This window comes from Myotis daubentonii, chromosome 13, assembly GCF_963259705.1.
Source record: "Myotis daubentonii chromosome 13, mMyoDau2.1, whole genome shotgun sequence".
Taxonomy (NCBI): domain Eukaryota; kingdom Metazoa; phylum Chordata; class Mammalia; order Chiroptera; family Vespertilionidae; genus Myotis; species Myotis daubentonii.
The window spans coordinates 36772997-36917175 of NC_081852.1; the positions used below are offsets into that span (position 1 = coordinate 36772997).

Below are 144179 nucleotides of genomic sequence, written 5' to 3' on the forward strand. Positions count from 1 at the left end.
TGCTTGTCTGTCAGCCTCTCCTGGAGAACAATGGATAGGCTAGGGGCTAGACCTCATCAGAAATTCATGAAATCTTAGAAAGTTAAAATCCCCAGATGAAGAGTTTACTCTCTCTTGTTCTCTTGCTCCTCTTTTGCTTTGTGACCAGCACACACCCATGCATTTGCTTGTTCTCTCTACATATCCATGCAGACTTCACACACAGGATGCTAGACTGGACTATATTTTAATATGAAGCAGAAATTATGGGCAATGGCCTTGAATTCTACCCCTGCTGAAGACAAGATTGGACTTCTTCCATGGCAACACAGGCAGAGATGGGACCTTGGAGGGGAGCCCCTCTTAATTTTACATTATCAATAAAGCTTTCCAAGGAACCCCATCTTCCCATTGGAGCTTCAGGAAACTCTTTTCCTCATGGCACCCCAAGAACTCCACTTCCATCAATAACACTCTTACTTGTTTCAACAGGTGATACAGGAAAAGAGTGGTCCGATGAGCTATAGCAGCCAATGAATGGCCTCGGATTGCACACTGGGAGGCAGCCAGGACAAAGGTACTATGTCCAGAAAATAAATTTTAGATCAGATTATTTATGGCTTAGAGCTGGGTCAATGAGGTAGGGTTTTTTTTCCCCCCCTTTAGAAAGTATACTGTTTATATCTATTAGCTTTCTTCCAGTTCCCTGGCTTCATGAAATTTATGTTAAAAATTTGACATATTCCCAAATTAATTTTTAAGTACCATGATCTTTGTTTATAGACGTCCTTTTCCTCTAGGGTTTCCTGGAATATAAAACTGGTATATCTTGTAAGAAATGAAAAACATTTAAGCAAAATTAAGTAGCAAACATCCATCCATAAAAGAAAACTCAAGTTATTGTATTTAGAAAAGATAACATTTCTAACCTAGGTCTGACAATGTTAGGGTTTTCTGTGGTTTTCTTCCTTCCTTCCTTCCTTCCTTCCTTTTCTTTCTTTCTGTCTTTCTTTTAAAAATATTTTTATTGATTTCAGAGAGGGAGAGAGAGATAGAAACATCAATGATGAGAGAGAATCATTGATTGGCTGCCTCCTGCACACCCTACACTGGGGATAGAGCCCGCAACCTGGGCATGTGCCCTGACTGGGAATCGAACCATGACCTCCTGGTTCATAGGTCAATGCTTAACCACTAAGGCACACCAACTGGACCTGTGGTATTCTTTCTGATGTTCCTACAAGACAGAAAATCTATATCACAAGGAGAGTGTCTTTCTAACTTATTTTTCAATCCTAAAACATTGTTATTAAGAAACTTATAACTGGGCAGGGTCTAGAACTGCTTTATTGTATTATTAAGTGGAATCATGGAATTAAATTGTGGCCCACCATTGGGACACTAAGGTTAGGTTTTTAAAAATTAAGTATAAATTAAAGATGCTACATTAATGTGATTGAAAAATTAAAAAGCATGAAATAACAGCATCACATACGATGTGAGCTTTGGCCCTTGAAGCTGTGTAACCTGGCTGTCCTGTAAAAGTCACCTTCCCACCTGGCCTGCCAGCTATATCACTTTCTTGTATATTAATATGGAGACTCTATAAACACAGAGGTGAAGAGGAGGAAAATGGAAATAGGAAGAAAGAAAATGGCAAGAAAGAGGACAGGAGAAAGGTAAGTAGAAGGATGGGTAGAACAGAAATGTCTTTGTTTATTCTGGTCGCTATCACAAAATACCATGGGTGGCATTAAACAACTGGAACTTATTTCTCACGAGTTTGGAGGCTAAAATCTGAGATCAAGGTGCTTGCATCAACAGTTTCTGTGTCTAGTGAGGGCCTCCTATGGAGTGGGGGAAGGGGTGCTAAGCCCATTCCTGAGGGCTCTGCCCCATGATTTAATCACCTCCTAAAGGCCCCATCTCCAAATATCATCACCTTGGGGGTTAAGTTTCAACATAAGAATTGGGGGAAGCAGGGGGTACAAACCTTCAAACCATAGTAGAGGGGGGAAGACAGGTTTTAAACAAAGGATTAGCAACTTTCTCCTAGCCCTCTCGCAATTGTCCTTTGTTTGTATGTATATTTGTGAATGAATAGAAGAGGAAGAAATGGAAAGAGGAAAAGAAAAAAGAAAAAAAGTCAATAATCTGGGGACTGGTGGTGATGAGCCCCTGGGAATTTTAAAGCACGTGCATGTATTACAAGAATAAACTTCTCTGTAAACTTCTCTGCTTCTTCTTCTCATATCACTTTTCTCTAGTGTTAGCCAATTATATTTTATTATTTTGAGATTTAGGTTTTGGGAAAAAATTCAGAACCAATAGGCACAAACTATTCGTGTAAGAAAGGGAAGCAGGGATGCGGGCCTATACCCACTCCTGCCCCTCTCCCCTGCCCCCATACCAGAAACAAACTAACCTTTCTCCAGCACAGATTGGCCTGAAGGATTGTAGAATTAAATTTTCGGCACTGACCTGCTCCCACTGCAAATAGATGAACTGATTTTGCTGAAGATGCTTTATCTGCGTGGCACCATGTTTATTGACTTCAACTCTTCAGCAGGTGGCAGTGTTCCCCTCCATTCCCAGTGGCTTTGGTGCTCCCTTCTTTTCAAAAGAATATGGTCCCTTCTCTTTTTTTCAGTCCACATACAGTGGCTAACTCCTTTACATCCTGGTTTGGAAGATATTCTCCAAATGATCATAGGAACTGAGGAGGAGAAATTTGCAACATGCAGCAATTTATGTTTTCATTTTTGATCCTTGAGGCTAATTTCAGGACAGTTAAAGGCAGAGTGTAAACACCAGTAAATGTGTTGTTTACTTGTCCCTGGCTTTCCCTACTCCCTATTTATTGTCTCTAACTTAGTCAGTCTTCTTGTTCCCTTCAATCACCCCGGTCAAGTCTTGAAAATGCCATTAAAAGCCACCGCTAGTCATTTTTTTCTCTAACTTATTTAGGTTTCTATAAAAGTAATGTTTTCTTCCCAACTTTATTCACTGAAGAGATATCAGGAAATTTCCCAGGCTCCAATCCAGAATCCCTTACTGAGTAGCTATGTAATCTAAAGATGTAAACCCTTTGGGCTTCAGTTTCTTCATTTGTAAAAAGGGATTAATGAACTAAAGGATCTTTGCGGTTTCTTGGATCATAAAGTAGTCTGCCATTGCCCTGAATGGTGGTGGTAATACGTGGCCCTATATGATTATTTCTGGAGGAAACTTTCTTTAAATAGTACAAAGAGTGAAGAGTAGATCTAGTGGAGACAGTTGATTTAGGGGGAGAGGGTACTCAGGGTAAGATACAACCTGTCTACTACTCAGCATCTCTACTAAGTGGAATTTAGGGCAGATAGTCTTATCCTATATAATTAAAGGCTAATATGCAAATAGACCGAATGGCCGAACAACTGGTCTCGACATGCGTTGACCACCAGGGGGTGCACGTGGAACATGGCGGGCATCGGCCATGGTGGGATGGTGGAATAGGTGAGTGGGGGCGCCCAGACCAAGGTGGGGAACCAGTCGCTGTCATCAGGGCGATCCTCTGGTGGTTACTAAAAATTCCTTGCTCCTGCATACCGTGGTCCCGTCCGGCATTTGCACCCACTGCTGGCGCCAGCCCCACTTGCACCCGCAGCCCGTGCTGGAGCTGCCACTCACACCCACTGCCGGTGCCCGCTGCCGGCACCCTGTGTCGGTCCCGATCGCTCGGCACCGTCAGCGGGTGCAAGTGGCTGCCAGCTTAGTCGCCCCTGAGGGCTTTTCCACCTCCCCCTGCTCCTGAGGGTCGATAGGGGCAGCAGCTGCCGCTTGCACGCATTGATAGTGCCGGCCCCACTCGCACCTACTGCTGGTGCTGGCCCCAATCTCTCTGTGCCATCAGTGCGTGGGAGCAGCAGCAGCAGCAGGGCTGCAGGCAGACAAGAAACCACGGGGGGCCGGCCGTGGCTGGAGGGGTCGGGCAGGGGCATGGAGGATGGGCTGAAACCCACCCCTGTGCCCACCCCAGCCTCACCGCCCACAGTTCCTTTTAAGGTGCATGAATTCGTGCACTGAGCCCCTAGTATAATTCTATGGTGCAGGAGACACCAAGCAGACCTTTAGCCTTAAATGCTGGAAATTCTTTAGTGTGCTCATTTATTTAATAATGGTATAAGAGTTGAGCTCTCATCCTGGTTTACTTGATATTCTTTTGATAATTGTCATTTGTTTTTTGCATTGATTCTACTGGATGAAATCAGTTTTTTATCTTAAGAAAATAATAAGTGATCATAGTAGAGAACTTTCAAACCATACAGAAAACAATATATGAGAAGAGAAATTTCTCTTTCTGAAGCCCTTCCTTCCCATCCTGAGGTAACCCATGCTATCTTCTCTCTTATTTATTCTTCCAGATATTTCCCATGTATTTATGCAAACACATATCGTATACACACGTATGTATTCTCACTGTTGTTTTATTTCACTATTTTAATGAAGCCTTTTGTGACATATACTAATCCTAGGTAGAATTATACATGTAAAATAGATGAGTGAGCAAATGAAAAAATTACAGGTTTAAGAAACAATAAATAATAAACTGAAAGCATTCTACTGCCAATCAGGTTGTCAACTGATAATGATGATCCTTAAATGCTAGAGAGTCTGGGCTGAATTGACCGTGGGAAAATTATGTTTGAATAGTCATTGATAGGGGAAAGGACTACAGTCATTGTGGTAGATGACCAGCAGTAAATCCTCCATCTTGCTACATGCTCCTCCCAAGAGATGAAGCCTGTTTTTCCTCCCTGGAATCTTGACACACTCTGTTGTTTGGACTGGTCAATAGAATGAGGCAAAAATGATGCTATTACAGCTCTGGGCCTAGACCTGGAGACTAGTTTTTGGTCTCTTGGAAGATAATAATCATGTAAAGAGGTTTGGCTACCTTGCTGAAGAGAAAGGCCTGATGGGGTGATGCGCTTCTGGAGGAAAAGAGACTAAAGAAGGAGCTAGGTTTAGCCAGCTCCTAGGTAACCCCATCATTCCAGCTGTGGCACTAGCCATGTGACTCAGGTCATGTCGAGTCCTCCAGCCCAAGTCAAGCCAACCCCAACCAACACTACATGAAGCAGAGATAAGCTGTCACTACTGTGTCCTATCTGTATTATAGAATGGTGAGCAAGGAAATTGCTCTTCTAAGCTGCTACATTTTGGGGTAGTGTGTTACGCACAGTAGATAACAGAAACTGATGTGTGAAAGTTGGGTGCTGGCATAACAAAAATCTAAAATGTGGTACAGGCTATGGGACTGGGGCATCGGTTGGAAAGGTGATGAGGGAACTCTTAACATAAAAAACCCCCACACCATTAAATTAGCTTTTAAAATTTTTATTTTGAAACAATTTTAGACTTGCAAAAAACTTGCAAAAATGATCCAGAGTTGATGCATATTCTTCACCCAGCTGGCCTAATCTTAATAAATTACAGAGCCATAGACTAATTATCAAAACCAGGAAATTAACATACGGTACAAACAAGCAGATATTTGCCATTGAATTTTAAAAATCATTTTTTAAAAAAACCTTTCTGTACATTATAGATAGGGTCAGCTATATAGAGGTTTTAGCCTTCCCACTTGGGTAAGGAGATTTATTGGGTAGAAGAAAAAAAAGAAAAAGAAAATTTGAAAAAGGATACATCAATATTATCCTTTAGGAATCTGCTTAACTGGGAAGGGGAGGAGGTTTTTATTCAGCAACTTCTTTTTTTTTTTTTTTTTTCCCCTGATGCAAAAGCAAAGAGTCTTTTATTCAAACCCGGGCTTGGCTCCCCTACCCTCCTTACTGACGCAGCAGCAAGTGGTAGAGAGACCCAGCCAGCAACTTCTAATAACTACCTGATATTGCTGTCAGGCTGACCAAATATCTGCCAACATTGGTGAGCCTTTCATTCATCCCTAGAGAAAAGTAGAGACCCAATGCTTAGAGTAGCAGCAAAACTACTTCCCATTTTCTCCCGTAGCTGATGGAAGTGCCTGAGGGCCAGTCTCATATTCCCACATTTTCGTGCTGATGATGCACACCCTCTCTGCACCAGAATAACTGGTGGGGATTGAAAAGTATCCTCTCTCCTCAAGCCTAAGGAACCCATGGCAGAAACGAACCCATTTTCTTCCCAGGTGTGGATTTCAGAACTTCTTAGATGCTGGAAAAGTAATCCTCACAAGGAGTAGGCTCCAGGGTCTCTGGGGACAAGCTCAGCATCCTGAGAAACCGACATGGAAAATTTTACTCCACCCCAACCCACTTCCCTTCATTTAACTTCATCTTCACTTTGCCCACCAAGCGGTGGTGGGTATTCAACTGAGCACAGCTCAGGTTCTTACAGTGAAATCTAGTGGAACATCTAGAAACCAGGGTCTCTTTGTCCTTGGTTATTTGTGAAATAAAGAAGTCTCTAGCTCACACTAGGCTGCATGGACAGGATTTTCATCTTTACAAACCAAAGTAGGAGTAGGCCTTTCTCCTACTCTTTCCAGGTTGCTCTCCATTTTCTTTCAACTTACGATCCTTGTCTCCCGCAGGCCCACCAGGACCATGCACAAAATCAGCTTCCAGGAAATACCAACATCGAAGGTTCAGCAGGATGCTAATTCCTGTAGACCCATCATAAAAGGATGTTGTATTTAAACTACAAGATTTATGGAGACTCAGAGGTCGCTAAGAACATTGTAAGGTTTAATTAGTAGTCTCGGAGTTAGGTAATGGCCTGTGGCTTCTAAGCTAGGTCTCTTGAGGTTTCTAGTCTTCAGGGGCTGCCTGCAACTATGATGTGCTCATACACAATCTCCTTTCTCATATGCTGAATAAATCCTCTTCAGACCTTCCTAGGCGTCTACTCCCAGTTACTGCAATACACATACACATTGATCTCTGTTCTCCCAGTGCCCCTCAGCCGAAATCTTAACACAATCTTTGGACTCCAGTTGTCTCCTTGAGTTCTACTTCCCAAGGGAAAGAAAAGGAGGATGTTCCTAGATTGGTGTTGACCGATGCCTATTTTCTCCAAGCAGAAGGTGGACGACTCGTCCTGCAGCTGATCAAGGTCCCGGTAAAAGCGCTCCAGCTCTCAGTCTTTCACAGGGATAGGTCAACTAATGGGGCTGTAAGCAGACGTGACAGGTTTGTTCTGGGCTGACGGCCATTGACTAGGTTCTCCGACCAGATAAGTCACTTGCCACTCGCCGAGTTTACAGTAGGTGGGGCGCGCTCACCAGCTCAGGGTTAGTGACTGGAAGTCTGTTGCAACATCGGTGTATCCCAGTAGCAGCAGAAGTTCCCCTCTGCCCCGCGAGCACGGCACCAGGAAGGTTCGCCCTAAGGGGCAGGGCACTAGCGAGGAAGAGCCACAGATGCCCCCGGGGCACAGCCCCTTCTCCCGCGGTAGGGAATGCGCAGTGTGAGCCGATCCAGAGCTAGGAGGGTGGGAGCAGCCTGGGAACGCTCGTCCCGAGGTCTGTAAGAAGCAGCGGCGGCAGCCAGCGGTGCGGGGAGGCGGGGGCACGTGCTTGGATGTGGGTGCTTGTGTAACCAGCTTCCCCCCGCGGAGCTCCGGTGGGAGGCTCTCCCGGGCGAGTTTTCCCCTCGTGAACCGGGCGGCCCAGGGGTCCCGCCGCCCGCACCCGGCGGACGCACCCCGGGCGAAGGGAGCGAACCGCTCGCCTCTCCGGCTATTACAGGGGAGTGGGAATTTGGAAAGTTCCCCAACTAGGCACACACGTGACCGCCTCCTAAAGTAGTTCCGGCCGCGGCCGGGTATCCCTCCACCGCCTTGTGAACCCTCCTAGGGCTCCTCGGCCCCGCCCACTCTCGGGGGTTGCCGCTTCCACCGCCGCGCACTTCTCATTCCGGCCCAGCGGCCGCGGCCCCCGGCGCGCACCGCCCAGCCCCGGGCGCGCGGGACCCGGCCCGAGGGCGGCCCGCCCGTTCGCGTTTTCACCGCGGCCCGGAGGGGGCGGGGCGCGGTGGCCGGAGGACCGAGCTCGAGTTGGACGCGGTGAACCCAACCCGAGCTCCAACGGGGAAAATGCTCAGCCCTCCAGGGGGCTATGCCAGGGCGGCGGGGTGCATCCACCCTAGGGATCCGCTTCCAGTCCCCCAGGCCGTTGTCCTTGGGAACTTAGACATTCAGGGACCATGTTCTCACACTCGGCGTGCGGCTGGGAGCCTTCATGTTCAGGGCCGGAGGGCCGGGTGGCCGGGGAAGCGGGAGGTGGAGCGGTGAAAGGGGACCGGTGAGGTGGGACGCCCTGGAGACACAATAGGGGGTTGTGCTTTGTGCTCAGACTGACACCTGGAGGACACGGAGCGGGAGGGGGCGTTTTTGGGCAAAGGCTGCCGGATTCAAATCTCTGCGGACTGTGATCCCACAGCGGTGCCAGAGCCAGCCCGCGGGCCGTGCCGGGGAGATCAGACGCGGAGGCAGGGGGAGGGGTGTCCCCGCTGCAGGGGCCGTCCCGGCACGTCCCGGTCCCATGCCCAGGGCCGCCACCGTCCCAGTGCACCTGCGCGCAGGTAACTTCCCACCCGAGTCAGTGACATCACTCCACGCACCCGCCCCGGCTTTCACCTTCAGCGCCCCGCCACCGCCTGCCCGCGTCCGGCCGGGTTTCTGGGCGCAGGCCGAGGCTCAGCTTGTCCCCCACGCCCTGCGTGGCTGCAGAAGCAGCCGCGGCAAGTGCACCTCGCTGCTGGCGGGCGCCTCGGAGCCAGCCCGAGCGAGCCCCGGGCGGCCACGCTGGGCATGCTCAGTGGCGCCTGCCGGCTGGGCGTTCGCACCCGGGGCTGCCCCCTCCCACCACCCCGCGGTGCCCCCGTTCTTCCCTCCCCCGGCGCTGCCCGTCCTCCCCCCTCCTTCCCTCCCTCCCCCTGGGCTCCCGAGGCGCTCGGGCTCCCGGCGCGGCGGCGGAGGGGGCGGGCCCGCGGCGGGCGGTGATGTGGCGGGACTCTTTGTGCGCCGCGGCAGGATACACGCGCGGCGCGGCGCGCGACGGCGCTCGGCTCTCCCCTCTCGGAAGCTGCAGCCATGATGGAAGTTTGAGAGTTGAGCCGCTGAGAGGCGAGGCCGGGCGCAGGCGAAGGAGATGAGAGACGGCGGCGGCCGCGGCCCAGAGCCCCTCTCAGCGCCCGTGAGCAGCCGCGGGGGCAGCGCCCTCGGCGAGCCGGCCGGCCGGCGGCGGCGGCAGCGGCGGCGTCCGTCGCCTCCTCTCCGTCTTCGCTTCTAACCGTGCGGCAGCCTCTTCCTGGGCTTCGGCGAGGGACGGTGGAAGCCGCGGGCTCGGGCGGGAGCCGGCAGAGGCGCGGCGGCACCTCCCGCTCCTGGAGCGGGGGGCAGAGGCGGCGGCGGCGGCCGCGGCGGCGGCAGCTCCGGGGAGCGGGTCGGAGCCGCCCGTCACCATTTCCAGGGCTGGGAACGCCGGAGAGTTGGTCTCTCCCCTTCTCCTGCCTCCAACACGGCGGCGGCGGCGGCACAGCCAGGGGCCCGGGCCGGTGCTGAGCCTCCCCTCCGCCGCCGCCGCTCCCCCCCCGGCCCGGGCTCCCGAGGCCGCCGGCGGAGGCAGCCGCGCCGAGGACTGTTCGTCTTCTCCCCATTCCGCGGCCGCCGCGGCCAGGCCTCTGGCCGCTGAAGACAAGCAGGCCCCGCCGCCGCTGCAACCATCCGGCGGCCGCCGCAGCAGCCATTACCCGGCTGCGGTCCAGAGCCCCGCGGCCGCCGAGCGAGGGGCCTCCGCGGCCGCCAGGTCCAAAGCCATTTCCATCCTGCAGAAGAAGCCTCGCCACCAGCCGCTCCTGCCGTCTCTCTCCTCCTTCTTCTTCAGCCACCGGCTCCCAGACATGACAGCCATCATCAAGGAGATCGTTAGCAGAAACAAAAGGAGATACCAAGAGGATGGATTCGACTTAGACTTGACCTGTATCCATTTCTGCGGCGGCTCCCCTGTGCCTTTCTGTCACCCTCTCTCCCTTTCAGAACGTGGGAGTAGACGGAGGCGAGACATTGCCATAGTTTGGGTGACTATTGCATTGAACCCCGGTCGAATTTCTAGATTTTTTTTAAATGTGTATATATATATATATAGTGTGCCTCTTTTGAATGCATTCAACCTGGGGATGTGTTCGGCTAGACGGGACGCTTGCCTGGTTGCAAGTGTCAAGGCACCGGTTGGTTTCTTGGTCTATATATCTACGGGGTCTCTTCCCGAAAGGCTATTGTCCGTTAATGCAGAATACAGTGCGCTCTTAGGGAGGAGGGAGCTTGGGGAGCCGGTCCACGAAATGAACAGAAAAGTAGGCGCTTTGAGGTCGAGCATGTTTCGATTAAATCTTGGCTGGAGGCCCCAGATCAAGGGTATCAGACCAGATTAAGATGAAAATTAGTGTTGCACGTACGCATATTGCATCAGAATCTTGCAGTGATTGTGCTTAGTTTCCTGGGTTGCCTTGATAGATTCTTTTGACAAAAATGTGAGCTGATTTGCATAATTTTAGAAGCAGAATCATTTGCAGTCTATATGGTGCTCCTGGGAGGGCAAAAGTGGGGTTTGCATGTGTAAGCTAAGTTAATGGCAACTTTGACCTGCGTGTAGAAGTTTTGTCCTTTGAGGTGAATAGTGCCATAATGTACCTCATAAGGTGCTCTTCCTAGATCTTTGTTAAATTTGCCTTTTCTCTCCTGATGGGGTGATGTAGGATAGAGCATGAAATTTGCAGTTCAAGTAGCATTTTATATTCAGTGCTCTTGTTACACCTAATAGAATGGAGATTGAGTGGTTTTTGATCCCAGATAATAATGTGTAGGTTCAAGGGATTGTGTGTAGCAAATGGTGATTGCAAAGATTAAACTTAAGTTCTCACTTGAAATTTAAGTATGGTGATGCCAGAATTGCTACTCAACCTTATTTAGGTTTCAGGCCCTCTGACATCTTTCTGAATCCCTTAAATTTACCCTGACTCGTGTAGGATGTCAAGTATAATTTACCAGCTAATAACCAGAAATGCTGGTGAGAGTGGATTTCTCCAGCTTCAGATGTTAGCTTTTTTCAGTGTTAAATTTACTGAGTCAGCTTGTTGAATAACACAGAAACCCAAGAAATTTTAACGGTGTAGTGTATAGTTTTGTCTAAAAGTTAAGCCTTTGTGCTTAGAACAATAATGGTTATCAAAAGGCAGTAATCTTTGCAGTTTCAGATATAATAAACTGGTTTTGATCAAGGATGGGGATAGAGCCCCTCCTTTTTTTTTTTTTTTTTTTTAGAATAGAAAGTATCACAGGGATTGAGAGTTAGTGATAGGCCAGTGTATAAGGCATGAGGAAACAGAATTAAGTTATTGGTTTGAGGTGACTGAAACATTCGATTAAGGCCAAAAATTTGGTGGTGTGAATTGTAGCAGTAGACAGTAGTTAGTTAAAATTATGTAATTGCTTACGTGCTAATAGAGTATTCTTAGTAAAAATGATTTTAGCAAATGTCAGTAAACATTTTGCTTTAAGGTAGAATGACACTAATGTGTATATGTCCTGCTAAATATTATGGGGAAGGTTTTTTTTTTTTTAAAGAAAACATTTTATATTTGAAGAAGTTATATTCCTTTGGATATGTAGTTTCACATAAATGTGCACAGCTAATTTTGCCCAAGTTTTGTTTTGAAATGATGAAAGTTCTTGAAAAAATAGCACTACAACACTCAAAATGTTAAGTTTTCTAAGTTAAAAATAATATTGAAAAGATAATTGGAAATTTTGGAGGTTGCATTAATTGAAGAACTTCATTAAGGCTGAATTTGACCCACTTGCCTAGAAATAATTAGTTGTTGGAAAACTCTTCTGATTTGTAACATTTCAAATGCGTGTCTTTGACAGTCATCTAGATGTATAAGAACAAATTAATTAAATGTTTGTTTAACTTTTTAAAAAAGCCCATTCAAAAAAACTTCTAGAATGCCTTTTGGTACACAAAGTTCGTTTATGCTATTTATACTTTACCTATTTGATTTAAAATTATTAGGATTATAAAACTAAAATTATTCTACCCGGTGTTTATATGTGAGTGGTGAGGTGGTTGGCTATTTCTCCTTTCATTTCAGAGCATGTGTGCCTATATGTGTGAAATTTTCTCTAAAACTTTCTCTAAAACTGCATATTTAGTTCTGGAATGCATAGAAAGCAGTATCAAATATTGCATCAAATGACTAATATTTAATTGCTAGAGTTGTGGTTTTATTGAGCCAAATGATGATATGAAAAAAATTACTTAGGAAAAAGTCAGTGAAGGGCTTTTTTTTGATAGTTCCACTTCCAATAATTTTGATATACAAAAACTTTGGTTTGCTTGGTTTCACTTTAGTGTTTTGTGTTTATTGGGGGTGGGGGGGGGCGTGGAATTAAAATGGCCATTGAAGCTTTTCTCTGGCAGATTGTAGGATCTGTTTCAACAGCTAGCCTGTTGAAAGTTAAATTCTTTTATGAAAGTAGCAATTGGAGTATTTTAGTTGATAAAGATTAACAATGAAGTGATTTCTCAAAGAAAAATTGAAGACCATAATTGTAAAAGACTTTTGCTAAATTGAATTATTCTAAAATAATTTGTTGGCAGGGTTTTATTCTTAATGTTAGTCTGGAAAGTAGTGCTGAACATGAGTCTATAAACTATTTAATGTCTTTAGATTTCATGAAAACTTGAGGCTTCTGGTATTTTCATTGTTTGATAAGTTTGTGTCTTTTCAAATAGTAACCTTCATAGGAAATATTTTTAACTTGTAGAAAGTACAGTAGCTATTGAAATTAGCTGTATTCTCTCTTAAGATTAGTGATTACTAAAATGACCGTATTGTGAAGTTTTTTTTTAAAGATTCCACTCACAACTTTAATTTTACACTGTTATGTATCAAGTTGTATTTCTTTCCTAAACAACGTAAGTGGGCCACCTAATTGCTATGCGATAATTGACAAACTTTATTTTATATAGTTTATTTAAGAATAAAGTGCATCTCAAAGGATTGAGTAACTTACAGTTTATATGATTCAATATAAGGAAAAAGGAATTTTATTGCTGTCTACTGTAAATATTTGCACAGTAGTTGTCATCAATGCAGCTTAACATTGTTTATGATATACTAAAATGCTAAAGGAATACTATGATAAAATATGATGAGATATAACCACCTTAATTTTAAATTCACTTTTCCAAAGATAATAGAGAAAGATGCATTTGTGTGTATTACCTTTAAGAATTTTAACATGAGAATGGTAGCTGGGGATGTTATTTTAATTTTTTGTGTGGAGCAATTTACCTACTTTTTCCTAATAACCACACATAATGTACTAACCTCTTAATGTTGCAAGATTCCTTGCTTTTTGGAAGTGAAGTCTTCAATTCTTTCTTTCAAGGGTTCTTATTTTGAGATTTGCCCCATTTGCTGTTTTTCATTTGGTGACAGCTTAATATTTTTAAGTAATTTTTAAGGCCCTTAAGAAGTAATCACTTCAGTGACTTTTGATGGAGGAGTATTTATTATGGGAAAATCAATTCACAAAGTTTTAACGTTAATTGACACTCAGTAAACATTCTATTTTTAAATTTTTACCTCAGCCTTTTTAGTAAGACAAAAGTATGGGAAATGTTTTTATATTAATATTATATGTGAAATTGGAGTTTGTAAAGAGAGATTTAGAAGTGTGTATGCATATATCAGTTTTTTACTTATTTGAAATATTAGGTCTTGGCTGTACTATAAGGATTTAGCTTCCAGAATATATGTTATTAATGTAGTATAAGAAATTTATTTGGTATCATGTTTGTTTGTTTTTTTAAGACTCCATTAGTTCTGAATTTTTCTATTTCATAGAACCCTCATTCTTATTCTTTCTCTTCCCCCAACCCCCTTCTTAGATAAACTTGATTTTAAGTATAGTCATAGAATTCTTTTGTGGACTGAATTCATTAAGGGAGGTGTTAGGATTTGTTCTAAGGATAGTGATTTAAGACATTTGTATCACCTTGTGAGATTGGGGTCAGTAATGATTTTAGTAAATACCTAGTTCTGTTTTACAGTTGCTTTTTATCTGTTAGTTTTGAAATTAGTGCAATTGCTATCAAGGATATCAGTAATGTTGAGGTTAGACTTAAGTTGGTAAGGATTTATTGAGTAAATTGATATTATAATTCTTTCATATAAGCCATATGCAGCCACATGCCTTCTTTGCTAGATGGTCAAAAGTATTTTGGTTTGTGAATTATAAGTCTCTTTGGAAGTATTGAATATATGCACTTACTAATGTAAAATGCTTTGATTTGTCAGGAAAGGTGAAATTCGTGTATTGGATTTGACTGTTTATCCCCAACTTTTTTGAAAATTTTTCATTGGTTACAGATATTAGCAAGTTGGTTCTTTTAATATAATTTGCACAAGAATAAAAATAAGGTTGTTGGAAAAATATTAACATAAAAAGAATAAACATAATTTAGGGGGTGAAATAATTTTGGATGGGAAGTCTTAATTCCAGTATAGTTAAGGCAGATACTTTTCATTTGCAATAGTTGGCAGTTAAGAGATGGGTGGGTATCTTCAGATTACTAGGATTACACTTGGTGTTGAGAATATTGACAGATGGCTGAACCTGTCAGCAAAAGAATAAATACTTAACTTGTACACAGAATTTTTAAACACTTACAAGTTAGATTCACTGTCCAAAAATATGAAGAGTGAATCTATATGGACAGTGTATCTAATTTTTAAGTGTGTGAATATTCTGTATATACAGGTAAATAAATACAGTTAACAAATTACCATAATATTTCTTAAAAACTTATTTTCTCTTTAAAGAAGAGATTACCTTGGTAGATATTGTTTTAGAATTTTCAAATAAGGTTAAATCTATTTTAAATTACATTAAAACATAGAGTAGTGGTTTTATTTACACGTTATGTGTACATTGTTTCATTTTAGATTTTACGGTGGCAGTATAAACTCTGGAGCCAGCCTGCCTTGTGTTGGAATCCTGTCTCTGTCCCTTAGTGTCTGGATGACTTTGAGTAGGTTACTTCAGCCTCTTAATTTGTAAAATAGGGATGATGGTAGCTAGTCACATAAAGTTTTTCTTCAGTAATAAATGAGATAATGCAAGTCATTCACTTAGCATTGTACCGGCCACATTGTAAGTACTTAATTGATATCTGCTTTTCTTCAAAATTATAATTTCACATTATCCATATATTAGAAATTATTTGTATTTTCACTAATGGGAGGAGCAGTGATCATAACTGAATTTCTTCTGTTTGGGATATGTTAGAATATTAATTGATTCAAGCTCTGAGTACTTTTTAAAATAGGGAATATTCCTTTAGGAGCTTTGAATATATGTGTATATATATGTAACATGTCTGTAATTTTGCTGTTTCATCATAAATAGAATATAAATCTCTGCTTACTCATACTGTTGACCAAACAACTTAATTATGCTAATCAAAAAGTATTTGCTGGCACACTAAAGTGGAAGTTTTAGGATAAAAATGTTATGACATTAAATTTTTTTTAGTGTAAAAGAAGATCAGTTAAAGTATATTTTTATTCACAAAGAGTAATCTCTGCCTCAAATGAAGGAAAACATATGATACAAGAGTTATCTAAACTGTTTATCAGAAAAGGTATATTTCTTAGCATTTCTTTTTAAGTTCAGATTTTGGGGGAGTTCTGCAACTTTGAATGCCAGTTACATTTATTACAATACAGTTTACACTTAATCTGGCAGTGCATTAATACAGCATAGGAATTTAAATTTAGTTTTAAACTATTGTATTATTGTGTCCCATTTTCACATTTAGTCAAGATTCTCAATATAATTTTAGGCCCCAGAAATTGGAAGAAAGAGCTAAAGCATTTTTTTCCTTCATTTATTCTTACCAGGTATGGAGAAGATTGAATAAGCTTGAGATCTGCCTAGTAAAGACTATTACGTATCCATAAAAATAATTTTTTCTCCCCTTTGCCTATTCTGGTCTCTCAGCTGTATCACAGTACCTCAATATGAAGCACTTGATTATCAGGGTTATTTTGCTTATTTGTTTGGCATTGCAAAATGATTGGTGCCCTGACTAATTTAATTATATATTTAACTATCTGATTATGTGATTTTTTTTTTTTTTTAAATATATTTTATTGATTTTTTACAGAGAGGAAGGGAAAGAGATAGAGAGTTAGAAACATCAATGAGAGAGAAACATCAATCAGCTGCCTCCTGCACACCTCCTACTAGGGATGTGCCCGCAACCAAGGTACATGCCCTTGACCGGAATCGAACCTGGGACCTTTCAGTCCGCAGGCCGACGCTCTATCCACTGAGCCAAACCGGTTTCGGCTGATTATGTGATTTTTAACATTTTATGTGTTGTAAAAACTAGCTATATTTTGGTCCAAATCTAGGTTGTAGAATTGAACTGTGCATTTTGACATCTTATAGGAAAATTGAGTTGTCTAAAACACTTTCTCACTTTGTGTCTCTCTTTAATGCTACATGGACTGATGTTTTGCTTTAAATCACCATCCAAAACTTAAAGTTGATTTAGTATTTTGAAAGCCCTTCAGAATAGTTTTGAACTTTATTGATTTTTGTAAAATTTCAGGCTAAAATACAATAAGGTTCTCTCATTCTGCTATTTTTATATGTTTAATATTTCTGATCTTTTAAAGATGCAATTATTTAAGATTTTAGGAAATGCATTGTGATTTGAATTAAGTATTCAAATCAGATGTATTCTTTTTTAAAAAAAATATATTTTATTGATTTTTTACAGAGAGGAAGGGAGAGGGATAGAGAGTTAGAAACATCGATGAGAGAGAAACATCGATCAGCTGCCTCCTGCACATCTACTGGGGATGTGCCTGCAACCCAGGTACGTGCCCTTGACCGGAATCGAACCCGGGACCTTTCAGTCCGCAGGCCGACGCTCTATCCACTGAGCCAAACCGGTTTCGGCCAGATGTATTCTTAAAATTATTTATAAATATAGCATGCATACTCAAAGATGCAAACAACTGCTTTAAAATGTATGCAATTTTTTTCTATTTAAAATGATTTTGTTCTCATGAATAAATGAGAATCTTTGAGTGTTCTAATTACTCTGAACTGATTGGAGATTAAATAGAACTGAAAACTTTTTCTACTTTTAAATGAAATTTGGGGGATATTACTGAGCTGGATTTTTAGGTATTTATTTTTCAAATGCATATTTATAAATTACTCAGTCTTTCCTGGGCTTTGCTTTTTTTTTTTTTTGGTTGTTGTTGTTTGTTTTAGTAAAGTGAAAACAGTGCTTTGCCAGGCTTAATTTATCTGTTATGAAATTTAACATTTTTATTTAATTATTATTTTAAAAAAATATATATTTTATTGATTATTCACAGAGAGGAAGGGATTGGGATAGAGAGTTAGAAACTTCGATGAGTGAGAAACATCGATCAGCTGCCTCCTGCACACCCCCTACTGGGGATGTGACCGCAACCAAGGTACACGCCCTTGACCAGAATCGAACTTGGGACCTTTCCGTCCACAGGCCGACACTCTATCCACTGAGCCAAACCGGTTAGGGCTATTTAATTATTTAGAAACATGAAAAATGAGGATCTGAGCCAGAAGAATCTTTTTCTTTTTTTAATATGTTTTTATTGATTTTTAGATAGAGAGGGCGAGAGAGAGAGAAACATGGATGACAGAGACACATCCATTGGCTGCCTCCTGCATGCCCCCTACTGGGGATTAAGTCCACAACCTGGACACGTGCCCTGACTGGGAATCGAACCTGGGACCTCTTGGTCCATGGGACGACACTCAATCCACTGAACCACACCAGCTGGGCGGATATTTTTCTTTTTAATTGATATAACAGAATTAGCTAGCATGTACCCTGTCTTATATTTGTTTAGGGTTTTTTTTAAAATCAACAAAGCCTATTTATGTATGTTGTATGTATCTATGTATGTATGTATTTATTTATTTGGGTAGATTGAGAGAAAGACATCAATTTGTTGTTTTACTCATTCAAGCATCCATTGGTTGACTCTTGTATGTCCCCTGACTGGGGATCAAACCTGCAACCTTGGCATATCTAGATGATGCTTTAAACAACTGAGCTACCTGGCCAGGACAACTTATGCCTTTTCTTAGAAGCTGGTTATCAGCTTGTTTGATTTGGCAAAGGAAAAAAGAGGCAACCTCAGAAATAGGGTAAGCATTACTTTCTTTCCTCTTTTCTTTTATAGTATAGGAATTGTAGCTCTAGTAGAATCAGTAATTTGTTAAAAGTTGGTAGAAGATTGAGTGCAAAGAAGGATGCAGCGTTTTGGGGCACTTGGTTCAGTACTTTTCTGATTCTGTTACATCTGTAGTTCTCAAACTTTAGGAGTATCAGAATAACCTGGAGGGCTTGTTAAACCATAGATTACTTGTGCCACCTCCAGAGTTTGTGATTTATTAGGTCTGGGTTGGGGCCTGAGAATTTATCTCTAACAAGTTCACAAGTGATGCTGATGCTGGTGGCCGGGATCACACTTTGTGAACCACTGTATTTCATGATGATCTGTTAACCAAATCCTTGATGTGTTACTTCCTTTAGGTTAATAGAATTTACACATATATTATCTCTTTAAATCTCTAACCCCTAGTTCAGCATGATAAATATTATCCTGATTTTGTAGATGAGGCAATGTGCTTAGAAAGGCAGTATAGTGGGGTGGAAGAATAGATTTGGGAATCAGTCGGACCTAAAGTCTAGCTTGAATCCTTGCTTAATCACTTTATCAGTTGTGTATTAAAAGATACACTAAGCCTTACTGAACCCTAGTTTCCAGGTCTCTAAAGATTGTGGTAAAAATCCTTAGTATGTGGGGTGGATTTCTAGGCTTATTGGAAGTGTAGAATAGATATTTTCAGAAATTGGAAACTAGGGGTGATCACCCCCTTCCACCTTGTCTGGGCATTTGTCAATGTCCAGACATTTTTGGTGGCCATAGCTGGGAGGTGTGTGTGTGTGCGGGTGGTGGGGTGGGATCAGGGGAGCCAGATGCTATTGGCATCAGTGGGTAGAGGCCAGGGATGCTACTCAACATCTTACAATGCACAGAACAGTCTCTCCCACAACAAAGAATTTTATCTGGCCCAAATTGCCAATACTGCTGTGGTTGAGAAACCCTGGTTTAAAGGTATAAAGTGTCTGGTATATAAGAAATATAATATTCAATAAAAGTGTCTTTGCCCTTAGGTTGTGGTATTTAAGGTCAAATTGATAATAATTGATGGAGTTAGGCTTTTACTATCTAGGTTTTCTGACTGCTGCTAGACCAGTATTCTTTATAATAAGAACTTTGTCCACAAAAGATATCTCTGCTAATAAAAAAGGATTTATTTGAAGAAGGCTCATGTGTTATTAGGCTGATTGTGAAATTGTTTCTTACAAATTCTGTTAGAAAAAAGGCTGAAGATATTTTCCATAAACATGTATAAGTGTAATGCACTGTAAGGATGCTTCATAGAACTGCTCTAACAAGATGGGTATGCTTCACTTAAAAAAAGCATTAACTTCTTTTATATTGCCAGTAGTTTTTAAAGTAATCCTTTACTTGTTTTCTTTAATTATGTAGTTGTCGTTTTGCTCCTAGTATACTTGTTTTTTGTTATTGTTTAATGCATTCTTTAAACTTAAACTTTCCTTTATTCTAAAGCTGCTTTTGTTACAGTCAGATATAGTGAAATTAAATCATTGATGTAAAATGCCAAAATTTGACAAGTTATAAAAGCTTCTCATCTCTTTCCAGATAAAGAAAGTAAGGTTGACTCGAAGACTCGCTGATGCATGTACTACATTCTTTTCTTTTTAAAAAAAAATATATTTTATTGATTTTTTTACAGAGAGGAAGGGAGAGGGATAGAGAGCTAGAAACATCGATCAGCTGCCTCCTGCACACCTCCTACTGGGGATGTGCCCGCAACCAAGGTACATGCCCTTGGCCGGAATCGAACCTGGGACCTTTCAGTCCGCAGGCCGACGCTCTATCCACTGAGCCAAACCATCTAGGGCTACATTCTTTTCTAGACCCTAAATTTTCTCTCAGTCTGTTGAGTTAAAGTGCTTTATCTAAATTAAAAACTTGCATTAATCTGAAGTTTTTGGAAAAGTTCAGGACAAAGTCTTAGAATAGTTCAGATAAGATGCCAAGGGAGTAACTTAGTGGATTCTCAAAATATTTTTGCTTTGTTTTGTTTTTAGGGCAGACAAACATAATTACGAAAGTGTTCTAGGAATAGATGGTTTGCTATGTTGTTTTTTTTTTTGTTTGCTTGATTTTACAATTTATTTTGCCTAAGCAGAGTAAAGTGTCAAGGCCTATTATAAAAATTCTTATGAAATTTAAGTTTTTGACTGAGTGTTATGATTCTTTTTGAAATTACAAGAGATATTCAGAGATACTGATAAATATTTTAAGTTTTTTCATATCAAGCTACATGATTAGCTTATGGTATTCCAGCATATGAATAAAAAGCTCCATTTGCTTACTGTACTTAAAATTTCTTTTATGAAAACATAATTAAAGAGAATTTAAAACAAATTTACCCATTGTACTATTTCTCTGCAACTTCATGCTTCCATAGCTTCTTGTTATGTTCAATTGTATCTATTTTCAAATGTAATGTATCCTAGTGAACTTAAAGGATGTGTGTTTGAACAACTTCCAAAGCACCTCATAATTGCCTGAAGTAATGATTTTTAAATGGTGAAGTCATCAAAAATATTTATTTCCCTGTAGTTATACATTAAACTTGTTTCCAGCATTGGCTAATTATACGTGTGTGTGTGTGTATCTATATCATATATATAGATATATATATAGATATATATATATATCTATAGATATATTTGCTATTCTCTTTTTTTTTTCAGAGTGGATTTCAGAGGGCCAATATCTTTCTAAATATTAAGAAAGATTTTCATGATTTTGATCCATAAAATCATAATCTGGGAGGGATGGGAAGAGATTCACCAAAGAACTTACATGAAAAAAAAAAAATCCTACACAAAAAAAGAGACAGCTGAAGTGTTAGCCTTGAAGCTTTACTTATAGGGAAATTATTGCATATTTAAAATTTAAGCATATTTTACTTAAGTGAGATGAAATAAAATTTGGAACTAAAGTGGATATAGAAGTTATTTGGATAAACTATATCACATCATTTTATACTAAAGTAGTTATAATCTATTGCTTTTCTGTCTTTAAAGAGAAAAGGGTATGACTCATGATGTTACTGTTCCCTGGAGCATATTTTGAGTGATATAATTTATAGTTGCATAGTTACCTCAGTAATTGGTGATATTAACTGATGAAGGTTTGCTGTCTATTTGCATTTATGATCAATATTAATTTTTGTGGTCAAAAATTGCATGTTATGTCCAGTACTGTTTGTGTCCAGTACTATTAAAAAATTTAAAAAGGGTAATAATTTTAACTATATTAGTTAAATGATAATTTTTTTTAAAAAAATAGGTTTTTATTGATTTCAGAGAGAGGAAAGGAAAGGGAGATGAGACAGAAACATCAATGATGAGAGAATCATTGATCTGCTGTCTCCTGCATGCCCCCTACTGGGGATCAAGCCTGCAATCTGGGCTTGACCCAAATCAAACAATGACCTGATGGTTTATAGGTAGATGCTCAACCACTGAGCCACACTGGCCAGGCAAATGATAATTCTCAGTGAATTTATTAATTCATGTAGTTAGAATGAAAAATATTGAGGAAGAAACAAATTCTTTTCTTTTTAAAACAAAATTACTTGTTAGAGTAACATTTTCCAAATGAAGAAAAATTGTTTCAATTTTTAAACAAGGAAATTTTGATCTAGATGTGGTATATACCTTCTTGATGTTAAACACTGAAGGCAAAAATATTTATTTTGGTGAGTGCATGCAAATATGTTTTTTGAACAGTCGAGAAGCAATCTAATATCTGAATAGTTTTCATAGATTAGTTGTAGGAAATCTGTATAAAAAATAATTTAGTCACTGAAAGTGTACAATCTTGCATATCTAGGTTTTGTCCAAGGTAATCAAGATTATTTGTAATATTGTAAAATAACTAAGGTGCTCATTATTAAGGTTGTTTTGGATTCTTTTTAATACTGAAAAGGTCACACAGATTGTGATTATTGTGCAGTGTCCAAGAACTAAGGCTTGCCATCTGTTACTTATATATAGGGAAAAGTTAGGAAAATCTAGTGATATAAGTGGTTTTGACACTTCTATTTTTGGAATTGTCTATTAATTATGAGTTTTAAAGACTAATGTCAAAATTTTAAACTTTTACAAAAATGAAACAGTGGTTATGCTGCTTTTTACATTTTTCTACTAAAATACAAAGATACTGGTTGGGAACTAATGATCATATAATGAAAGTTTGTCTTTTATTCATTTACTTTTATAAGATTGTTTTGATATTTAAGTTGAAACATATTTTAATTTGATATTAAGGGTTACAAGGCTATGATAGTTTTAAACTAGTTTTCTTAACAGTTTTATATATAGGAATTTATTATTATAAAACTTAACCAGGCAACTGGCTTAAGTATTCCTTGAAGATTTGCTTTAAATATTGTTCAGGTTCTTTTTATTTTCCTACAACTCAGTTTTTGTCTGTATGCTAGTAAATGAGTTTCCCCATTTAAAATTTTACTGTTGCATTTTGAGCCACTACAAAATTTGTTTCTATAACTTAATTTCTTTTTACTCCCAGGCACTTGGTATTGCCAAGTCTTTAAACTTGCATATCAGGCATAATAAGGTCTGATTAATCTACTTTGTTTTATTTATCGTTAACATTGTTTTTTTATTGAGAAGTTTGTTTTCATACCACATGATTGATATGATCAGATATAATATTTCAGTTTAGATATGATTTTGAATTTATGTTTTCAAATGCAACTTCATTTCTGGGGCCTCTATTTTTTGTATCAGAAACACGTTGCCAATTTGAAATTAATGTCTGATCAAAGTGGATTGTTTTACTAACATCAGTTTATAGCATTTGTTTAGGCCTGAATTGTAGGCCATGAAAAGAATGATACCTTTTTGGATAGATGGATAATATGTACATAAATTACATATCTTACATTAAGAGAGGCACACATGTAGCTGAGATTTTTATTTAAATATTAAAAGTTTAAAAGTCTTTACCTATCTACTTAATAGTATATAAAGGGTGTGGTGTTAAAGAGCTTCTTTTCCTTGTTTTCTATCCATCCCATCTGTTAGTACTTTTGTCTTTCTGTATGTTAAATGTGGTTTTTTAAGTTTGTTTACTGGTTGAAAAAGTTGACTGCTTAATTTTTTTTCTTTTACATTTCAGCATAATTATTTTCTAAGATTTTTAGTATGTTCTCCTTTGAATATGAAGATTCCACAACCAGCCATTATTAGTAATTGTGCTTTCCCCCCCCCAATTACAAGAATTGGATTCATACTAAAATGGTATCTCTTCAGAAATAAGCAGTTATAGGTGGCTGATTAAAATTGAGTTTTATCTTTTTAAACCAAGAAATATAGACTAACTCATATCTGTTATATTTTAAAATTGCATATTATTAAATTTTAAAACAGGAATTTTAACTAGAGTTTTGTTATATGTAATTTCAGATATTTTGATAACCACTTATTCAAGTGATTATAAAGTTGATACAATGATAAAAATACCTTCAGTGAGAATATGAATCATATTTTCAATATTAGAACAAGGCAGTTACAAAATCAGTAATTTGACTTCACCAATATAGTAATGAATGCCATTGTGTATGCCTTCATATTTTAAAATCCACAAGTATTTCTAGTTCATATTGTTCTTATCCAGATTAAAATACTGCATGCACTTAGGCGAAATTATTTTTGCCAATTGGAAAAAAAAAAGAAAGCAAGTCCTTTCCAAATGATTTTTTGGCTTAAGGTACAGAATAAAGAGACTTGATTTTATATTAAAGCCAATATAAAAGGAAGCTGTGTAACACATACATATTTTGAGCTTTTCCCCATAAAGTAGTTCAAATTAACGGCTTTCTTTGAAACACAAATTGGATTGTTAGAAGTAAATTTTAAAAAATTTGCAGTTTTGGCTTAGTTGGAAAAAGAAAGCCAACTTGCCAGAGACACCTTTGTATTAGAACCTTGTTTTCTTAGTACCTTGTTTACAGTAGTTTTTGAATATTAGAAAATTAGTTCATGGTTGTGTCTAAAAGATTGATACAGTTGGAAATCTTGTAATCTTTTTTCAGAATGCACTTTGCTAATATTGAATGAATTTGCCATTGAATATTACTAGGTCTTTGTTCTCAGATTAGTGACAGATCCCTTAGCTGCTTCTGTTTCTTAACTGTTTGAATGTCTTTTTTTTTTTCTGTGAAAGTTAATGTTTTTTCATTTTGTTTATCTCTAGCTAAAATTTAGTGTTTTAGGTAGTCACTTCTGGTAAAATAAATAAAAGCATGGCTTTTATAATAGAATATTACAGTAGTAACATAAATCTAACATTAAATATAAAGATTAGAGTTAAAAGATACCCCCTTATGTTCTTTATAGTAATGCTGGACCAATATTATAATTTTAACTTCCATAATCTTTCATATGCTTATTCTGATTTTTGCTGTAGAAAATCAGAGTTAGTATTTGGCTTGGTTCAAGTATATAAGGTTGACAAGTATGTCTAATGCATGTTGTTGAGCCGATAATCTTTTTGGTAGTTGTTATATAAGCTATAGCCATATTTTTGATTTGTTATTGGTAGTCAATCTTAGATGTTTTTTAGTGGGAGCAAAACGGTAGAGGGATGTGTGTGTGTGTGTGTGTGTGTGTGTGTGTGTATTTTAACAGCAACAGAGTTCTGAAACAGGAAATCATTCTTATCATATTCATCCAGAGACCTAGGAAGAAGGTAATTGTTTGGTATACTCGTTAAAACCAGTTAGTTGAGCAACCTAAATATTTAGAAGTTCTCAGATGTATCCTTGCAGAGTTGTGGACAGAATATTTCAGGATTAACAACTACTCTCAAGAAAAATTGATTAAATTAACTGAAGGGACTAATAGTGCCTCAGCTAATACACTAAAAAATTACACTTTGGATTATAGAGTATTGCTAGCGTTATCAGTGACTTCATAAGATATTTTTCAGTGATTAATTTGTTTCAATTTAAATAATTAAAGTTCAGAGTGCCATTATTGTTCCTTTAAAAAAGATTTTTTTTTTTAACTTGGTGTAATTTTACTATATCTGGTTTGAAATTCTTTCAAAATGATTCTTAAATTTAAACAATTCAGTAGAAAAAAGTTAATCCTATTTCAAATGTTTGTTTTTGGAAATTATCTTTCCCTGTTTGTTAATGTACATATGCACATAATTACATACTTGTAATCAGTATTTTCCTACTGTTCTGTGAGCTTTTCCCCCCACAGACTTTCATTTGTCAGTGGGTACTTGTTATTTTCAAAGCTATATGGGTAATAGTTCATCAGGCTAACTACTAGTATTATGCTTTGCGTAGGGCACTGTGTTAGGATTCTCTTCATGTTTTTTCTTTTATAAACAGCATTGTTGTGAATATCTTTGTATAGTTTACTTTTGTCTTTGTTTTTTTAGAGGATAATAGAGTGGGATTGTTGGATTAAAAGGTAACAATATTTTATAGCTCTTTATCACAGGTTGTAGATTTCTTTTTTAAAATACATTTTTATTGATTTCAGAGAGGAAGGGAGAGGGAGAGAAAGAGAGATAGAAATACCAATGATGAGAGAGAATCACTGATCAGCTGCCCCGGCACACCCTCTACTGGGGATCAAGCCCGAAGCCCGGGCATGTGCCCTTCACCAGAATCCAGCCTGGGACCCTTCAGTCCTCAGGCGGATGCTCTATCCACTGAGCCAAACCGGCTAGGGCATAGGTTGTAGATTTCTTGCCAAACGAACCAATTTATTCTGTTGCTTAGTAGGATTACTAGAAGTTCTTGATGTTTTCCTTTAGAAAGTGAGATCTAAACTTCTATTTCAAAGCAACAATATGTGTAAACTTTTCAGTCAAGACGGGTTATAAACATGTAAAAGTTGTGAGGTTTGAATTGTTTGGAAAAGTAGAAAACTTAAGTAGAGTTCATAAATTATTTGGCAGTAAGTTTTCCTTTCTGGGTTGGCACAGCAAGCAGATAATTTAAAAAGTGTTAAAAACAGCCTGGCCAATGTGGCTCCATGGTTGAGCATCGACCTATAAACCAGGAGATTACAGTTCGATGCCAGGTTGTGGGCTTGATCCCCCATAGGCGGCATTCAGGAGGTGGCTAATCGATTCTCTCTCATTGATGTTTCTATCTCTCTTCTTCTCCCTTACTCTCTAAAACCAATAAAAATATGTTAAATAAATTAAAAAATTGAAAAATGGGATATTTTAAAAAGTGTTTAAAAAAACTAAAATTTCTGCTAAAGTGAATTTAACATACTGGAATTCTTTTTATAATTTTTTTATAAAAACACTTTTGTAATGAGACATTTAAACTAAAAAAGGACATTTCTAACTCATTCAGTCTCAGATAATAACCCCTTATTTACAGTTATAAAGCCCTTTCAGTTTCATGGACTTAAAGATATTTCCAGATATCCCATTTGATCCTTAAAACAGCCAGTGGCAAAGTTACAGCTAGAGTTACTATCATTATTTTATAGAAAACTAAAACAAAAGTATGTGAGGCCCAAAGATACTGAGTAACTTAACCTGAAGTTAGGCTTTTAAGGTACAAAGCCGAGAATAAAATTGTTAGTGATGATATGCATTAACTGCTTAGTACAAGGTCTGACATTTGTAAATATTTTAAAGGTTCCTGTGTCTTGTATTATACCTGGCCATTCATTATTTTTAAAATCCCTAATTTGGGGAGCATTCTTCTTAATATTTTTGTAGTTCATTCTTTTTGTACCCTTTCAGTTTAGAAAATAAGAGTTTAAGCTGCGTTATTTGGTATGTACAGGAATGATTATATGCCTTATATATTAGGACAAATTGTTATTAAATAATGAACAATTAGCACTTTATTAACTGGAAAATTAAAGGAACTATTTCTGCTTTTCTCCCAGTATGAATTTTCAATTTAGAAACCAGATCCAAACATTTACCACACTCAATAGGGAAAAATAAAACCTAGTAAGAAGTGAAGTCTTTCATTTAAATGAGGAAGTCATATAAGTCCAGAGAGTGGCTAGTATTTAAAGCATAATTTGAGTAGAAGAGATAATGTGGATATAACTGTGACATCCTTGGAAAGTATTTGTTAAATTCAAACTTGTAAAAATTTTTTGAGAGAAAGTAAACTTAGTTTCATTTCCTTTCACCTGGCCTTAAGTGTCTGCTGGTTGAAAGCACTGATGGAAAGCAGGGAAAATCTCCAGAAATTCTTGGAAAATAAAATTAAATGGTGAAGTATTGGTAGTTGCTAACTTGCTTTGATTCTTGTTTTCTCTTATTAGTCTGACTTTATTCTTTCACTCTTTAAAAAAAATAATGTATTTTTATTTATTTCAGAAAGGAAGGAAGAGAGAGAGAGAGAAAGAGAGAGAACGAGAACAATGATGAGAGAGAATGATTGGTTGGCTGCCTCCTGCACGATCATTGAGTGCGTAATCCAGGCATGTGCCCTGACTGGAATCAAACAGTCACCTCCTAGTTCATAGATCGATGCTCAACACAGCCACACCAGCTGGACTCTTTCTTCACTCTTGCTGCTGTTTTTAGTTCAGTGTTCCTCTGGTGAACCAGGCGACTTCAGATTTGCTTTTGATGCATTTTGACCACTACCTCTCTAAATCTGTTTATCACTTTCTGTTTGGCCAGTCATGTTCCGTGTATGTTACAGCTCAGTGATGGCGAACCTATGACACGCGTGTCAGAGGTGAAATGTGAACTCATTTTTTTGATTGATTTTTCTTTGTTAAATGGCATTTAAATATATAAAATAAATATCAAAAATATAAGTCTTTGTTTTACTGTGGTTGCAAATATAAAAAAATTTCTATATGTGACAAGGCACCAGAGTTAAGTTAGGGTTTTTCAAAATGCTGACACGCCAAGCTCAAAAGTTTCGCCATCACTGTTATAGCTTCATGTTGTTACTATAACTTGCAGTTAACTAGAATTTTAAGAAAAGCTTGTTTTGTGATCTATGGAAATAATTTTCCTTAAAATAATTATGAGGGGGGAAAAAAGGCAGGTTTTGTTTTATATACTAGCACTGCATTTTAGTTTATAACTTGTTCAGGGATAAGCATATCTATGTATTATATAGAGTACAACAAAGAAACTGTTCAGAACTGCTTTACTTTCAGTAATCATCATAATTAAAATAAGATTTAGTCATTAGGTGAAAATTTAATATTAAACACTACTTCTTATTCAAAAGTATATCCAGTAAGTGCTGGTTAAGGCTGTTCTGTATTACAAATCATTTTTCTCTCAGTCTTGGTTTAAAATGTCTAAAAACATGTCATAAAAATTTTAATGTATGGGGAAGCAAAACAGTTATATTAGAGATTTTGTTTATTGGTATAATACCTGGAATAAGAAGTATTTGCCTCAAAATTCAGCACTCATTAGTTGCTGACATCAGTTTTGGAAACGATTTTTGTCTTGTCTCTTAAATAAGATTTTAAGTTTTAACATTTGATTGGTAAATCACTTGCATTTTTGCCTACTTTCTTGAAAATTTTACATTTTCATTAATGATTTGGAAATATAAAATAATTATAATCTTACGTGAGGCAGCCTGGTATAAAAAGTTGGGGCTTTGTAATTATGTACATAATGGGTTTGAATCATAACATTACTTATTGGCTTTGGGATCTTGGGCAGTTATCCAAACTTTTTGACCCTCAGAATTTTGTCATCTATGAAATGGTAATATTGCTTCATAGGATTGTTAGGATTACATGAGAATTTATTTGGCATACTGTCTGGCACATGTTCTTTCTAGTTTATGATGAATGCCAAAATCTTGGGTAAAATCTTAAACTCTATAAATAAGGAAGGTGAGAATCTGAAGCAAATGAAACCTTAAAAAGACTGAATAGAAAGATTTCTCTTTATAGAAAGGATTTGATAGTAACCCTGCAGGAGATTGCAGGGCAATGGATTGTTCCTCTGCAAGAGACTGCCAGGGTGATGTAGGCCTTTGACTAATTATTTCCTAATTAAATTGAATTCCCTGCCATGGCATCCTTAAACTAGGTCTAATCTTCTGCCAGTCCTGCTCCTAATCTTCTACCAGTCCTGTTGCCTTCTCCATAAAGCTTCGTGCATGAGCTGCAATGGACTGCTCACTTTTTTTGAATATTTTATGTATGTCCATATCTGCTCTATACTCTGCTTGGAGTGTTGTAATTGCTCTCCTTTCTTCTGTCTACTGTCTGACTTCTTAAGGATTATCTAACATGTTACCTACTTTGTGAAACTTTATCTCTGCCCCTACAGAATTAATCCCGTTTTCTCTAGCTCTTAAAACATCTTGATATGTACATAATAGGGCTTTTGGCACAGTTGTAGGTCTCTGTGTCTGTCTTCTCTGATAAAATAAGTAACTCCTTGAGTGCAGTAGTCTTAACTTTAAATTCTCAGTGCCCCTTCCAATGTTCCATATGTGTTTGAATGGTTAAGTGAATGAAGGAAGAGGCCAATTGAGTTTAATGAGTACTTAACAGTTTTCTTAATTTTTAAGTTAACTGAGTTTTTTGCAAACTTATTTACTTTATTAGAATTCATAGTGCAAGAATAAACTTGAATTTAGTCCTGCTTAAAATGACTACATTTAAAGGGGTTTTATACTTCTGTGCTTTTTTTTTATAAAGCTAAAATAAGCTTTATAAACTCTCACTGAAATTAATGGTTAGGCTAGGTATGTTTGTTAGTAGAAGTAATTACTACTTAATAAGAAATAGTTCTCTTGTATTCGTCAGGAAAACTTGCATGTTTTGAATGGGTATTTTGAACTAGAATGTATTTATAATTTTATAGATAGGAATTCCAGATTGGTGGTAGCTGCCACTGCTTTGGTTTTCTCCTTCAGCCTCACTTTCTTTTGTTAGCATCACATTTTCTTGCCCTGGCCAGGTAGCTCAGTTGGTTAGTGTGTTGTCCCCATACCCTAAGGTTACGGGTGTGATCCCCCGTCAGGGCACATAAAAGAATCAACCAGTGGCCGAGACCCGTTTGGCTCAGTGGATAGAGCATCCGCCTGCGGACTGAAGGGTCCCAGGTTCGATTCCGGTCAGGGGTATGTACCTGGGTTGCGGGCATTTCCCCAGTGGGGGATGTGCAGGAGGCAGCTGATCAATGTTTCTCTCTCATTGATGTTTCTGGCTCTCTATCTCTCTCCCTTCCTCTCTGTAAAAAATCAATAAAATATATTAAAAAAAAAAATCAACCAGTGAATGCATAAATAAGTAGAACAATAGTCGGTTTCTCTCCCCCGCTTCCTCTCTCTCAAATCTATAATAATAAAAATGTATTTTTAAAAAGCCCCACTTTTTTTATGTTTGTGCTCCAAGATACAGTTAAAAAGAAAAGATTATTCATTTTTAGGAATTGTACTGCTATAGGCTTGATTTGAACCTCTATTCTCTTCTGCTTTTTTCCCCTCATGAATGGACATAATGCCCTGAAGCAGTGGTCGGCAAACTGCAGCTGGTGAGCCACATGCGGCTCTTTGGCCCCTTGAGTGTGGCTCTTCCACAAAATACCGACTTCTGCACATGGGCCACGAAGTTTCAATCGCACTGTACATGCGCGCCCGCACATGGTATTTTGTGGAAGAGCCACACTGAAGGAGCCAAAGAGCCGCATGTGGCTTGCGAGCCGCAGTTTGCCGACCACTGCCCTAAAGCATGTCAATAATTGACCAAGAGCTACATTTGCAGTGCGTCTACTTTATTATATGAGAACTAGGGGTCGGTGCATGGATTCATGCACTGGTGGGGGGTCCCTCAGCCTGGCCCGCAGGGATCGGGCTGAAACTAGCTCTCCCACATTCCCCAAGTGGTCCTAGATTGTGAGAGGACAGTTCTTGGGTGATGCACCCTGGAATCGGGCTCCCTCCTCTCTTGTTCCGGGTGATGCACCCGAGAACCGTAGCTGCCAACTCACCGCAGCGCTGCAGCTCCTGTGTTGAGCACCTGCCCCCTGGTGGTCAGTGAGTATCATTGCTACCCATTGGCTGGCCACTTAGGCTTTTATATAGTTGTACATATATAAAAGCCTAAGCAACCGTTATGACCATTTGCTATGATGCACACTGACCACCAGGGGACAGACACTCAATGCAGGACTGCCCCCTGGTGGTCAGTGCACTCCCACAGCCAACTTCCCGTGGCTGGCCAACCTCCTGTGGTCCCTCCCCCCCACCAGCCTGTCCCGATTGGCCCTGTTCAGGACTGGGCAAGATGGCCCCAATTGGCCCTGATTGCCGGCCAGGCCGAGGAACCCCACCTATGCATGAATTCGTGCACTGGGCTTCTAGTATATAGATAATAGATGATAGCTAGTATTTGTGATGTTAAAAATGATCATCCTAATAGTTTTCTTTTGGGAATCTTTACAGTAGAAGAACCCTTTGAGATTTGGGGTGATTTTATGTATCTTAAATTGGCAAGAATTGTCCCTGGCACATAGGAAATGTTATTTAAATCATAGATACTATTATTATAATAATTTTTGGGGATAGAAATTCAACATTTAAAAAACTACATACAGAGATGATTCCTAGTTATACAGGCCAAGACAGTATTTTCTCATGATACTTAGTAAATAGACTTGGAGATAATTAAAAAGAAACACAATTTTAAACATCTATTACAGAAACAGTGCAGGTGCATTGTTCCCAAAATAGAAAATACAAAAATTAGAAAAAATATATATTCCCACCACCTAGAGATTATTACTTTTAGTACCTTAGTCAGTCTGTAATTTTTTTGTGTACATACACTATTTGGATTTTTTTTTTTTAACATTTTACTGGGATGGTATCACACTGTACATTCTCTTTTACAACCTCCCCCCCACCCATTAATGTCTACTTATTCATTTCAGTAGATTTTCATTTCATCTAATACTCAGATTATATTCAAATTTATTTAGTTGGCTCAAAAATGTCCTTTATGTTGGTTTGCTAAAACAGTATCCATAACAGCATTATACCTGTGAACTTGGCTGTTAGACCCTTTAAGTCTTTTAAAATATATGTGCAAATATTTCTTTACCCAGAAAGAAAATGTTATTTCTTTTATAAAATATTTTTATCCAAAATATAATGTATACATTGTTGTGCACATTTTTTTCTTAGTCTGTAAATCTATCCAACCAGTACATAGTAATCATATGAATAGAACATAGATTATACATACAACCTTTTCTTAATTATCAAAATAAAAGCTTTCAGTAATTTGATAATTATCTTTGGTTTGAAAATAATAGTGAAATCAGCTTAATAATGTGAGCAAGCAGAAAAAAAATTTAGAAAAGGGCACTGAATATGCTGAATTTTGAATTGTATTTGGAAGGTGAATGGGTCCAGAAGTAGGTGGGCGGGGAACTTTAGAGATGGTCTTGAAGGGAGGCTTTAGGCAGATTAGCTTGGCTCATCTGAAAGATTCCAGTCAGAAAATCCTGGGATTAGAGAGGATTGATAGAGCTCAAGAAGAAATGAGAGCTGGTATGATGGACACAATGCATAGAAATGTAGATTGTTGGTAGTTTTTTCTAGTTAGTCTGATATAAATTAATCTGAAGTGTAGATGTTTGTTGTTATGCCAACTGTAGTGTGTAACAAGGGACTAGAATAAGGCATGCTAAATATTGATTACCTTGATAGGAAATGAGAGTAAGTTTCTATCCCAGTTCAGTATTATCAAGTCAACACTAAGGGTGAGGAGATCTTAATGGTTGTCTCAATGTAATCATGTGAAATGGGAAATTGAACTCTAAAAGGGTTAAGTGACTTGTCCAAATTATACGTTTTAAATCTGATGTCCTAATTCTTAATTGTATCTACTTGTCTGTAAACCATGGTGTCTTTTATAATCAGGAAAATTGGAGGTTGTGTAAATTTTTGTTGTCTTGTTTTTAATTGGCTTTTTGGTTTTTGTCCCAAGACATTCAGTATTTGTGATTATAAAGTCTGAGGTTTTCATTTTCCATATATATCTAAATACTATAGTATGGCAGCTACCTTAGGTACATTTTTAATGTACTAAGTAGAGGGATTTTAAAATTATTTTGCTAAAAAACTTTGAGGATTTTAAAAAAATTAATGTATTTAATTGTATTAATTATACATGATAGTTTATAGATAAATTGACAATTTTCATTAGCAAAGCTGTAGGGAAAGCTTCCCAGATAATGTTTTAAAATGTGTACATGTACTTTTCATTGTTCCATATTTCAGATATTTTCTTAACTTAAGTACTCAGATATTTATCCAAACATTATTGCTATGGGGTTTCCTGCAGAAAGACTTGAAGGTGTATACAGGAACAATATTGATGATGTAGTAAGGTAAGAACTCTTAATTTTTAATTTTGAATATTGATATATTAATGTTGTATTTTCATTTAGAAAATATATCTAAACCACCGAAAAAGATGTACTTTGTCATGTAAACTTGATGTGGATATTATGTTGGTGTTCTATAACTATTTTTTTTCTTAATATGTCTAATGGGCCTCAATAGGATACAACTCATTTGAATTTGATAAGAACAAACTTTTTACTTAATCAGGTGTATGTGCTATGCTTTCGTGGACTCTATACAAAGTGCCCTTCAGTAGGTTAATGCCTGGATTCATTACACTGTGATTTTTATGTATTTATTTTTTATTTTACAATTGGGGGTTAGGCTTAAAATTCTTGAGTGTATTTATTTACTTACATATATTTATCCTAAGGTATATACACTGAGTGGCCAGATTATTATGACCACCTGACGTTTGTAGGCAGATTAGCTATAATTTCGCACTGAAGTTGATAGAGGGCCACACCGTTATAAATAGGGAAGCAGGTTGTTTACCGCGACAGTAGAAGTGATTTTTTTCTGAAGATATGGGTAAACAACATGATTTGACAGCCTTTGAATGTGGGATATATTTGAACGTGAGTCGCCAGATTATTATGACCACCCCATCAGTACTTCGTTGGGCCACTTTTTGCCTTCAATACTGCGGCGATTCTTCTTGGCATTGTCTCCACGAGATGTTGAAAGGTGATGCAAGGAATCTGACACCATGCCTGATGAATAGCACTGTCCAGTTCTGTGAGAGTTGATGGCTGTGGAACCAGCTGCCTGATGGCTCTTTTAACTTCCTCCCACAAATGCTCAATTGGATTGAGATCTGGTGACTGTGTGGGCCACCTAAGTAAGGTAAAGTCTCCCTCGTGTTCTTGAAACCACTCCTGCACAATACGAGCACCGTGGCATGACGCATTGTCTTGTTGGAAGAAGCCATCTCCATTGGAATACGCCATCAACATGATAAGATGAACTTGATCAGCAACGATACTTAGGTATGTTGTGCTATTCAGACATTGTTCCACACGAATTAAAGGGCCCAAATCACGCCAGGAAAACATGCCCCAAACCATAACACTGCCCCCACCAGCTTGAAGGGTTGTACTCATGCATGTGGGGTGCATGCTTTCATGCTGTTTCCGCCAAATTCTCACTCTGCCATCGCATGATACAACTGGAAACGTGATTCATCAGACCACATGACTTTTTTCCAATGCTCAACTGTCCAATTTTGTGTTCCTGTGCAAATTGGAGACGTTTTATCTTGGTAACTGCAGACAGCAAAGGTGTTCAAACAGGCCTTCAGCTTCCATTATCCCATACGGTGCAGTGTACGGCTATTTTGCCTACAAACGTCAAGTGGTCATAATAATCTGGCCACTAAGAGTGTGTGTGTGTGTGTGTGTGTGTGTGTGTGTGTGTGTGTGTGTATACCACGTTCAAAGGCTGTTAATTTGCGTTGTTTACCCATATCTTCAGAAAAAAAATCACTTCTGTCGTGGTAAACAACCTGCTTCCCTGTTTATAATGGTCTGGCCTTCTAGCAACTTCAGCGCAAAATTACAGCTAATTTGCCTATAAATGTCAGGTGGTTATAATAATCTGGCCACTCAGTGTATAATCAATATACCATGTAGTTTTACATATAGCAGTTTATAATGGGTCATAAATGTACCAAACACCTGAAGAAGTATTTGGTGCAAAGAATCTTGAAAAAAAATGCTGGGCATACCAAGACTAACTTTGTCCATTTTATAATTTTGCATAATTTTCTTAGTGTAATTATCATTCAGCTCAGAACAAGGCTGAATGAAAAGGCCATTTAATTAATTTCTATGTGTTTATGACCTAACAGTACATGGTATATTTTATGAGAGAAGGAATTTGTATCTGCTGTGTAAATAGTCTTAGTATATTTTCTGATGTCAGTGCAAAAATCTGTTATGAATAAATTAACTGTAAAATATTACTAGAAACTATAATGGCTTTTAAAAGTTAAAATTTGGGTTATCTTTGAAGATTTTCAATTTAAATATTTGATGGTTATGAGAATTAAATGTTATAATTAGTTTTAAAGCATTATGCAATGTAGAATTCTTTTTATAATAGTTGTCTAAGTATATAAGCCTACTTATACCCTTATATGAGCTAACCATAAGTTGTTAATTTTTAGCAATTCTTTTGAACCAAAGTATATTAATATTTTTGCAGTACTGAATTGTGTCCAATTGGATTTTTGTAGTGTTCACATTGTGTTCAGAATTAAATTTCAGTTTCTACAAAAACTACAAAAGAACCCAAAACTATTTTCTTTGTGGTTTCTGTTAGAATATAGATAGCATACATGAGGCTGTCAGAAGTACTACTTAAACTGAAAAGAGGGAAATGAACTTGCCCTTTTCATAGGCAAGACACGGGAAGGATGCTTAACATTGAAGCAGTTTGAGCTGGCTTAGTCAGTGATAACACATCAACAGAAAATGCAATGGGTGATAGAAAAAAGAATGAGCAAAGTAAATTTTGATTGAGAGATAGAGAGTCTGGGAAATGAGCAGTGCAGTCACCAGGCATGTATTCTCTGTTGTGCAGGAGTATTTAGCAGGCCTCTTTATGACTTAGATGAACTATCTCATAAGATGATCTACTACACATTACTGTAATTCTGTATTCAACCAAATAATGATTTAACCAAGTCAGATTAGTACTTATATTGGGAAAGAGTAAAGATGAGTTCTGTGATCATTGTGAGGATATTTTTTGTGGTAATCTAGTGTGCTAGTTTTTTCATTATTCTCTTGTGAATGTGAATTAATATCTTTTGACTGAGTCACTGAGGCTAAATGATCCTCTTTTATGTTACTGATAAGTCAGTTTCTGAAGCAATACATTTGATTATCAGACCTTAAACTAATAACTTCACCAAGAAAATACTATGCTGGGAAGTATTTTGATCTTTGATCTTTTGACTTCATAACCACTGCTTTTATGCTTCTGAATTAAGATTCACACTTTTAGTTTGTGTAACCAAAGTTGAAGTTTATTCTATCTGCTTTAATGTATCTAGTTTATTTTATCTAGCTTTTAACTTTTCAGATGTTATTCTTAAAAATATTTTATGTATATGGTTGGTTATGTAGCCAATGGTTGCTTTAGCTGACTGATCTTGTCACCTAATGGTAATGGTAATAGCATATAAAAAATGAATTATAAACTGACTGTAATAGTTGCGCTGTGCTTATTTTTGTTTAGTCTTTATTTTAATTTGGGGGATAAATGGCTAGTAAGACTTTGTTGGCTTCAGTTGCTTAACTCCTCCCACCCCCAAACTCCTTTTTTTTAAGGAGGAAAGGCTGAACAGAGACTGGGAAAGGAAGATGTAGTTTTTTCTGGAAGCTAAAGTGGAAATAAATAGTTCCTAAGTAATTTGTCTGTTAGGATTAACCTTGATTTTCTTGATAGTTCACACTGTATTGGAGATAGTAGTTATAATTGGTATTTTGCTTTTGGTCCAAAGATGATAACAGCAGTGAAAAAATGTCTATTTCCTTATACCTTTTCTGTTAATGAAACTATTTCTAGTTGGATTGTTCCTTACCCTGTTATTTGGGATGTCTAAAGAATATTATCTTTTTTCCTAATTCCATATTTTTCCTATTATTTTCCCCCAATCAGTAAATATTATGTAGAGTTCAGACTTTGTTGTTGTACATCAGTGCCTTGAATAAAAGAAATTCCAATTGTGAATACCTTAATGCTTAAATTGTCCAGCATTATTTAACTGTTTTGGGATATGCTTTATTATAGCAATGTGAATTGTATACTTGAGGTAATCAAAGTATATTTGTGACAAATATTTAACTTCTCCTTATTAGGTGACTTCCTAGGATCAGAAATTAATGTTAAAAAATAAACAAAAAGGGAAAGGAGGGGGAAAGTGAACCAAGGTGAAATTTTTTTTACAATCCTAATTGCAAATTTTTAAAAATATTTATTTTATTTCTTTGTAAGAAAACATCTTTACTCAAGGATATGTTGTTATTGATTTATCAGAGAGAGAAAAGGGGAGAGAGAAAACATCAATGTGAGAGAGAAACATTGACCGGTTGCCCCTCAACCTTTTGGTGTACGGGACAATGCTCCAACCAACTGAGCCACCGAGCCAGGGCACAAATGCTTTGTTTAATAAACAATCAGGATTGACACTACAGGACAAGGACAGCTCATAGAAGGGAAATTGAAGAGCTAACTCTTCCCAGACTGTTTTTCTTTTTTTCCTCTTACTACCACATTTTATCTCCCTTCCTTCTTGCCACTAGACTCTTGCTCCGACTAGCACTAGCTGGTAATATGAAACAATGTTTTATTCGGATAATTGATTATTCTTTGATATGTATGTTAGCCTTATCTCTCAGGCTAATACTGAAGATATCTAATTTATATGTTATCTGCTATAGATCTAAGCAGTCTTTAACCAATTAATACTTAATGTGTTTAACAGACATAGCCCGAGAACTGTTCTGTACCTAATAACATCTGGGAAATGTAGGTTTAAAGAGGTAAACTGGCTTTCTTACTGTAGATTCTCAAGTGAAATTATTATATGCTTTTCTCTCCCCCCTTCTTTTCCTCCCTTCTTTCCTCCTTGTCTCTTTCTTTTGTGTATTAAATAACATATTTCTAAATTGTGTTTTATGGAGCATAATTTGGAAATGCTAAAAATGAAAAAATGCATATAACAATATTTCCCCCTAGTTTGAATTAGTAGGAAATAATTTACTTCCTTCTCTTTTATTGGAAAGATTTTAGGTATGAAAAGATTCCCATATTTATTGTAAGGAAATGCTTAGAGTTCAGGTTTCTGATATATAGTGATTAAAAAAACATTATCCATTATCTTGTATATTATCAGTTTTTATTTATATACAAGCAGCTGATTACAGATTTAAGAGTTCATCTTTTTTCTGTTTTATGCAATTTTCTTATTGAAAACATTTTTCAAATATTCTTAATTATATGTTGATCTTTCCAATCAACCTTAAAGTATGTCGATTTTCAATAAAAAGGAAATGTTTTTGTTACCCCTACATTGTCATCCTTTGGCTATTCAGTTAAAAAGAATTGAGAGGAGATTATTTAGAGGATTTAATGTTTAGAGATTATATAGAGAAATTATTCAAAAGAAATTAGAGGAAAGTATCAATTTCATTTTTCCTTTATAACAACTTTGACCTCTTCTTTCATGTAGGAAATCATCAAGGAAGGTCTTTTCTGGTGTTATTATACCAGGAAATTTCTGTAGGACTTGAGTTTCCAGATTGGAAATACCTATATATTTGTATATAGGCCTAAATGAAAATAGGCCATCACCAGGCAAATTATTATGAAATTTCTCAAATACCAGAAATAATGAGAATGTTTCAAAAGTTTTTAGGCTCAATTAGGAAGGTTTAAGGAATATGAATGGCATCTAACTTCTTGGCAGTAGAATTAAAGATAGAAGATGGAGAAAACAGCACTTCAAAAGTTGTATTTCAGTCTAGAATTCTGTATCTATATAAACTACCAACCAAGTGCAAAAGTACGAAAACAAGATGCTGAAAGATTAAAAAGAATATATCCTTGTAACATTTCTCAGGAGATTACTAGAAGATATGTCCCAGATAAACAAGGGAATAAACCATAAAATAAAAGGGCTTCAGTAAAGAGAAGATCCAACTCAAGCGAAAAAGAAAAGTCCCAGGATGACAGCTGTGCTACAAGCAGAAGAGCAACCAGTTCTGATTGGAGCAGCAGGATAGAGGGATTCAGGGGAAGAAAGAAAAAGAACTGATAGGTTGATATTTAAATATTTGGGGAAATTATGCAAGAGAGTCTTAGTAAAACAGGTGACTTAGAAACAGAAAGCAATTATTAGTATTTGTTGAGTGATATTACCTATTAAGGGGGATTAAGAGGAGTGAAACGTGTGTGTGTGTGAGTTCTGCTGGTTTTGTAAGTCTCCTTTACCATGGCAGAAAATATGCAGATAATTAGTAAATCTATAAGATGCAGTATGATACTATATTATATAGAAATGCTGAATTAAATGCCAGGAAAAAGAATCTGAGTAGTTGAGTGGGATTGCTTTTAGGAGAGAAGCAAAGATTTGGCTTTGAAGATGGATGAATAGAGTTGGAAATGAGAAACTTTTTTTGTGTGTGTGTGATAAAATATATGTAAAATAAAATTTTACCATTTTAACCTTTTAAAAAATAAATATTTTTATTGATTTCAGAGTGGACAGGAGAGGAAGAGATAAAAACATCGATGATGAGAGAGAATCATTGATTGGCTGCCTCCTGTATGCCCCCTCTACTGGGGATCAAGCCCACATCCTCTGCATGTGCCCTAACCAGGAATCAAACCTTGACCTCCTGGTTCATAGGTTGATACTCAACCGTGGAGCAACACCTGCTGGGCCACATTTTAGCTATTTTTAAGTGACACTTCAGTGCACTAAGCACATTCATATTGTTGTGCAGTCATCACTGTCCATCTATAAAACTTTTTTATCATCTCATTCTGAAACTTTGTACCCTTTAAACAGTAACTCTCCTTCCCCTTAGTCCCAGCCTCTGGTAACCACTGTTTGGTCACTACATATTTGACTATTTTAGGTACTGTATATAAGTGGAATCATACAATATTTGTCTTTTTGTGACTGATTTATTTCACTTAGCATATAATGTCTTAAAGGTTCATTCATGCTGTGGTATGTATCAGAATTTCCTTCCATTTTATGTATATACCATACAGTGGGGCCTTGACTTACGAGTTTAATTCGTTCTGTGACGGAGCTCGTAACTCAGATTACTCTTATGTCAAATCAAAAGTGAACAAGTGAGACACATGATGCTGGGCTGAAGTTGTGGCGTTCACTGTGACGTTCGCTGCGCCAACTAGTGGTGGGGTATCTGAAGCTGGCTCGTAACCCGAATTTTAGCTTGCAACTCAAAGCAAAAAATCGGCTGCGAGACGGCTCGTATCTCGAAAAACTCGTTAGTCTGGACACTTGTAAGTAAAGGCCCCACTGTATTCTGTTTATCCATTTATCTGTCAATGGACACTTGGGTTGCTTCCACCTTTAGACTGTCCTATATAATGAAACCCTAATATGCAAAACAACCGAATGATGGAACGACTGGTCGCTATTACATGCACAGACCACCATGGGGCAGACGTTCAATGCAGGAGCTGCCCCCCGGTGGTTAGTGCACTTCCACAGGGGGAGCGTTGCTCAGCCAGAAGCCAGGCTCATGGCTGGCGAGTGCAGCAGTGGTGGCGGGAGCCTCTCCTACCTCTGCTGCAGGCAGGTGGTAAGGAGCGAGGGGTCCGGGACTGTGAGAGCCCCAACTTAGGCCCAACCCCCCCCCAGGACATCCCCCGAGGGGTCCCAGACTGCGAGAGGGCACAGGCCGGGATAAGGGACACGTGCGCACGCGCGCGCGCACACAGACACACACACACACACCCAGTACACAAATTTCATGCACTGGGCCTCTAGTTGTAAATAATGCTGGTGTGAACATGGGTGTAATGGTATCTATTCGAGTCCCTTCTTTCAATTTGTTTCAGTTTACCTATAGCAGTGGAATTGCTGGATCAAATGGTAACTATGTTTAATTTTTTGAGGATCTACCATATTGTTTTCTATAGTGCCTATACCATTTTACATTCCCATCAACAATACAAAAGTGTTACAGTTTCTCCACATCCTCACCAACACTTATTATTTTCTGTTTTTTAATAATTTTTTAAATGAGTGTGAAATAGTATTTCATTGTGGTTTTGATTTCATTTCCCTAATGATAAATGGTTTTGAGCATATTTTCATGTGCTTATTGACCATTTGTATATCTTTGTAGAAATGTCTATTGACATTTTGCCTGTTTGGATGGCTTGGTTTTTCTTGAGTTTTAGGAGTTTTTAAAAATATATTCTGGATATTAATCCCTTATCAGATATGTGATTTGCAAATATTTTCTCTCATTCTGTGGGTTGCCTTCTTATTTTATTAGTAGTGTCTTTTGATGCACAAAAGTTGTAAATTTTGCTGCAGTCCAATTTATCTATTTTTTTTTTTTTTGCCTGTGTCTTTGCTGTCATGTCCAAGAAATCATTGCTAAATCTAGCATCATGAAGCTTTTCCTCTATGTTTCCTTTGAAAAGTTTTATACTTTTGGGGCTTTTATTTAGGCCTTTGATCCACTTTTAGTTCATTTTTTAATATGGTGTAAGTTAAGGGTCCAACTTAATGCTCTTTGTGTAGATATCCACTTTTCCCAGTTCCATTAAAGACTGTCTTTTCCCTATTGAATGGTTTTGGCCATCTGTCAAAAATCATTTGACCATATAAAAAGGGTTTATTTCTGGGCTCTCTTGTCTATCCATATGCCAATACCATACTTTGTAGCTTTGTAGCAAATTTTGAAATTGGTAATTGTGAGTCCTACAACTTTGTTCTTCTGTTTCAAGATTGTTTTGGCCATTCAGAGTCCTTTGAGAGTCCATACGAATTTTAAGATGGAATTTTTATTTCTGCAAAAAAAGTCTTAAAGATTTTGATAGGAATTGTGTTAATCTGTAGATTGTATTGAGTGTTATGGAAATCTTAACAATAGCAAGTCTTCCAAACCATGAACCTGGGATTTTTATTTATTTATTTAGATCTTTTCAATTTTTTTTCAACAGTGTTTTGTAGTTTTCTGTGTACAAGTATTTTACCTCCTTGGTTAAGTTAATTCCTAGATATTTTATTCTTTTTGATGCTATTCTAAATATAATTGTTTTGTTAATTTTTCTTTTTTTAAAAATTTTTCTTTGTTAGTGTATAGAAAAGCAACTGATTTTTGTATGTTAATATTATGTCCTGCTACTCTGTTGAGTATTTATTCTAACACATTTTTTTTTTTTTTTGGTGTGTGTAATCTTTAGGGTTTTCTACATGTAAGATTGTGGTGTCATCTGCAAAGAGATAATTTTACTTCTTTCCAATTTGGATGTCTTTTTCTTGCCTAATTGCTCTGGCTTGAATGTTTAGTTCTGTGTTGATTAGAAGTGGCAAAAATAGGCCTCCTGTCTTGTTGACAGTAGAGGAAAAACTTTGTCTTTACCATGGCATATCATATTTGATCCATACAGTTGTGGAGTGCTATTTATTTATTTATTTATTTATTTATTTAAATAGACTATTTTTAAAGCCATTTTGTGTTCACAATATATTGACAGAAGGGACAGAGATTTCCCACCCCCTTGCCTCCACACATGCATAGCCTCCCTCATTATCATTGTCCTCCACCAGAATGGTATATTTGTTGTAATTGATGTACCTACATTGACATATCCAATATTGTTCAGAGTTCATAGTTTACATTAGGGTTCACTATTGGTGGTGTACATTTTTGGGTTTTGAGTAAATTTATAATGATGTTTATTCATCATTATAGTATCATACAGAGTAGTCTGACTGCCCTAAAAGTGGTCTGTGCTTCGCCTATTCATCTGTCCCTCTAGCAACTATTGATACTTTTCCGGTCTCCATAGTTTTGACTTTTCTAAGAATGTGATATAGGTGGAATCATTCAGTGTGTAACATACAAAACGACTGCTTCCTATACAATATGGCAGTATTTAAAACACCTACAGCATGTAAATGATACAGCCTCTTTGGAAGATGATGGTTTCTTACAAAACTAAACAGACTCCATATACTCAAGAATTTGCATCCCTTTGGGCATTTACCTAAAGGAGTTGAAAACTTATAAATGAACGTCATCCTTCTTAAGTGTCTGTCTCCCAAAAGAGGAAGTGGGGAAAATTTTAAGAAAAAACGAGGCAGTGGATCTAAAATCCCCTGGAAGCTTTTTCTGTCAGTGGGGATTGCTATAATGATAATCGTCTTCTGTGTCTGCACATCTGCAGTCAGAGGCAGAAGTCAAGGATAGGAAGGAACACAGATCCCTGGTATTTGGGGGACAAGGTCCCGCATGCTGGTGCAGGATGCTCCAGGAATACTGCAAGGCTGCCTGCCAGGTATGAGGAATGGATGGAAGAGGGTGTTCAGGTCAGGAGCTGGACCATAGTAAGAATTGAAATTGACTGAAATTAACTGTGATTTTACTGTCCAAGCCTACCCGTGGAAGCTACAAGCTTTGAAACAGACTCCAGAATTCTAAAATAGTTAATCAGTATGCCAGTACAATTTTTGTCTAGGTGGGAAGATGGATTCCTGGTGCTTCCTACTCTGCCATCTTCCATCGACTAATTTTTTAAATCAAACTTTTTATATCTGTTGGAATATATATGCTTATATATTATTTTGACAATAGGCAGCTTTATTTAGAACGATTTCATAGAAATTCTTTGAGAAATGTAAAGACTGAAAATATGAAGGCAATGTTTATTCTCACAACTTTTTAATGAATTAAGATTTTAATTCATTGACATTTTTTAAAGTAAGGCATAATTGTGTTGGAAAGATTTGTATTCTTGATTTTCCAAGTTTTGTGGGCATTACCTCTCTGCTCTTGTTTAAGTGTTTGTCTCTACTTTCCAAATATCTACAGCTAAATATTCTCATTTCCTTTTGGAAATGCTGTTTTCTTGCTTTTTTCCGCCTTGCCATTGTATCAAACTTATGAGGCAGTGAGCCAGTTGTGGGCATGAAATCCTTGGGAGGAGGGAGGAGGAAGTGGGAAGGGCAGCCACAGTGAATGTTTCCCTGAGTAATGTTCAAGTTCTTCAAGAGAAATTACCCTCCTTCCTTTTTAAAAATGCTGTGATATTTTCTTTTAAATAGATTGTTTAATCTCCTGCTAGTCTTACTGGTGCCCAAAAGTGCTAGATAAGAAACCATAAAATTCAAAAGTTAAAGGCAGCACACCAAAAATAGGATTTCATGAACCCGCACTAAAAAAATATAAAAACAAAGCAAAAAGAAAAAAAATCCTTACACAAAGCCTATAGGAAAATACTGTAAAGGAAAGAAGTCAGTGTTCTTAGTTGCACATGACTGAAAGCAATTCTAACTAAATCAGAAAATAATTTTTTGAAAAATATTAGGTAGTTCATAGCTTATAACTAGAGAACCAAACTTTGAAGATTGAGATGCTAAGGGAAGCAAGACATGGCCAAGAGGTTACAGTAAGAGTAGTCTCTGCTTAGTACATTGCTGCTTGGACGCATGCTGTCCCAGGTACCGCTTCCGTGACTGGGTATTGGTGACTGCTCATATACTTGGTGACTGCTCTGGAGATCTTAGAGTAATCTCTGACTTCTCTGTACCTTATTCTCACTACCAGGACTCAGTGTCCAGAGCAGGAAGACCTACATGGTCTGGCCTGCACACTTGAGAGAAAGATTGGGAAGGGAGTATTTGCTTCTCACTTCTTGAAATTCTCTTCAAATCGGAATTGTTTTAAATGCTTAGCAGCCTAAAGATGACAATATCCTTTTCAAATTTCTCCTACATTACAATTCCTATCCTCAAACCTCCTTCCCAAAGATATTTGTAATTAAAAGTTTTATATATTCTTTAAAAAGTTGTCTTCATCTTATACCTGCATTTTAAGAAAAAGAAATGGGAAGGAATATACTGCATACTCTTCTGCATCTTACTTGTTTTTATTTAACATACTTAGGAATTTTCCATGTTGGCAAGAAGATATAATTGGTTCTTTTATTGGCTGTTTTTTATTCCATTTTATCATACCATAATAAATAGTCTCCTCTGATACATATTTGGGTTGTTTCCACTTTGTGGCTATTTAAAACAGTGCTCTAAAAACCTTTTCACATGTATATCTTGGTATCCTTTTGCAAGTACATCTTTAAGGTAAATTCTTAGCAGTGGAGTTGCTAGGACCAGTGGGTCTGTGTTTTAAACTTTTACCCTCAAGAATGGTATCATTTTATATTCTCACCAACATGTAACAGAGTGTTGTCCTCTCACAACCTTGACAAACTGAATATTATCAAACTTAAACTTTTTGCAATTTGTTATAATTTGACTTTTTAGTACATTTCTTCAATTGAGGGGTAAGCAACTTTGTGATGTTTATTGGCCTTACATATTTGGTTTGTAGGTGTGTACTGACCCCATCTTCAACTGATTTATTTATTTATTTTTAAGGCGCCCCCCCCCCCGCCCTGTCTGATTTTTATGATCTCTTTGAAAAATAAGAAAATTAATGGTACTTTTTCTTTAGACATTTTTATAATGCCCTGCCTCTCTTGCCATTTTAATTTTATAAGATTCAGATGAAGCAGTGATAAAGAGCTTGGTGGACTATCTCTGTTTTGAATTATTAATTGCTTATTATCTGCTTTACAAATATATATAATCATGGAATATCAAAGATTTTTCTGTTGATGTTTGTTAAGAAACATCCTTAAGAAATAGTCTTGCTTAAGTAGCAATTTAGAAAATGCTTTTAATTTAGAGAAATGTAGCGCACTCACCACTCTTGAAATCACCCTCCTTACAAATATGAATCAGAGCAACATTCTCTTGGACAGCGAAGATGGAAGTGAAAAGGGAATTTCCTGCTCTTTTTCTGCCTCTAGCATTACACAGCTGTCTAACTTGTGGAATTCTGTCCTGTTTATTGTTCTTTCTGGTCTAAACATTTCCCCAAGTCCAAGCCCTTTCTCTTGTATTTACAATTTTTATGTTCTTTTATGTACACTATTTTATATTCATCTGTGATTATTTCCTTTTCCCCCACCTAGTTATTATATGTACCTTTTAAATCTGAACTTTGTGGGTAAATTCTTTGCAGCTATGTTGATTGGTCTTCTTAGATAACTTTTTTTTTCCTCTTTTGTGGGCCATTTGTAATTGTTTATACAGAATTTTAGTTACAGTCTTTCCTTTTTGATTTTTGAGTTATGAATTCATAGCCTGTTATTTAAATGAAGCTTTTCAAATCCGTTTTACTGATCTGTATCATATCTAACTACGCCAGTATTTCCTCCCTTCTCTGACGTGAACTCTAAAATTATATGAGCACTTTCTCCGTTTCCTGGCATTTGCACTCAAACTTGTTCTTCATTCTTAGTTCGAAATATGTCCAGTGTTGTAGTTCCCTTCTTTATTAACCTACTGAAAAAAGAAAATTAAGCATATCAAGGATTTAAAAAACTGAATATAGTTAAAAATATTTCGACAATTTTGAAGACCCCAGTTATTGTATCTTTTCCTCTGTTTCAGTTTTATGCTCTTTTCCAGGAATATACCAATTTCTACTACCTTACTAATAGGCTTATATATTGTCTTCCAGTGGATTTTTTCATACCTGTATAACTTTTAGACTTGTGCTTTCCAATATAGTAGCTTTTAGCCACATGCAGCTATTTATGTTTAAATTTAAATTAGTTATAATAAAATAGATTTATTCATTTTCATTTGTACTAGGTCACATTTCTTTTTTTTTTTTGGAATACATTTTTATTAATTTCAGAAAGGGAGAGAAAAAAACATCACTGATGAGAGAGAATTATTGATCATCTTCCTCCTGCATGCCCCAAGTGGGGATCGAGCCCACAACCCGGGCATGTGCCCTGACCGGCAATCAAACCATGACCTCCTGGTTCATAGGTTTGATGCTCAACCACTGAGCCACGCCGGCCGGTCCGTATCTAATGCTCAGTATTTACATGTGGCTAGTGGCATTTTCATCACTGTGGAAAGGTCTTTTGGACTGTGGTATTCTAGACAATGCTGTTTTGCTTTTCATTCTAAAAAGTTATAATTCCCAAAGATGATGTGCTCCTTCTGTCATCTCTATATATTAATCAAAATAAATTTGAGATCTTTTTGAAGTGGGTTGCATTTTACAAATTGATAGTTATCAAATTGTTTTTAAATAAACTATATTGAGTTATAACTTATATGCAATAAAATGTACCCCTTTAAAATGTGCAGTTTAGTGAGTTTTTGACATATATATGCACCCCATGTAAACATCACCACAGTCAAGATTTAGAACATTTCTGTTACGATAAAAAGTTTCCTCTTGCCTCTTTGTAATCAGGCCCCAAATCCTGTTTCTAGGAAATATATAAATCTGCTTTCTCTTACTGTAGATAAGTTTTGCCTGTCCTAGAATTTCATATAAATGCAGTCATATAGTATGTACTCTTTCGTGTCTGGCTTCTTTCTCTTAGCATAGTAATTTTGAAATTTATCCCTGTTGTTGCTTGTATCAGTAATTTTTTTATTGATTAATATTATTCTATTTTATGGTTATGATATGATTTATTCACTCACCTCTGATGGACAGTTGGGCTGTTTTAAGTGTGGATCTACTATGAGCAAAGCTCTTAGGAGCATGCATGTACAGGACTTTTGTGGATATATGGTTTCATTTCTGTTGGTTAAATACTTATGAGTAGAATTGCTGGATCATATGACATAGATTAGTGGAACATTATAGAAATTCCAGACAAACCAACATATACATTTTTTTTATGAAGGTGCCAACATAATTTACTAGGGAAGAGATACTCTTATTAACATATGATGCTGAAACAAATGGATGTCAGTATGCACATTAAATTAACCTTTACGTCTCATAATAGACAAAAATATCCTTAAAATGGATTATACATAGAAATATAAAAGTAAAATGTAAAACTATAACATTTTTAGATAAAAACACAGATCTTTATGACCTTTGATTTAGTCAAAGATTTCTTAGTACATACAAAATTAAGCATTATAAGAAGAAATAGACAAATTAAAATTTTCTTAACATTTAAAATTTCTTTTCTTTGAAAGATACCATTAATAAAATAGCAAACATATTCTGGGAGAATTATTCACAATGCATATCTGACAAAGGACTTGAATTCCACACAGTATAAGGATGCTCTTACAAATTCATGGGGACAACTCCAAGAAGAAAAGGGCAAATATGTGAACAGAAGCATTTACAAAAGAAGATATATAAACGATCAATAAGCATAAGAAAAGATATTCAAAATAAGTCAGCAAAAAAGTAAAATTAAAACAGTAAGATGCTGTTTGATATTTACTGGGATGGCTAAAAGCTTAAAGGTCTAATGGGTTGACAAGGATGTAGGTCAATTGAAATTCACACACATGTTGGTAAAAAAATGCAAAATGATACAACTTCTTTGGAGAGATGTTTGGCAGTTTCTTATTCATATTTTTAATAGCCTTCTGCATTTTTTCAGTGGGTTATAGGTCACTTGTTTCTTTTCCCTCTAGTACTGAGGATCACTATCTTCAAGCAGAATTTAATATACAGCTCTTATTTTTGCTTTTTTATTTAACTCAAGGTAACAGGAGAAAGCAGGCAAGAGTTAAAAGTACGATTTTCTTTTATATATATATATATATATATATATATATATATATATATATATATATATATATTTTATTGATTTTTTACAGAGAGGAAGGGAGGGAGATAGAGAGTCGGAAACATCGATGAGAGAGAAACATCGATTAGCTGTCTCTTGCACATCTCCTACTGGGGATGTGCCCACAACCCAGGTACATGCCCTTGACCGGAATCAAACCTGGGACCTTTCAGTCTGCAGGCCGACGCTCTATCCACTGAGCCAAACCGGTTTCGGCTAAAAGTACGATTTTCAACAAGATACTTTATTTTCCTTGTAATAGATGATTAATTTTAATTCTGAGATCCTGAAAATGACTAGGAGAAAATAGTTAAGGACTAGAATATTTGGAGCTTGTCTGTATTAATGGGACTATTAAGGCAGAGATTATTTGAGTCTTGAAAAGAAAAACAATTCAATTTTATGTTTTAGTAGTAGTCTTTATAGGTATGTTAGAGTTCTAAGAGCAAATGTTGATTTAACATAAATTCAGCAGAGGAAATAAATGGTTACCAAATAGTGTAGCTATAGAAAAATGTAGTAAGTAATTATTTTGCTTTTTTCTTTTCTTTTAAAGAATATATTTCTTTATTGATTTCAGAGAGGAAGGAAGAGGTAGAGATAGAAACATCAATGATGAGAGAGGATCATTGACTGGCTGCCTCCTGCACGCCCCCCACTGGGGATAGAGCCCGCAACCCGGGCATGTGCCCTTGGCCAGAATCGAACTTGGAACCCTTCATTCAGTCCGCAGGTTGACACTCTATCCACTAGCCAAACTGGCTAGGGCTGCTTTTTTCTTTTCAAATGTTTTCTCCCCCCCCCTTTTTTTTATACCTATTTTTGGATTAGTAGGAGCTGTCCAATGTCCTTAGGCTATTTTCTTTCTTTCTTTTTTTAAAGTGAATATTTTCTTTTTTATATATTTTATTGATATTCTTACAGAGAGGAAGGGAGAGGAATAGAGAGTTAGAAACATTGATGAGAGAGAAACATCGATCAGCTGCCTTCTGCACACTCCCCACTGGGGATGTGCCCACAACCAAGGTACATGCCCTTGACCGGAATCGAACCCGGGACCCTTCAGTCCCCAGGCCGAAGCTCTATCCACTGAGCCAAACCAGTCAGGGCCTTAGGCTATTTTCTTAACTGGATACCTTAAAAAGAGGGTTTGCTGCTGGGTTTGTCTCAAGTTGCTTGAACCATTTGTTGTTAGGATTGTGGTTGTCAGACTTGGGGTTTTTTTTAGCCCTCTGTCTACAGTAGTGCTTGTCACATAGCAGGTGCTCAATAAATATTTGTTAGATGAATTTTTATCAATTTCCCAAGCAATTGAAAATGATACAAAGCTCTGATGACTAGTATACAAACTTTAGTATTAGTATGTCCCAATGCCAAGCAAAGGTACATCAAATTGACCTTTAAGAAACAGAATGACTTTTGGACTTTACAGTAACACTTGGATTTAACCCAGTGGAATATATCTAGTTTGTCTACATAAAACCTTTCAGTGGAATGAAGGATTAATTAGTTACTATTACAACATGGAAAAAGTATGGCCAAGGGAAAGAAAATGAATGTAGTCAATGAACTTCATATATTTTTTTTATTTTTTATTTTTTTATTGATTTCAGAGAGGAAGGGAGAGGGAGAGATAGAAACATCCATGATAAGAGAGAACCATGGATCGGTTGCCTTCTGCATGTCCCCTTACTGGGGATTGAGCCCGCAACCCGGGCATGTGCCCTGACCAGGAATCGAACCTGTGACCTCCTGGTTCATAGGTCAATGCTCAACCACTGAGCCACACCGGCCGGGCTGAACTTCATATTTTTGACAAGACCATTCCTGTTGTGGAGATAGAAACATCAGAATGTTAGTCTGTTAAAAATAGCTTCATTTACCTTAACTCTTTTCTTTTGATTCCACATTTAATCAGCAGCATTCTGATTTCACTTTTCAAAGGTCTGCTTGTGGTGAGATATTGAACTGGTGATAATATGAATAATTTAGTTCAAGTGTCAGTTGGGTTTTTCAAGTAAATATGTTTTGGTTATGGTCATTATGATATTTATAAATCAGTTATATAACATGAATTTGAATTTGTCCCTGAAAAAAAGCACCAGTAAAATGCTGATGAGATGAGGTCTAAAGAGGTAGGGGATCAGACCCTGATCTACCACAGTAACTTCACCAAGTAATAACTGAATTTCTTAGGCCTTTTCAGAGTCAATATAAAACTTACCTTGCAACTCAGACCCTTTTCCTTCTATTGGAGTAGTTAGTTCAGTAGCGTGGTAGTAATGCATAGAGAGCCAGCATTTGATTAATATAATCTTTAGATGTGAACATTGAATAGTATATTATTTTGCCTGTAGAGTGCTCCAACTTGTATAGCCAGAATATGTAAACATTTACTATATTTCATATATAATCAGAGTCAATTTTGAAGTTGCTCTATAATCACTGACATTCTTAATTGGAGTGTTTAGTCCATTTATATTTAATGTAATTATTGATAATGTTTTGTTTAAGTCTACCATCTTTCTATGTAGTTGTGTGATATTCACTCATTCATTCACTCTCATTCCTCTTTTTCTTTCCTCTTTGGAGTTAATAGAATATTTTTAGGTATTCCATTTTAATTCTATAGAATTTTTAGCAGTACGTGTGTGTGTGTGTGTGTGTGTGTGTGTATGTGTGTGTGTGTATTTTAGAGGATACATATACGTATATAGTCAGTTAGTGAGTCAGGAATTCAGAGGAGGTGTGGTGAAGATGGCTTATCTCTGCTCCATAATGTGTGGGGCTCTACAGTTGGGAAGACAGTGACTAGAGATGAGTTAGCAAGTTTGGGGCTGAGTCATCTAAAGGCGTTTTCACTCACATGTCTGGTAAATGCTGGCTGTTGTCTGTGTCCTCATTTGCCTGTTGGCCAGAAACCCCTATACTTGGCCTTTCCAAGGTGTCTTTCCACATAGTCAAGTTTCCTCACAGAATGGAAACTTGGTGCCAAGATCCATAGTCCAAGGTGGAAGGTGCATGGCATCTTTATGATCTAGCCTTAGCAATCACTTAATGTCGCTTCTGCCATATCTCTTGGTTGAGGCAATCACAAAGGTGTACCCAGGTTCAAGGGGGAGGAACCATAGACTCTATCACATGATGGGAGAAGTGTTAAGGTTATGTTGTTTGAAGAGCATGTGGGATGGGAGATGGAATCATTTTTGGAAAATAAACCTGCTACATCTTTCTTCTACAGTCTCCAATCTTCTGTTGAGACCATGCAGTAGTTTGTTTTTTTTCAGATATTGTACATTTGAGGCCTAGAATTTCTGTCTTTTATAGTTTCTACATCCCTGCTAAGACTTCAGCTTTTCACTTACTATAATCATTTTCCTTTACATCCTTGTATGTATTTATAGTAGCTGCTCTAAAGTCCATGGCTGCTGATTCTAACATCTGGTTTGTCTTGGAGTCAGTTTCTATTGACTGCTTTTGTTTTTTTTTCTTGGTCATTGGTCATGTTTTCCTGCTTTGCATGACTAGTAAATTTTAACTATATGTTGAATGTTGTGGATGATATGTTGTAGGAATTATGGGTTGATACTTCATTTAAGGGTTCTGGATTATTGTTTTCTTTCATACCTGAGTTTTATTTTAGCAGGCATTTAAATTAACGGTTAATCTTCTGGTACTGTGAGGCTTAGTTTTCTTTGTTGAGGCAGGCCTATTTCAGTTTTCTCTTTTGTCTTAGGGTGTGGTCCTTACTCCTAAGGTGTGGCCTTTCTGGGGTCCCAACTGAATACCTGAAGTTCTCAGTGAAATCTCTCTACTCTGGCTGGGCCAGAAAACCTCCCAGTACTGTGCTATCTCCAGTGTCATCTCTGTTATACTTTCAGATTCTGCATGTATGCAGACCAACCCTTAGCCAAGGTCCTGAGGTGAATTTCCATACAGACTTCTGATAACCCCTTTCTGCATATCCCCTTTTTTCTGCTACCCTGTTCTATAAATTCTGGGTGCTTTAGCACCCCAGAACCCTGTTTACCTCAGTGAAACCTTTGTTTCATTTCTTTCTGCTGTGTCAGAAAAGAGCCTTCGAGCAGAGATTAAGGCAATCATGGGTGTTACCTCTTGTTTCCTTATTTTTAAAAAATTTATTGTTGAAAGTATTACAGATGTCAGTTTTTTCCCCATTGACCCTTTCCACCCCTTGCCACTCCCCACAAGCCTTCACCACACTATTTTCTGTGTGTATGGGTTATACACATCTATATATATAAAAGTCTAATATGCAAAGTGTCCCCTCAGGAGTTAGACCGGGAGACCAGGAGTTCAATTACTCCCTGTGACGTGTGCTGACCACCAGAGGGCAATGCAGAACATAGCGGGCGACCACCAGCATGGCGGGGCCTGAGGGAGCGAGGGAAAGAGGAGGCAGGGAACCGCACAGTGGTGGCACACAGGCAGTGAGGGAAGGAGGAGGTGCGGAGGCAGGGGACCTGATTGGCCCTGATCACCAGCCAGGCCAACGGACCCTACCCATGCACTAATTCTGTGTAGTGAGCCTCTAGTATACATATAAGTTCTTTGGTTAATCTCTCTGCCGCCCCCCCCCCCCAATCACCCTACTTTCCCCCTCTGAGATTCATCAGTTTGTTCCATGCTTCTATGTCTCTCTGGATCTATTTTGTTCATCAGTTTATTTTGTTCTGTAGATTCCACATATGAGTCAGATTATGTGATACTTATCTTTGACTGGCTTATTTTGTTTAGCATAATACTTTCTAGGTCCCTCCATGTTGTCTCAAAAGATAAGAGGTCCTTCTTTTTTACAGCTGCATAGTACTCCGTGGTGTAAATGTACCAATTTTTTTTCTTATTTTTAATATATATATATTTTTTAATTAAATCTTTATTCAGATTATTACAGTTGTTCCTCTTTCCCCCCCCCCCATAGCTCCCCTCCACCTGGTTGCCACCCCACCCTCTGCCCTTACCCCCCCCCCCCACTGTCCTCATCCATAGGTGTATGATTTATGTCCAGTCTCTTCCCGTGCCCCCACACCCCTTCCTCCCTGAGAATTGTCAGTCCACTCCATTTCTATGCCCCTGATTCTATTATATTCACCAGTTTATTCTGTTCATCAAATTATTTATTCACTTGATTTTTAGATTCACTTGTTGATAGATGTGTATTTGTTCATAATTTGTATCTTTACCTTTTTCCTCTTCTTAAAGGATACCTTGCAGCATGTTCAAAATTACTTTTTATTGAATTTTACCCATAAATTTGTATTAATTTTCTCTATAAATGGCAAATAGGGTGAAAACTTTTATATTTTCTCTCTCATTAATGACAGATATTGCTAGCCAATCATGATATTCTTTCTCAGTCTCCAACCTCGATGTTTTTTTAATAGCCTGACTATTGCATCTCAATAAGCCACCACCAATTTGATGCCTATTTGCCATCTCTATTGTATTTCCTTGTATTGTTTCAATCACTGTTACTTTGTAGGATATTTAATTTTATGAAAGATTATCTTAATACTTTTCTAGAACTGAAGTGATTTTTAAAAAATTATTTTTAAGGAATCCAGTGACTATTTAGTAAGTTCTTAATACTTCTTAAATGGAGCATAGAAAAATAAAAAATTGGGAAGCAGAAATTCTCAGCAGTTGTGCATATAATAAATAATATTTAAAATTTTAAAGAGAATAAAAAGTTTGCTTTGAGTATACATTATAGTTACCTAGCTAAAGTGACGTAAGAAGTATCGAGAAATTAGAGACTGGACTTTCTATGGCTAAAGGCTCTAGGAGGGATGTAAAAAGATAGCATATCCAGCATTTTAACACATTATTCTGTTTTGTTGGCTATCCTTTCTGACCCAGATTTGTGATTTTGTGATAGTGTGTGCCAATACTTTTTTTAAAAGTCCTCAAGATAGGTTTAGTATGGATGAAGATGTAATTAAGAAAAGCCTCAGGAATCTTTATAAATAGGAATCTCATTAAAATTAATTATTTCTCAAGGAGGACTGTTGCCACATAAAAAGAAGTCTGCTTCTTTTTCTTTAATTTAAATTCTTTATTGTTTGAAGTATTACATAAGTCTCCTTTTTCCCCCATTGAATTCTCCTCAGCCACCACCCCTCCCAGCACATTACCCCCCCCCCCATCTGTGTTCATTGGTTATGCTCATATGCATGCATACAAGTCCTTTGGTTGATCTCTTATCCCCCTCACCCCACCGCCTTCTCTTATAGGTTGGACAGTCTGTTCGATGCTTCTATGACTCTGGTTCTATTTTTGTTCATCAGTTTATATTGCTCATATTCCACAAATGAGTGAGATCATGTGATATTTGATGTACCACAGTTTTCTAATCCACTCATCTGCTGATGGGCACTTAGGCTGTCTCCAAATCTTAGCTATCGTAAACTGTGCTGCTGTGAACATAGGGCTGCATATATCCTTTCTGATTGGTGTTTCTGTTTTCTTGGGATATATTCCTAGAAGTGGGATTACTGGGTCAGAGAGGAAGGGAAAGGGAGAGAGAAATAGAAACATCAATGATGAGAATCATTGATCTGCTGCCCCCTGCACGCCCCCCACTGGGGATTGAGCCTGAAACCCAGGCATGTGCCCTTGACCAGAACCGAACCTGGGACCTTTCAGTCCACAGGCCGATGCTCTAGCCACTGAGCCAAACCAGCTAGGGCTTGCCCATTTTTTGATTGGATTATTTATCTTCCTTTTGTTAAGTTTTATGAGTTCCCTATAAATTTTGGAGATTAAACCCTTATTGGAGATAACATTGGCAAATATATTCTCACATGCAGTGGGCTATCTTGTTTTGTTGATGGTTTCTTTCACTGTGCAGAAGCTTTTTATTTTGATGTAGTCCCATTTGTTTATTTACTCCTTAGTTTCCATTGCCCTAGGACAGCCGTGGGCAAACTACGGCCTGCGGGTTGGATCCGGCCCATTTGAAATGAATAAAACTAAAAAAAAAAAAGACCGTACCCTTTTATGTAATGATGTTTACTTTGAATTTATATTAGTTCACACAAATACTCCATCCATGCTTTTGTTCCGGCCCTCCGGTCCAGTTTAAGAACCCATTGTGGCCCTCGAGTCAAAAAGTTTGCCCACCCCTGCCCTAGGAGCTGTATCGGTAAAGATATTGCTACGACAAATGTCTACCATTTTGCTGCCTATGGCTTCTTCTAGGATTTTTATGGTTTCCCATCTTACATTTAAGTCCTTTATCCATTTTGAGTTTATTTTTGTGTATGGTGTAAGTTGGTGGTCTAGTTTCATTTTTTTTGCATGTATCTGTCCAATTTTCCCAACACCATTTATTGAAGAGACTGTCTTGACTCCATTGTATGCTTTTGCCTCCTTTGTCAAAATATTAATTGAGCATAATGGCTTAGGTCAATCTCTCAGTTCTCTGTTCTGAAGAACTCTGTCTCTTACTTTTTCTAATTTAAATATATATATATATATATATACACACATACACACTAGAGGCCCGGTGCACAAAAATTTGTGCACTCGGGGGGCTGGGGGGGCCCCTCAGCCCGGCCTGTGCCCTCTCGCAGTCTGGGACCCCTCGGGAGATAACGACCTGCTGGCTTAGGCCTGCTCCCAGGTGGCAGAGGGCAGGCCCAATCCCTAGGTGCAGCCCCTGGTCGGGCTCAGAGCAGGGCCGATTGGGGAGTTGGGGCGCCGTCCCCTGTCATGCACAGAGCAGGGCGGATCGGGAGGTTGCGATGCCACCCTCAGTCACGCTCAGGGTAGGGCCGATTGGGGGGTTGGGGCACCACCCCCTGTCACACTCAAGGCAGGGTTGATGGGGAGGTTGCGGCGCCACCCCCTGTCACGCACAGAGCAGGGCCAATCAGGGGGTTGGGGTGCTGTCACGCACAGAGCAGGGCCAATCGGGGGTTGGGGCGCTGCCCCCTGTCAGGCACAGAGCAGGGCCCATCAGGGGGGTTGGGGCTCCGTACCCTGTCACGCACAGAGCAGGGTCAATCGGGGTTGGGGAGCTCCTCCCTGTCACGCACAGAGCAGGGCCCATCAGGGGGTTGGGGAGCTCCCCCCTGTCACTCATAGAGTAGGGCGGATAGGGGAGTTGGGGCACCGCCCCCTGTCACACACACAGCAGGGCGGATCGGGGTTGGGGCGCCGCCCTCTGTCACCCACAGAGCAGGGCTGATCAGGGGGTTGGGGCTCCATCACTGTCACACTCAGGGCAGGGCCGATGAGGAGGTTATGGCTCTACTCCGTCACACACAGAGCAGGGCCCGTGGGGAGGGGGTTGGGGCGCCACACCCTGTCACACACACAGCCGCAGGGCTTCAGGGGGCTGGGGAGCTCCCCCCTATCAGGCACAGAGCAGGGCTTACAGGGGGTTGGGGCGCCTTCCCCTGTCACGAACAGAGCAGGGCGGATAGGGAGGTTGTCTTCCTGCCCCCTGTCGCACACAGAGCCGCAGGGCGATCAGGGGGTTTGGGTGCTGCCCCCTGTCACACTGATCCCGGTGCCAGGAGGCCTCGCGGCTCCGCTGATCCCGGTGCTGGGAGGCATATTACCCTTTTACTATATAGGATAGAGGCCTGGTGCATGGGTGGGGGCTGGCTGGTTTGCCCTGAAGGGTGTCCTGGATCAGGGTGGGGGTCCCCACTGGGGTGCCTGGCCAACCTGGATGAGGGGATGATGGCTGTTTGCAGCTGGTCACACACCCTTCAGGGTGGGGGTCCCCACTGGGGTGCCTGGCCAGTCTGGGTGAGGGGCTGAGGGCTGTTTCAAGCTAGCGGGTGACTGAAGCTCCCAACTGCTCCTTTTTTTCTTTTTTATTCTGGGCCAGCTTTAGCTCTGACTCCAGCTCTGAGGCCTCTGCTGCTGAAAGCAGGTATCTGGTTTGTTTTGGTTCTATAATCGAAAACTGTATCAACTCCAGCTCTGAGATCCCGGCTCGCTGAAAGCAGGTTTCTGGGGTTTTGTTTAGCTTCTATATTTGTAACTGTGTTTCAAACTGCAAGCTCAGAGGCCGGCAAGGCAGGCGGGGAACGTTGGAGTCCTCCATCACTGAAGCAGGCAAACCTCATGTTAGCTTCAAGCTGCCTGGCTGCCAGTCGCCATCTTGGCTGGCAGTTAATTTGCATATCGCCCTGATTAGCCATTGGGAAGGGTAGCGGACATACACTAATTACCATGTTTCTTTTTTATTAGATAGGATAATCTTCATCAATTCTGTACTCTTGGAAAATAGAATAGGACAGAACATTTTTTCTCTTGAAAGTAGCATATGCTTATGTTTTAACAACACAATTGTAGAAGTGTTGAAAGTGAATTTGTGAAAACCTCCATCTCCGTCTCTGAAAACTAATGATAACCAATATGACCACTTTAGTATGTAGCTTATCCTCTAGACTCCAATTTAATATGTATGCATGGCTGCCAAATGTGGATAGTGTTCCCTGGAGCTGGGCAATGATATGTGTATATCCCTATTAATGTAGCGTTGGTTTATGTATTAGATTAAAAATTTTAAGTTACCAGACTTAGAATGAACTAAAAATGAACTGTTAACCCTCCAAAAGACCTTTTTTTCCTGCTCACATTTACATTTTATGCTTTTTGTGAGAAAGTTTTTTTGCAGATCATTTGTTGCTTACTCACTTTCTCTCAAAAGCAACCCATGGAGAAAGATATGGCAAGTAGCAATGAGTTGTTTTCTAAATTTTATAATCACTTCAAGTTATTTGCTTGTTTTGGTCATTCCAATTACCCTCAGCACATTAAAATACTGAGAAAAGACTAAAAGTATAAAGCTTTTTGAAGAAAATGTAGAGGATATTTTTATGAATTTGAGGAGTAGGGAAAGATTTCTCAGAGAGGATACAAAATTCTAAACAAAAGAAAAATTTAGTATGTTGGATTTCATCAAAATTTAAAATTGTTGATTATTAAGACATTAAGAAAAGGAAAAGACATTGTCAACAGGAGCAAATTTTTATGATACATATATCTGACAAAGGACTTGTACACAGAATATATAAAAGACTCCCATAAGTCAGTAATAAGAAGACATTATTCATTTGAAGAAAAAGAACCATTGACTTGAATAGACATTTCACAAAAGAAGCTATTACAAATGTTTAATAAGCCAATGAAAATAAGCCTAACATCATTAGTCATCATTGAAATGAAAACGAAAACCACAACAAGTTACGATATCATACCCATTAGAAGGTTTAAAAAAACACATACACAAACAAACAAACAAAAACTAGCACCAAATGTTGATGTGCCAGTGGAGCAACTGGAATGCTTTTGAAATGTTGGTAGGATTGTAAAATGGTACAATTGGTTTGAAAAACTATTCAGTGGTTTTTCATATGGTTAAACATATATCTACCCTTTATACTCTTATCACCCAGCAGTTCTACTCCTAGCTATTATTTAATGAAAGGAAATGAAAGCATATGTCCCCCAAAAGACTTGCACAAGAATGTTTATGTACTGTATTTATAATAACTCCAAACTGTAAACATCCTAAATATCTATCAGAGAAAAATGGATAAACAAATGGTGTTATATTCATTCAATGAAATAGTACAATAAAAAGAATGAATTATTGATATATGGAATAAATTGAAAAATATGAGAAACGTTAGATTAACACTAGAAAGACTGAAACTTAGTATATACCTATATTGCCCAAATGCAGTCAAAATGACTGCATTGTGAAAGAATAATATCGGAGCACTCTTCACTTACGATCCTTAGCTTTTCCAATAACTCACTTCTATTCGACATTTCTTTCATGAATTTAGGGCGCAAAAGAAATAAAATAAACAACTTATTAGAACAAGTATCACTGCGTAAAGATTCGAATAACAAGTACTAGTTTAGCTTATTGAGCAACTGCAACTTATCAAGTATCGACAATTTATCATGTACTTGTATGTTATCATGTGACGGTAATCGAAAAAAAATGAAAACTGTTATTTCAATACAGAGCCGAACTGGTCATATAAGAAATTTACTCAATTCAATAATAAGAGTCATTTGATTATTTAAAATTTCCCAAGCAGTCAAAATGACTGCTTTTGGGCAATATAGGCATAACACATATATATATACCGGAAATGAAGGAGGGGGGAGGTAACTACAATTATTAATAAACGCATTTATATGTTGTACAAAAAGTCACAAAATTCTAAGACATTGTGTCCTTATATACATAATTGTTTTTCTAATTGAAATTAAAAAGCAGTCAAAATGACTTCCTTGGGCAATCTAGTGTTAAGTGAAAAGCCAGATACAAAAGAATACATATTATATGATTACATGTATATGAAATTCAAGGCCAGATTAATCTATGGGAATATTGGTAGCTACCTGGGAGCTTGGTGTAGTTTTGAGGGCAAATGGTTATGAAGGAGTTTTTCTGGGGTGGGGGAAGTGTACTTTATCTTGATTGGGGTGGTTGTTAACAAAACTCATAGAATTGTACCATTGTACCCTTAACCCTTTGCGGTCGTTTGTCTACTCTCAGCCACCAAAGCTTTTTTACCATTCTGGTCGTATGTCTGCTCTCAGCCACCACAGCAAGGAACCGTACGAATCTTAACTCTATTCATTCATGTATCAGTTCATAATTTCTCTGAAAGCTCTTAAGTGTCTGAGCAACCTTGTCACGAACCAAAACATTGCCCCGACAAATTGGAGATATCGAAACTCAGTATAAACAAACGCAGTGGTTCCACACTCGCCATGCAAAACACCGTGGCGAGTCAGTCGCCTTTTGAGAGTGAAGAAATTGACAAGCTTCGAAGATAATTCGCAGAATTTCAAATAAAGCTTTACAAATTACTTTTAACTGTAATTAGGCATTCTCACTTGTTAAGATATTTCAAAATAATACTCCAAAATGGCAAAAAGAAAATTACCGAAAGAAGTGTACTGCGAATCTGAAAGTAACAATGAAGAGTTTTATTTTGGCACCTTGAATACTGACTCTGACGTAGAAAGTGATAACGTTTGTAGTGATTCTACTAGTAGTGACGTAGTTCCAAAAAAGAATTAATAAATCTTGTTTATCCTTCATAATCTTGCATGTTATGTATCACTGCTCTTTTAATGGAAATTAATTCCGACCAGTACGACACCCATGTCTAAATTTAATACGACCGCAAAGGGTTAAGATATGTGTATTTCAATGTATGTGAATTTTACCTCAGTTTAAAGAAAAGTCCAAAACTAAAAATTGAAAATGTATAACAATGTAGAAGATAAAGAGGGTAAAAGAGACAGTGAAAGGGTGTGCAGCATTTTCCCACAAGTTCCCAGATCTAACACACATATTGGCCAGCTTCCGACCACACCAGGGTACACACCCATCTCACATACAGATGGCAGACTCTACAGGCACTAGAGCCCCACTAAAGCAAATCCTATTTCATGGGGTTAGCCTCTTCACAATAACTCCTCTGCTATAACCGTGGTCATTCCTCACAGCCAGTCAGCCTGAGAATCAATCCCTCCCACTGAAGTACAAACAGCAAGCAAGGTTCAGCTACAACAGGAGGACACACAATCCACACAAAGAGATACATACACCTGAAGTAAGTACTCAGCTCAGGTGACCAAGGAGATTTTGTGCCCAGGCTAACTCTATCAAGATTGGGAGATGTAGTAGCTCAACCTAATACATAGAAGCAAACACAGGGAGGCGGCCAAAATGAGGAGACAAACATTTCCCAAATGAAAGAACAGCAAAACTCCAGAAAAAGGACTAAACAAAATGGAGATAAGAAATCTATTAGATGCAGAGTTCAGAACACAGTGTTGTTGTTGTTTTTTAAATGCTTTTATTGATTTTTTTTATATAGAGAGGAAGGGTGAGAGATAGAGAGATAGAAACATTGATGAGAGAGAGAGACATTAATTGGCTGTCTCTTGCATACCCAGTATTGGGGATCAAGCACACAACTGGGCATGTGCCCTGACCTGGAATTGAACCAGGGACCTTTTGCTTCATGGGTTGATGCTCAACCATGCCACTATGACTGGCTGGGCCAAAACACTGGTTTTAAGGATGCTCAATTAACTTAGGGTAAGAGTAGATGAACTCAATGAGAACTTTAACAAAAAGATAGGAAACATAAAAATGAAGATAGAAAACATAAAGGGCCAGTCAGAAATGAAGACTACAGGAATAAAGAATCAATAGTAGATTAGATGAAGCAGAGGATTGAATTTGCAATTTAGAAGACAAGGTAGCAGAAAACACCCAATCAGAACAGCATAATGAAAATGAATTTAAAAAAAAATTGAGGATAGTTCAAGGGGCCTCTGGGGTAACATCAAATATACCAACATTCATATCATAGGGAAACCAGAAGGAAGAGAGCAAGGAATTGAAAACCTTTTTGAAGAAACAATGTAAAACTTTCCTAACCTGGTGAAGGAAATAGACATACGAATCCAGGAAGTGCAGAGAGTCCCAAACAAGATGAACCCCAAAGACACATCATAATTCCAATGGCAGATGTTAAAGACAGAATCTTAAAAGCAGCAAGAGAGACAATTAACTACAAGAAAGCTCCCATAAGACTGCTGGCTGACTTTTCAACAAAAACATTTCATATCAGAAGGGATTGGCATGAAATATTCAAAGTGATGAAAAGCAAGGACCTACACTACATTACCCAGCAAAGCTATCATTTGCATGTTTTGTTTTTCCTGGAGTTACAACTCATTTTCCGCCCTTTCACCCCCTCTTTCTTTTTAACTTTAGTTTCTATGTTCTTAACTTTAATTCATTCTAAACTTGCCCCCAGCTATATAAATCTCTCAATATGTTTCAGCACATTTGATACTGCATCGATTTATTTTCTCTAGGAGTCTTCTGGTCTGCCCTAATCTGGATTAGTTGTTCTCTAGGCTTGATGTAATGCTGTCTGCTTGAGGTGTTCCTTCACCATCATTCTTTTCCCTTCTCATGAGTTTGACTCTTCAGTTCCTGGAACTTGTCATCTTCTTTCATGGTTTACCATCATTATTTTGGTGTAGCACATTTTCTAGTAACTCCCTGAGAGAGAATATACAGGAAGCAAAATTATTTGAGACATTGCTTATTTAAAAATGTCTTTATTATATATTCACACTTGATTTATAGTCTCTCTTGGTATGGAATAATTTTCCCTCAGAGTAAGAAAGTTTTGCCCAATTTTTTTTTAGCTGCTAGTGTTGCTATTAAAAGGGGCGATGTCATGATTCCAGATTCTTTTTATGAAATCTATTTCCTCTCAAGTAGCGTCTAAAGTCTTAATGTTTATCTCTTCAATATTCAGGAACTTCACTATGATATGAATGCCTTTATTTGGGTCTATTTTCATAATTTTTGTGGATAGCCTTTGTGTCCTTCAGTTTGGAAACTTGTGTCCTTCAGTTTTGGCTATTTTTCTTGAATTTTCTGTGCTTTTCTATTATTTTCTCTGGAACTCCTATTCATATATTGGACCTCCTGGACTTTAAATCTTTTAAAATCATACCTTCTGTTTTCCATTTGTCTTTTTATTCTATTTATCCAGATATTTCCCCAGACTTATACTTTTCTAATTCCTCATAGGATTAAACAAATGTATATACATTATGTACTTAATTAACATAGTTCCTGGCATATAATAAGTTCTTGTGTTGCCTGTAGTTGTTGCTGTTGTTAGTTTCTTAACTATTTTGAGAGAGAGGTCTTTAGTCTTGATTCTTTGACTTATTAACTATATATGACTTTGGTCAAGTTCAGTAATTTCTTTGATACCTACTTCCCTCTGTAAAATATGGATAAGCTCTATCTCATATGTTTGTGAGCATCAAATGAGAATATATATGTGAAAGTTCTTAATAAACTTTGTAATAGTTTAAACTATTACAGAGTTAATATTTTCTACTTACATCTTTCAAATATCAAAAGTTTTTAGTTTGAAAAAAATGATGGCTTTCAGGGTTATTTTTAAGATTACTTGCTTGCATGTGACTACTTCTTGCAAATCTGTATGAATTAGGTAACTAGCTAAATGCTAATACTACCCTTTAAGAAAGTTATCTCTTAATATGGTAGGCTGATTATGAAAATATTCATCCTATGAGAAGCTATGGCTTTACTTCAGATTGTATAAATCTGTGTAATGTAATAATTATTTAAGAATAACTTGATTACTAGTTTTAACCCAATGAAGGAATATTTATTGGAGTTTATTTATTTCTCCTAAATGCTATTTGAGGTTAGGAAAAATAGAATCTGTCTTTTGGTTTTTCTCAATAATATTAATGTAATTTCAAATGTTAGCTCATTTTTGTTAATGGTGGCTTTTTGTTTGTTTGTTTTGTTTTAAGGTTTTTGGATTCAAAGCATAAAAACCATTACAAGATATACAATCTGTAAGTATATTTTCTTTTTTGTATGCTTCCAAATACTTCTAAAATAACTATTAAGTGAAAGTTATTTTCTTCTTAGAATGAGGTAGAGTTAAAGGTATATTTGAACAGAATGTATTCCTAAAACCTTCAGTTCAAGAAGTTTGATAGAGAGCATTGTTAGGTCATTTAGAAAGTATAGTGATGAGGTAAAACAGTGTTGGCACAGATTTATGTTACTTAATGTGCTTTAAATGACTTGGCATTTAGCCCATCTTTGAGCCGATAGCCATGTAGTAACTTGAAGTGTAAAACACATTAGAACTTCTGTTAAAGCATTAATGACATCTTCCAAGGAGGTATGCTCCACAGTGAATATAATTTTGTTTATTCTGTGTTTCTAAGTCAGTTGATTAAAACAGCTTTTAGGGTATTCTCTAACTGTATATAACATAAATAAGTTACCTAAAATTGTTGAATTGGGTCATTTTTTTTTTTTTGAGGGAGGAATATAAGAATTGCCCATTTGATACACCTAGCTCACCTTATCTTTATCTTTAACCTTTTGTTTTTTTCTTTTGACTTTGTGATTAGAGATGTGAAAAGGGAAAAAGGAACTAAAGAAAAATGGGAAGAAAATATTTAACCATTTCTGTCCTTGAAGACTATTTTTCTTTCCCCCAAATATGACTATTTTCTATTTTTTAAACAATGGCATATAATATGTGTTATTTTTCTCCCTGGCTCTTATTTTTTCTATGTGATCTATATAAATTATGCAACAGGAAAATTTTAAATCTGAATTTACTTATACTAATTCACTGTTACAGTTTATAGAATTTATTTATCAAATGTAAGGACAAGATTCTTGTCTACCTTCAATGAGCATTTAAATCTTTACCAACAAGTATGAAAGATTCTCTGTCTGTTGGCTTGTGAGATGTTGCTTTTTTTAGCTTTAATTGAGGATCTGATCTGATAAGACCTGAGAGTGAAGTAGACACCAATATTGTTTCTCCTAGTGAGTTTTCACTAATTTCTTCAGATTTACAAAGAAGCATTTATCATGTACTTGACACGTTCGACATGATAAAATATGTTGTGGGTCAAGGTGAATAAGATGTGGTTCTAGTTCTCATGTAAGCTGTAGTGTAATGTGCAAGGTAAAGTATTATAGAAGAGATAACTCTTATATAGAAGAGACTGTGTAGAGAACAGACGAAATAGTAATTGTACTCCAAAGGGATGATTTCACACAAAAAGGATGTTTGAGCTGGGATGAAACGAATCAGTAGAGGTTGACCTACAGGCCTAGTAGGAGGGGAAATGGCATGGCAGGCAGAGAGAATGGCATGTGAGAAACTTGTTGGCATAATATGGCATATAATTCATTATGGTCAAATTATGGTGTGTGTGTGTGTGTGTGTGTGTGTGTGTGTAGGCTGTGGTAGAAGTAGATGACAAGATGGAAGAAAGTAAAAGGTGCTGTAGACACAAATTTAGGTGGGCCCTAGCTTACAAATGATCTGTACATGTATCATCCTCTTTTCCTGATTAACTTTTCCTACAGTAGTCCTTGTTTCAGATGCCAGAGGGTTTCTGTGCAGGAAATAAAAAACCACAAAGCTTTGTACTATTTTAACAACTGGATTTAGAAGTTAAGTAAAAAAAGAAAGGCAAAAAAACAGGACAAGAAGTGGTCAAAAGCTGGAATCCATTAAATGAGTCACTTCAGGCTAAGACTCTCAGGATTGGGCATTTAGAGTCCCTGAAGGAAGGTAGAAAGAGATACTAAAGATAAATTCTTCCTTTTTCAAAATTTTATTCGAGTTTAACGTTATGTTCAGAGATAGGAAAGGAAATTCTTTTCATTCGTGTATGCAGTGGTTTCCTGCTTCCAGAATTTAGGACTTAGGCTTGTACTGTCAGTATTGCGTTTCACTTAACATTATTATGGTTAAAGTTGGCATTGGGAACTTGACTGCCTGTTTGTTTTTGTATTTTTGAACGTTGGACTCCCCAGTTAATGAACTGTCTTCTTGTTACTTGTTGAGAGTAGCTTTTGGTGCATATATTTTAACTCCCTTTCTCCACTCCATTTAATGGAATCAGACTTTCAGAACTAGAAAGTATCTGCAAGAGATCATTCTGTCCAACCTCATTTTACAGATGGGGAATCTGAGGCCTAGAGAAGTTAGTGAGTTGAATAAGTTCACACAGGTACACACGGTAGCAGACCATCCACTGTTTATGCCAATGTTCCCTTCCTGGGTTATTTTGTTTGTTCGTTTTTATGTTGTTGTTGTTTTTAACCTCCCCTATTTTTACTTACTTTCAGAAGTTTGTAGAGTTACCCAGTTGTAGCATGTTTTGATTTCTGATGTCACTTTTCAGTCGTCTTCACCTGCTTTCTACCCCAGTTTATATTTCTGGCTCAGGATAAGTGATTCTGGCAAGCAGTGGATGTTTCTGTTTTATTTCTTAATTTTAAGCATATTAATTAAGTGATATATATCTTTACAAACATATATAAATTGAAAGATATTAAAATATTTGTACTAGATGTACCTGAATTTAATAGTATGTGAAACTTTTTATGGCACTTTCTGACATATATGGATGAAGAGGAGTTCTCAATGTAATATTGAGTTCTTTTTATTTTTTAAACGAATTTTTTTTTTTTTTTTTTGATTTCAGAGAGGAAGGGAGAGGGAGAGATAGAAAATAGAAACATCAATGATGATAGAGAGTCATTGATTAACTGTCTCTTGCACATCCCACACTGGGGATTAGCCTTGACCGGGTATCGAACCATGACCTCCTGGTTCATAGGTTGATACTCAACCACTGAGTCATGCCGACCAGGCAATATTAAGAGTTCTTATTGTATAAACAGACTGTATCTGTTCATACCTCTATTAAGCATTCAGTAAGTTACTTTAAGGAAGGACAAATTTAATCAGTTATTACCCAGTTCAGGAATACTGATACTTAGTAAATTAGTTGTGCAAGTGTGTGTATTTTATTTTTGAGTGTTCCTCTGTATAATCTGTATTCTGGTGGGAATAAGGGGAGGAGTGGGGAGATAGGGAATGAAGACATAGTATAGTTCTTGCCTTTGAGAAACTTAAATGTTTCACTGGATACTATATATTCTATTTGACAAACAACTCCCATTATTTTGTGGTTAAAAAAAACAAACCTCTCCATTATTTTGTGGTAAACATTTAGCTGTGGTTAATTTTTATCAATTAAGTTTTCTTTTGTAAGATGGGGATAGCTCCATTCAAGAGACTACAGAAGATACCTACATGCCTACCTGATTCCATGTCAAGTCTTACTTCAAAGGAAGCTTTTCCTGTTAATCTTATCCCTTTCTTAACTTTCTGTTCGCTGTTTCATAAAAATCCCTTTCAATGCCTCTTCATTTCTCTTGTCTCATATAAGCCAATATAAGGTGATGATAAAATATCTTTTAAGTCGAGTTTTAATTATAAAGCAGTATAAATCATTAATTCTAACACTTGTCTTAGTCAAATCCCATTTGCTTTATTTTTATGTATCTTCAATTTTGGTTTGTTGAGAGACTTCATAACATACTGCAAAAAATTTACAAGAAACTTTGTGTGTGTGTTTTTGAGGGTGTATATGCAGTATCAGAGAAGGTTTTAAATAAGAAAATCTTTATTCTTCCTCTACCAGCCACTCCCCAGATCACTTTCATCACTACCAGCCCCAGTATTTATTCTCACACATTCCTTATCCATGCCTGTAGAAATTTTCATAGCCTTTTCATGTTTTCATCATCACTATTTGTTGGCTGTTTTGTGCCAGATATTGCTCTTGTAGGAAGACAGGCTTTGACTAAATTTTGTTTTTAAAACTATTTTCAATTTTTATTATAAATGAGAGTATGGAGCAGTATGAGAAAAAGTTTGACTTTTGTAATTATAGCTTGAGTTCTGGTTCTTCCATTTACTTACGTTGGTTTGGGGCAAGTTTTTTTTTTTTTTTTTTTTAGTGTGCTTTTAAATCTTAGCTTTTTCATATATAAAATGGAGATGATATTAACTATTATCATATGGTTGTGAGGATGAATAAAAAAACATGGAAACCCCTTTGTAAGTTATGTGCATCTAGTAGACATTTAGTAGCTCATTGTTTCCACTTTCCCTCCATTTCTTCCTCTTAACAGTAATATTTAAGAATCAGTTTATAAGCACTATTGGTCAAAGCAAACATTTTGAGCTTCTGAGAAAGAATGGGAATTGTAGAGAACTGAATCTATATGAAACCTAAAATGTTTATTTTTTGTTGTGCTATTATGAGGCCAGCTTCTTAGAATTGTTTTCTAACTTATACCTCCCCCCTTACCTCCTAAGCCCTATCTTGTATACATGATTCCTTATGAAATATTTCATTATGGATTCTTCACTTTTGACCATGTTGCTTCTTTAACCTGTACCAAAGAAAGTGTGCAATGTGACAATTTTCATAGCCAGTCCTCTTCTTTCTACCTTTCATGTCTTTTAATATGTGTATGAAATTATTTTGCAAGAATGAGTATATGTGCATATGTCATTCCTGAATAAATTTTCTAGCAAAACTCAATTTACTAAATTATAATAAGCTAAAATGGAAAAGCTTTGTTTTAAGCAGTAATATAAAAGTTTATTTATTTCAGGTCTGACCAGTCAGAAACTAGTGAATTGTAGTTTGTTTATAATTAGTTCAATGGGTATAAATCTGTTTAAAGTAGAGAAACTATACAGATATTTTCAGGATTTCCAAACGCAAAATGTAGGTCCACAATCCCTTATTTGAAACTCTTGGGCCAGTTGTGTTTTGGCATTCAGAATTTCTTCAGTTTTCAGAAAGGTAACAGGGAAGCATATACTTTATTATAACACCCCCAGTAGGGTTTGGAACAGTACCTAGAATGAAATATTTGACTCTTTACGGTAAGTGTATTAATTAAGGACTACATACAATATCATAAATCCAGTTGGCCATAAATTTAAGAAAAAAATGGTAGACGTTTCAGACTTTGGGGATTTTGGAATTGTGGATTAAGGGTCTATGGATCTGTATTTGCTTTAAAAAATAAAAAATTTAAAAAAATATAATTTGGTTAGTAATTGGAGTTACCAGAATGCTGTTGACCACAAACTAATATATGGTATCCCTTTCTGAGCCTATTGATGCTTATAAACATGGCCTATTAATCATGAGTAAGCCAGTGCATGATAACAAACATGTCACTACTATTCAAAAGACAAGTTTGAGCATGACCAATGATAATGCTAACTCAACATTTACTATTCTGTATTGATTTTACTTATTACTGTTTCTTTACTCTGAGTTAAAATTTGTAACTTGAGAGGGTATTGAAAAAGATGACCTTTGGCTTATCTAAAGAGAGAAAGGTCTGGTTTTTTAAAAAGTTTAATAAGTATTGTGTCTGAGTAGATTAGCATCATTTGATTCTTTACTTTTCCTTTGCACTTGTAATTTTACTATTTTTAACATGTCTTTTAAAATAATAGTTTGAGGAAATGGTGTATGCTCAACTGTGAAGTAAAGATGATCTTAAAAACAGTTATTAAACTCCTTTAGCACGCAAAATTTCCATAAAGAAAATTTGAAGGTATAGATGCAGCTGAATTTACACTGTTATATATTAGTGACATCACAAGTTTTGTAAGCAAATTGCATATACTTAACATTTTAAGCCTCAGTCTTCTTAATTGTAAAATGGGGATAATAACAGAACCTACTTCACAGGCTTAAAAGAAATAATTAATATAAAACACTTAACATAATGCTTGGTATTATAAAGTTCAGAAAATGTTTGTTACTATCATACTTTTTTCTCAATTGTAGAAGATAACTTTATATCTAATTTAAACTTCTCTTTTAGATGTGCTGAAAGACATTATGATACCGCCAAATTTAACTGCAGAGGTAGGTATAAATGTACTGTATTATGTTAAATAATGTAAAACTAATAGAGTAAATCTTACTGTCATAGCAATAATGATCATCTCAATTATTAAGTGAGATTAATATTTGTCAAATTAAAAAAATTGAAAAATATAATTTGGCTGTCGTGTTTTAGGAAACAGGCGCCATATAAACCTGCCAGAAATAGTAGGAAAACCAAATTGCAGAAAGGACTAAGAATTAGGAGAAATTTTTAGACTAACAATAGAATAAGGTAGGGTTTATATATACTTTTTGGAGGTATTTGGTGTAGTAGTAAGAGATTGTACAGAGAAAACAGACAATTTAACTCTATTAAGGAGCACGATTTAAAAGGTGGAAAGGGTATAACAAATATGGGTAAGGGGAACTTGAAAGGTGAGAACAGGGAACTGCTTTAAATGAGTTATTTTTCAGGTATAGTCAGTTCTATCTCAGAGCCCACAAAAACTTCCATTTGTTTTTGTGGAACCCCTTGAGGCATGAGAGAACTGGAAAGTTGAGAAATTTGGCAGATGCTCTTAAAAGTGAGTGCCATGAGCTACCAATTGATGTATTTGCCATTGATGCCTACTGAAAATCTAGAAGCACTAATGGTGAGAGTCAGTATAATCACTAAGAATGTTATTTTTTTTATTTTTTGGCAAATTTAAGCTACTGCTTATTGGACATAGCATGTTTTAGTCGAGGTTTATCTAGCTTTAGATGTTTAACAGGTTTTTGTGTACCACTGGAGAAATGAAAATAGAATGATGGTAGTCAGGTAGATGACTAAGTGAAAGTTGTCCTCATGACACACTGTAACTGGAGAGGTAGGTATAGTTATTGGGAGCTGTAGTCTACCAGAAGAGCGCCCATCACAACCAAGGACTCAATGGATTTTATCCTGTGCCACATTATGACTTGATTGAAGATCTAAGACATACTTTTTAACATATTTAGATGACACAGGATAATTAGGTACATTAGCTGTCAGAATATAGAAGGATCTTAATAGAGTAGAGCTGAGCAGAGACTAATAAGATAAAATTTAATTGTGATATATTTAAAGTCCTATTTGTAGACAAATGTTTAAAAAAACCTGTGCTCTGACTATAGGATACAGAAAAGTTTTGGGTTCTTAATAAGTCATGTGAAAAGACCTAAAACTTCATTTGATGAACTTTACTACAATTACATACTTTTTATAAGTAGTTTTTTCAGTTTCTTTTACAAATGCCTTTAAAGTCGAGTGTATACAACAGTAACATTTGCTAGAAATAACACATTTAGCATTTTTATTACATGAAGTTTAAAATGCAATCCTTTATGCAATCCTTGCTATTGTTGATTTATTAATTTTTCTTTTGAATATGTTTTGTGGTGATGCATTATCACAAGTATTATTACTTCTTTTATTAGAAAATGAATTCGGAGTGCTGACAAGATGTTTATGTGACATTTCATTTTGAGTTCACCTCCACCTCTGATATGTTGTGACCTGTGCTACCTCTTCATAGCAAAGTTTCCTGCTTCATAAAGTGGGGAAAATAATACTTGGCCTCCCTGTCCAATGGATACGTTTAAGAGTTAACGAGAGACCACTTCTATTAAAAAATTAGAAAGTTATTAGGCAATAAATTATTTTTCTTTGAAGTTAAGTTTTTCTTTCAAACATCGGTAAAGCTTATACGTAGCATTTCTAAAATTAACTTACTTTTAATAAACAATTCAGAAGAGACTTTTCTCTTATTCTGAGGGTTTCTTTTTAACCACAGTTGCACAGTATCCTTTTGAAGACCATAATCCACCACAACTAGAACTTATCAAACCCTTTTGTGAAGATCTTGACCAATGGCTAAGTGAAGACGACAATCATGTTGCAGCAATTCACTGTAAAGCTGGAAAGGGACGAACTGGTGTAATGATTTGTGCATATTTGTTACATCGGGGCAAATTTTTAAAGGCACAAGAGGCCCTAGATTTCTATGGGGAAGTAAGGACCAGAGACAAAAAGGTAGGTTATATTTGCTTTTCTTTCCTCTTCCTAGATTTAAGAATTTATTGGAAAACCCAATTTTTTTAAAAAAAGCTGGTAACCTTATATCTTTCTCCTAAACATTTAAATCAGTTACTACCTTAACTTTTATGTGAGCAAATAACTGATTGAAATGTTTTGATTTATTTTTTTTGCTAGTATTTTTATGACATGATAGCAAATCTTATTTATGAACTGTATTGCATAGTCTCAAAATACTTATAGAGCATTTAAGAGTGCTGCACATTGATCAAAAGTAAGCTTGATATTTGTGAAGCTTGATTGAGAATAAAATGTGTTTAGATAATAACTTGGATGCCATTACCTAGTAAAGTGTGATCTTTGCTTTTATAATAGATAAAGATTATTTTTTTGATATGGATGTTAATTTAAGTAATTAAGATTAGTCAGAGGTTCTTTTATTCAGAAGACAAAAGACTTGAAAATCAGTGACAAATTTAATTTGTGTGGTAAATTTGAAAGCAAAAGTGAACTCTTGGGAGAACTTTTGCAGTGATTTTTCAAGAGATTTATTTCTTTGTACAGTAAATATGGCAAAATGTTTCTTGCAAAGGAATTTTGTACATTCCTCTGTCTCCAAAAAGGGAAAACCAAAACCATTCCAAGATAGATGGGAAAACTCATTTTAAAGAGCCTCTATTGAGGGAGATAAAACTTAATGTGAAAAATTTATTCTAGTTATAATAATTTTTAAGCCAGGGAGATTCTCTTTTTAATTCAACTTCAAAACAGACACAAGTGATCATATCCGTTATTTTCAACTGCATAGTTACATTGATTCCTGATCCCTTTGCCCCTTCCTTTTTCTTGTTGTATATGTCTGTGACTTTTTTGAATTATATCTAATGATGCCAAAGTACTGTTTATTGGTTGTAGTTTAAAAATTATATTAGTGCATGATTTTGGTGACTGTTGGTTATGATAAATTGACTTACATTTCTGTACTAGAGGCCCAATACATGAAATTTGTGCAAGAGTAGGCCTTCCTTTCTCCAGCTCTCCGCACCGGCTTCCCTCCGGGACCTGGGCTTCCCTCACAGCCTCGCTTCATCCGGAAGGTTGTCTGGAAGGACGTCTGGTCTAATTAGCATATTACACTTTAATTATTATAGATATGGTGTGTACCCTGGGTTAATAGCACTAGAATGAATTCCAGAGCGGAGGACCCGAGATGTTTACTTTGTTTCATCCTTTCATCATGTAGAGAAAATTTGCTTCTGCTGATTAAAATCATAGAAGGTAAATTGTTTTTCACTGACGTGAGTAAATGCAGGGCAGCACAGGAAAAGAGGTTGAATTGGAAGAAAACCATATATAGAAGTGGATAAAATTAAAATAACAGTTGCAGGAGCAGTGGTAGAAATTTAAAACAGGGTTGATGAGCAGCAGCCATTTTGATAGTGGAAAAGAAATCAGGTAAGAAGAATTTAAGAAAATAGAGAAGCTGTGTAATGTGGCACCATAACACTAGGTTTAAGCTAGAAGCTCTCAAAGCATGTTATACACCTTTTAAAAAAATGGTGAAAGCTATAAATATTCTCTCAAAATGTGCATAGTACACATGAACATAAAATTGTTTTTTTAAAAAATATATATATATATTTTTATTGATTTCAGAAAGGGAGAGGGAGTGAGAGATAGAAACATCAGTGATGAGAGAGGCTTGTTAATCGGCTGCCTCTTGCATGCCCCACACTGGGGATCGAGCCCGCAACCCGGGCATGTGCCCTGACCAGGAATCGAACTGTGACCTCCTGGTTCATAGGTCAATGATCAGCTACTGAGCCACGCCAGCTGGGCCATAAAATTGTTCTTAACAGATTTTAACTGCACTGAAAACTATTTTTTAAACATAGAATGTGAAAGAAATCTTCTTAAGAATTATTTCTCCTTTTTTTTTTCCCCATGCAAAAATCAGTGACTATGCCCTGGCTGGGTGGCTCAGTTGATTGGAGCATTGTCCCCTATACCGAAAGGTTGCAGGCTGGATCCCTGGTTGGGGTGTGAATGGAGGCAACTGATTGATGATTCCCTCTTATTGCATCAGTGTTTCTCTCTTTCTCCCTTCCTCTCTAAAATCAATAAAAACATCTTCAGGTGAGGATTTAAAAAAAAAAATCAGTGACCACTTTTTGAGAATGATAACTAAATCTAAGTGTTACAAATTAACCAAAATTAAGCATTTGTTCTGCTCAATAGTAAATTTTAATGAAAGGGCTGCTATTACTTAGCTTTTAAATAACAAATGAAAGTATTCCATTTTCTTTGACTTGGCAACCTTTCTGTCATCTTTGATAGCCAATCAGTTTTGACTTACTTTTTTTGGTCAAAACAAGTGCTGAAAATCTTATCTTAAAAACGAATGAAAGGACAAATGGAATCTGTAGATTCTTTCTACAGTGTTGTGTCAAGAAATAAGAATTTTCTAAGACTCTGCAGATAAATTCATATTGATTTTGCTTTCTAGTTAATAAGATCATTTTTGGCAAGATCCTGGCCTAATGCTATGTTGGGAAGGAAAGGATTATGACTACACATTTTAGTTTTAAGAATGAAGAGTTAAACTATAAATGAGTTCAGTTGATGGCAGCAAAATTCTGGCTATAGATTTGTCTTCTGAAAGCCATTGAACTTGTGTGTAGCAAAGAAGTTGCTTCTACTTCTTGACAAAACCTTTTAAGGACCCCTTGATTGAAAGTCTTGACTTTTATGACTTTGGCAATTTTCACAACAGTAGATTTTTTCATGACGAATCCTCTTGCATAGGCTATGATTTAAGGCTTGGCACTCATGAGGCAGTCGAATACTTTTACAGCAATAGATAAGAATTCTCTCAGGATTGATGGTAGAGTCGTGCACCTCAGTGTATACTGATGAACAAAGTAGAGTCACAGTGAATGCACAACTCCTGTCTTTTAACCAAAGCAGCAAAACCAGATGTTTTGCCAGGTATTAAGGTATACTATCTGTCTCTACAGAACACTGAGATTTCTTCAGGAGAGTGTCTTTAGTTTTTTTTTTCCCCCAAAGAGACTTCACCATTCTGAAAATGTTGATATCCTTTGAAGTTTCCAAAAAGAACTCTAAAATAGAGTTTTTTCTTTGATTATGTCACCATGGATGTATTTGATGAAAATTAGTAGCTGGCTAAGCTGAGAAGTCATATGCTGAAGGAAAGTGGTATTTCTAAGCCTTTCATGGCTTGCTTCATAGTTTTAGGAAATAGAAAATGTATTTGTTTTAAATGAATAAAAATTGTTTGATAGAGATACTGCAACAGTCTTTCTATTACAAGCTACAAATACGTTTGATCACTTCTGAGGTATTTGCCTTCACCACATTCAACTGTGTGACTTTTTTGCTTGGTTGGCATTACAGCCAACAGCCTGGTAGCATGCTTTAGTCAAGAATTTTAAGTTGGGCGCAAATAAAAATTTTGTAATGGTTTAGCCCAGTGGTCAGCAAACTGCGGCTCGCGAGCCACATGCGGCTCTTTGGCCCTTTGAGTGTGGCTCTTCCACAAAATACTGACTTCTGCTCATGGGCCACGAAGTTTTAATGCATTCATTGGTTGATTCTTCTTTTTAAATAGATTTTATTGATTTTTTACAGAGAGGAAGGGAGAAGGTTAGAGAGTTAGAAACATCAATGAGAGAGAAACATTGATCAGCGGCCTCCTGCACACTCCCTACTGGGTATGTGCCTGCAACCAAGGTACATGCCCTTGACCAGAATCGAACCTGGGACCCTTGAGTCCGCAGGCCAATGCTCTATCCACTGAGCCAAACCGGTTAGGGCATTGGTTGATTCTTGTATATGCCTTGACTGGGAATCAAACCCGCAACCTTGGTGTATCAGGACATTGTTCTAATCAACTGAGCTACCTGGTCAGGGCTGAAATAATATATTTTTAAATTTTAAAGACTGTAACTTCATCATAAAAGAACTTAGCTGAGCTTTAGCTGTTGTTATACAACTATGGAATTATTCCAGAGAAGCATGTTATAATGAATATAATTGATTATCAAAGGTACTTTTATTCGTAAAACATCTACTGTTGGATATATTCTCTTGCCAATATTTCCTTTTAGGTTGTATCTGTAGGTTTGCATTTTTATAATTGTGAACCACTGTTATAGGAGATACATACATTTTACCAATTTTTAGTTGTGTTTGATTAATTTTATTAGAACTGACTTTAATGTTGTTTTGCTTATATTCTTAATTTTAATTATAGAGAAACATTAGAAGGCTGAATAAAATTGTGTTCTGGTGACATTTATATAGGAACAGAACGCTGCTTCCCTTTTTCCTCCTTCTTCCTCTCCTCCTCTACCTTCTCTTCTCCTTCCCTCCCTTTTCTCTTTCCCCCTACCTCCCCGTTTCCATGAAAGAGGAGCCAGATGTCATATTCTGGTGAAAATTTATAGACTGTGCAGAGATTCTCCCCAAAATAATCTGGTGCAGAGTCTTGACATTTCCTCAGCTGACTTAATGCAAATTAGGTGCCAGAGTGGTGGGCGCCAGGTTATCATAAAATGTGCCATTGTGTTAGTAATGTCCAAATAATACTTTCAGGTTCTGAATGTTTGGTAGAAGTCAAAGTACAACTCATAACTCCTATAAAGAAAAATGTTTTCTGAGAGTGAGATAACTTCTTGAGGAAAGGAAGACTATCTTTCATTCACTAATTTGTAAGAAGGCAACTGCATTACACCTCCATAGGGCAACTCCTAGGGTGGTTTTCCATTTAGTCCTGTGCCTCACAATGTGTGTGTTTGCACTTATGTTTCAGAATTGTAATCAGTAACTCACAATATTTATTGTAAGCGATGAATAAAGAGTTAAAACATCCTATAAGTACTGGTAAGTATGCATTTAGAAAAGATTTTCAAATGTTCTGAATTTAAAGAGGCAAACTTTTATTATATGGCAAACTCACCCAGAATCTCTACTAGTTCCCTTTTTTTCCCCTTGCTTTCTCTCTTTCAGTTGGTAGCAGGTAAAGAATGCATTAACATTTATTTTCTTTGATTAAACTTTCAGGAAAAAAATATTTGAACTTTAGGTTTTTTTTCCCAAAGCAATAATTAGAGAGACAGTTCCTATATGCTATGATCTCTGTAAGTAGCTTATAAGCTTTATCTTTAATGAAAACTTAAATCTTTTAGAATAATTAATACTAACTTTATTCTAAGTGACCCACGAAGATGGAATTTTCTCATTTTTTTGAGGAATAAATTTTTATGCTCTGTCATAATCAGGTTATTTTTTTTCTAGTCTGTATACTAAATTTCTCCAGATAGTAACCAAATGAAATTTTATCATTTTCTCTTTATTTAAAACAAAATAAGCTATAATTATCCTCTTTTTCAGCTTTTAAAAACTCTTCTGCCCTGGCCTAGTAGCCCAGTTGGTTAGAGCATCATCCTGATACACCAAGGTTGCCAGTTCAATCCCCTGTTAGGACACATACAAGAATCAACCAATTATATCTCTCTCAAATCAATAATTTAAAAAAATTAAGAAAACATTTAAAAAAAACTCTTAATGTAACATTTTTATTTTTTCTAACATATTAATTGTCCTGGACTTAACTGTGTTCTCATACACAGTATGTAAGCCTTGTTATCCAATTTATATGTTAATAAAATTATAGGATTTTTATACCTTGAAGGACCTTAGTATTTAATTTGGTCCCATTCTAATATGAATGATAAAACAGATCTGCAAATCTGCCCTGGGTCATTTAGTATCACTGTATATCTCAAAACCATACTGCTAAATTTAAATCCAGTATTCTTTCTACTGTTCTATGTTCTCTTGTCTGAATTATTTTTCTTTTATTATTTTAAACTGAAAAAGGGGAGGGGAAGCATTTGTATTATAATGTCTTAGCACTCTTTTAATTTCAAATAAACTCAAAATAACTTAAAGGGAGACTTGCTTATTGGCTATGTAGCGCTAAAAAGGCTTTGGCCTGGATCTAGATGCTTAACAGATGTCAGGAATCTCTCTCAGCTCTTTCCTTTCTCTGTACTGTATATACTTTATTATCAGGTAGGCTCTCTGTAATATAATGGCAAGTTATGAGTCCCAGTAGCTTTACATTCTGCCTGCTTTAGGAACTGCTATGGGAAGAGATCTACAATTTGAGCTTAAATTCCTAGATTAAGTTCTAGCTTAACTGGATTAGGGCATGTACCCATTCCTTAACTAAACACTCTGGCCAGAGGCTTGGGACATATATCTGAAGGTGAAGAATAGAGCCCACCTTCCACACCCCCAAACCGCAGGGAGAATGATAGCTTCCCAAAGGAGAAAGGATGCTGTATGGAGAGAAAAATGGCAGTGGCCTGCTTCATATTAGTCTCAAGGACTCTGTGATTCATGCACCACTGTTTAATACATTATTCTTTAGAATTAAAGCACTATAATCCACTGAACTTTGGAGATGCTTTATAAATAGAAAAAATAAGACCTCAAAAAGGTCTTATTATTGTTTTTAATCACATAGTTAGATATGCTATTAGTAAAACCCAGATGAGGGAATAAAAAGTTTTAGAATCAGCCCCGGAGACAACCAATGGATATCTCTCTCTCTCTCATCAACAAACCTATCCTCAGATGAGGATTAAAAAAATGTTTTAGAATCAGATTCACATTTAGATTCAGATGCAGGTTTGGAGCAAAATAACTATTTTATGCTCAGACTGTTTATCCTTAAAATAAGAGGTGATAGGATCTTTTTGGTAGAGTTGTAGTAGTGTTAGGGATATATGCAAAACGTTTGACATGTCGTTTAATATACAATGACTGCTGTTATATGTTGTCATTGTAATAATAGCCATTCCTAAGAGCCACATTTCTTCCTTTGGTGAATTACTTTCCTGTAATAATCTTGTGATCATTCTGAAATGTAGTTTTCCAAGCTACAAGCAAACATTATATATTAAAATAATCTACATTATTTCTGAATTTAGAAGTGCCAGTGGAAAGTTTACTGAAGTAGAAAATTACATTTTTAACTGAGAAATCTAGATTGTGAATTCATACTAGAGAAGATGATCTGAGAATACTGATGCATAGAATATGAACAAAACATTACATATTTTGTGTTGTGGTATCTAGGTAGTATTCTGGTTTGGTAGTAGTCTAGGTTTGAAATATGCGTATAACCTATTCTTTAAAGTCTCTTTTAAAAGAGATAAATCATATACAAAGATTTACATAAAAACAACTAAGGTTATAAAATAGTTTATTAAAAATATATCAGACAAATGTAAATTTCAATGGCAGATGATGTTGCTCTGATTTACTTTGTTAATGAGCTGCATTTAAATATTGATCATTTAAGGTCAAATTTCTAATGTAAATATGTTCTTCAATGGGTACAACCCAGTTACCACAATACTTTAAGTGAAATAATTATAATGGAACTTTTCTTTTGAATTTGGCTTTTCTCTTTTTCTGTCCACCAGGGAGTAACTATTCCCAGTCAGAGGCGCTATGTGTATTATTATAGCTACCTGTTAAAGAATCATCTGGATTATAGACCAGTGGCACTGTTGTTTCACAAGATGATGTTTGAAACTATTCCAATGTTCAGTGGCGGAACCTGCAGTAAGTGCTCCAAATCTCATTCTTCCATGTACTGGAACACTTTTCTTAGCATATGTAGAAGTTTATATAAAAATGGCTTGTGTCACCCAGTGGTTGAGTGCCAGACCTATGAACCATGAGGTCACATTTACATTCCTGGTCAGGGCACATGCCTGGGTTGTGGCTCTAACCCCAGTAGGGGGTGTGCAGGAGGTAGTTGATCAATGATTCTCATTATTGATGTTTCTATCTCTCTCTCCCCTCTCCCTTCCTCTCTGAATGCAGTAAAAATATATTTTAAAAATATCTAGAAAGAAATTTATTGCACTTAAAATTTATGCAGGAATATATATATTTCTGAAACATCCATTTTGATTAATTAGCTCAGTTGTTTAGTGCACTGGTCTAAAGAAGCCAAGAGCAATGTTTTAATGTCTTCAAAACCAAATTGTATTTCTGAAGGAAAAATTCTGTGCTGCAGTTACCAATTGCAGCTTAAGTTGTGATTAGATGGTTAGAAAACCTGTCCTGTCACATCCAGCATCAGAATGGCAGTGGGGTTCATCAGTTCACTGGGGTTGAAGCACGGACCAATTTCTTCATATCTTAAGGAAGACTAGATATTGATAGAAATGGTGACAGGGACAATAAAGAAGAAAAAATGATAAGACATGATGATGGGCTAGAGTATATTGACTGAATAGGGTTGAGTCAAAGTGTGTGCAGTATTAGAGAAAATCTGGATTTAGATTTGAGTATTTATAATGGCAGTTTTGTAGTTTCTAGATAAGATACCACCACATTATTTCTTTTAATAATTCTAATATCAGTGGTGTTTCTCAATTCATTAGTGGTTTTAGTTTTTAGCTTTAAGTTTTGCCTAAACTTAAAATATTTATGTAATTTAAAATAATTTTTATCCCTAAATTAATTTATACCTAGGAAATTAATTTCTTGATGTTGTTTATCTTTGTCAGATAGGTATGATCACCTCCATCAAATATTTTCTGTATTCTTAGAGCAAGGCAATTTTATCAGAGACCACAGTTTTATTAATATAGCATGATAAAGGCTTCTAAGGGGCCTCTTTGATCCTTTTGTCATCTCAGTACAATTTTGAAAACTGCTGAATGCAAGGCACTAAGCTATCAGAGGTGATTGATATAACCTAGGAGCTCAACAGATTCATAGAAGAGAAGGAAAAAGGAAGAAAAAACTCCTGCTTTTTCTATAGTACAGATATCAGTATAAGAGCCAAAAGAAAGGCATAAAATATTAGAGAAATAATAAGGGAAAGAAGAGAACATTCAGTTTTGTAATCTTATATAATGTTTTTCACATTGCTTCTCTTAAAATATTTCACCAATTCTTTTCTACATTTAAATATTGTGTTATTTTTTGTTTTGTTTTGGTCTCAGTATTAATTCATACTGACTACTGAAATCTTTTTAATCTTTACTAATTTTCTATGCAGTCTGATTTAAAACTATGTAGTAAAGCTGTATATGATTAAGTGGGAGGTTGTATATATAAATTATAAATGCTAAGAAAAAGTTTTGGGGAATTGTCAGTTTCATGAAGGAAGTCCAGCTCTGTATTATAGAACACTGGGGAAAGCATATAGTTTAGATTGACATTAAAACTGAGGGAAGTATTACAGGCATTAGGAAATAGCTGGAATTGAAACACAGCAGAAGGAAATGAGCTGGACAAGAAATACAGAGACAGAGAATAGAATAGGAATAGAAAGTGTGGCTCACTGTTAGAGGACCTTGAATGAGGATTTCAGACTTAATATGATAAATACTACAGTGTCAGTAATAATGCTGGAGGCCTAAACTGTGTTGAAAGTACAGTTGTGTAGAAAGTGATGATAGCAAGAGGTGGAAAATGGTGGACAAAGGAAGCCAGTTATATGACTTGCTCTAAGCAAGATGTGCTTTGCTGGAGCAATAAAATGGAATTAGTTTATTTTTTCTCCTGCCATTTTTATTTGAAAATTTTGTCAAGAGTTTCTGTTCTGGTCAGGTGAATAATTCACTTGGGGACATGAATGTTGACATTTTAGTTTTAAATATGTTTTAATTCAAGTGAAGGTAAGCTGTTCACATGAAGGATAGGTATTCAGTGAGCACTTGAAAGTATGGGTTTGAATCTTTAGATAAGAGGATATATCAGATATTTTGAGAAGCATCAGGAAAGAGACATAGTAGTTAAGCCTTTCAATTAAATGTGGTGTGAGGCTATAGGATGAGAAGGCTCAGAGGGAAATGGTGAGGACTCAGACAAGGGGAGTTGGAACAATCTGCGTTCAAGAGGAATAAGAGGAATCAGTGAAGAAAACAAACTTGTGAAAAGAAAGTGTCTTCTTCAAAGTTGGCAGGGATTTACAAATTTTTTTCTTTAATGTTGGACTTGTCTTATCTAAAATATTAAATTCATATTGTAAAGAAAATTATTTTTCTTTAGTGATTTGAGGAAATCTTTTCCACTGATTTTTTTTTTTTTTTTTGGTAAAATATTTTATTGATTTTTTTACAGAGAGGAAGGGAGAGGGCTAGAGAGTTAGAAACATCGATGAGAAAGAAACATCGATCAGCTGCCTCCTGCACACCCCCTAGTGGGGATGTGCCCGCAACCAAGATACATGCCCTTGATTGGAATCGATCCTGGGACCGACCCTTCAGTCCACAGGCTGACACTGTATCCACTGAGCCAAACCGGTCAGGGCTCCACTGATTTTTATTACAACTTTTTAGCTTAGTTTTTGAGAGAAATTCTGAGTAACACTGATTTGTAATTAGCTTATTGGTTATAATTTAAAATTCTTGTAGATTCACATTTTAGATGAAATCTGACTTGTATAGTTAATTAACTTTTTAAAGTTCTAAAATCAGGAGTATCAGATTCTGAATTATTGGAGTTTGAATTAATAAGGTTACAAAGCATTTTCATTCTGGTTGATTTTTATTCACCACTTTGAAATGAAATCATACCTTGTTTATTTGTTTCTTCAAGCTAGACTTCCCAGTAAAATTTATCTTTTAAAATGGCTCATTGTACTTTGAGTCCTTAATCAAGGAAGTAGAAATTGTTGAAAGATTGTTAGTGTAATATTTCCTCTCTTTTTCTTAAGATAGATGTCTTACAAATCCAAATTAGAATAACCACATGTGCTTTGATCAGTCCTACTATTTATTATGTGATTGCTCATATTGCTTTAGATATTGTATAGATGATCTAGATGTTTATTAAACTGGGAAATTCATTTAGCTTGGATAGCATTTTGCCTTATTCTTAATTGTTGGTCTTATTGATAAAGAATGGGGTACTATTTTTTTTTCATCTTTAAGGATAATGCCTTTTGGTGCAAGAATTTTATTTCTATGTGTGTATGTACGTGTATGTGTATATATTCACATATATATTTCTCATGCACTTTATGCAAGCTTGCTTTTATTTCTTACTCATTTTCACATGTTTCCTTCAAAACCCACTTCTAACCCTCCTAAGGCTAGTCACTCTCTTTTTAATGAACTTGTTTGTGAACTCATTGTACCATAAATTAGTTATACTTTGTCATTACTACTTTTTAGTTGCATTGCTAATACATAAGCATGATACATTTTGAGAAATCATATTTTACCAGTTATTTTAATTCTTTTATTTTTATTTTTAATTTTTATTGACTTCAGAGAGGAAGGGAGGGGGAGAGAGAGATAGAAACATCAGTGATGAGAGAATCATTAATTGGCTGCCTCCTGCACGTGCCCCCATCAGGTATGTGCCTACAACCCAGGTATGTGCTCTGACTGGTAATCAAACCCGAGACCTCCTGGTTCACAGGTTGATGATCAACCACTGAGTCACTCCGGCTGGGCACCAGTTATTTTAAAATAGACATAAGCCAAAGTCAAAATACTTGTTAATGAAAAGTGGGGGTGGGAGGGTGGTACACTTCAATTTGTACTTGATGTCTGTTGTATTTAGCAGCAGACATTTCAAATCCTCTCCTTCCTGTTTCTCATCATGTTGGCTTTATATACCTTAAAAAATAAAGTGTGAGCTATAGGTAAAATGAATGATGGTTAATATTTTTATAAATATTGAGACTTATGTTTATGGAATTTAGTATAACTTTGTAGAGAGTATATTTTTCTTTCCTCTTGTGAACATGTAATGATTTGAATTTTGTGGATTTTGTTACATGATAGAGACTTTAAAATATTGCAGCAAAATAACTTTTAAAACTTACAGTTCATAGATGTGCCAGAAAGTTATTTTAAGCATTTTTAACATCATTTTAGTGTTAAAGTTTTTATGTTACTATAGTCTAATCTTGGGACTTACTATTTTTGAAATAGAATTGACTTTCATGCCAGCAATAGAACCTTATGTTGAAGGTTCAGATTAGGGAAAATCTTGTATTGATTACATTTTGACCTAATTTATATTTATTAATTTGTTTTAGATCAGGATTATAATAGCAGAATTACTATTTTGTATATATTGATAATATTAATAATTAAAGTAGTTTTTGACAGTTTGCTAATTAAAGGCATTTCCTGTGAAATGATACTTATATGTATTTAACCATGCAGATCCTCATTTTGTGGTCTGCCAGCTCAAGGTGAAGATATATTCCTCCAGTTCAGGACCCACACGTCGGGAAGACAAGTTCATGTACTTTGAGTTCCCTCAACCATTGCCTGTGTGTGGTGACATCAAAGTAGAGTTCTTCCACAAACAGAACAAGCTAAAGAAGGTTTGCACTGTACTTTTATTGGGAAAAATGTGAAAAATAACTGTACCTTGAATAGTAACCTCAGATCTTTTGTGTAAAGTATTTGGTTAGGCAGAAATCAAACTGTAAGGAGATATTAAGAGGTTTATTTCATTTTATGACATATCTAATGAATTAGAATTGTTTTTCTGTTAGATTTCTGCATGCATTGCTTACTATGGCATTGATGAGCCATTATAATGGTAAATAATCCTGTAAGAAGGAAAAAGACAAAAGTCTTTTTAAAGTTATATGTAATTTGAGATGAATTTCCTTTAACTTGAGTTATACAAAGAAATTTTGTAAAAATACTAAAGATTGTATACATACTACGTGAAATCAGTTATAATCCTCTTAGAAGGGTGAGTAATTACCTGAGAAGAAGTTAGCAAGGGATCATGAGTTTCAAATAAACTTGGTCTGTATGTATAAATAAGATCTGTTTTATGGTCTTGTATCATGACACAAACCACTTTCCCCCATTTTGGTTTCTGTTTCTTACAACTAGGTCATTTTATATTTTGCTTCCTCAAATTTACTAAGTATTTCGAGTTTTAGCTAGAAGAGAAATAGGTATGAAGAGGAAGTAATAAAGAATGAAAAAAATGTGGTATTATTTAAATATACAGCTTTAAAAAAGTGAGGTTTGCATCCTATTGATCTATATTTAGAAAATGTAAGCTCATTTTAAAACAAACTATCTTGTTTTAAAATGTAAGTGAACATTTAAGATGAAGCTAATGTACAAAATTTTTAATTGGTGATGAACAAAAATACTAGCTTTTGTATATTGTTACTGCCTCTTTAAACATCTGTATAGCACATTACCAATTTTTAGAAATTTTCAGTAATAGGATTGATTTAGTTTTTCTTATTTTTAGCTTTTTCTTTTTTTTTGAAAGAAAATAAGGGAAAGTTTCATTTACTACAAAAATTTTTAACTCTACTTTGACTTATTAGAAGAAATATAACTTTCTTTATTTAGAATCATAGTAGTTAGGAAATCACAAAATGTTAAACTGATTTTTTCACCAGAAACCTAGTTCTTACCTGTCCTATATAAATATATTTCAGTAACTTTGAAAACTATCTTTTAATAATCCAAGAAGTGCTGGCCAGTGTGGTCACCAGTTCGATTTCCGTTCAGGGCACATGCCAGGATTGTGGGCTCCATCCCTAGTTGGGGGCGGGGGGGGGGGGGGGGGAGGGCGGGGGAAGGTGCGTGCAGGAGACAGCCAATCAATGATGTTCCTCTTTCATTGATGTTTCTATCTCTCTATCACTCTCCCTTCCTCTCTCTCTAAAAATCAGTAAAAACCTATAAAAAGAAGATAACTATTTTTAAAAAAATCAAAGAAGTGCTAGCAAATGTTCTAAAATTAAGGTAGTTATTTTTTCTTCTATTCATTGTAAGACAAGTACACTTAAAATCTTATATTTTGCTTTTAAAAACAAACAGGCACCTGAATCACTATTTCCCTGTACCTTTAGGAGTGTGCTTATTCACATTTCAGTTATCACCTGTGCATTACATTAACACATGCATGTAAAATTAAAGATTTGATTAAATACTTATATGTGTATTTTGGATTACTTACATTCATTTTATGTGATTTCTCTCTTCCTGTTATAAATGTTTGCAGTAATTTAAACAAAAGCAGGTTTAGTATAATCAGTGTATTTATATGGAATTCACGTTTTTGGAAATTGGAATATTACTAGCTTATTTTCTTCTGATTCTAAGTAAAATATGTGTGTAGTTACTAATTAAGTGACTTTGGTAAAATAATTAAAATTAACAAATATTTTTTAAAAGACAGTGCTAAGTACTGTTAAAAGCTACAAAGACATTTAAGATATAATACTTAAGATCTTTCATGGGTGGGATAACTTAAAGATAAATTAGAATAAAATATTTAAATGACCAGATAAGGTATCACAAGGCTGTACATCTTTAGTTGTCAAATGATCCATGCAGACCAAATTCTAGTGAGGGAGCATTTTCTTGGTTGGTTAAGAAAGGTTTGAAGTAATGAACTTCTGTTGCCATTTTTGATTAACAAGACCTCATATTATTAGTAAGAAGTGATTCCTTAAAAATAAGCATTTTATAACAAAAAAGTTACTGTCTCCCCTCCTATCCATATTTTATTATGAATTTTTTCAAACATTCATTGTTACTTAAGAAACTAGAGCTGTTTAATGTTTGTATTGCCATAGCAGTAAACATGTATCTGCCTTGCTTCATTGGGAAGTTGTACCTGAATACTTCAAGAACTTTTGTTAAAGTAAATTTTGTAATAGCTTTTTGAAACATAGAGGAAATTAAATCCATTTCTGAATTTTTAAATACATACATACATACAAACTCAAAACATTTTTAAAGGCTAATATTAGACTAGAAAGGAGATATTTTACTTAAGGTTTTAAAGCTATCTTATAACTTGTGGAATTACATTTTTGGTTTAAAATGTGAAGAAAAGAAAAATCATGTGAATTAGATATAACAGATTGCTAAGTATTAGTCTTTGTGTTTACCTTTATTCAAAATATTAAATAACATGTTATTTTGACTTCTTGTGGCAAATGTTGAATATAGGTAACATTTTCTTTTTAAAAATATGTCATTTTATTTTTTAGGACAAAATGTTTCATTTTTGGGTAAATACATTCTTCATACCAGGACCAGAGGAAACGTCAGAAAAAGTAGAAAATGGAAGTCTATGTGATCAAGAAATTGATAGTATTTGCAGTATAGAGCGATCAGATAATGACAAGGAATATCTAGTACTCACTTTAACAAAAAATGATCTCGACAAAGCAAATAAAGACAAGGCCAATCGATACTTTTCTCCAAATTTTAAGGTCAGTTAAAAACATTTTGAGGAGTTGGTGGGTGGCTCTATGTGTGTGCTTCTTTTATTCTAGGTGTATAGCTAGTGAAGGCCTTGCTTGACTAATTTTTAAATATTATTTAGAAGTAATATTTGTGTAGCAGCAATCTGATAGTTTCTAATAAAATTCAAGTTGTGTAAAAAGTCATGAAAACTGTACTTTCCTTATTTCTTTGTTGTTTGGTTAAATTTGAGGTAGTCATTTGGGAGGAGTTAAATAAGTGGGATATGAAGGAGAAATGGGTGAAGTAAAGGGTAGAAGAGAACTCTTAATTATTTGAGAAGAATTTATATGGGATGTTCTCACTGATTTTACTCTTGTACTCCTCCAATTTATTCTCAGTCCCTCACAGTGATCTTAAAAATAGATCGATTGTGTCACTCCTATTTACAACTTTTAAGACGTTATAGTCTTTGTTATGCCCTACAGTGATTTGCATTACTTAGCACAGGCCTACCTCCTACATCAACTGGAGATACATTCTCTCCCTTTTCCCTGAGATTCACTCATACTGGTCTTTCTTCATCTCTTCAAAGTGCTAAGCTCTTCTGCCTCTGGTCTTTCCAGTTCTTTTCCTCTTCCTGCACCTCTCTACCCTCAGCCTTTTCCCTACCCTTCACATAGATACCTTTCTCATATTCTAATCTATCTTCAATTTTATGTGGTCTGAAAGGCGTTCTCTCATCATCCTCCCCTCTTATTGCCTTTCTACAATTGTTTCTTCTTATTATGGAATTATTTGGTTTGTTTTAATTTCATATATTTGTGAGAGTGTGTGTGTGTGTGTGTGTGTGTGTGTGTGTGTTTCCGTTTCTCTGCATAGGTAATAATTCTCCAGGTTCTGAAATGGAGGTTTGACATTTTTTTTATTTCCCTTTCCTATTTCATACTCTGTTTGACTTCTTCCCCTTGTTTTGACCATACCTTCCTACTGTCTCTCTTTAAAAATTCTTACTTTTTTTCTTCATTCCATGTGTATATATAACAATCTTAATCATAGCTTAAAAGTGTAAGAATATTGCTAGTAGTAATAAAATAAAGGAGGTGGTTACACATATTAACTGAAAATAGATCCAATATTAAGTACCTTTAGATCATATATTTCTTTAAAGTATTTAAAAGTAAGTGTCTTTTAGAATCCATGTTTACTTTCTTTTCTCTAAGTCTACATTTTTCTCAATCACTAGCTTTTAAAGTATAACTTGCTCTAGTTTTATTGTTTTCTGTTTTAATATTATATTTTATACTTATGATTACAAATAAAAACTATTTTAATTATCAGTAAACCAATATCACATGTTGGTAAGTACTATGAAAAAATAAAGCAGAGGCTCGGCTGGCATAGATCAGTGATTGAGCGTTCACATATGAACCAGGAGGTCAGGGTTCAATTCCCTGTCAGGGCACATGCCCAGGTTATAGGGGGTATGCAGGAGGCAACCAGTCAAAGATTCTTTCTCATCTTTGATATTTCTGTCTCTTCCTCCCTCTCCTTTCCTCTTTGAAATCAATAAAAATATATTTTAAAAAATAGAGATGTGATAGAGAATGATCTTGTGGGTTTTTTAACTGAATGGTTAGAGAAGGTCTCTCCAAGCAGGTGACATTTAATTAGAGGCCTAAATGAAATAAGTGAGCTACACAAATAACTGAGAAAAGAGGGAAGAGCAGGTACAAAAGCCCTGAGATACTAATGAGCTTGATGTATTTGAGGATCGATAAATAAGAAGTCATTTTGACTAAAGCACACTGGTCCGAATGTGAAGACATTAGAGTGTATTTAGCACAGGAAAGATGTAATTTGAATGTTCAGTCTGTCCACTTCTTTAATATATATAGGCTGGAGAGGAGATAAGATTGGAAACTGTTGCAGTGGTTTAGTTCGGATGAGAAGTGGTGGTGGTTTGGACTAGAGTAGTGGCAGTGAGGGGTAATGAGAAGCTATCAGGTATACAGTTGACTCTTGAGTGACATGGGTTCAGACTGCGCAGATCCACTTATGTGAGGATTTTTTCAGTAAATATAGAGTCAGCTCTCTGTAACCCCGAGTTTTGCATCCACAGAGTCAACCAGCAGGGCCAACTGTACGCATTGTTTTATGCCCTTCTCTATAAGGGACTTGAGCATCCACAGGTTTTGGTATCCACTGGAGGATACTGGCACCAATGCCTGGTGGGCACCAGGGGGATAGCTGTAAAGTTTTTGGGGAGTCGAAAGTCATACACCAATTTCCAACTGCACAAGAGTTGGTGCTCCTGACCCCTTTGTTGTTCCAGGAGCAAATGTTTATGGATTGTTTTTTTTTTTTTTTAAATTAAATCTTTATTGTTCAGATTATTACATTTGTTCCTTTTTTTTGCCCCCCATAACTCCCCTCCTCCCAGTTCCCGCCCTACCCTCTGCCCTCACTCCCCACCCACTGTCCTCATCCATAGGTGCACGATTTTTGTCCAGTCTCTTCCCACATCTCCCACACCCCTTTCCCCCCCAAGAATAGTCAGTCCATTCCCTTTCTATGTCCCTGATTCTATTATAATCAACAGTTTATTCTGTTCATCAGATTATTTATTCACTTGATTCTTAGATTCACTTGTTGATAGATGCATATTTGTTGTTCATAATTTGTATCTTTACCTTTTTCTTCCTCTTCCTCTTCTTAAAGGATACCTTTCAGCATTTCATATAATCCTGGTTTGGTGGTGATGAACTCCTTTAGCTTTTCCTTATCTGTGAAGCTCTTTATCTGACCTTCAATTCTGAATGATAGCTTTGCTGGATAAAGTAATCTTGGTTGTAGGTTCTTGGTATTCATCACTTTGAATATTTCTTGCCACTCCCTTCTGGCCTGCAAAGTTTCTGTTGAGAAATCAGCTGACAGTCGTATGGGTATTCCCTTGTAGGTAACTGAGTTTCTTTCTCTTGCTGTTTTTAAGATTCTCTCTTTATCTTTTGCTCTTGGCATTTTAATTATGATGTGTCTTGGTGTGGTCCTCTTTGGATTCCTTTTGTTTGGGGTTCTCCGCGCTTCTTGGACCTGTAAGTCCATTTCTTTCACCAGGTGGGGGAAGTTTTCTGTCATTATTTCTTCAAATAGGTTTTCAATATCTTGCTCTCTCTCATCTTCTGGCACCCCTATAATTCTGATGTTGGTACGCTTGAAGCTGTCCCAGAGGCTCCTTACACTATCCTCGCATTTTTGGATTCTTTTTTCATTTTGCTTTTCCGGTTGGATGTTTTTTGCTTCCTCGCATTTCAAATCATTGACTTGATTCTTGCGCTCCTCTGGTCTGCTGTCGGGCGTCTGTATAATATTCGTTATTTCAGTCCGTGTGTGCTTAATTTCTAGTTGGTTCCCCAATATAAGATCGAGGGTCTTATTAGTTTTCGTGTAGATCTCATTAAGTTTATCGGCAGCTTCTAAACAGTTCTTGAGAGACCTTAAAAGTGTGGTTCTGAACTCTGTTTCTTCCATTGACAATTTTGTCCTGTTTCTTTGTCTCCGCATTTTGTTATGCTTCCTTGGTGCACCCCCTAGTGGTCTTTGTTCGCAGTCCTATAGATAAATCTTGATTGTTGTAGCTAATTCCAGGGAGGGTTTGACCTCCAGGCCAAGTGGCTATGAGATTCAGCTGTGTCAGCGGTGAGAGAACTTCTGTCCTCTAGGGAGGTGCTAATCTAGCCTTTGCCTGAGGCTATCCGGCAAATGCCTCTGTGCAGGGCTTGGGCAGGGCGGGTCGCACAGGATCAACAGGGTGGGCCGGAGAGAGCAGTTATGGTGGCTTTCAGTCCTGTCCCCAGGGGCTCTGCCTCCCTGAGTCCCAGCACCCGCTGCAAAGCTCGGAGAGAAAGCTGCACTCGCTCTGACCGAAGCCAGACAGTCCCGCTTCTCCCGTTTGAGTCTGAGTCCCTAAAGACTCGCCCGGATCTGGAGCTCAGAGTCTGCGACTCCCTCCCGATTGAAAACAACAACCGCGCCCTCCGCCGCCAGCCCGCTCCGCGCACTCCGCACCTCAGAATTTGACTTCAGCACTGCGCCTCCTCTGAGTGTCCGTATGCGTTTCTCTTTCCTCCTAGTTGTAGGACTTCCACTCAGCCAGCGCCCCTGTGGTTCTGGGTGATGTCCCTTCCGTTTTTTGGTTTCACTTTTGAAGTAGTTGTTCAAAGCAGCAAACTCCGGCGTTAACCTATGCCGCCATCTTGGTTCTCCCTCTGTTTATGGATTGTTGATGTAAAAGAAGGAGAAAAATTGATGACTCTTGGATAATGTGGGGAGAGGCTGTAGATATAATAGAGTAAGCAAGGGATTCCAGTTTAAATCACACTAGATATGTGGTCTTTAGCAGGTTACCTAATCTCTCTGGGCCTTAGCTTCCTCTGCTTGAAAATGGAATCCCTGTCTTGTAGAGCTGTTCTGACAATTATTTCATTTAAGCCTGTAAGGCCCTTGGCTGTCTATTTAAACCACTGTATGTTAACTTCTCCATCCTTCAAGTGAAGTTTTTAGGGCTAATGAGATCTTAAACATAATTGTTGATCAGTATTTTATATAGTACTAGAGGCCTGGTTCACGGATTCGTGCCCTGGTGGGGTCCCTCGGTCTGGCCTGCAAGGATCAGGCCGAAACTGGCTCTCCAACATCCCCCGAGTGGTCCCAGATTGTGAGAGGGCACAGGCCAGGTAGAGGGCCCCCACCGGTGCATGATCAGGGTTGGGGAGGGACTGCGGAAGGGCTCCACGGCGTGTCCGGCCCGTCTTGCCAGACCCCAGCAGCAAGCTCACCTACCGGTTGGAGCATCTGCTCCCTGGTGGTCAGTGCGCATCATAGCAACTGGTTGAACCAATGGTCAGACACTTGGCATATTAGGTTTTTATTATATAGGATAATATTTGTATTTGTTTAGTATTTTTATATCAGAAAATACATTGATTTTCAGATAGGTAGTAAGTGAAACATTCTTTTGGAACTCAATTGTTAGTGAATTGAATTTTGTGATAAAAATATATTTTGTGCTCCTGACTGGTTTGGCTCAGTGGATGGAGCGTTGGCTTGCGGACTGAGGGGTCCCAGGTTCGATTCTGGTCAGGGGCATGTGCCTTGGTTGCGGGCACATTCCCAGTGGAGGGTGTGTAGGAGGCAGCTGATCTATGTTTCTCTCTCTTTGATGTTTCAAGCTCTCTGCCCCTCTCCCTTCCTCTCTAAAAAAATCAATAAAATATGTTTAAAATATATATATATATATATATATATTGTGAACTGTTGATGAACTTCAGTCTCAGTGTATATTTCTTTTGTATATTTAGTTAATGCTTGAAGTTAATGCTTATTAAAAATATATATTAACATGCCAGTTTATCTTTTCAGCATATAGGAAAAGACAGTGTAAGAAATTTTAAGAAGGGGGGGTCATTTAAAAGGCAGCTGCCTTTTAAAGATCATGTTTGTCATAGTACTTAAAAATGAATCTGCTAAAAGTATATATCTATACTAAGTAATTTAAGATTAGTCTGATTTATAGATTTTCCATTTAAACTTCCTCTTTTTTCTCTAGGTGAAGCTGTACTTCACAAAAACAGTCGAGGAGCCATCAAATCCAGAGGCTAGCAGTTCAACTTCTGTAACACCAGATGTTAGTGACAATGAACCTGATCATTATAGGTATTCTGACACCACTGACTCTGATCCAGAGAATGAACCTTTTGATGAAGATCAGCATACACAAATTACGAAAGTCTGAATTTTTTTTTTTTTTATGAAGAGGGATAAAACACCATGAAAACAAACTTGAATAAACTGAAAATGGACCTTTTTTTTTTTTTTTTTTTTTTTTTTAATGGCAATAGGACATTGTGTCAGATTACCAGTTATAGGAACAATTCTCTTTTCCTGACCAACCTTGTTTTACCCTATACATCCACAGGGTTTTGACACTTGTTGTCCAGTTGAAAAAAGATTGTGTAACTGTGTCATGTATATACCTTTTTGTGTCAAAAGAACATTTAAAATTCAATTAGGATAAATAAAAATGGCACTTTCCCATTTTATTCCAGTTTTATAAAACGTGGAGACAGACTGATGTGTATACGTAGGAATTTCTCATTGTGTGTTCTGTCACCAACTGAAGTGGCTACAGAGCTTTGTGGTGATATACAGGTTCACATCCTACCCCTTTGCACTTGTGGCAACAGATAAGTTTGCAGTTGGCTGGAGGAGTTTCTAAAGGGTTTTGCTACATTCTAATGCATGTATTCGAGTTAGGGGAATGGAGGGAATGCTCAGAAAGGAACATATTTTATGCTGGACTTTGGACCATGTAACATCTCCAGCTATTTACACACACCTTTCTTTAGCATGCTACAGTTATTAATCTGGATATTTGAGGAATTGGCCGCTGTCACTGCTTGTTGTTTGTGCATTTTATTATTTTTTTAAAGCATATTGGTGCTAGAAAAGGCAGCTAGAGGGAGTGAATCTGTATTGGGGTACAGGAATGAACCTTGCACAACATCTTAAGAATCCACAAATGAAGGGATATAAAACTAATGTGGTCATAGATAAGAAACACAGCAACAATGACTTAACCATATAAATGTGGAGGCTATCAACAAAGAATGGGCTTGAAACATTATAAAAATTGACAATGATTTATTAAATATGTTTTCTCAATTGTAATGAATGCTCCATCTCCTGTGTAATCAAGGCCAGTGCTAAAAGATGCTCTTATTACCTACATCAGTCAACAACTTACACATATTTTAATTAGTTTTCAATCATATACCTGCTGTGGATGCTTCATGTGCTGTCTGCAAGCTTCTTTTTTCTCATTAAATATAAACTGTTTCGTAATGCTGCACAGGAAATTTCAATTTGAGATCCTACAGTAAGCAGTTTTTTTTCTTTAAAGATTTATGATGCACTTATTCAGTCCAATAGCTGTCAGCCGTTCCACCCTTTTGACCTTACACATTCTATTACAATGAGTTTTGCAGTTTTGCACATTTTTTAAATGTCATTAACTGTTAGGGAATTTTACTTGAATACTGAATACATATAATGTTTATATTTAAAAGGACATTATTTGTGTTAAAAAGGAAATTAGAGTTGCAGTAAATTTCAACACTGCACAAACAATAAGGCATTTACTTTTTCAGTAGAAGTTGTCCCACATAATGCTTTTAACAATTTGCTATTGAAAGAATAGATTTTTTTTTTAGAGGTGCAGTGTTGAATTATTTCTTGATAGTGCTAGTGTTAGAACTAGGGCTTCTTTTTCACATAAGTATCATATATTTGATATGCCCAGACTGCATACTATTTTAAGCAGAGTACAACTACTAATGTAAAGCTAATGTGAAGATACTATTTAAAAAAGAATTTTCCCCCAGAAATTTGGTGTCTTTCAAATAATAGCTTGCCCTTGAAACATTTGAATATCCAGCCAATTTATTTCTTAATGGTGTAAAATCTCATTTTCAATAACTTATTGGTGCTGAAATTGTTCACTAGCTGTGGTCTGACCTAGCTAATTTACAAATACAGATTGCATAGGACCTATTAAAGCAGCATTTATAGAGTTTGATGGTAAATAGATTAGGCAGAACTTCATCTAAAATATTCTTAGTAAATAATGTTGACATGTTTTCCATACCTCATCAGTTTTCATTCAGCAAATAAAATTTTTAAATTTTTAACAAAGCTCTTAGGATTTACACATTTATATTTAAACATTGTTATATAAAGAATTGATTGACTGCTCATAAATTAAATTGGTAAGGTTAGAGACAACTGTTCCTAAGATCTCACCATTGGAATTTATATGCCACCTTTCGTAAAAGCTGAAAATTGTTGACTAAGTTGAAAATCATTGATGTTTTGAAGATAGTTATTATTACTGTTATTTGTTACAGTTTTGGGCACAGTATATTAAAACATAACTTGTATTGTTCTGATATGTAACATGGAGGGCCAGGTCATAAATAATGACATTATAATGGGCTTTTGCACTGTTATTATTTTTCCTTTGGAATGTGAAGGTCTGAATGAGGGTTTTGATTTTGAATGTTTCAATGTTTTTGAGAAGCCTTGCTTACATTTTATGGTGTAGTCATTGGAAATGGAAAAATGGCATTTTATATATATATTATATATATATAAATATATATTATACATACTACTCTCCTTTATTTCAGTTACCATCCCCATAGAATTTGACAAGAATTGCTATGACTGAAAGTTTTTGAGTCCTAATTAAAACTTTATTTATGACAGTATTCATAATTAGCCTGAAATGCATTCTGTAGGTAATCTCTGAGTTTCTGGAATGTTTTCATAGACTTTTTGGATGTGCAGCCGCTTACATGTCTGAAGTTACTTGAAGGCATCACTTTTAAGAAAGCTTACAATTGGGCCCTGTACCATCCCAAGTCCTCTGTAGCTCCTCTTGAATATTTTTTGCCATAATTGTTAAAGGGTAGTTGAATAAATAGCATCACCATTCTTTGCTGTGGCACAGGTTATAAACTTACGTGGAGTTTACTGGCAGCATCAAATGTTTCAGCTTTAAAAAAATAAAAGTAGGGTACAAGTTACATGTTTAGTTCTAGAAAATTTGTGCAATATGTTTATAACGATGGCTGTGGTTGCCACAAAGTGCCTCGTTTACCTTTAAATACTGTTAATGTGTCATGCATGCAGATGGAAGGGGTGGAACTGTGCACTAAAGTGGGGGCTTTAACTGCAGTGTGTGGCAGAGTTGCCTTCTACCCTGCCAGTTCAAAAGATCAATCTGTTTTCATATAGAATATATATACTAAAAAATTTCAGTCTGTTAAAACAGCCTTACTCTGATTCAGCCTCTTCAGATACTCTTGTGCTGTGCAGCAGTGGCTCTGTGTGTAAATGCTATGCACTGAGATACACAAAAATATGTGTACAGAATAATGCCTCATACCAATCAGATGTCCATTTGTTATTGTGTTTGTTAACAACCCTTTATCTTTAGTGTTATAAACTCCACTTAAAACTGATTAAAGTCTCATTCTTGTCATTGTGTGGGTGTTTTATTAAATCAGTATAATTTAAATCGCTTAAATTTGCTGAAATTTTAAATAACGGGCAGCCAAATGTGCTTAATACATTTCCTATTAAGTCCCCCCCCCCCCCCCCCCCGCTGTCCTTCATAGTCTACAATTATTAAAACATGGGCTTTGTCACCTTGGGAGTAGAGTATCAGTCTACTCATGTTTGAGAAAGGCACTTTTTAGGGCTTTAGTCAACACTTAATACATTGTTTTAAGCACATTACATAACATTCTAATCTTGAAAAACTTCAAGATTGAAAATTTTGTGCATTTATTTTTTAAACTAAGGCAGACGTCTGCAGATAATTCCCCAGAACGGATTTGATACTTCAGATTTCAGTTTGTGGCTTTTTCATTCTTTATGATTCTGTAGTCTGCCATTAACATATGGGAAGCTTCATCTACTCATTGTGATTAGTGCCATTTAAAAATTTCTATTCCAGAAGAGTTTAAAGAACTTGGTGTACTTGAATTCAACCTTGTTATTTCTAATCTTAAAAGCTTAAAAACTAAGGCATATCCTTTCAACAAAGCATAGTAAGGTAATAAGTGTGGCTGTACAAGTGTTTTGAAAATAAAGCAGAGCATTTATGTAACAGTGGAATTTAATGTTATTTCAAGTTTAAATTTTCTCCATGTGACTTTTTTAAAAGTGAATGTGAATAATGTATAATATAAAGAAGTATGAGAAGTGTGTATACACACAATTTTTTCCTTTTTAAGTATGTTTAGAAACTATACTGGAGTCTAAAATTGGTGATTTCTGAAAAATAGGATTTGCTGGCGATTTTGTTTTTGTTCATGCTCTTACTATAGTATAATTTGAGCTGCTTAGTTAAGTGAATGCCATCACCATTTCCATTGAGAATTTAAAAATCACCAGTGTTTAACATGCAGGCTTCCAAAGGCTTACAAAAAATCAAGACCCTTAAATCTAGTTGATTTGCTGCTAATGTGAAACATATTTTGTTCTTTTAGTCTTGCCAGACAGTTAACCTCGCATCTAAAACAGTCTTAAGTAGCTTAAGTATAAGTTTTGATTAGCAGTGCTATTACTAGTACAGAGAGAAATGTTTGTGAAACAATAATAAATATTCATTCTGAACTGGTATAAGGACAGTACCTAAAAATTAGCAAAAAAATAATAGAGAAAAATATTTTAAAACTTTTAAAGATGAAATGTTAGAGATTGATTTTCCTATGGAATTATATAGCTATAGGAAGCCTAATGGTTAAGTCACTTGTCAGTTGTTTTCAATTTTTAGAGCAAATTTATCTTTTTTTGGCCTGATGTTGCTATTTTTCCATCTTTCAAGAAATCTTACAAGTATATCAGAATGTTGGTAGCCACTCTGACAAATTCATATTGGTTGGTAGCTTTTAAATTTAAAGTGAAAACAGAAAAGGACAAAATAGTTGTGTTGGTGGTAAAACATTTGGTTCTTAAGTTAGTTATTTTGAGAATACTTTCCCATAACTATAACGAAATCATTACTCATAATCCCACCACCTGGAGACAAAGCCATTATTAATACCTTAGTGACTATACAATCATTTTTCTATATATTCATGTTTATTTTCTTTAAAAATGAAATTTGTACTGTGTGTACTCTCAAAGCCTTTAAACTTAGTATTTCTGTCATGGGTTTGTAGGATGTGCAGTTACATCAGGAAATGGACAGTGGTTTAATTCTTTCTAATGCTACAGATGCAGATTGTGTGCTGCTATTGAGAGCCCTTTCCAATCGCGTGGGTTAACCGTGAGTGTTTAAATATTGTTGGCATCGGGATGGTATAGATGTCTAAGTAAATAAAACAGCCACATTTACTTAGTAAGAACAAGCTTAACACTAGATACGACTCTTTAAACACCATTTTAAATATTTGCACTTTGGAATTTATGTAACATAGATAAACAAGAATATGTGAAACACTATTAGTAATCTTCATCACCTTTCTATTTCCCTTATAGATGGGAAAAGAAGGATGAGATTTTCAGTTTTTATAATTCCCAAGCAGTTGCTTAGAGTGAGTTATTTTAACACCTTAAAAAAGTGAAGGCTACTGCTGGTTTATCACTTTATTGTCTTTAAATCTGTGTGCTCATGTGACTTCCATTACATCAAAAAATATCTCATGAGTGTTTCACTATTAGCAGCTCTGGAACTTACCATGCTTAATATAATGGTGGGCTTTATACCAGAACATACAATTCTTGACAGTTATTTGAGAATTTTGGTGAAAAACAGTTTAGTTGGAGGGTAATACATAACTTATAAGCCAATGTATTGATATTTTAAGAAAATTTTTGCATACATAAGTGAAGTCAACTGCCATCTTTGAGCATTACCACATTATAAAATCTACATTTTTTTAAATGAACTTTTAACAAGGATTTATTTTTTTAATTAAAAAATAATTTATTTCTCTTTTGTTGCATGTGGATTTTCATTTGTCCTTAAATGGTCAGAGAATTTGTTTCTGTGGAATACAGCGAGACTTGTAGTCATGGCTCCAGTGTTTCAGTTTGTGAAATTTGTATACTGTAGTGAAATTCTTAAAATGGTTATGTGTGTCTTTCTGTATCATTTATTGGCTTTATTTACGTGCACCTTTAGGATTTTCTGCCTACTCTGGTTTACAAATTCCTTTGCAGTTTCTATTTTCTTTTGTTGTTGTTTTTCTTTGTTAGTTTCTATTTTTTTTTACTATTTAAATTGCCCTAATGGGCAGATTATAAGTGTGTGTGTGTGTGTGTGTGTGTGTGTGTGTGTGTGTGTGTGTGTGTGTGTGTGTGAGAGAGAGAGAGAGAGAGAGAACTAGACTCCACAATTTTAGAAATTAAAATAGTTTGATTCAGGCAAACAGTTCTCACTGGAAGTTCACAGTTCATTATAATGAAAATGTTACCCTGGATGACCTTTGACATACAGTAATGAGTCTTGGATATTAATGGGTATGTTAGAAAATAATTCAAAGCTGTGCATTTAACCAAAGTTGGTGTATTGGAAATGTTTATATCAAGTTCCATTTGGCTACTGGTGGACATAAAAAATAGAATGCTTTCGTATAGAGAGTATTTTTTCTTTAACAAATTAAAAGGATACTTATTTTGAATAATTGGTTTTAAACTTTTTATTCAGCAAGTATGTATCAAGTCCCAGCTGCATATAACAGAGGCTTGGAATATATTGCTAATCAAAACAGAGACCCTTTTTTGCCCTTGAGGAGTTTCCGTTCTAGTAGAGGAAATAGACTTTATTAAAATAACGATAAATTTTGATACATGCTGTGAAATGAGATGCATAAGTTACAGTAATAATCAAACATTCCATATGCTTTTAAAATTTCCACCTCCTTTTTTAGATGGGGCCTTTATAACTAGTTTATTCCAGTGAAATAGAACTGAAAGTTATGTGACATTTCTGAAGAAAGGCATTAAAAATGAAATTTCTTGTACAATCCTAAAGCTTCTGTCTTTCTATAATGCGGTGAACAGAGACATGTTTTTTTTGTTCAGTGTGGGTCTTGAGTGACTTTTTAGAACTCCCTCAAATATTTTTGCTACATGGAATATGTTAGACATTAGCATGAGTAATAAATAATTATCTTAATTTACACTGATATTCTGGAAAATTTGTTAGCATAATTAATTCTGTTCTAACTAATGCTTTGGAAGGATCAGGGATGAATTTCTTGAGCAACCAACAGGGAGGTAAGAATGAAACAAATTCAAAAGTGACATCTGTAAACAACGTGATGCAGTAAAGAAACTAAATTAAAAGTCACTCAGTAGTGGCTGAGATGCTTGGGATATGAATGGGTGAACAGCAGATCCCTGCCACATGGAGCTTACATTCTAATAAGAGAGCATGGATGATAATTAACATACCATATATAAGGTAGTAAGTGCTGTCGGGGAGAAGATGTGGAAGAGGGTTCCCAGAGGTGGAGAGATTGCAGTGTTGGATAGGGGAGCCGGGAATAGGCCTCACTGAGAAGGTGAGAATTGAACAGACTCATCAAATAGTAGTGGGATTTTTTCATCCTTTCAATCAGCAGGAAGCACTCATTATCCTCTATAAAATTTTATTCTCACCTTTTACAACTCTATTAATTCCTGATTTAAGATTATTATTGGTATATCTAGGGAGAGATTTTAAGGGTATCACCCCAAATAGTCACCATGTTCTAAAACCATTTCTTCTCTAAACTGGTTTGGCAAAACCTATAAAAATCTTTTTCTCCTCATACTAAGAGTTAAGTTCATTTTTAAATTTTTCTTACAATCTACTAACTGTGGTTATATTTTGAAAATAATTGATATTACTTTCAGTAGACGTTAAAGTTATGACCTCAAACATTTCTGAAAAACTGAAAGGAAATGTCATTTATGATTTATTGATGGGAAACAAGTTATAAATTTTTAGTTACTTGAAAAACAAGAGGGGTGAAATTTATGACCTAGGCTTATATGTTTTAATTATTAGCTCATAAGCAGAAAAAGATCCAAGAAGTTTAACTTTGTGGTCAAGGGAAATAGTATAATTGAATTGATTTAATACAGTAGAAACTTACAACTATTTATCAGGGCAGGTACATATAATTGGGCATGATATTTTGAAAGAAAGGAGTAACTATTAACTTTTAATTCTTTAAGATTCTACGTGATTTCAAAGATATTTTTCTTCGCAATTTTGCATCTTGTTTTTACTCGAGTCTAATGAAGCTTTTTATTTTTCCTTGCATTTTACTTTGCTTGAGAAAGAATTTAAGGTATAGTTAAATGGGATTCCTCATTGTGAGAAAAACTGTCATGTAAATTTAGAAAAAAATATTGCATATATCTTTTGGTCTTGACCTAAGGATAAACTTCACTTACTGGAAATGTCTCTTTAACCTACCCCATTGAGTTTGAAAGTATTTTCCAATAGTGTTGTGATTGATCCTTTAAACATTGATAAATAGCCTCCTCCTTAATTTATAAGGAAATATGTCATGTTTTTACAGTAGTATTTACTCTTCTTGAAATTTATAACTTGTTTCCTGAGACTTGGAAAATTTAATTTTGTTTTTCTGTTTAATAATATAGTTAAATGTGACCTGCAGATATTGTGAAACTTATCTAAAATATAATCTGTAAAATACTCTCTATGACAATGCTATCTATGTAGTAAAACTTTGAGAGCTAAAGTAGTTCAATTAACTGACATTAGAATACTCCATGACATGCAAATTAGCAGGAAGTATTAGCAAATTAGAGTCATGTTTATGTTTCTCTTTTCAATTTGAATCATGTTTTTGAAATGAAAGTTCTAATTTTCCATTCCTTATGATCTATAAGGAAGAGAAATGCATTTAAATTTTATAAGTAGATGTGAAAATTATCAAACTACTTAATTTTCAATATTACATGAAGATGTTATTGTCAAGAAAGCCCACCATTTTACATAGTTAATTCTCAACAAGGGAACTCTGTGTTCTTTAGGTAATTAATTAGCTAATACTTTGTGTACTGTGTGTGGCCATCATAATTCATATGGACAATGCATGAGCTTCTTGAACTTATTAAGTATTGCTGTATATTCAATAAATGAAAGGGAAAATAAAATAACTTCTAGTCTTTAGTAAAAGAGTAGGCATAAGGTACACTTTCCCTTTGCAAGACTCAGCAGATACCACTTAATGTGTTTAGCTGTTCTTGGAGAAGATGGAGCATGCTGTTTCTATAAAAAAAAATCCAGTAATATTAAAGCAGATATATCACTCTGAACATGATTTACTGAGGTAACATTGGCTTGAAGGTATTTGCAAACCTCAAGCAACTTGAATCTTTTCTGAAGAAAATTAAACACATTTCTACCTTAGAAAACCGGGAGGCCCATCTTTAACAATCAGGAATTCTGTGATAAGTCAGCTACCTAGAGACCAAAATAAGGAGCTCAGAGAGGAAGGAAGCTGAAGAAAAGAAGTGCAGGGAGAGCTCAAACTAACTCAGTACCAGGGGGATGGTAGAGGGATAGGAAAATAATATTATTTTGAGCTTTTAGTTCATACTAGACACTGTGATAGACATTTCACATGTTTTACTACCCCCTTCAAGGTAGGCCTCAAATTAAGTACAAAACAAATCAGAGTACTTAAATTACCCAGGTGTCACAACTAGTAAGGAGGAAACTGGATTCAAACCCAAGGCAGTCTGCTACCTCTTAAACAGAATCGAATTTACAAAGCAAACTAAAAACAAAAGCCTAAACAATTAAGGAGTAATGAAATCATGCTAATATTTTTTATTACTGACAAAGGTAAAGCAAACTTTAGTACAAGCTTTAATTCCTGAAAAATTAAAAGCAAAGAGAAGTATTTAACAATTGTTTGAGCCATAAAAGAGAAAACAAGCCCTGACAGCAGTCCCAAAGTATCTACTTGGCCCTGACCAGTTTGGCTCAGTGGATAGAGCATTGGCCTGCGGACTGAAGGGTCCCAGGTTTGATTCCGGTCAAGGGCATGTGCCTTGGTTGCGGGCACATCCCCAGTGAGGGGTGTGCAGGAGGCAGCTGATCGATGTTTCTCTCTCATCGATGTTCCTGACTCTCTGTCCCTCTCCCTCTCTGTAAAAAATAATCAAAATATATTTTTAAAAAAAGAGAGAGAGAGAAAACAAACAACTCTATGTATCTTGTAACATACTTGACAGGTAAGATGCTAAGACGTTGATACATTTTTATATCAAGACTGAGCATGAGAGCTCTTTTATTTGCTAGTTTAGTGTTAAATCCATTGAATAAACTTGTACTTTAGTTTTGCTTGAACTAGAATACCCAGTTTTAAGTCCTTGGCTCTCAGTAAAGCAGGCCAACCAGCAACCCAACAAGTATGTTGCTTGTCTACTTTGTCTAATAGGAATCAGAAAAGGCCATAGCACTTACATTTTAGAGTGGGGAAGCAGATTTTACACAGATGGGCGAATAAGTGCAATGGCATGGTGTAGGACAGTGGTGGCGAACCTTTTGAGCTCGGCGTGTCAGCATTTTGAAAAACCCTAACTTAACTCTGGTGCCATGTCACACATAGAAATTTTTTGATATTTGCAACCATAGTAAAACAAAGACTTATATTTTTGATATTTATTTTATATATTTAAATGTCATTTAACAAAGAAAAATCAACCAAACAAATGAGTTTGCGTGTCACCTCTGACACGCTTGTCATAGGTTCACCATCACTGATGTAGGAACAAATGTGGCCATTCAGAAAACGAGGAAATAAAGACTAGGGCAGAATAGTGACAGGGCAGAGTGGTGGAAGAATAAATTTTCGAATTAGGCAGGGGAAACTCTGGTTCTAGCCAACGTGGAATAAAACTACTCAAGTCCACCTCTTTTTTTGTTTGTTTGTTAATCCTCACCTGAGGATATTTTTCCATTGATCTTTTTTGGAGAGAGGAAAAGACAGAAAGAAACATCAATGTGACAGTAACACATTGATTGGTTGCCTCCTGCAGGCCCCAACTCAGGCCAGGGAGGATCCTGCTACCAAGGTACATGCTCTTTACCGGAATCTAACCTGGGACCTTTTCATCTGCAAGCTGATGCTCTATCCTCTGAGCCAAACAGGCTAGGGCAAGCCCACCTCTTTTGCCAATGCAATTAAAAACCTCTGAACCAAATACAAAAGCAAGTCCTTAAGAACTTGGAAAAGTAAACAAAAGCAGGCAGATTGTAAAGGAGAGTCTGGAGTTGGAAAAGCAACATATATGAAGATATTCCTCATTTTTTTCTCTTTTATGGCTTTTCCCCAAGGTGGCCCCACCCCTGGAGCTGCACAACGGTGGAGAGCATGAGTAACTGAAACTCAGAGAAATCCAGCTTTCTGGCCAGAAGACCCAGGAAAAGTTTTTTGTGGGCCAGGGAACAGGTGACGGGGAGGGAGAAAATCCTGAAGAGGAGAGAGCTGGAAAGAGGATCCTCTAATTCTGTGTGGGAACTTCCACACATCCTGGCTCACTCCTGAGCAGGCATACACAGAACAAACCCAAGGAGCCACAGCAAAGTCCTAGAAAATGAAACAGATCTGAACCACCACTCAGAAGATGAGACAGAGCTTGGGTTCTGAGCCTAACTAACTGGGTTGATTATCTGCTTAAACCCAAAATATTTCCCAGAAAATTTTAACAAGATCCAGAATCAATACAATCTAGTATCCATAATTACTTAACTAGGAAAGAACCAGGAAAATGTGACCAACTCAAAGGAAAAGGCAAGAAACACAAGTCTCAAGATAACCCAGATGTGGAATTATCAAGTGTAAACGCAGCAATTATGACATGCTCCATGAGTTCAAGATAAACACACTTGAACTGAATGAAAAGATAGACTTTTCAGCAGAAAAACAAATTACAAAAAGAACCACATGGAAATTTCATAGCAAAATGTACATCTGAAGTTAAAAATCATTGCATGGGCAATAAAAAAATAGAAATGACAGCCAACAGAATTAAAGATAAATTAATAAATGTTTAGTTCTAATGATGACTTGGAAGTCTTAAAGGTGGTAAATGAGGCTTTAAAAGGCAAAATGTATTTGATTTGGAATTAGCTATGGGAAGCCTTAATAAGATATTAATCCAAGTACCTTTATGGGGCTCCCTCAGATACATGTGAAGAAGTTTCTGCTGTTTGTCAATTACATTTAGTAAAGAATTAGCATTATCGTAGGTCCACCATGATGATTATGAGAATTTTCTAGTAGTGTTTTATACAGGCTCAACATGTAAAAATGTTTCAAATGCTCTATGACTTGCAGTGTCAAAGGTGAAGTATGCAATGACAAAGAAAAGCTCTCTGATTGGGCCCATTAAGTTGTGTACCTGTAATAAAAGCACTTTTTGAAACATAACAGACTTACCACTAGATAATTGCCACGCTCATCCTCAGAGTCGGTGCCTGGTAATTGCTTTGCTCGCCTGCTCATGCAAACTCTGATTCAGCCTTTGCAGTTAGCCCCAAATATGAATGTTATTACAGAGAGTGGAAATCAACCCATCCTGTAAGCACAATACATGCGTTTCAATTTTGTAACAACAAAAAAGCATTGTTTAATGCTGCTAGTACCTAGAAATCTGTTCGGATAAATCATTAAGGTGAGTTTGGAGCAAAACTGAACTGGTATTATGATTGGAGAAATGTCTTTCTGATGAAAGAAGATAAATTTAAGACTTTAGAATACCTTCCCCATTGTTATAATTAGCACCATATTATTCTTAAAAGGTGATACAAGTCCTTGGAGTGACAATGATCATTGTGGATTTAAGAGTTTAACAAGTGTTGCCATTTTATTCTCATAAGATAGGAAGTACAATTATATCCTTGTTATACATGAGGAATTGAGGTACAGGAAGATTAGTAACTTACTGAACAAAGCAAAGCTAGTAAATTGTAGAGCCAGAGCTTAAATCCAAGTCAATCAGATTTCCAAGCCTAGGCCGTTGCCTACTGTGTTACATGTTACCTCCTAAAACAACTTCCTGAGACCTTTCATTTTCTTTATAAAGACCATAGTCTTCAAACTGGAAAGGCTACAGCAGTGGTGTAAGAAGCAATTCTCAAGATTTTTGGCCTCAGGATTCCTTTACATCCTTAAATTTTACTGAGGACCTCAAAGAGATTTTGTTTGTGTGGGTTATATCATATTAGAAATTAAAACAGACATTCCTTATTACCTGAAAAATATCTATTAATTAAAAATAACAATACTAAACGTTACATATTAACATGAATAACACTTAAATAAAAAATGCATTCCAAGACAAAAATTTAGTGATATGGGTGGCTTTTTAAAATACATCTTTTCTTACCTATCACTTGGCTTAATAGGAAACAGTGGATTCTCATCTATGCTTCTGCATTTAATCTATTGTGACATGTTGTTTGGGTTGTAGTATATAAAGAAAACATGGCCTTGAACAGATATGTAGTTAGAAAAGGGAGAAGTATTTGAATAGCCCTTCCAGATAATAGCAGATAATTTTATTTGATACTACCAAACTCATCAAGTTTTAATTTCTTGCAATATGGATTTGGAAACCCTCAATGAACTTTTGTACTCTGTTTAATTCAAATGCATTGATTTATCTTGTTCTTTGAATGGATTTTATTTTTTTACTCATTCATGATTTTGTAACATCATCAAGCATGAGTTATTTGGAAAATATTGGTTCACTAACTTGTGTAGATCTTCCAAATTTTGACATACTTATTATACAATGCCAAAAAAAAAAAAAATCACATTTGTTAATATCACCCTGAGCTCAGCATAAAAGTCTTTAAATACTAGGAAGCTGTCAAGTTCACAATGGCAGATGCAAGTTTTTAAAAATACTAATTTTTATTTATTTAAAAGTTAGAATTTTATTACTAACAACAACAAATACTGTTAGTTGTTTGCCTGAAAGGGTCTCAATGTTTGACTGGGGCTGCAGGCCACACTTTGGGGATTACTGGTGTAAGAACTTTGTGGGGGAAGAAGCAACAGTTACCTAAAAGGCTCAAGCAAATTAACTTTTTGGGTGCTGAAGGAATTTGAGAATAAGATCTCAGAATCACTAGGAGTAATCTGTGATGGGTTAGGGGAAATGGGAGAGAGTTCAGACACACAGAAAAGATTGCCTTAATTCTCCAGAGGGATGTATTCTGGGTAACAAAGGCCAGTATGTTTAACACTGATTCCCAGAAAAAGACTATGCTGTGTTCTGTAGCAGATAGTTTAAGAACAATAGAAAATAATTCAGCAATTAGCAGATGTCATGAGGGCTGTGTGGGTCATCTCAAAGTTCATTTTCCTTATATGATCATGTGATACATGTTACACATGGTGTACATTCTAAAATGTTTAAATAACTATAGAAAGACAATTTAATAATTTGTATAGGTACTATTTATACAAACCGCACGAGTCTTATTTGATTAAAAACCATTTACACATTACCTGCCATATGCAAATGCTGTGTTAGGCAAATGGTAGGTCTAAGGGGCACATAGGAGGATAATTAAAAGGATTTGCCTTGAAAACAGAAGCCCAAGAATATTTTCAAACGTGAGAAATTTGCCTTGTGAGAGCAAGTAGCATGGTGTTATGGGAAGAGGATAGATAGCATAAGAGTTAAACATCTGGGTGCTCATCCTGCCTTTAGCACCAACTCAATGGCTGACCGTGGGCATTTACTTCAATTCCAGACCTGTGTCCATACCTGTAATATTGAATGAGGCTAAGGCCCCTGACAGGGTGCAGTTGTACCTTCTCACTCCATGGAACATAACCAGAGTTAGGAATGGAATTTTGGGGAGGCCAACTTTGTCTCACAATTAGCAACTTTCTAGCTCTGTGCTGTCCAATACTATAGCCACTAGCTCCAGGTGGCAGTTGAGCACTTGAAATGTGACCAGTCCAAATTGGGAACCGCTGAAAGTATAAATTGCACACCAGATTTTGAAGACTTACTAGGGAAAAAAGTGTAAAATTTCTCAATAATTTTTTATATCGATTACATGTTAAAGTGAGAATTTGGGAATACAGTGAGGCCTTGACTTACGAGTTTAATTCATTCCGTGACGGAGCTCATAACTCAAATTACTCGTATGTCAAATCAAAAGTGAATGAGTGAGACACGTGATGCTGGGCTGATGTTGTGTCGTTCACTATGACGTTCGCTGAGCCAACTAGCGGTGGGGTATCTGAAGCTGGCTCATAACCCGAATTTTAGCTCACAACTCAAAGCAAAAAATCGGCGGAGAGACGGCTCGTATCTCGAAAAACTCGTTAGTCGGGACACTCGTAAGTCAAGGCCCCACTGTATATTGGGTTAAATTATTAAATTAACTTCACCTGTGTCTTCTACTTTTTAAAACATGGCTACTGGAGAATTTAAAATTATACATATGGCTTACATTATATTTCTACTGGACAGTGTCGTTCTAGCTAAGTTTCCAACAAAGAATATTAACTTGAATAAAATCTAATTGTACCTTTTGATGTACGTGAGCGGAGGTATCTAAGTCACAGTTCTGACGAGAGCTTCACAGAAGACTCCATTTGCTGTGCATTTGGTCTGTATTGCATTCTCAGTCTGTGCTCAGATGATGGCTGGGGCTCCAGCAGCTTTGCTTCCAGGACTCGTCAGTGGAGGGTGCAGGAAAGGGCCTAGACTGGCTGCCTGATATAGGCACTGGGGACTTTCTCTCCGCCCCCCCCCTTTTTTAAAATATATTTTTATTGATTTCAGAGAGGAAGGGAGAGGGAGAGAGAGACAAACATCAATGATGAGAGAATCACTGATCGGTTGCCTCCTGCACACCCCACACTGGGGATCAGGCCCACAACCTGGGTATGTGCCCTGACCAGGAATTGAACCGTGACCTCCTGGTTCATAGGTTGACGCTCAACCACTGAGCCATGCCAGCTGGGCTCCACCCCTCCACACTTTTTTTTTTAATTGGAGCAGAGAATCATTCAATAATTAAATGCATGAATGAGTGTACCAACTACATGTGTGTGTTTCAGGTAAAACGACTGATAGGGTTCAGGCTTTGGACCAGGTCAGGCAACTGGTATTATTCTCAATGCCACTGTTTACTAGCTCTGTGACCTTACTTATCCACTTCGTGCCTCGGTTTCTCCATATGTAAAACACAAGGTTTGCATGTGCAGTTTGAATAGAGCACAGTAGATTTCCCTGGAAGCATGGCATGCTACTGAACGTCCTTGGCAATCCAATGGCCTAAACACATCTTGCAAGAGAACACTACACACAACAACAACACCCTTTAAAAAGTACCTTGCCTGTGGACAAGTTGTTAAACGTGTTCTTACTTCCTTGCCTCCGTCACCACCTATGCAGCATGTTTTGGAGCAATTTCACATGGCTTGTGTTTAAAGCCAGTTAGTACACTGCCTGGACACCCTTTGGAATTGATCTTTCAATAGGAGGGCATTTGTGGGTAAGTGGAAACTTCATATTCAGTAAAGACCTGTTACAGGCAAAGTGATCCAAGGTGCTCTCGCTCTCTATTTCTGCGTTTCCCATCCAAACCTGGCAGCATGTAAGGTGAAGTGTTTATCTCATATGCCTACTCTCTGACTCTTAGGATTCTAAAATTTAGGGCTGGATTATTTTTGTAACCCACACTTCTTGGCAATACTATTATACTCCTCTGTCCAGCTCTCTCCCATTCCCCAGAACTTGACTGACCTGCTGGGTCCATTGCTCCCACCTCCTCTATTCTCTTTCTCTCAGAACCGACCCTTGCCTTCTGCTGAGCAGAGAAAAAGAAAATAAAGGTTGTCATACTGCATGGACTGCCTCAACTTCCTGCCCCTCTTGTCATCAGCCAGCCCTCTATCTCCTTCAATCTACCTCTTTGTTATTTTGACAAAAAAATATCAACCTCTTGTATAAGGCTAACTTTTCTACTATCCTCTTATTCCTCTCTTTTCTGAGACCAAGACCATGTTTAATTGGATCATCTCTTTTGTATCATTTCTTGAAGTTTATAAATATTCTAAATTCCACCTTTTTTTTTAGTAAAGGGAGAAAAAGAAGAAAGCCTTCTTTATCTTGAATTCTGTTTAGTTATCTGTCTCCCTTCTCTTTTCAAAAAGAAAATCTACAATTGTCTCTACTTCCTCACATATCATTCACTCATTTTTCTATTGATATTTACCATATTAATGTAGTTACTAATGCACATTCAAAAATCACACACATAAAATAATATGTCAACTTAGAAATATTCTAGACTTCATCAAATTATCAATCAAGTATAAAGGTAGAATATATAAACTTTCAGATATTTCGGGATGCAGAAATGTTATCTCCTATGCAACCTTCTTGGGAAGGTATGGGAGAATGTGTTCTACCAAAATACAGAAGTAAAGTAAGAAAGAGGAAGACATGGGAGCTGGGAAAGGGGAGGGAGAGCAGCAAAGGGAAGTCCTAAAAATAAAAGCTGTGTAGCAGGCCTAGAGAAAACCCAGTCCAGGGTGACGCAGACAGAGGGAGTCATCAGGGAGAAAGGTCTCTTAAGGGGAAATGGAAGCAATGTGTTTGAATGTATGCAAACAGTTATCAATATGTAGATGACAGAGATGTTCGAGCATTTTGGAGAAAAAAAATGTTAGAGGGTTAGAGGTACATTAAACAAATCAAACATGAAAAGATGGGTAATTATCAATTCTGGGAAAAAGGAAGGGCTGAACAAGACAGGGTGTATGGTTAACAAAGGACTATTGGTTCCTCAGAAGCATTACTACAGATTATTATAATGTAAACACTGATCAATGCTTTTACCGAAAATTGAGCTGTTGGTTGTGGTGGATGGTGAGCTGAGGAGAAGGGTGATGTGGAAGAGCTAAGTCCTCATCCACCATCATAGGAAGTCAACAGCTAACACCTAAAACTTAAAATTGATGAAGAAGAAATAGAAGTATAATGTTCAGTTAAACATATAAAGGCAAATACTACCAAGGAAAACAAGAATAGTTGAGAATAGATTTGAGACATTGCCTTTGGAGTGTAGGTAGGGCCAGAGCATGCAGTGGGGGTAGAGGTATAAATCTGTTCTTTGTCATAATAAACCTTTTAGCATTATTTGAAGTTTAAAATTAGGTACATATGTTGTTTAAATATAAAATAATTGTAAATTAGGCATCCGATTTGGATGTCAATGCTCCCCAGGATTCTAATCTTCTCTCTCTTCCCTTCATTTATACCAACAACCTTCTATTTCATGATATTCAGTTAATTAGTACTCTATAACTAATTTCTGGCTGCCCTCAAAATGCACTGCTTCCCCTGTAGCCCTCTGTAGTGGGAGCTGATTAAACCTAATGTTTCAAATAACTTCAGATTTGGTAGGGACAGGATGATAGGATAGGTATAAATCTTATTCCTCATTGTTACCTCTCTTGTCAGAGGTAACAAAAACAACACACACACACACACACACACACACACACACACACACACACCATATTTTCATCTTTTCTGAAGCTTATGGCATTAGATTTGACAATCCAATGGTCCTCCTGTCACAGTTGTCTGGTGATCTGGACTTCACTGATAATTTTAGTGTCTGGCTTACTGTTTTTCTGCCCACCTCACAATTCTGCTGGGATTCTTGAATCAATACAGGCCCAGGTGGTGTGATCTAGTATACATGAAAACAGAAGTCCTTTTTAGGTTGTGAATTTTAAAAGGTCTATTTTTAATACACTTTACAAGAATATTTAGGTATGAATTAAGCACATTTAGGAGAACCAGGAAACCTTGCCAGTTGCCACACTCTTCTGGGAAAGATGGTAGCTTATGTATAAATTTCTGAAGTTTTTCTCAGAATTGGAAATAGCCAAGAGACATTAAAGAAACAAAAACAAAATACCCCTAACTCATTTGTTTGGAAACCAGGGAATAGTGCCAACCACATTCCACAACATTCAAAGAATTTCTATTAGGTATGGTGCAATGGGGTCAGACTGAAGTGACAGAAAAGAAAGAAATCCTGGAAACCCTATTGGCACCCCTTAAGATCAAGAGTGAGGTGAAAGATGTAGCTATAATAAGACTATGGTCCCCAGCTAATAGCAATGAAAAGCAAGTGGGAACTTCTTTGATCCATCTTCTCAGTAACTTAGGGCTTCACATCAAGGCAGACAAGGACTTTTCGAGCAGGAGCGGTCCTGCTCAATGCCTACTTTCTCAGCAAGAACTGCAGAGAAGGTTCCAAATGGTATACCAAGGGTGTCAATAAGCCAAAGAGTAAACTAGACATGAAAGATTGCCCTCCTATGACAGAGAATGAAATATGGAGGCCAAACAACAAAGACAAATTCCCCTGCTCCAATCTGGCCCCAGTTCTCTCCAGCCTTCTGGACACTTCTTTTGGAATGGTTATGAGAATATGTTCCATCAGCCTTTCAGCTGGACTTAAGGGGAATTTTGAGGTGTGCCCAGGGTCAGTGAGGAGACTCAAGGAGAAGTCAGAGATGCTATTTGGGACAAACATCTGGTCTGGTATTGACCTCCATATTTCTGAATAATATGTCAATACTCAATCTCTTCCTTTTTTAATTTTAGAAATTATATTGACTTCCCATTTTGGTAGATGCCATTTAGTGCACATGTCCCCCAATGCCCAATTCTTATCTTTTTCTAATCCTCTTGGTACAATTATATCACAGTTTGTAGTTAAATTGTTATTATTAAGTTTTTGCATCCCTGGATTAAACAGACATTGCTCTCTGCGTTGCCAAACTGTGTACTAATTGTTTTTTATAGAACTTTTGGGTTTTCCTGTAGTTACTAATCGCCTTATTTATTTCCATTTGTGCATTTCCTTGTACCTTGTATCCTTTGCTAATTTTTCTTTTTCTTTCAATATAATGTTGCACATGGCCAAATCTGGCTGTCAACTCTCCATCCCACTTATTTTCCGGGAGACATTCCTTTGATATCACTGCTTGCCCTCTAGGCCTGCTACTCTGCTGTGATCCCGAAACTTCTCTCTTATGTTAGATTCCCTATTTCCTGGCTACTGTTTCTCCCTCTTTCTTGGTTTAATTCCTGTTTTAGTGATTCTCATATTTTGGAGTTTCCCAAGGAAAAGATGCAGAGGCAATACATTTTTTTGAGATTTTGTATGTCTGAAAAGATTTTTTTTCTCTATTCTCATACTTGTTTAAAAGTTTTAGTTAGGAATTGACTTCTAGGTTTCAACTAATTTCCCTTAAAAATTTGAATTCTTATTTAATTTGGCTTCTTTAAATTTGGCTTAGAAAATACTTAAGTAGCAAATATTAGGTGCTAGACATCAGTCTGAGCACTTTTACAAACATAAAGTCATTCAATCCTCATCACAACCAAATGACGTAGATATGGTGATTAAACCAATTTTTCAGATAAGGAAACTGAGGCACAGAGAGATTAACTGTTCAAGGTCACGTTGCTAGTAGAGAGTAGAGTCAGGATTCAAACCCAGGAATTCAGGTTCCCAGCTTTTACACTCTGTTGCAATCTGTGATGGAACTATTATAAAGTCCAGCTTTTGGGACCCTCCTTTTTATTCTGGTGTTCTAAATTTCAGGATCATGTGTCCTAGGAATCTTTTTTATTCACTTTGTGTGATAGAAGACCCTTTGAACTTATAGTTTCATGTCTTTTAACCCTGGGAATTAAGTATGTGTGTGTGTGTGTGTGTGTGTGTGTGTGTGTGTGTGTGTATGTTTATTTGATCACTAGAGGCCCGATGCACGAAATTCATGCAAGGGGCTCGGCCCTCGCAGCCCTGGCTTCATCCGGAAGGTCGTCCAGAAGGATGTCTGAAAGGTCGTTTGACTGTCTGGTCTCATTAGCATATTATGCTTTTATTATTATAGATTCCCCTCCCACTGTTTTCTCTGCTCTCCCTTTCTGAAACTCCCCTTAGTCATGTGGATTCCTGGATTGATACTCTAATTTTGAAAAAAGTCTTTTCTCTCCTTGTTCTATTTTTTGGGGGCATTTTCTTGACTTTATCTTCCAATCCTTCTATTGATTTTTAAAAGAAATTTTAGTTATATTTTTACTTCCAGGATCTCTTTCTTGTGCTCTGAATTATTTTGTGTAGCCTCCTATTGTGGACTTATACACACAGCATAGTTTCATCATTCTGAGGGGAATAATTACCATTGAAAAAAGTTTAAGGTTTCTTCTGCTCTTTGCATTGTTTTCTTCTTCTCCTTCTTCAAGTTCCTTTTTGCAGTTTGTTTGGAAATTGTTTTTTCACATCAGTGGAGACATCTTTTTTTTTTTTTTTAAATATATTTTATTGATTTTTTACAGAGAGGAAGGGAGAGGGATAGAGAGTTAGAAACATCGATGAGAGAGAAACATCGATCAGCTGCCTCCTGCACATCCCCTACTGGGGATGTGCCTGCAACCAAGGTACATGCCCTTGACCAGAATCGAACCCGGGACCCTTGAGTCCGCAGGCGGGCGCTCTATCCACTGAGCCACACCGGTTAGGGCGAGACATCTTTCCAGATGTCACTTGGTTGTCCATTCATATTGAGGAGCCAGAGATCCCAGGTCCCAAAGCTTTGTTTTCAGTTTTACCCCCTGCCCCCTTCTACACCTGACAACTGTGCTGCCAGCAGCTTTCCCGGGCTGGGCAGAATAAGTGGACTTGCTTCTCATCAGTATTTCTCACTGTGAGCATTTAAGTTTCACTGTTCACTGTTCTGATATGTGGTTTCTACTCTTCTATGTCTTTACTATTCTTCATGTTTTTGTGGTTTACAAGTGTCTCCAGCATTCTTTCAAGTTGGAATTTGTGTCTCTGTCCTCCTTCTCTTGGCTGTTTGGAGGAGCTTTCTGAGAGGAAAAGTATGCAGAAGTACCTTTACTCTGCCATTTAAGTGGAAATCAACCACTCCTTCTCGAAACACCTTCCTTTCTTGGCTTTGGAGACCCCATAGTCTTCAGGTTCCTCTCCTGCCTGTTTCTTCTCTGTAACATGCCTAACTTCTGACATCCTTCCGGCAATAGGTGTTTGGCTACCTACTCACCCCTTCTCTATACTTTTACCCAAGCTGCTCTAATCCATTCACATGGTGGTAAGTACCTTCTGTATCCCAACAACTCCCAGTTTACATTTCCATCCCAGATTTCGTCTTAAAGTGTCAATTAATCTGGTCTATTTTTCAGATGCATCTTAAGCTTAACAGATTTAGTTAATTATATAATAAATTTTATTCTTTGCAAAAAACTTCTTTTCAATGTCCATGGAACACTAAAGGATAAATTCTTAATTAAAAACAACTCATGTGTTTAATTTTACATTTAAAAGCCTATATATACATGTACAAATATATTAATATAGATAAAAATAAAACTAATGGAGACTCCAGTGATAATAGTGTTTTCTGTGGGTGGTGGGACTTCTAATTACTAGCATTTTATTTTTATTTATATGTATTTTCTAAAATTTCTACAATGAAGATGTATTGCTTATATAATTAAAAAGAGAATAGCCCTAGCCAGTTTGGCTCAGTGGATAGAGCGTCAGCCTGTGGACTGAAGGGTCCTGGGTTCGATTCTGGTCAAGGGTACATGCCTGGGTTTCAGGCTCAATCCCCAGTAGGAGGCATGCAGGAGGCAGCCGATCAATGATTCCCTCTCATCATTGATGTTTTTATCTCTCTCTCCCTCTCCCTTCCACTCTGAAATCAATAAAAATATATTTTTAAAAAGTGAAGGGAACAGCTAGACAACTTATGCTAAAATGAAATATTATTAGAAAAAAGACCACCATCATAAGAGAGAGGTGATCAGTAGGAAGGAGTAAGTGTGCGCAGAGATTAACTAACACATACACACACACACAACTCCAGAGTATTTGGGAAGCTTTATTAAACTGCAAAAATTGAGAAAAATCCAAGAAAAATACATTATTCATTCATATATAGAAAAGGAAGCCATGGCAGTGCAAAACTGGAATGAAAGCTCTCAGAATGCTTTTCCAAGCACAGCATACCATGGAGTAAAGAACAGAAAGAGAAGCAGATCTCAAAGGAATAGAGATGTTAACATTAATGCTAACCCTAGAAGGATTACATTACTATGCTGTTGATTTTGGAAAGTGAAGAAAATGTCAAGCCTCTTGAATTGATCAGAGACACTGTGTTGGAGTAGAAAGGACCCTGTGGCATTAGCATATTTGAATTGGAATTCAAGGTCTGACACTCAACCAGTTTGTAATCTGATGACTTAAAGGCCTCTGACCCTCAGTATTCTCATCTATGGAAAGGGGAGAATGCTTTCTTTGGATGATTACTAGAGTGAATTGTTCAAAGAAAGAATCTATAATAATAAAAGCATAATATGCTAATTAGACCGGATAGCTGAACGACCTTCCGAACATCCTTCTGGAAGACCTTCCGGATGAAGCCAGGGCTGCAAGGGCCGAGGCAGTTGCCGTGGCTGTGAAGACTGAGCCCCTTGCACAAATTTCGTGCATCGGGCCTCTAGTATATACATAAATGTATACATACAGGGTGGGGCAAAAGTAGCTTTACAATTGTTTGTATGGGAAACAATACAATAAGTAGTAAATAATAATATAAGAATAAACTCTGTTTCACATACTTACAACTGTAAATCTATGTTTGCTCCATCCTGCATATACACGCATATGTATGTATTTATGAATATGTACATATTACACAATATATAGCAATATATATATATATATATATATATATATATATATATATATATATATATATAGCAACAGGCATGAATGAATCTGGGGTTGGTTAGAAAAAGCTTTTGAAAGAAATGAGCTGGACCTGGAAAGATTAAGTTCAATATATATATATATATATATATATATATATATATATATATATATATATATAATACTTATTAAATACCAGGCATAGGGGTATAGAGGGGAACAGACCTTGTCTCTGCCCACAGGAAGCTCACATTCTGGTGATGAGCAAGAATTTTCTGGGCAGAGAAGGTAACTCTCTGAGCAAATGAGTAGTGGAACTTGGATTACATTATAGTGTAAACATCAAATACTGTTCAACTAAATATAAAAACCTTGTCCCAAATCTCTCTTAATTAGTCACTAAAATCTTTAAAGAAACAATTTACCTATGATAGCAATTTATATCCAAGAAAAATGTATTCATTCAACAAACACACAATGAGAATCATCTATAAATCCAATACTCTGGTATGTCCTGTAAGGATAATATAATAAGAACATGTGTATTTTTTTCTTAAGGGCATTGTAATGCAGTAGGAAAGTTAAGTCATAACAGTCATGTCCACAAATGCAGTCTAAGATAGTAGAGAAGGGACTACTTTGAGAGAGAGAGATTATGTTGAGCAGGATAATACCATAAAAGTTTCATAGCGGAGATGTTGGCATTTGAACTGAACCTTACAGGAAAGTTAGACTCTGGACATACTAATCCATGGGCAGGAGGAAGTGTGATAAAGTGCACTCCTGGGATTTGAAAAAGGATGACAAAAGGCCAGAGAAGAAAAATGACAAGTTGTCAACACAGTAATTTAATTTGATTAGATCAACAGTAATCACAGCATCATTTCTTCTGTATAATTGAAAAGACTATTGCTTGGGATGATGTTGCAAGCCTATACAATTGATCAGGTTGATTATGAGAAGTTGGTAAAAATCAAGTTCTCAAGTATTAACTTCTGCCTGCCTATGACTAGTATCTCTCAAAATGAATGCGAAATTTGTACCCACATGCTAAGTAAGATGTTCATGAGAATATCAGAGAGCTTGTTTGTCAACCTTAATTAACAACTGATGTTCAAAAGACAGTAGTGTAATTCTTATAGTTTAATGGGAACACATTGCTATTTAATGCCAGAGGAAGAACTAATATATGCAAAAGCCTGTAGAAATGAGAAATGTGGACAAAATAATCCCCTGTTTGTTTCATAAAAATGTAAAATAGCGCCCCAGGGATTGTTGGCAAATATTATCCTCTTTGAAAGCTACCACTTAACACAGATTCTGGGAAACCAGAGGCTTCTGGGTAATGTGAATCACAAGGAAAGAATGCCCTGTTCTATGGCTGAAACTTTTTAATAGAATACTGGTTCATCTTAGTGAAGAAGGTCAGAGGTCAGGGCCAGTTTAGAAGAATTTTCTGCCATTGCCTGTAGAGGCCCCCTTCTTGGCCTGCCTAATTGGAGTGTTTCATATGATCACCTGTCTATGGGAACCACTCATATCTTTGAGGATATGGTTCCTTCTTTTTTCTAATATATAGAGTTATATGTGTATGGTTCTTGCTTAACTTAAGACAGAGCTTTATAGGGCCCTACTTATTCTTTAAATGAACATTTATTAAGCACTGGTTGAACACATAATCCCACCTTTGAGGATCTTGATGTAGAGAGGGTATATATATAAGTGAATATCCACTCAGTAAAACACTCTACATGTTAAACCAAATGGAATATAGGAAATTGGTTACATGATAAGGGAAAAACCAAGATGCCATAGGGGATGGTGAGGCAACCCAGGGAATAATAAGGGCAAGAAATTGCTACTGCCCTAGAAGAGGAGTTAGAGCTGTGTGGCAGGGGATGGAACCCCGGTGGGGGTGGACTTCCAGAGGAGTGGGGCCAAGGGACATTGCCAGGAACATCATAGGAAACTAAAGGGGAGGGGAGAGAGATAACCTGACTCCTACCAGTTTCCAGCTTTCGTCTTTCACGAGTGGATAGATAAAGGACTTCTATGAAGCACCAATATTTTGTTTTTTAAATATTGGCCTTAAGGTATTTTTATGATTACATCTCAAACAGGTATAAAATTGAGAGGATGGTATAATGAACTCCTTGGGCACCCAGAACCACACTTTAATAATTTCATTTTTACTAGTTATCTATTGCATATAACAAATTACCCTAAAACATAGCAACTTAATACAATAAACACTTATTATTGTGTATTGTTTCGGTGGGTCATAAACCCAGGAGTGGCTTAGCTGTGTGGATCTGGCTCAGACTGGAACTGTAGTCATCTGAAGGTTTAACTGAAAATCTGCTTCCAAGGTGATTCACTCAAATGCCTGGCAAGTTAGTGCTGGTTGTTGGCAGGAGGTCTTAGCTTCTCTTCACGTGGCTCTCTCCATAGCGTTGCTCAAGTGCCCTCATGACAAGTAGTTAGTTGGCTTTGGCTTCTCCCAAAGTGAGTGATCTTAGAGACAGCAAGGCAGAGGCTACATTTGTGACCTATTCTTTGAAGTGAGACACCTTCATTTCCACAGTTCTCTTGTAGTGGCAAAAGGTTGACCCTGTTGCATGTGGTAGGAAATTACTCAAGAGCATGAATGAATACCAAGAGGTGGGGGTCATTGGAACGATCTTAGTTGGCTGGCTACCATAACACTCATAGCCAATCTTGTTTTGTCTATACTCCCACCCAGCCCCCTGCCTAGATGGTTTTGAAACAAATCCCCAACATTGGGTCATTTTATTAATAAATGTTTCAGTGGATATCTCTGAAAAAGTAAGTACTCGTATCATATTCACACCTAAAAAATTAACAGTATTTTCATTTAAAAAATTTTTTATTTATTGATTTTAGAGAGAGAGAGAGAGGAGAGAGAGAGAGAGAGAGAGAGAGAGAGAGAGAGAGAGAGAGAGAAATATCAATTTTTGTTGTTCCACTTATTTATGCATTCATTGGTTGATTCTTATATATGCCCTGAACAGGGATTGAACCTGCAACCTTGGTGTATCAGGATAATACTCTAGCCAACTGAGCTACCTGGCCAGGGCCAACAGTACTTTCTTAGTAGAATCAACTACCCACTCAGAATTCAAATTTACTTGACTATTTTCTATGTACATACATAAATATACATATAAATATATTTATTTATTTATTTGTTTATTTGAGTAATAATCCCCCTAAGGTCTATATATTGCAATTAGTTGATATAACTATTAGATCTTAAACTGTGGGTTCACTCTTTAAAAAAAACGATTACATGTATTTGCTAAAGAAAATAGGTTATTTGTTTTGTGCCACAGTCTGCTTTTTGATGATTGCAGTGTTACTTAACATTTCTCCTTCTTGCCTGTATTTTTCATAGCGACATCAATATTTAATGAGTCATCAGAGGAAGAGGGCTTATAAATAGATACTTTTGTGGAATAGTCTAGTGTTCTAATTAGTATTTGACCCAAACTAATAATACACTGTCACGGAATGAAATTCTGACATGTAAGAATATATTTGAATTCTTATTTTTAAATGTACTTATTTTAACTCTCCGGTTATTTAAAAGTTGAGTAGTCAGATTTGAAAACGATGATATCACAGCATAGAAGCCACCTTTCCTCAGTGCTGCCTCTTCCCCCGCTTCTCCTGTCTGTAGTCAAGCGCCTGTCTAGCTGTATTGAACTGCTATTCGTTTTCAGCTGAGGTCAGTGGAGAAGCAAGAGATTTGGGGGGACCCCAGGTTCTCTAATACTTTCTTCTTTTCTTCATATTGTTTATTGTGTTTGCAACAAAGATAATTGGTTGTTGTTGATAACAGATTTTGGAGAACCTCCTACTTATGAAACTTGGAGGTGGCAAAAGTAACATTTTCCTTTTAATTTATCCTCAGTAGGCATAGAAGGATTCCCAAGTAGGACTTCAACTTGACAGACTCATGGCCTAATGCAGTTAAGTAGCTGAACATTAAATATAATTATTCAAAATGATTTATTTTCGTGAGTGCTAGTATACCAGGAAATGCCACAAAGACTAAAATCATACTATCTTATCTTTACTATTTTGACCTGTATTATCATTATTTCAAATTTTATGAGCATTTTTTGATTCAAAGGATGTCATAGTCTTGCTAAAGATACTTAGCAAACATATTGTATGCTAAGTATGTTTATATCATAAATTACTTATTTAACTATTTGAAAGCCTTTAATTATTTTGTTTATGAAAAAGACAGCTTTCACAATTATGGCTAATTATTGCAGCATTTTATTCTTGTAGTGATATATATATTACTTTAAATATATATATATATTTATAAATATATATATATATTTAAAGTAACTGGTAGAGTTTTTGCATATACAGCACTCCAAATTTTCACTCCAAATTATATCTAGAATGTTTAGTGATTGATTGACTGATTAATTGATTTCAGAGAGGAAGGGAGAGGGAGATAGAAACATTAATGATGAGAGAGAATCATTGATCGGCTGCCCCCTGCACACCCTACACTTGGGATTGAGCCTGTAACCCACACATGTACCTTGACTGGAATTGAACCATGACCTCTTGGTTCATAGGTCGAAGCTCAACTACTGAGCCACGCTGACAGGGCTAGAATGTTTATGTATATTTGAAAGTGAATACTTTGATATTAACAATAAATCTAAACAACTGCCTCTTCTGTATTAGAATGGCATATGATCAGATGCAATGGATACCTGTGCTACCATATGGTTATCGGCATGCATGAGTGCAGGGATGCCAGAAATAACAATGACATTGGCATTTAGTTATTTGGCCTTTCAAAGCTGAAGCTGCATATCAGCTGAATACTGAGGTGGAAGGACACTGAGAATGTCCAGATAAGCAGGACAACCAGGAAAGAACAATTCTTTCAACAAGCATTTATATGGAGCTTATTTATTTAGAAAAATTTATTTATTATTTATTCTTTCAACAAGTATTTATTTAGAGCCAATCCCTGCCCTAGGCACTTGAGATACATTAGGGAAAAACAGACCCCTGTCTTTATGTGATAGAGTCAAGAAAACAGGGGGTTTGAGGATCCCCATACCAAGCTGTGTAATTAAGATTAGTCTGAGAATTCTCTATTCCTTAACACCGCCCCCCCCAGGGCATTGTCTGTGAGATGTTCCCATCCCTAGGGTCATGTTCCAAAGGCTCTCTGCCTCCCTCTCCCTCCCTTTCCCTCCCTCTCCCTTCCTCTCCCTCCTTCTCGTCCTTGAGAGCCAAATTTTTTAAACTTAAACTATATAGGTAGGTACATTGTTATTAACTTAATTAGGGTACTCCTAAGGCTTAGGAAGAGCCACACTCAAGGGGCCAAAGAGCCGCATGTGGCTCACGAGCCGCAGTTTGCCGACCACAGGCCTAGGCCAGTAAAAATAAGAGCTAAAAAATGTCCCTTGAGGTTGGCAGTTAAAGAGTTAAGCAGGCATCCCTGGTGAAACAGTTCTAGAGGAACTGTTGGGTTGGAGGCCAGATTATGCTGGCCTGAGTGGTGAATGGGCTGTTGAAGGAGTGGAGACTATTGTGTAGGAAGCTGTCAAGGGAAAGAGAAAAGGCCCTAGTTAGAGGAAGGGCTGGGTGGAAGAAAGGATTTTTCTTTTAAGCGAGGAAAAGCTTTGAGCATGTTCTGCTGATGGTACAAATGAGTGTCAACATTTGGAAGAATAAGGAGAGTTAGTGAAAGGTCAGTGGGCAGGGCAAGCGAGGAGCCACAGCTGCTGGGAGGCTCCTTAGACTCAATGGAAATGACCTGAGCAATGCGCTCTCCCTTCTCACGAAAGGGACACAATGACACACTTTCGAGAGCCGTGGCAGGAGATGCCCTCCAACTCCTGGATCCTTCTTAGTCTCTCAGGGCTTCCTGCCTAAGGCCTGGGCCTCCTTCCCACCACTGAAAAGACAACAAGAAGTGGTGGGGCCACCTCAAGCCTGAAGCCACCATGTGAGAAACTTAGGCCATAGAAAAGGGGAAATGGCAGGATTCCTCTCGCTTCGTTCTGGTTTTCAGAAAATCAGGTGTTCTGTACAGGAACTGGGAGTGACAAACGCAGGGTGATAGGATAAGGTCAGGCAGATTTACTGTTTCCTGAGCTAGTGAGAAAATGGAGACCAAAACTCCCTGTTCAAGCCCCACGCCCAGATAAGGGAGGGCAACACTAAGAAGAGACATCTATTTTTTTCTCTCTCTTCTAATTCACACAGATTCCATATGGGCTTGCTAGCCACAGCCCTGAGAACACTCAAAAAGATACTTTTATAGAAGCTCTACCAACGGCTCAGGTGAGAGACGGCTTATCTTGCAGATGCTTAATTCCACATTCTCATCCACTTGGAATATCTCCAGAACACAGTTCTGTTTATGGAATCTAGTAGGAACTTCTTGACTATTTTATAAAGTAGTATCTCTGAAAACCAAGAAATCATCCACAGATGAGTCACACAAGAGGCAATGTGCATCTTAAAGAAACACATGGGAAAAATCTACGACCTCATTAGAAAACAAAGAAAGTAGAATGGAGCAGCCTAGGGGCAACATTTTAAACACATAAAAATGGAATGATTATGCCCCGTGCAGGGAAGTTGGTGATGAAACTTACGTTCACAGGACAGCTGGCATCATTTGAGGACAAACCCATCTGGCAAGCAGTATGGCAACATGCATCAAGATGTTCCTAATTTTTATTCCCCATCCAGTTATCCCATGCTTGGAAATGTATCCCATCGAATTAATTCAGAAAAAAAACCCCCAAAACACCCAGATATATGCACGAACTTGTTCATTGCAACGTTACAGTGTCAGATAAATAATAGGAGCTTAGTTAATAATCATGCATTGATCTAGCAGTAAAGGAATATGTTTTTGCTACAGGAACATTCTATATAGGAAGCTCTGTGATGATGGCGTGTTTCTAGAGGTCATATGTGCAAAATGTGTCCTACCACTTTATAATCAAACTAGAGGCCTGGTGCACAAAATTTGTGCATGGGGGTGTGTGTCCCTCAGCCCGGCCTGCACCCTCTCCAATCCGGGACCCCTTGGAGGATGTCCAACTGCCAGTTTAGGCCCAATCCAGGCAGTCGGACATCCCTCTTGCAATCCAGGACTGCTGGCTCCTAACCGCTCGCCTGCTGCCTGCCTGATTGCCCCTAACCACCTCTGCTTGCTGGCCTGGTTGCCCCATAACTGCCTCCCTGCTGGCCTGGTCACCCCCTAACTGCTCCCCTTCTGGCCTGGTCGCCCCTAACTGCTCCCCTGCCGGCCTGGTCATCCTTAACCGCCTCTGCTTCAGCCCCCACCACCATGGCTTTGTCCGGAAGGATGTCTGGAAGACATCTGGTCTAATTAGCATATTATCCTTTTATTAGTATAGATAGCATATGCAAATCAGATAGTGTCTTCTTTTGTATTTATAAGTGATCTTAAGCACAATTTTACAAGGAAAATAATATAGGCATTGCTTAATGCTTAACATAGAGCAGTGAGTGATGGTTCTCAAATTTAAGTACACATCAGAATCATACGCAAAACCCCACACCCAGAGATCCTGATTCAGTAGGTTTGGAGTGTGACCTGAGAATGTGTATTTCTGATCCGATTCTAGGAGATGCTGCTACTGCTGCTGCTCCCAGGACCTCACATTGAGAACTACCAGTTTGGAGTAACTAGCCTTTGCCCATAGGACTATAATCATCACTAAGTATCTGGAGTAGAAAACAAAAACCAAGACATACATTCCTAGAGGTCACAGACTGTGTCTTACTCATCCATGTAGGATCTAGGTAACTGCTTGTTGAATTGAGTTGCATCCATAGTCAGTAATTTTAATAGATAGTGCAGATCTTCACTTCACTTTCCAGTGTCTTGCCATCCACTGGAAGTAAGATTAACACGACCACCCAGTCACAGTAGTGTTTATGTTGAGGCCATGTGATTGGCACAGGCCCTCTGATCTGACCCTTGGAATATTTAAAATGCTGCTGAATTGGGGTAGTGGTGAGGGTGGTGAGTTCTGCTCTTATTCTTTTCTGTGCCTCTTAGATCCTGTACTCTCAGTTATGGGGGCTGAAAAATTGACTCCCAGTGCTGGGATGAACTCCACCTTTTTTAGCAGAATGGGAAAGAGGAGAGCCTACGAAGTCAAGAGGCTTGAAGCTATTGAATATCCCATATAATAAAAGCCTAATAGGCAAATTGTCCCCTCGACTGGGAGTTCGACCGGGAGTTTGACCAGGGGGGCAAGGCCGGCCGGCCAGCCAGCCACAAGAAGAGAGGCCCCGGCTGGCAGCCTCCAGGGACCCTACCCGTGCATGAATTTCGTGCACTGGGCCTCTAGTACTACAATAAAAAATACTTCAATTAATTAATATATTTATTTAAGCTTCTTGTGTTTTCACAAATTGTGGAAATGCTACTAACATGATTTCAAATTGCTCTGCAAAAGGGTTTTGTCATGGTTTAAAATTTTTACTTCCAGCCCTGGCTGGGTAGCTCAGTTGGTTGCATGTGTCATCCCAATGCACAAGCATTTTGGGTTCCATCCCTGGTCAGGGCACATGCAAGAATCAACCAATGAGTGCATGCCTGGGTGGAACAAGTCAATGTTTCTCTCTCTCTCTCTCTCTTCCTCTCTCTCTCCTTTCAACTCTCTCTGAAATAAATAAATTAAATTAAATTAAATACTTCCATTAATAAGGCTTTTTTTACAGCGTTGCTGATATTGGATGTTATTAATCTTTTTAGTTCTTTCTATCTTGGGAAAAATATATATTTATTGTTTTAAGTAGCATTGTTCTGACTCCGAGTGTGGTTGAGCAGATCTCATGTTTCTTGTCCATTTGTATTTCTTCTTATGTGACTGCTTGTTTTAATATTTTGCTTATTTTCAAGTGAGTTGTCTGTCTTTTTCCTACTTATTTGTCTGCTCTTTCTGAATTATGAGAAGTAATTTATTGTTGGTTGCATGTTCTCTCAGTCTGTTGAATGTCTTAACATTTTTATGCTATTGGTATACACATGTTTAAACATTTATGCAATCAAATGCCAGTGTTTTTGCCTTTGGTTGCTAGATTTTCTGGCCCACACTGAACAATCATAAGATTATAAAAAGATACTTTGCTTTTTTAAAATTTAAGTATTATTTTTAAATATGTTGTTCTTTTATCTACCTGCAATTTATTTTGATATATGGTAGTAATCTAATGAATACCCATTTTTCACAATATCCTGACTATTTCTTTTTCCATTGATCTGAAATGTATTTTTATGATATTTTAAATTCTCACATATACATAGCATTTTTGAATATTTTACTTCAGTGAGTCATCTTTGTATCTATCAGCTAATACTAACATATTTTTCCTTAGCCTTTTGTTATTCATCAAGTTACTCTTTACTGTTATTTTAAAAACATATTTTGGCTTCTCTAATTCATTTTCCTTCATATGAAATTTAGAATCAGATCATGGTACAGAAAAATTTCTGTTAGAATTTTGATGAACTTTTTAAAATATTGTGTTTGTTGCCATTAGGAATAGTGTATTTTTTCTTTTAATTTTTGAAATGATTTTTACAGATAATTAGAGATAATGTTAAATTTTATGTGTTGATCTTAAACTAACCTTTTCTACTCTCATGAGTTTCATAAATTTTAGTTTATTCCCCTGAGTTTTATGCAAACAATTATATTATCTACAAAAAATAATTATATATCTTTTTCTTTCCCATATGTATGTTACTTTAAATTTTTTTCTTATTTGTTAGCACTGCTAATAAAATATTTAATAATGACAGTGATAGCATGTTTTCTGGTCTTTTGATTTAATGGGAATTGTTTTAATATTTCTGCATCAATATGCTGCTTTCTATAGGCTTCTACTACCCTTCAACCTTTGTTAAAGAAATTTCCTCTTATTCCTTTTCTAGTTTTTTTTTTTCTTTTTAAATTGGAATGTGTTTTAATGTTTACTAAATGCTTTTATAAGTATACTAAAACTCATATTTTCCCTTTGATCTGTTATTGTATTTAATTTCATAATATATTCTACATAGAATATAGAATACATTCTACTTGGTCATGAAATTATCCTCCTAAATTCTGTTGGATTCAATTTTCAAATACTCTTTTTATCAGTTCATAAGTGAAATTTTTATGAACTATTAATCACATATTGATTGGTCCAAGGCTGCATTTGCAGTTTGTGTTTATTCAATCTGAGTTGAAGTTCTTGTATTCTTTTCTACTCCTTGCAGTTTTTTCTCTTGTGTATGTTTCTATTTTAAAAGCATTACTCACAATTTCTAGTCATTAATGAGATTTCCCTCTATTTCCCAATGCTCGTTGGATTTAACCTTCTTAAATTTTTAAAAATTTGGGTGGGAAGCTCCACAGTCATCTGTGTTCAGTCTATCACCTTGATCGAATTCCAATATAGTTGCTGCTGTGCGGAGGAAAAAAAATCGAATGCCTAATTTTGTAAATTTCTGCTGTATTAAGTTCTCTTTTTCAGACTAACAGTTTTTTATGAATTGTTTCAAGCTTTTTAGGTAAACAATAAAATTATATCCAAACAAGAATTTTATCTCCTTATCAAAAGCTACATCTTAGCCCTAACCGGTTTGGCTCAGTGGATAGAGTGTCAGCCTGCGGCCAGGTTCGATTCTGGTCAAGGGCATGTACCTTGGTTGCAGGCACATCCCCAGTAGAGGGTGTGCAGGAGGCAGCTGGTTGATGTTTCTCATTGATGTTTCTAACTCTCTATCTCTCTCCCTTCCTCTCTGTAAAAAATCAATAAAATGTATTTTTTAAAAAAGCTACATCTTACTTTTCTTTTCATTGTCTTATTTCATTGACTAGAAATTATAGGCCACTTCAAATGCTCATTGTGAGAGAGGGCGTCTTTATCTTATTTCTGATGTTAATATGACTCAATTTTTCACTGTGCATATAATATTTGCTGTTGGTTTCATATAGGCCTTCTTTATCTTGTTTGGGTTTTATATCATTATTTCCTTTATTTCTAGATCACTACACTATTTTAAAAAATTAAGTATCTATGTTGAATTTTAATCAAATCCCTTTGGCTTTATTCAGAGGGTCAATGTTTTCCCTTGGACTTAATGAAATAGATACATTTCCTGGCTGAGAGAGGTTACTGCCATTCTTTCCTCCTCAGTTTTCAGTCCTTGCAGAGCAGGATGGTCATCAGGACTCTGACAAGTGTTAGGGTGTCTCCTTTCAGTGAAGATGGCAGAATGGATGGACTGAAGTGTGTTTTTCTCGTTTTGTTTTTTGTTTTTTCCCAGTGATGGCAATGCATTTGCATCACTCTCCCAAAACCCGACCCATCCCCAAAGCGAACAAGAGAACAAGTGCCCGCAGAGCCAGCTTCCTGGCCAGGGTGTGCCAGGTACATGCTGTAGCCTTTGAACAAGATGAAGCCAACAGGATAGGATTTATGAACCTGGCTTTTTACCAACTAAATAACCAAGAGCAGACATCACCGCTTTTCTCCTTGCCAGTTCAACATGCCAAAAGGGCATGCAGGGGCTGCGTTCATTAAGATTCTCTCCAATGTAGCTTTTGTTTCCCGCTCCCCATTTTGCTTGTATTTTTTGTTGTTGTTTTGTTATTGCTGTTGTTTGAGTAGGGGATTTAATTCTGAAATGATTTAATTCATATTTAGCAATTTTCCTTAATGCCAAGCTCTTAGAACTAAATCTCTGGATTTCTGTGAGCTCTGGGCAAATGTTTTTCTCGTGAACCCTGCTCAGCAAATGTGCCCAATTATCTCCTGTGCTTACACATATTTCCACAAGGTACATGCTGGACCTTCCTAACTAAAGACAAAGCTAATGGATTGTGTGTGGGGGGGGAAATTCTTTTAAAGTATTCCACAGAGTCGTGGGAAGTGAGCCATCTTTCCATGTGAGTGTGATTGCAAAGACCTTTCTTTGTGTTTCACTACAAGGTAAGAGGACAGGCTAAACATTTTAAGGCCCTAGTGATGAGCCTGCAGGCTAGATTCCCAAACTGTGAAAGAGTATTCAAAGTGTTCTCACTACCCAAAAACATGTTCAGCGATGGGCGGTCTAGGAGACTCTAAGATGAGCCCTAGGTGCAGCACCTTTACTAACTGAGCCAGTGGAGGGTCTTATCTCCTGCTCTAACCTCAGCTACCTCCAAAGAGAAGCTTTGCACAGGAAGTGGTCACAGCTATGATGTTATTTGTCCTCATTACCATTGCCCCATCACACATACACTTAACAGGCTCAGTGGGTACCTAACTAAGGCAGATCAGTGACCTTGCTCTAAGTGTCTTTGGATGAGTCACATTGTCCTCTCAGTAAGGCAGAATTGGGGCCCTTGAGAGACTGAGCCTGTTAGGGAATGGACACGAAGATCACAGGTGAAGCTGAGAAAAAAGAGGCCTTAAGAAGCCAAGTACAAGTTAAAGTGATGAAGGAGAAAAGACTTTGAAGAAACAGAGGGCAATGAATGGCAAAAAGAGGAGAAATGAACAGTTGTCTAAGGAAAGCAGATAAACCCTAAGAAATAAAGTGACCTTGATCTTGAGAGTTCCTGAGCTCTAGTTCTCACAAGTCACCAGGTTGTACTGTAAGTTCCTGTTCTTGTTTTTTTTTGTGTGAGATCCCGATGTATTCTCACTATGCTCACCCACCTTTATATGTATTAGCATGAGCGTTCTTGCAATCAAAGGATCTGGCCCCAAATACTGACAATATGGGAAGCCTACTTTTAGGTTGACAATGGAATCAAATTTGCCTGCCTCATAGAAAATCTATGGGAGAATGATTTTTTTTGGTGTAGGCTGGAAATGTCCAGAGCTTGAGGATTTAAGGTTTACGGGCAGGTCTGAGATCTCATCACACTCCAACCCACAAGGCCTGGTGATCTATCCCCTCCAGGAGGGTTCATCGAAGGCCTTCAAGTCATGAGGGAGTACTTGCAAATGATGCTGGGTCTACTGTTTGCAACCTTCACCATTTACACCTCCAGAACTGTTCCTGGTGAAAATGCCACTCTATTCTTTGGTAAACAAAAAATCAAAAGAGCAAAGGTGAAAGTTAATTGTACGGCGTGAGCATATTAGCAAATATTTCTAGTTTCAGCTTAGAGGAGAAAGAGAAGGCTTGAAAGTGATAGAAGTCGGAGCCAGGAATTTTCGAAACACTCTCAGATTCCTAGGGGGCCTGCAGTCACCCTTCCAGGCCCAATGCCCAGAGCAACATTGCTTGAAAGGGGACTTGAAGGGTCGGTAGGATTTGGATATGCAGACCCGAGAGGAATGGCATTCCTTATGGAGAAAATGGCATGACTGAAGGTGTGGACAGGGTCAATTACGCTATGTATGCAGAAACCCAAGGACAACTCAACCCGGTTGAGGTGCTAAGGATATAGGAAAGTAAACTGAGATGGAATCCTGCAATCCCCCTACGCAGGCAAAGTGAGCATCGGAGTTTCATGAACAAGAGAGTGATTCATCAGCGGCACTTAGAAATAGCGACTCAGAAGCAATGTGTTGTGAAGATTGGAGTAAGGAGAGAGCAACAGTCAGGAGACATGGTGAAAGCTAATAAAAGAATAGTGTCACTAAAAAAAAAGATGAAGAATCGCTCAGCTGGTATGGCTCAGTGGTTGAGCTTTGACCTATAAACCAGGAGGTCACGGTTCTATTCCCGGTCAGGGCATATGTCCAGGTTTCGGGCTCACTCCCCAATGTTTGGCATGCAGGAGGCAGCCAATCAATGATTCTCTCTAATCATTGGTGTTTCTATGGCTCTCTCCCTCTCCCTTCCTCTCTGAAAACAATAAAAATATATTAAAAACAAACAAACAAAACATGAAAAAGAAGGGAGCAAATGAGAAAGAAATTACAGATGAATGGCTCAGATGGGCATGAAAAGACGCAGTCTGGGTTACTCTTAGATGCAGCTTGCTTGTGTTTTTGTAAGGATGGTGAGCCTTTTAGGAAAGTGGGGAATGCTAGAGGAGGGGGGGATGGGGAAGAGGAGGAAATAATGGGGGAGGGGAAGCCATTCTTGAATCACTGTAAGTAGCTTCAAAGACTTAACTGATGCATGAACACACCCTGTCTCAGTTAGGGAAAGACTCAGAAAGATACACTTATGTCATGGCTAAATTAGACTGAATGTTTCATGTCTGCACTGCGGGAAGTATATGGGTCTATGTCTGCAACATATATGTCACTAAATTCTACAATGTGTTTGTAATTTGTTGAAAAAAGTAAAAAAACACACACACCAAAACCATAGTCTTCCTCCCCAACCCTCAACCCCCTCACCCCCACCACTACCACCACAAGAGAATTGAGCTATACTATGGTCTATAGCCTTGGATTTTTATTTCATTGTGATAATTTTCAAATTACCTAAAAGTTTCCTGCATATTACCAATTTATGACTCCAAATTAGAAAAATCTAAGGCCTTCTGTCTTAGCACATTATACTTCTGATAAGACTTTTTTTCCACAATGACATTGGAAGGATCTCTGGAGGTGACCAAAGGGACAGTAATATTGAGTGAATTTAGAGTTTTAATTACAGTTTTATTTCATTGCAAGTGGGTACCATGAAAAAAAAAAAGCCACCAACAAAGGAAATAATTGTTTTAAAGAATCACATCTGCACAGCATTCTCTTTTGAAAATTTCTCATTAAAAATGTGTTTCTTTAAAAGTAACTCGAAGCAGCTGATGAAATACAAGAGCATGGAAAGTTTCAAATCCCAGTGCACATTTGGATTCATCAAGGGTCATTTGCCAGAGACTTGACTCAATGGCAAGAGAGCTTTTCACCATTTCTCACATCCCTTAACTAGGTTTTATACTTAAGGCCTGATGCCTGTAGTTTTATTTCCAAAGCTGGGTATTTTCCACTTAAACACTTCCTTTTCATAATACTTCTAGTGTCTCCGGAGTATTATGAGTGTTTGATTATCCTGTTTAAGAATGGCTCTGACTGTTGTGTTTCTTTTTTTTTTTTTTTTTTAAGAGAGTGGATAAGGAAAGATGAAGCTATAGACAGCGTTCCTAAGAAGGTGACAGTCCTGAGAACCATTTCGGGATGTGTGAGCCGTCATCAAAGTGTGCGAGAAATGGCAGCTACCAAGACTGTTCCCAAACATCCCCTGGCTTTTCTGAAACTACAGGCCTGCCTGAGGGACCACCGGGACAAGTCTTACAAAAGAATGAGACCAGAGAAAAATGGGGCCATCTGCTTGAAGCTGATGCTGCTGATGAAAGGGAAGGAAATACATGGGCAGAAGAAGAGAGGTCAAAACTCAGATTCAGGCTGATGCTCACAAGAAGAGAGAAAGGCTCATCATTGACTTTATGAGCACCTATGATGCATGGGGATATTGCCAAATGCGGAGAAAATTCCCTCCTCCCCTGCCTCCCCTTACCCCACCCTGCACCCCCACCCGCATCCCCACCTCAAGGCATTTCTAGTCTATTGAGGAGACAAAGCAAATATCACCATCTCCTTGGGCAGGTTTTCCTGGAGGATCTCTCTAAACAGAGTCTCTCTTGTTCTCTCCCATTAGAGAACATCACGGTTTCTTTCTTTTTTTCCTCCTTCCTTTCTTTCTTTCTTTCTTTCTTTCTTTCTTTCTTTCTTTCTTTCTTTCTTTCTTTCTTTCTTTCTTTCTTTCTTTCTTTCTTCCTTCCTTCCTTCCTTCCTTCCTTCCTTCCTTCCTTCCTTCCTTCCTTCCTTCCTTCCTTCCTTCCTTCCTTCCTTTCTTTCTTTCTTTCTTTTTTTCCTCTTTTTGCTTTCAGAACATTTTCTACATATATGATTGTACATTTTTTTGTTTACCGATTTCTTTCTATTCCCTTCCTTCCCCGCTCAGCTGTGAGAACAATAGGCACAGGGGCCACCTTTGCTTTGTTACTGCTGTATATCCAGTAGCTAACATGGTACCTGGCACGGAGAAGGTGCTCAATAAACGTTTCTTGAGTGAGTGAGTGAATGAATGAATGAATGAAAAATGGACAAGATGGCCTGGGGAAAGTCTCCAAGGCTAGCAGAATGCTTGCACACACAGCTAGAAAGAGCTTGTCAAAGCAACGCTCGACAAGGAGGAGTCACTTTATTGACCAGAATTGACTCCCAACTGCAGGTGGGCGTGTGTCCGGTTCCTGTGGCAATCTCCTGAAAGGTCTCCTAACTGAGGACCTCAGGGAAACAATGAAGGAATCAATGAAGATGACTGACACGCTGTTAAAAAAGAGGCACACATATTTTGTTCTGCAGTAATTTCAGCATTATATATTCAGTGGGCGGAACTTTGATGACGGCGACCACTGCCTTCTCCCCGAGGAAGTGCTGAGAAACATCGCCCAGGGCGGCTCAGGCAGATTCCTCTTCTCTTGGCTTCTGCGGACTTCCTTCTGAGGCTGACACCGGTCCTTACCGCACGCTGCCTGCTTGGGAATCCGTCACTTCCCTGTTTCAGGGACTTTATTACTATTTGCATGTTATTCTCAGTCTCTGAAAATGTGATTGCTCAAATTTCACTTTAAAAATATGGCCTGTATCAGTTGATATCTATAGAAGTTTTACTTCCCTCTACTATCGGTTGCAAAAACCCTCCCTGTCTATTAGAATTCTATATCTGCCTTCTTGGCCTCAGCGATAATAGGGACAATACATGCAATAATAACACAGCCACTATTTATTTAGTACTGACAGTGTGGCAGACATTGTGCTGACTCGTTTAAGTCACTCATTTAATCTTTGCCATGGGTGAGGAAGCTCAGGCATACAGAAGGCATTAAATAAAGTGGGGTAACTACTGTAATATGCAAAGCCTTATTTTTTGCTCATGTCGCTGTGCAGGTATTTGGTGGTCAAGGGTGTTTACTGCACATAGTTGCTCAGGGATTCAGGCTCCTTCCATATTATGGAGGTGCTACCATCCTCTAACGCGGCGGTGGGGAACGCCCGGCCCGTGGGGCCAGAGAAGGCCCTCAAAATCATTCCGTCTGGCCCTGCCAAGGCCTTAGGCGTGAGTTAGTTAAATGTTTGACCCAATACAGCAGGCTAATTTTTAAGTTGATAATTTTGTATGCCCGCGAATGATGTCATAAATATCCAAATGGCCCTTGGCAGAGAAAGGTTCCCCACCCCTGCTGTAGTGTGTCAGAAGCCTACCTTAGGTCCTCTGAATCTGGAGGCAGCGGCTAAGAGAGTGGTAGACCTTCTGCTCCAATTCCATGGGCCGGAAATCAATGACATGGCCCCATCTGGGGAATATGGTCTTGTTATAGACCCAGGAAGAAGAGGAAATGATTTTAGTGAGTATCTAGCTAGTTTCTGCCATACAGCGGTTAAGTGACTTACGAGACAATAAATAAGTGCAGATCTGGGACTCGAACCCATGTCAGTTGGGCTCCAAGGTCAAGCTGTTAACCATGTGTCCCTATTTTACTCCCTTTACCCATCAGTTTTTGTTTTTGTTTATGTATATGGCCCTACAGCCACGCCATGAAGGGAAGGCTATAATCTGCTCTTTCTTAAGAAGATTCAACCGCCTGATTAAGGGCTAGGTATTCAAAGGGGCAGAAAAAGGGATGCTGTGTCATTTCTTCTGTGAAGGCCTAAATCCCCCTCTTTATGTCAGCAGCTGAACCGATTCCGGCCAGATATCACGAGGCCAATTAGGCTAAAGGCCTGAGACCTTACCCTGTGGCCAGCCTGCTTAAGCACTTAGCTGGATGCCTTAAAATTCAGGTATAGTCTCGCATTGCTGCATGGGGAGGGCTTCACACCTGTGTGATGGGCATAACTTTATCTGACAAGCTCATGTGTGCAACATAAGCACTTTAAAATGTTTCTTTAACTCAAATGATCCTACTTCAGTAATTCTAACACACGTGTCTGAGATCAGGGTTTTATAATGGATGGCATCTTTGAATTGCTATAGGCCAGAGGGCAGTTGGGGTTGCTTGTGCACGTTCAAACTCGGTCACAGGTATTTACATTATTGTCCCTTCAGCTGGATTGTATACATTGTCAGTATTACCCAAGTCGAGTTTAGTTGCTGTTTGAAATGCTTTCAGAAAGATCATCCTGAGTTTCAGTGTTGAAATGAAACAAAAAGTTAACACAAAGGGGATGCAAATATGATATTAGTGAAGCAACTATATATTTTGAGATATGACTGTGAAGTAACTACCTCAAATAGGGTAATAGAAGTTGATTACTACAAGCGTACGAAACTGGTAAAATTTTGTTACTTAATTATGTAAAAAGGCATTGCCTGCTGGCATATGCCAAGGAAGAATGCACCCATTAGAATGGGGGCAATATATTCGGATGAAAACCTGGAGCCAATAGTAGGGCACTTGTAAGAAATGTTTCCTTATCAATACAGATTACAATACTGTGCAGAAAAATATGAACATTGATTCAGAAGAGTTAGACTCTGAAAAGTGAAGATAATTTCAGGAATTTCTTAACTTTTTGTACACAAGAGTGATATGTAATAAGTCTAGAAGAGCTTTTTCAGCAAGTATAAAATAAAAATTGTAAGTGATGAGAAAGCATTATTTTATAGATTAATTGGCATCTCTTTTTCTTAGTGGTAATACAAATTAACAATGCATTTTGCAATCGATGGCTTCTTAGTATCAATGAAATAGCTACTTTCTCATTTGAGTTCCCATTCCTTTGGGTATTAGAAGTTAAGCTTCAGTCAGTTCAGTAACCCTCCTCCACCATCCCCACGATTACATTGCATTTCCTGGGGTTTACCTGTGGCCACCATTTAGACTGGGGGCAATGCATTTGTCGAACTTTATTTCCTGTCTGTGCTGGCAGCCACTGAGGTGTCCACTCCTTCGGATCCACGTCATCAGGCCGCACAGATCATTGCTGTGCCCTTTTCCCCCTCATCTCAGGGCTCTTTTGCTAGGTAGCTCCGTTGGTTAGAGCATTGTCCCAATAGGCCAAGGTTTCAGGTTCAATCCCTGGTCAGGGCACATACAAGAATCAATCGCCCTGACCGGTTTGGCTCAGTGGATAGAGTGTCAGCCTGCGGACTCAAGGGTCCCGGGTTCGATTCCGGTCAAGGGCACATCCCCAGTGGGGAGTATGCAGGAGGCAGCTGGTCGATGTTTCTCTCTCATCGATGTTTCTGACTCTTTATCCCTCTCCCTTCTCTGTAAAAAATCAATAAAATATATTAAAAAAGAAGAAGAATCAATCAATGAATGCATAAACAAGTGGAACAACAAATCAGTGTTTCTCTCTCTCTCAAATCAATAAATAAAAATGGAAAAAAAGAGTTCTTGGGGTGTACCTCCTTAGGTACAGAAGCCCTTTGAGGCTGGAGAGGCCCTGGGCCACTCAGCGGGCTCTCTGGAGTAAAGGGTATGCTGCTCCCACACATCCTGCTAGGTGGCTGGGTAATGGGTAGAACTCACTCCTCCTGAGCTGTTCTTAGGCATGTAGGAACCCAGCCCTATTCTGTATCACTTTGGAATGGGGAAACCCAGCAGCTGCTCTGAGCTGCTTGCATGGGCAATGCCTCTTGCAGCCTCCCTGACTCTCTACCTGGGAAAAGGGCACATATACTCTCAAGTCTGTGTAGGGCTTGTGGCTTTCGCTTCCCATTCCTGCACAGCCAGGGGAGATGGCCCAGCTGAAGGACCCACTGGTGGGGACCCATCAGCACCCAACCTCTCCTAGCTTCCTCTCCAACTCTTCCCTTCATCCTAGCCTGGGCAATGCTTTCTCAGCTTGAGAGCCAGGAAGCCTCTCTCTTACTTCATGCCCCAAATTCCTCCAGCTTCTCAGAGACTTTGGCTTCTAAAACTGAGGCCAAGAATAGACTCGTGGTTTTTCCTACCTGCCAAACAAGTGTCTAGGGCAAGCCACTGACTGAATAGTAGAAAGCTCTGGTGAAAAGAAAGACAAGAAACTGGTTAACATTTCAAAATATTATCCTAATGCAAGTTCTCACTGTGGTAACTCCTTCAACCTTATTTTGCCATATTCCTTTCAGTGTGTTTCTCACATGGCTGGTTTTCTGCCCTCCATCCCAGTAGCCTGGTGCCTGGTCTGAATGATCCCTCAGCATTATTTTCCCCAATCACGTCTGAAACCAAGGTAAAACGATAGCCAACTCTCATTTCCCCCTCCTCCCTCCACTTTAAAATAAGTTTATAATTTTTATTTCATTATAGAAAGTCAGGGACATGCAGACAAGTTAGAAGGGGGAGAAAAAGGATGTACAAACTCATTACTCTAAAACATCCACTGGTTGGTGACATATTGTTATTTTCTCCTTCTAGTTGGTTTTTACTGCTTACTTAGCTCGTGTATTTTTTTTGTAGTTAACATTGCATCAGGCCTGGCCGGGTAGCTCGGTTGGTTAGAGTGTCGTCCCAATATGCCAAGGTTGCAGGTTCAATCCCCAGTCAAGGCACATACAAGAATCAACCAATGGATGCATAAATAAATGGAACAGCAAATCTATCTATCTATCTATCTATCTATCTATCTATCTATCTATCATCTATCTCAAATCAATAAATTAAAACAAGAACAAAAACATTGCATCAGACATAAAACCATATATACTGCTTTGTTTATTCCACATTATGACTAGTATTTTTCCTTATTATTATAAAGTCTTCAGAAACATTAGTTAAATCTGGCAGTGTCCTGAACCATTGCCCTAGTGTTGAGCATTTAGCTTATTCCCATTGCTATTATAAATAAATAAATAATAGCATTGTGATGACATCTGCATACATAAAGATTTTCCTACATTTCTGATTATTTTCTTGAGATAAACTCCCAGAACTGGGATCACTAGAAACACTGCCATTTTAAAAACTAACTATTTCCCTAGACGCCCTGTAGTATCTTCTCTCTCTCTCTCTCTCTCTCTCTCTCTCTCTCTCTCTCTCTATATATATATATATATATATATATATATATATATATATATATGAATAACCTATATTGTATCAGGCTGTACTTGAGGTTTCTGACAGAAGAAAATCAGATTGCTACTGATAAAAGAACATCATTCACCTTCATGATAATCAAATTGATGATGCAGAAAATGTAAAGCCAAAAGCTTTGCCTGTTCTTTCCTCATGAATCAGCGGTTGCAAGTGCTTATCTGCAGGTAGTATATACTGTTTGGCTGGGCGTTTTCCACAAGATGCTGTCTTTCATTTCCAGCTTCTATAGATCTTGATGGCTTTTTCTGGCGTCATTGCAATGACTTGGCATTTATCCATAGGAGGAGATGTACTGTACCTACAAGTACAAAGTCTGACTCAGTTACTTCTAAAGTTTTTTTTTCCCTAACCGAAGCTGTTGATAGACAACCTGTGGCATTAGAACCAGAGGATTACGTTGAAAACTAGAAATTATATGGTGGATTTTGTTTTAAACAAATGCCCAAAGCTGATACATTCAACGCATTGTCCTTTCCAAGGAGCTCCCCTAGCCGGGTGAACACTTATTCCAATGATGTACCATCACACAAGAGGTGTTAAGGCCTCCTCTTTTGAAACTGCTGTCAGAGTCTCTGGGACATTCTTTTGAGCACCCTCAATGAAGAAAAAAAATCTTAACCCTTTGAGGAAGAATTGGATCTTTTGAGCCTTTCCGTGGTATTCAGAATCACATTTGAGGGGTGAGTGAGCAGATGGACAAGATTAATAAAAATAAAGCACCAAGGCTGATAAAGCAAGAAGGCTGATTTCCTTCTATGACTAGTAAGTTACACAATGTGTGAAGGCAGTTCTCCAAGAGAAAGGAGTTACATTTTAAGCTGCAGCAGCCGCCCTGGGCCATACGAATGGCCAGGCCGAGGCACTATGTCCTTAAATGTGTGCACATTTATATTTCACCCAGGCTTGTTACTTACCGGTGACACCATTTCAATGAAAATATTTAATTGTTTTTAAAGAAAAGTCAAGTCTGAGAAAAATAAAATCTATCCATTGAAAATCATGGGATTAATTAATCCCAACAACTCTAGGAAGGACCCTGCCCCTCGTAAAATGATGTCTTTATTCATTTAAAATAAGCAGTACAGACTCATTATAGAGAATTTGGAAAATCCAGGAATTTTTGTCCCTCGGAGATATTTCCTTGTTATATTCAGACGTAAAAAGATCTTAAATTGGGTTGCTGGAAACATACTCTGAGGGTGGAACTGCAGGCTGACTGTTTATTGGGCGAGTTCTGTCTGGAGACACCCTTTCAGAAAGTGAGGGGGAAGGGTGCGGGGTGAGGGGGGGTAGAGGGTGGGGGGGGCAGGGGAGGGGAGGGGAATTGGGGGGAGAATCCGACTGTAAATGCAGATGCCACTGAGACTTAGCAGATGATGTGGGGTGGCCTTTCAGAGTGGTTCCAAATGGAAGTAAGTGGGTAGGCCTTTGTATCCCCTCATCAGCAAGTCATTGGCTCCCTGGAGGGGCTAATTTTGGATGAGTCTGTTTCCTAGGGCCCAGAACAATTCCCAGTGAGGGGTGCAGCTGTGAGCTATCAGCAGCGGGAGTCACAGCAGCTGGGGAGAGATATGCGCTCCAAAGAAGGGATTTGGGCAAAGACTGCATTATCCATTTATCCATTACAATGTCGTGTCAAAACGGAGATCGTCCCATACATACAAATTCACAGCCTATCTTTTCACTTAACATTATTTGCTGAATTTTCCTCATGTCATTAACTCCTTCTTGAAAACACTTCCGATAGCTGCCTATTTTATCACATGGGAATATCATTTACTTAACCATTCTCTTCCTAGTGAACTTTTGACAAGTTTTCACTATCAAAAATAATATTGTGATGAACCTCTTTGTGTTTTTGTCATGTACACAGTATAATAAAAAGAGCCTGCAATTAATTGAGTGCTTATTATTGATGAGGTCAGGCCAATGTTTTTCTTGCCTTCCTGGTGGAGTTTTTATGAGGGATGAATGGGAAAACGATGGTAAAGAATGTTACATTTAAGAACTCATTTAATCCTCTTAACAACTCCATGATGCAGAGACTATTATCGTCTCCATCTTGCAGATGAAGAATCCAAGGCACAGAGAGGGTAAGTGGCTCATGTTCCATAACTGGTGAGCATTAGAATATAGGCATATGTCTCCAGAGATGAAGCAATATGCTATACTCTTCTCAGCTTGCTTTTCTGGTGATGTTTCTACATTTATGTCCTTGGAAGTAAACTTCAGAGCTCAAAGGGCTGGACTTACTCTAAAACTCATGATAAGAATTGCCAGATTATTTTACAGAAGCAGTGAGTGCTTCTACCAGCAATGAAGGGGGGTTTAATTCACCATCGTCAACAACGAAGAACTCCAATGCTTAATTAGAAGCATGATAAAGAACAAGTAATCTATTTCTTTGTCTTCCATCAGGCATCATGAACAATGGTTGTTCTTAAACCAAAGGCTTTCCTTTTGTTTTGTTTTTTTAGCATGCCCCATTCTTTCAAGATTATCTTTTGTGTTGGCTAAAATGTACCACCTACATTTCAGAGTAAGGATTTTTTTGTTTGTGGAATGAATGCACGAATGAGGCAGGGAGAGGGCGTGGACCTCGTACTGCACTGCATCGGGAGCTGTGTAGAGCAGGGTGAGTAAAAACCTTGCAGAACAGAGTCCTCCAGAAAACAGGGGAGTGATTTTTGACAATTGCAAAGTTTTCCCAAAATTCTTTAGTAAAGTCTTTCTTAGTCTCAGTTGAATTGAGTATTTAATAAACAATTACTGAACACCCTTTACCTGCCACACTCTCTAATCTGCTTGGAAACATCGACTTTCAATGCTGGAATGAAACTTCCCACAATGTATTTCAAGGAGGAGGAGCTTGAAGCCACTGCTGCTCCGTCAGGGCATTTCTGGTTTCTAGGTGGTGGGCCAGCAGCAGCTGGGGGTTCTGTTGCTCTTCATTCAGAGTCAGAGGAGCGCTTCAGAAATTACTTAGAAGGCACTCGAAGTTATTTTGAATTATTTTTAGCATTAACTTAGACTGCCCTTACCTTCAAATTACTCAATATTTAATTTCTTTGTGAGTCCTGCAGGAATTCTTTGGAAAACAAAGTTTTCCTCTCCAATTTGACCTTTGACACTGTATTGAACCTCTCCAAGTTCATGTCCTTACCAACCTCTCTTCTACATAAGTTGTGAAGTTTAAAGGAGACAAGGTATGTAAAATTTTTAAATAAATACTTCCATAGAGTAAGCACTCAATAAATGTTGGCTTCACTCTCCCTCCCCTCCATACCTCTGCTCTTGTTTCTTCTTGGAATGTGTGTAGTTGTGTGACCTTTCTGAGCCTCAATATCCTCATCTGAAAAAAATACAGATCATACTTTGTATATATTCATTCACTACATAGTGGAGGTCAGATAAGGTAATCGGTGTGAAGCAACTAGCACAGCACCTGGCACAGAGCTGTGATGACCTTAATACCTGTTAAGAGGTTGTTAATCAGTTGTTTGATTGGCTTGGCTGTGCAATGAATCCTATGCACCTGATTAATATTCAGTCCTTTTGAATTTAGATAAAGGATAGAATCAATATAGAAAGAGTATAACATTTAGATTTATGGCTGAGGCATTAATTTCAGCCCACTTGTCTTTGATTTTGATGTTTATCTCAACTCCTTCTAAAATTTCTTCTTTGCCTTTGTCACACTCTTTATTTTCCCCCCCTCTTAATGATAACTGAAGTGTGCGCTTCCTAATCATTTAGTTTACAGTATAATTTGTGCCAGTGCTGAGTAGTTGAAATTAGGCCATGTGGTCTTCTAGTTGTCAAATCTGATGGATTGTCAGCATTCCCCGGGCCTTAGGGACAGACACGACTCCCTCCTTTTTTCCTGTTTTGCTTCTGCTCAAATTCTTTAGGGTCTCTTCCTTTTCCTTTGCCTGCCACTTAAGTTCTGAAATTTTTCATGAGTTTTATGTGCAATCATCTTTCCTCACTTTCCACTCTTTTCCTGAGTAGTCTTCTGTCCTCCTGTGATGGCTTCATCTTTATTATATTGGGTCCCAAATCTGTGTCTCTGACCTAGATTGCTTGGCAGTGTCCAGAGGTTGAACATCTCATCTTGGATATGCCACTGGTGAATCAAGTTCAATGTGTAGAGAATAGAGCCCATGATCAGTTTTCCCCTAACCAGCTCCAATTCCAACCCTTAACCACTATGCGATGTCTAATGCAGAAATCATCAGTCAAAGCAGCACAGGGAAGTGCATAAATTAAGTATTTTGCCTTTTCTGAGTAAACTCTGTCTCACTTTTCAAACGGCTCCTCTATGAAGACTTTGATTCAACAACTATTCCTTTCTCTGTACTATCGGTGCATTATTACAATAATTACTAGAGGCCCGATGCACAAATTTCTTGCAAGGGTAGGCCCTCGCAGCCCTGGCTGCCTTGGCCCTTGAAGCCCCGGCTTCATCAGAAGGTCTTCTGGATGTCATTCTGCTGTTCGGCTGTTTGGTCGATTTGCATATTATGCTTTTACTAGAGGCACGATGCATGAAGATTTGTGCAAGAATGGGCCTTCTTTCCCCTGGCTGCTGGCACTGCCTTTGCTCTGGCCTGAGCTGCCTTTCCACCTTCCCACTTTCCCATGTTGCCCAGAGGCCCGGAGCAGTTGGGGCAGTGCAGAACTCCTGCGTCCTCACCATGGCGAGCATCCCGCTCTGCCCCCGGGCGCTCGGCGCCTGCATATGCAAATTAACCCGCCATCTTTATTGGGTTAATTTGCATACTCACTCCTGATTGGCTGGTGGGCGTTGCGAAGGTATGGTCAATTTATATCTTTTCCTTTTATTAGTGTAGATTATAATAGATTCTATTGCTATGCTTCATTTATGTTTCTTTTCTTTGAGACTAGGGTTCAGTAAACTTTTTTGGTAAAGGTCCAGAGAGTAAATATTTTAGTCTCTGCGGGCCATATGGTCTCTGTTATAACTACTCAACTCTGTGGTTATAGTGTGAAATTGGCCACAGACAAAACATTGATGAGTGAGCATGGCTGCATTCCAATAAAACTTTATTTACCAAAACAGACAGTGGGCTGGATTGGTCCCATGAGCCATGGTTTGCTGCCCCTGTTCTAGACTGGATTCTTAAAGGATTATGTAGTAAGAATTTAAAGTTTAGGGACCCATTTACCCGCCACATCCTATAAGAGGCCTGAGATCCAAAGTCAAACATGACTCTGTGCCAGTTGTAAGGAGCACATCTGGAAGCTGAACACACGCTGTGATGCAGGTGTGGACTGGCCTCCACGGGCTGCCATAACAAAGTCTCATGAACTGGGCAACTTACTATCCCACAGTTTTGAGTCAATGTTTCGCAGGGTTGGCTCCTTCTGAGAGCTTGAGGGAGAATGTGTTCCATGCCTCTCCTACTTTCCGGTGATTTGCTGGTGATCGTTGGCATTCCTTGGCTTGTAGATGAATCACCTCAATTCTCCACCCTCACATTGGCTTCCTCCATGCATCTCTGCACATAATTTTCCTTCTGTGCAAGTGTGTCTCTGTGTGCAAATGTCCCCATTTTATAAGGAGGACATCAGTAATATTGGTTAGAGCCCATCCTAGGGACCTCATTTAACTTGATTACCTCTATAAAGGTCTATTTCTAAATAAGGTACAGAAGGTTAGGACTTTACTATATCATCTTTGTGAAACATGATTCTCCCCATAACAAGGTGTATGTATTCACTGTGTGCATAACAAGGGTGCTGAGCTGAGGAGATTTGTTCTGCTGGACAGTTGGGCAGAAGAAAACAGAGGATACAAAACCCCTACAACATTTGGCCTGGAAGAATGACAGATATCTTTCTGGACTGAAGGAAAAGGAAAGAGAAGTCCAGAGTGAGCAAACAGCTTGAGTAAATGCAAGAGGGCAGGATTGTAAGAAATGTAT

The 144179-nt window shown here is 37.3% G+C and overlaps 1 protein-coding gene across 2 annotated transcripts; it reads left to right on the plus strand.

Annotated features, from left to right (window-relative positions):
* The first annotated feature begins 9189 nt into the window (after nucleotides 1-9189).
* On the plus strand, nucleotides 9190-96838 carry PTEN (phosphatase and tensin homolog). Of its 2 annotated transcripts, none has more exons than XM_059662730.1 (8): nucleotides 9190-9942; nucleotides 33551-33635; nucleotides 64474-64518; nucleotides 70415-70458; nucleotides 72234-72472; nucleotides 79996-80137; nucleotides 84718-84881; nucleotides 93344-96838. In XM_059662730.1, the coding sequence occupies exons 1-8, from the start codon at nucleotides 9864-9866 to the stop codon at nucleotides 93527-93529; spliced, it is 984 nt and encodes a 327-aa protein (XP_059518713.1). In that variant the 5' UTR covers nucleotides 9190-9863; the 3' UTR covers nucleotides 93530-96838. The 2 variants fall into 2 exon arrangements, with proteins under 2 accessions (XP_059518713.1, XP_059518712.1); XM_059662729.1 differs by lacking the exon at nucleotides 64474-64518 and adding an exon at nucleotides 87540-87764.
* Nucleotides 96839-144179: the final 47341 nt, after the last annotated feature.

Excerpts from the sequence above, each read along its gene's own strand:
- PTEN (XM_059662729.1), top strand. The coding sequence starts at position 9,864 with ATGACAGCCATCATCAAGGAGATCGTTAGCAGAAACAAAAGGAGATAC. Across the intron at positions 33,636-70,414 it reads AATATTGATGATGTAGTAAG|ATGTGCTGAAAGACATTATG; the intron begins GTAAGAACTCTT and ends CTTCTCTTTTAG. Across the intron at positions 72,473-79,995 it reads TAAGGACCAGAGACAAAAAG|GGAGTAACTATTCCCAGTCA; the intron begins GTAGGTTATATT and ends TCTGTCCACCAG.